Here is a 144,179-nt window from a genome sequence, read left to right as displayed (position 1 = left end):
TGAATGGATAAGCAAAGTGATAGTTATTCATCTGCTATATGGTCAGCAATCAAAAGCAACAATTTGTTGGTACATGTGATAATTTGGATGAAAGTATTATGTTGAATAACAGTAACAAAAACAACAAAGTCTCCAAACATCTCAATTTAATAGCTTTCTTTTTTTTCCAGTCATGAGCTTTGAACTTTGTCCCTGTCCCTGAGCTCTTCAGCTCAAGGCTAGTGCTCTACCAATTTGAGCCACAGCATCACTTCTGGTTTGCTTGTGGTTAATTGGAGGTAAGAATTTAAGGGGCTGGGAAGGTGGCTCGGTGGTAGAGCGCTTGCCTTGCATGCATGAGGCCCTGGGTTCGATTCCTAGCACCAAATAAGAAAAAAGAAAAAAGCCGGAAGTGGCGCTGGGGCTCAAGTGGTAGAGCGCTAGCCTTGAGCTGAAGAGCTGAGGGACAGCGCCCAGGCCCAGAGTTCAGGCCTCATGACTGCCCCCCCCACCCCCCAAAAAAAGAATTTAATGGACTTTCCTGCCTTGGCTGACTTTGAACCCTGATCCTCAGATCTCAGGCTCCTAAGTAGCTAGAATTACAGGCATGAGCCACCGGCACCCAACTGATTAGCATTCTTCTGGAGACAAATTTAGAGAAATGAGTAACAGATGCATGGTTGTTAGGCATTAGAGAGTTTATACCTACAATGGAATGTTAACTAGTCTTGAGATGATAGAATCATGATATAGCCTGATTGTGGGGATAGATATAGGAATCTTTATACAACTATAGATTAAAATTCATATAACCACATGCCCAAAAAAATCCATTTTACAGTATGGTAACATGTTTTTGAGGAAGACAAAATAGGTTTCCTAGATCTGTGTTCTGTTGCAGGTCTCTCCAAGTTTAGGCTGTGACCCAGAGAATCCAGATATTCCTGTATGCACTGGAACATGGTGAATGACACACATCCATGAGAATTTAATTTAACACTGAACCAATGCTCTTTCTTCTCTTGTCAGGAGCCACTGTAAGGGCTCGCTCTGTGGCATATGCTGTCTTCTGCCTAGTCTCAATTGTTCTGTAGGTCTGGTGGCATCTGGAACATACAGAGGAGGCATGTGAACTCCAAAAGGACTTGGTGCAGGGCAGCCCCTCTGTCCATCCCCTAGATATTCTTACTCTCCGTAGCGTTCCTGTTCCTGGCACCTCTTACTTCTGGTGGCTTTGCTGCATATTGGGCTTTGTCTTTCGTTTCAGACTTTGCCCTCTTAGGGATTATCTGCAGATAACCTAACTCTGCCTGTTCTCCTACACTTTCCTTTGAAATCTAGGTGGAAGCCTCCACGACCCTGTCACTCTTGTATTCTGGATGCCTGGGAAACTCTCACCATACAGATGATATCAGAGCCCTTTGTCAACCAACTCAAGTAATACCTGGGCCCACTTGGGTCATGGTTGTAGTGGTCTTTGAGTGCCCAGATTGCTGAACTTTAGGATGAGCATTTCTCGACAACCCTGTGTGAGTTGGAGCTTTCTTCTCAAAGTGCAGTCTTACAAAAGACTTTATAGTTTTACAATCTTGTGCTTTTTTTTTTTTTATGAACAGGGTCTGGTTAATTGCTGAGATGCCCTTAACCCATTTTTCCTGGTACCCAGATGCAAAGTATTTGGCTTCTATGAAATGGCATAAAGGTCTTTAGTAGACACATTTTCCTTGGGCTCAACTGTATACATGTCTTTATTTCCTAGAGAAACTGCAAGTTTTTTTTCCATCCTTCCACTCTGCTTTTTGTTCATGATTCTCACCCTGGCTAAATGGAGTCACTGATTCCTCGGAACTGCCTTGAAATTTTCCCCTCCAGAGGAACTAATCTATCACTTTTAAATTCAGCCTCACATCACCTTTTAGGACATGGACAACATGTGGAGCAAGTTTTCTTGCCAGAATAAAGATGATCTCTACTACAGTTCCCAGTAATGTTCTTGTTCCCATCTAAAACCTCACGAGCACAGTCTTCACTTTCCATATTCCTATCAGCATCCCATCCTCTAAACTCCTGCAGATACCACCCATTCATCTCTACTTACACAATTCTAGGCCTTCTGAATCCTGCATGTTTTCAAATTCCTTCTATAGCCAGGAACTACACGGTCAGGTAGTCAATCCAAGCACCCCATCCCTGATGCCAACTTTCTGTGATTCTCAGCTTTTCTCACCCCTTACAGTAATACCAGAAGAAACAGCGTACAAGAGAAAAGATTTGTTTGGGCTTGTGTTTTATACAGTCACTTGGCTCCGTGGCTTCTGGGCTTGTGTGTGCTAAGGCCAAACATCACAATGGGGAGCAGCTGGTAACACAAAATGGCTCGCCTTTTGGGAGACAAAGAGGCAGGGCACAAATGAAGGGGTAGACGACAAACATCCTTCAAAGTCATGCCCTCAGTATAGTAAAAATTTTAAATAAAGACTTGTTTGTTTATTTATTTCCAGTCCTGGGCTTGAACTCAGGGCCTGGACACTGTCCCTGAGCCTCTTCCTGTTCAAGGCTAGGGCTCTACCACTTGAGCTACATACAGTGCCACTTCTGGCTTTTTTGTTTATGTGATACTGAGGAATCGAACTCAGAGCTTCATGCATGCTAAGCAAGTACTCTACTACTAAGCCACATTCCCAGCCAAAGTTTTTGTCAGTCATGGGGCCTGAACTCTGGGCCTGGGTGCTGTCCCTCAGCTCTTCAGCTCAAGGCTAGCGCTCTACCACTTGAGCCACAGCGCCACTTCCAGCTTTTTGCTTTTTGCTTATGTGGTGCTGAGGAATCGAACCCAGGGCCTCAGGCATGCAAGGCAAGCACTCTACCACTGAGCCACCTTCCCAGCCCTGGCAATTCATTTTTTAACTCACTATTTTTATTAACTTTAAATAGTTGTACAAAGAGGTTTCAACTCAACATGTCAATTTATGTGTACTGAGCACCCTGATCAGGGTCACTCCTTCCATCATCCTCTTCCTCCTCATCTATCCCAACTCCACCCATCCTCTCAATGTTCCATTTTTCCATTGTGACTGTACTCACCCACTATTCCTGTCATCATGCATCTACCTCTTCTCCTCTTAACCTCTACTTCAGATAAGACATGTTTCAGCTTCCTGCTATTCATTTAAATGAAATTGTAAATAATAGCAGTAAAGATACTCTTAGATACTATGGGAATAATCTCATTTCCCTAATAAATGCAATTGATTTGTATATAGTCTGCTTCTTTTTTTTCTGTGTGTGTGTGTGTGTGTGTGTGTGTGTGTGTGTGTGTGTGTGTGTGTGTGTGTGTGTGTGTGTGTGTGTGTGTGTGTGTGTGTGTGTGTGTGTGTGTGGTCATTAATCTTGAACTCAAGGCCTGAGTGCTGTCCCTGAGCTTTTTCACTCAAAGGTAAGCACTCTACCTATTTGAGCCACAGCATCACTTCCAGTTTTCTGGGGCTTAACGAGAGATAAGAATCTCACAGACTTTCCGGCCCAGATTTCAGCCTCCTGAGTAGGTAGGATTACAGGTATGAGCCACTGCCTCCTCCTGTGTCAACATCTCCATTTCCACACCAACTTTCCTATGATGATTTTCTAATTCCAGTGGCCTTCTCGTCATGCATCAATCCTAATTGACATGAACCAAGGAAAAAATAGAATTGAGAAGGACTGGATCTAATCACAGCTCTATACAGTCTTTCTCTCATCGACACTTGGGGACACATGAATGGGCACGATTTGCTGTCATTCTTTTATGCCAGCATCCATATGCCTAGAGGCTCATGATGTCCTGGCATTGTTTTTACTCAGTTTCTAGCTCACAAGCCTACTTCCCCTATGTGCATGATGCAGGCATTTAAAGTACACATGACATTAAGTAATATATAATGTTCAGGACAGACAGCAGCATTAAAGAGCACATGTTTCAGAACAGAGGCGGACTCTTTCCTGGTAATGTATGACACATTTTCCTTTGCCTCTATTCCAGCTGTTGGCTGGTGACAGAATCTGAAGTACAGATTTCTCACTAAATCAACAAACTATGAAGGTATTTTCTGTTATTATGCAAGCTTAAGATATTAAATTGGGGGGGGAGGGAGGAGTTGGAGAGGTGGGTAGGGAAAGGATGGTAGGGGAAAAACAAAGGCAGGGGTAACAATGCTCGACAGGAAATGTACTCGTGACCTTACTCATGTAACTGTAACCCTTCTGTATAGTATCTTTACAATATTAATAAAAGATATTAAATTTACAGTAAGGCCTGAATAGCTCAGCAATTAATGGCAATCATTTCCATTAATAGAATAAAGCTAATTGTTAAAGATGGTGAAAAGCACAGTATTGGAATGAACAGGGAGGAAATAGATGAAGGAGAACATTGACTCAGCTTGCCAAAGTCTGCATTAGGTGTCATATTAATTTTCTCCCAGCCCTGAGACCCAGGCTCCACCGTACTCCTTGTAGGGTTTGGCACTGTAGATGATCTCTCCTCTGCACCACACCCCCAAAGCCCACCTGACAGTAGGGCAACTATTGTACAGTTGGCATCAGATTGAAAGAGTCTGCCCCCAGTGAGTACGGCAATATTTCTTGGGGAAGCCACCGATAACAAAGAGCTTACACAGTCCCAGCAGGGCACAGCCTGCAAGCGCAGAGGAGCTAAGTAACAGAGACAGAAGTCAGTGAATCTGCACCCCAGCCTTCCCCCTGCCAGTGGAACAAGTCTGAAGCACAGTTGATGTAGGTCTAGAAGTTCTTCGCTAGAGTAATTGGACTTTTTTCCCCCAGTCATTTCCAGCTCAATAGCCCACCCTTCCTCAGCCTCTTTCCTTCTTTGTTTCCGGCCTTCCCTTCCCTCACTTTTGCTGCCTGATCTGGATTCCATCAGTCATTAGGTAAATGCAGATAAATTACCTAGATTCCCAAGTGCTTGCCTGAGGCTCTGCTTGGCAGGAACCCAAACCAAGACATGCAACAATATTCAGCATTCTTCTCTTCCTTCAACAATGAAACCCTTGTGTTTTAGCTGTCTCCATCTATGGACATTTTAGTATGAATCATATTTCCCCATCTCTTTACCATGACTATGTTTCTTGAAAATAAGAGGTGAGTGATCTTATATTCGAAGGCCTGCCTTTGATTACAACAAATGTGCACCGTGATTTATCCATTCCTACTGTTTGATGGGATAGCAATATTTCCAGGCAATGGCAAGAGCTCAAACAGCCATCATAGATCCAGAGATGAAAGACAACGTCTTTAGGACAGACTAAGCAGTCCAACTCAGCCTGTGCTGCTTCTGTGTAGAATGTCATAGGAAAGAAAAAAAGAAAAGGAAAATTCTCTTTTCTTATGTCTTGGTGAGGTTAGGTATTTCAATGGTATTGTAAGAACATTTCTGTAAAAGTATCTTAGAATATGTCCTTTCAGGTAACAAGATACTGGACAAAGTTATACAAGTTTGGGTGGGTTTTTTCGGTTTTTGTTTTTTTGATTTTGTTTTTTAGGTCTGAGACTAGGACTCAAACTCAGCAACTGACTTTCGCTCATTGCCTACTATTCTACCAACTGAGCCATGCCTCCAACCCTGTCACACAAATTTTTCTGTTTTGTTTTCCTTTTGTCAGTGGTGGGGCTTGACCTCAGGGCCTAGGCACTGTCCTTGAGGTGTTTTTGCTCAAGGTTAGCTCTCTACCATTTTGGGCCACAGCTCCACTTCCAGTTTTAGATGGTTAATTGGAGATTAGAATCTCATGGACTTTCATGCCCAGGCTGGCTTTGAACGGTAATCCTCAGATCTCAGCTTCCTGAGAAGCCAGGATTATAGGTGTGAGCCACTAGCTCCCTTCTCATTGTCACCCTTGTTTTGAGTGCAGCGCAGGGAAAAGGTTTACATCCAAAGCCAAGAGAGTTCTTAGTATATAAAATCTCTCCTGTGGGGGCTAGGGGTTTAGCTCAGCAGAAGAGCATCTGCCTGACAAGCGCAAGGCCCTGAGTTCGGTCCCCAGCTCTGGAAAATACATAAATAAAAAATAAAATAAAATCTCTCCTGTGTGTTTCAGTGATAAAAAGACTGAGAAAGGACTGCATTATCTATGACATCTGACACGTGAGAAAATATTTCTCCTTTTTTTCCAGAAGAGAAAGCGTGGTTCTGAGTTATCATTTCTAATGAGTGACAATTAAGCTATGAAGAATGATTAAATCTACAGAAGTCAGTACTGTCTTTTTATTTTATAAGAATCAAAATAAAATATTTACTAAGTGGTATAGGTTTAATTATGTCTCCCTCCAAAATTCATATGTGGATGCCCACTGGGGGTAAGGTCATCAGAACGGTGACTGTATTAAAATGAGGCATGAAGCTGGCACTGGTGGCTCATGCCTATAATCCTAGCTAGTCAGGAGGCTGAGATCTGGAGATCAGGTTCAAAGCCAGCCCGGGGAAGGAAAGTCCGTGAGACTCTGATCTCCAGTTAACCACCAGAAAACAGGAGTGGTGCTGTGGCTCAAAGTGGTAGAGTATTTTTTTAGCCTTGAGCAAAAAAGCTCAGGGATAGCATCTAAGCCCTGAGTTCAAGCCCTGACAACTGACAAAATATAATAATAATAGTTTTTTTTTTCATTCCAACACTTCTGTTATCCTCAGCTTCAGCTTCTTTGCTTCATGCCTGGCTTACTAACAAGACTTCCTTCAGATCTCTTCAATAAGTTTCTGCAGGTACTCCAGAACCTAGCTAGCTACACATACTTCTTTCTTTACACACACCTCTCATAATAACATATGGTTTCACTTTTTATATTTCTCTACATTACCTATTAAAATAAGTTCTGGAGGGAGTCTTTTGATAGAGAAAGATTGGTATATGGTAGACACTCATAGATATTTGATAGAAGGGAAAAGGAGAAGAGGGGGCAAGAACAACCGAAGGAAGAGAAAGGACAGATAAATGAGGCCCACTGAATCATTGTTGGTCCCCTGAGATTTGAAGACTATTGCTCCCCAAAATTATTCTTACTGTCCAGCTTTACAAGTAACTAAAATCCCAACCATAAGAAATTCCTCTCAGAGAGTCTAAAGCTGGGTACCTGTGGCTCGTGCCTGTAACCCAAGCTATTCAGGAGGCTCAGATCTGAAGATTGTGCCTTGAAACCAGTCCAGACAGGAAAGCTGGTGAGACTCTTATCACCAATTAATGTCCAAAAGGCCAGAAGTGGAGCTGTGGCTCCACCAGCTTTCAGGAAAAACAAAAAAGGGAAAAGTCAGTGGCCAGGCCCTGAGTTCAAGCTTCAGGACCAAAAAGTAAATAAATAAGTAAAAATAATTTAAATAAATAAATAAATATATATATATACATATATATATTGAAAGGATACAAGAAAAACGTAAGTATCCAGTTATTTTTGAACACTGTCTTTTTGTGATTTTTTTTTTTTCAACAAGTCTGTGAGATGGGAAGGTGGCATCTATTCTTTATTTGTAGAAACTGAACTCTACTTAGAGATTAGATAGAGGCAAAACTGGCAACGGCAGTGAGACTTTTCAATAGCTTTCTCTCTCCCACACCAATGTCCCGCAGAAGGGAGCGAAACCACAGTGCCTCTCTAATGATAATGTGCTGATTCCGTTTGTTTAACTAAAGCTGCCTCAGATTATCAGTCCATAATTACAGCTAAAATCCTTGTCTCTGTTACAGAGTTGACAGAACGTCTATTTCACTGAGCTGAACTCTAGGGAAAGGTTTTGCTCAAGGTTAAGCCAGGCTGCCTGAAAGCAATAGTGCTGTTTTGGTGTCATACTGGATAAGTTATCTGAGCCTTGGGATTTCCTATGGCTTAGGTTTCAGAGGCTTTAATCTGATTTCTTGGGATGATAAAGAAGTTTACTCATCATTAAATGGCATTTTGTGATGACCACAGCACAGTAAAACCTCCTCCTCCTTATCCCCTCCTCCTCTTCTCTTTATATTTTTGTCTCCCCCACCCCTTTTTTTTTTTTTTGGACTCATTGATATAATACAGGGAACTTTTGTGTGAAATTTCAATGTATGAATCTGGTATATTTTGAGCAAGTTCACCCACTTCATTATATTCCCTTAATTATCTCCTTCTTTCCTCCTTTTTTTTTTTCTAGTCAGTCCTGGGACTTGAACTCAGGGCCTGGTCACTGTCCCTGAGCTTCCTTTGCTCAAAGCTAACACTCTATCACTTGAGCCACAACACTTCTGGCTTTTTTTGTTTATGTGGTATTGAGGAATGGAACTCAGGGCTTCATGCATGCTAGGTAAGCATTCTACCACTAAGAAACTTTCCCAGCTCTTCCCTCCCTTTTAAAAAACAACCTTTGGTGTTTTTTGTTGTTGTTTTCTTTTATGCTACACACACACACACACACACACACACACACACACACACATATAAACATATGTATGCATGTGTACATACAAACACTCTCTTCACTTCCTCCACTCTCTTCATTTCCCTGTCTCCTCCCATTGAGCTTTCCCTTTGCACTGTCTAACCCCCAACATGTCCATTTTGAACTGGAGGTCCCATTGTATTGTGATTTTTATCATTTAAGATCTAGATTCTGTATACAAATGGAACCGTGATATTTGGCCTTGTGAGTTTGTCTCACTTCATTCAATATAATGGATGATCTCTACGTCCACACTTTCTCCCCAAATGTGTGATCTAATTCTTCTCTCTGGCTTGTGTGTGTGTGTGTGTGTGTGTGTGTGTGTGTGTGTGTGTGTGTGTACATCTCAATGTCACCAGCAGTTGTCCTTTTTGTTGGTGGTGGTAGTATCCATTGTGGATCTTGAACTCAGAGCCTGTCACTATCCCTAAGCTCTTTTGCTCAAGGCTAGTGCTACCAGTTTGAGCCACAGCACCACTTCCGGCTTTCTGGTAGCTCTTTGGAGAAAAGAGCCACCAGAAATTAACTTTCCTGCCCAGGCTGGCTTTGAACTTTGATTCTCAGATCTCAGCCTCCTGAGTTGCTAGGATTATAGCTGGGAGCCACTAACATATGACCTTGTTTATTATCTTAATGATCATCACTCTTCCTGGAGTGAGATGGAATGTCAGTGTTACCTTTATAGTTATCTGTTATTTTATTGTTATACAACTTTACTGGGATTTCTTTTGGGAAATACTGATACATACATATTAATTGTCTCCTTGCCTTTCAGATACGCAGAAAATGATGACATTCTTTGTAGGCCTTTCTTGCCTTTTTCCCCCCAGTTGTTGGGCTTGAGCTCTAGTTAACTCTGCTAGCTCAAGGCTACCACTCTACCACTTGAGCCACAGCTCCACTTCTAGTTTTTCTGTTTATGTGGTGCTGAGGAATCGAACCCAGGGCTTCAAGTATACTAGACAAGCACTCTACCACTGAGCCACTTTCCCAGCCCTGTAGGCCTTTCTTCTATCTGTTGACTTTGAATTTTTTTTTTTTTCTTGTGAGTTCTGGGTCTTGAACTCTGGGCCTGGGCACTGTCCCTGCGCTCTTCAGCTCAAGGCCAGCACTCTACCACTTGAGCCACAGCACCACTTCTGGATTTCTGGTGGTTAACTAGAGAAGAGAGTCTCATGGACATTCCTGCCTAAACTGGCTTTGAACCATGATCCTCAGATCTTAGCCTCCTGAGTAGCTAGGATTCAGGTGTGAGCCACAGGGCATCCCACTATTGACTGAATTTTATTCTTTTTTTTTTTTTTTTTTGAATTTTATTCTTAATTCCTTGAGACTTAGAATCAACAATTCATTCACTTTGGTGGTTATCTACAGTGGATGAGAAAACATTCTCTAGCCTTTCACAGAGTCTTTTATATGGCTTCCTCTCTGTATTCCTTCTCTATTCACTCTTATCTGCTTTGTAAGTAATAAAGCAAGTTATTAATGTATTTTAATTAAAATTACAAGAGATAAATCAAGAAAAATAAGCTGAAAACAGGCCTGTAATAAAAGAAGCATTTGGACAGTTCTGTTTCATCTGTCTCTCTCTCTCTCCCTCCCTCTCTCCCTCCCTCTCTCTCTCTCTCTCTCTCTCACACACACACACACACACACACACACACACACACACAGCCAGCCAATCATTCCAGACTTCCCTTAAATAGAGTCCACAGCTCTTGTGGCTCTCTAATGAATAGTAGCCAAGTGGCAGCTTCAATTTGAGGCATGTTATTACCTTTTCTTCCCATCCCTTCCTCTTAATTAGGGGCTTAGAGAGAGGTTGCTCAGTTTCTGACAAACAGCATTAACTTCCTGAGAATGCAGCTATGATCCAGGAGCTTTTTTCCTGAAGAGCTGACTCTTTTGTTCCTGAGAAGCAGTGTTGTTTGTGACATTTTGTACAGGGAACGCAGGAGGGTTACTGTGAACATTTCCTGGGAAGCTTATGAAATCACCTTCTTTCGTAAGGCCATATCTTCTAGGACTGATTTTAGGAGCTCTCCATTGTAAGGCAGGGAGGTAGATTAGACCAGTTTTCACTGAGCCTCATGGTGTGATTAAGATCTACAGGAAGATTCATTTTAACACACACACACACACATAGAGTCACATGCAAAACAAAAATATCTTGATATTATTCCCACCACATGTTTTTTGCTTTCCATCCTATTTTAATGCATTTTTAAAAATGTTAATGTCAACCCACTGAGCTGACTTCTTCACATTAAACAGTGGTAACCTACAGGGTGAAACCCCCCAGTGGGATGCCCTTTTATTTTGCTAACCCTGTAATTCAATAGACTGATTTGGAATTGGGGACAAGCCTGATGCATTTGAGTTATGAAATAAAGGAATCCTATCAGCTCTCGGCGCATTGTGCTTTTCAGTCTTCCTCTGTGTGTTCATTCTCTTCAGCACAGAGAGGACTCTATTATCTTTGCTCAAAGAGCAGACAGTGTTCTGGCTGTTTCTCTTTGATCCCTGAAGTAGGCTCAGCCCTTCCCCCAACCCTGCTGTGCAGACTAGAGGGGGCAGTGGGGGACTCTGAGGGTTTGTGGGGGCCAGCCTTCTCTTAGTTCCCTGTTCCTAACTCCAACCTGCTCATCCCCCACCCTTCACCTCACCCCCACCCCACCCCCACTGTTTTTCTTCCAGGTTGAGGGGACTTTTGTACTTCTCTGGTCATTACATTATTCTTCTGTTTCTCTTTCTCTCTTTCTTTCTTCTTCTCTTTCTCTCTTTCCTTCTTTCATGCTCTCTTTCTTCCTTCCTTTCTTCCTTTCTCTCTCTTTCTTTCTTTCCTTTGTCAGTCAAGGGGCTTGAACTCTGGGCCTGGGCACACTGTCCCTTAGTTCTTTCAGCTCAAGTCCAGTGCTCTACCACTTGAGCCACAGTGCCACTTCCTTATTCTTCTATTTCATACAGAACTTAATCGTCTCTTCCTGGTTTGACTTTTACTTTATTCCTGTGGTGGCAAAAGTAGGTGGGTATTTTGTTTATTTGTCAGCTAGGATTGGATCTGGGAAGAATTTAGCCCCCCCAATTAAGTTCCTTTTTGGAGATGGCTTGAGGATAAATATCCTTTAACAGATAGGAGACAACCTAATGTAGCTGTTGTTGGTGCTATTTTTGGCTACTGGAGACGGAACATAGGGCCTCACACGTGGAAAGCATATGCTCTTTCAGACCTGCAAATGATCACCTGCTCCAGGTAACCAGACTGTCCCTGCAATCTTCACACCCCTAGCCCATCTGGCAGCCGATATGTGCTTTCATGTACAACTTCCCACTGAATCATTTCACTCACATCATGGGGCAGACAGTGGGAAGTATCATTATCCCCATTTTGCAGACCGGTGATCTAGAGCTCCAGAAGACTAAACAATTCACTCCGCTGTAGACTCGATAGCATCCAAGGATTATGAAATTTAATCTAGTACATGTCCCACCAAATGACGGCTGCCTGGTGAAAAGAAGTAAACTATTTACAGAAGTATAGATAAGATTCTTCAGTAATAAAATCCCAGGTTTGCTTTTCCCCTTTAAAGAAAACAACTGGCTGGACACCGCTGGTCCACGCCTGTAATCCTACCTACTCAGGAGACAGATCTGAGAATCATGGTTCAAAGCCAGCCTAGGCAAGAAAGTCCATGAGACTCTTATCTCCAACTAATCACAGAAAAAGCTGGAAGTGGGGCTGGGAAGGTGGCTCAGTGGTAGAGTGCTTGCCTTGCATGCTCGAGGCCCTGAGTTCGATTCCTCAGCACCACATAAGCAAAAAGAAAAAAGCCGGAAGTGGCACGGTGGCTCAAGTTGTAGAGCACTAGCCTTGAGCTCAAGAGCTGAGGGACAGCCCCCAGGCCCAGAGTTCAAGCCCCACGACTGGACCCCAAAAAAAAAAAGAAAAAGAAAAAGCTGGAAGTGGTGCTATGGTTCAAAGTGATAGAGTGCTAGACTTGAGCCAAAAGAGCCCTGAGATAGCACCTAAGCCCAGAGTTCAAGTCCCAGGACTGGCAAAAAAAAAAAAAAAAGACATTCACTATATATCAGTATTGAAAAAAAAATAACCCCTTGACCACTGCACTTTTAACTGTGGGTTTTTGTTTTTGTTTGTTTTAAGTTGGACACTTCTACTGTAACAATCTAGCATGTGTCTTATTTGACAGCAGATCAGTACCTTACAGGCAGAGCTTTCACATTGGCGCTGAAACTGTGTTGCAATCATTTCTGTCTGGGAATACAAACAAAAGCAGCTCTGCAGACTGGGTGTTCGTTACAGGACATGCTGGCCAAGCCCCAGCCCCCAGGACATTGGCTCACCCAACAACAATACCTCTCTTTCAGGCAATGCCAGCTGTTCCATGATACCTTCCCTGGATGTCAACGTTTAGGTTTTGCTCTAGTCAGCAGGATCTAGCTTTACTATGGCCATGTAGAATTACTTCTTTATTCATCCCTCTTCGGACACTGTGTGAAAGACGAGGCAGATTCTAGACGCTGAATTCCTATGCCCTGCCTCTCGAAAAGTCCTAGCATAATTGGCTCTATGTTGCTTTCTAGTTAGGCCACCATTAAAATTATTTTTTCCCTGTCTTTCATCTATGTCTACTTTCTTAAGTAGGCAACTCATAATCAGGTTACATTGGAGAGCAAGAGATGCTGTGGAAATTGAGAAGATCTGGAAGAAAATTAAAAATCATTGAGCTGGCCTTCAGAATGTGGATGAGATACTAGGGACCTGGGGTCGGTGTGCTCATTTCTTTCACAGTAACCTTTCTGGCATCTTTTTACAGGGACCACATCATACTAGTAATGATGACTCCTCCTCCATGCCAGTGCTGAGTAGGCAATCCTTTGCCCTAGTTATGGCCCCATACTGTAGTTTCCTTAACTGGAAGAACAAGAGGAGGGCCCTGTGGCCCACTAAACCACCCCATTGTCTACTTTATTATTTAGTTCTATCCTTCCTTCCTTCCTCTAAGGAAATGAGGAATACACAGATGATAAGTAATATCAAGCTTGCCAATAACTATTCAAAGATCCCAGACATTTTTTGGAATAGTCAGCATGTTTTAGTGGCGGTCAAGGCATACATCCTCATTTCTATCTCCTCAATAAATAACCATCTCTATAAATCCTATTATCAGAAGCCAGTTTAATTGATCTACTGGACCAATTAAAGTGGCTTATTAGTTGTCTTTCTTTATACTTGCTTTGTACAACAATGATTTGCCCAGTCATTTACTAGCAGATGGAGAAAGTTTGCTAGCATCACAGGTTAGAATTCATGTTACTATAATAGTCTCAGATCCCAAGGAGCATATGTTGGAGCAAGCACTTTTATCCCTTCAACATCTGCATGAGTGTTTTTATTTACACAAGTACGCATAGCTGAATGAGAAAAAAAGACATTGCGGGGCAGGTGCTGTAGCTTTGTAAATTCTAGTGTACATTCAAAGTACCACAAAGTGTTCCGATCTGGCTAGGAGCAGGTGCTGTACCATTGTGAATTCTAGTGAATTCAAAGCACCGCAACATGTTCCGATCTGACTAGGATATTTCCCTGGTAGGATTTGGCCCTGCAATTAAAAAAAAAACATCAAATGGATTCTCTAGTTTCCAGACTTCCCGTACTTCTTTGCTAGATAAAATATGTTCTAACATGAAAAAGGTGGCATTACATGTCTGGAAACTGGTCTTTCTGACTCAGGTACTGTCTTCCTTAGTCCCTGAAATCTCAACATCATCCATTCACCTTTTCCACAGGGTATTAAAAGGTATCTTAAAGGACCGATCTTTACTTGGGTTTAAATGTTAGAGTGCTGTAGCAGTGGTATTCACTAGATGCTATACTGAAAATGAACTAGACAACTTGAACGTAGGGACAGGTGGGAAAAAGTGGAAGAGAGGAAGGGAAGGGGTAACATTATTCAAAAGGAAATGTACTCCAACAAGTTTGACAAGAAATGTACTCATTACCTTAATTATGTAACTGTAACCTCTCTGTACATCACCTTGACAACCAAAAAAAAAAAAAAAAGTACTCTACCTGACTGATGTAACCCCTCTGTACATCACCTTTATAATAACAAGTAAAATTTTTAAAATGCTAAAGTACCTCCAAGCTTTAGTTCAACTTGTCAAATGTAGGAAAATGATCTGATTGTCAATGTGTTAAGGTTCCAGACCTTTTGTCTGAAAATGTGTGAGTATATACACATACACCCCCAGGAGCGCCTTTTTTGTTCTTCTTTTGTTGTTTTACTAGATCACTTCTCAGAGTCTCTCTCTCACACACAAAACACATTGAGAAAGTTCTCAGTTGACTGGAATTGCCTAAGGATATTATGTCAGAACAGGTGCCAAAATAGTGATGTCTCACCTGTAAACACACCTGGGATTTCAGCAGAAGGCTTAAAGTTATAAACTAGAGTGAAGAGAGATCTTCAAATAAGTACTTTTACATGGAACTATAAAACACTAGAACTCTAACACATCTCATGGGGAAACTTCTTTCTTTCACTATCATCATCATCATCATCATCATCATCATCATCAAATGAGTTAATACATTTATTTCCTTAAAACAATAGAAAGTACAGCCAGGCACAGTGGCTCATGCCTGTAATCCCCACTATTTCGTAAGTGATAAGGATCACAGTTCTAGTCCAGCCTGGGCAAAAAGTTAATGAGACCTTCATTTTAACCAATAAGCTGGCATGGAGGTATGCATCTACTATGCAGAAGGCAAAGGTAGGAGGCTCTTGTACTAGGCTAGCCCCTGGGCAAGAAAAAAAATGGGATTTTATCTAAAAATTAACCTAAAGCAAAAAGGAAAAGGAGAGGGGTAGAGCACCTACCTACTGAGCACAAGGGCTTCACGTTCAAACCCCAGCAAAATCAAAACTGAAAAGAGAATAGAAAATGTAGAGCAGTCAATAAATTATTTTAAATATCCACAATTCCATTTACTAACTCAGACACATTTATTGACTATGGATGTTTTAATGTGCAATATGTGTGTGTATAATCTGATAGTTGTATTGAGAAATTTTCTTAGCTAGATGGCATCATAAATATATAACGTTATATAAAATTGTCTTTTTTACTTAACAACACATCATAGCACACTGTCCATCTCAATAAATAGACATCTATCAAATCATGATTAATGGTGCAGAATACACATTTATATGGTTGTAGTTAACCAATGCCTGTTTGATTTAATTGTTCCCAAATTTTGAAATGACGAGCAAAAGTAAAATGGTGATAAACATTCTTCTTAACATATTTTTATGAAAGTATATGACTTTTACAGTATATTTTTAGAATCATGATTTTTAAGCCAAAGGTAATGATTATTTTATTTATTAAATGAATAAAATATTAAAAGCCCTATAGAACATCTCCAATCTATACCCCCTTACCAATGTAAAATATATCTTCTTGTGGTTTTGCAATCATTTGAGATAATTTACAGCTAAATGAAAAATAGGGGTTTTCCATCTGAAAGAGATAATTGATATCTCTGTCTCTGTGCTTTACATGGGAGGGAGCTGAATATTTGGGACCTGGGCACTGTCCACTGTCCCCTAGCTTTTTAGCTTTCTTTTCTATTGATTAATTGCAGATAAAATTCTCATGGACTTTTCTGCTCAGATTGACTGGAAACCAAGATTCTCAGATCTCAGACTGCTGAGTAGCTAGGATTACAGGGGTGAGTTACCATTACCCAACTCTAGTGCTTTACTTTATTAGTAAAGGCATATGTTTTACTTATATTTGTTGACTGTTTGCCTTTTTTATTTTTTGAATTTTCATTGTCCTTTTACTTCTTGATTTATCTCTTTACTAGGTTACTTTATTATGTGATTTACTAGAACACTGTCAAAAGCATAACAATGCTGGATAAGAAATGTACTCATTGGGCTGGGAAGGTGGCTCAGTGTTAGAGCGCTTGTCTTGCATGCCTGAGGCCCTGGGTTCAATTCCCCAGCACCACATGAGCAAAAAGAAAAAAGCTGGAAGTGGCGCTATGGCTCAAGTGGTAGAGCACTAGCCTTGAGCTGAAGAGCTGAGGGACAGCGCCCAGGCCCAGAGTTCAGGCCCCACGACCGGACCCAAAAAAAAAAAAGAAATGTATTCATTACCTTGCTCATGTAACAGTAACCCCACCGTAGAGTATTTTCACAATAAAAAACTTATTTTTAAAAAAGTATTGCAAACAATTTTCCAAAGTAACTCAAAATGTACAATGATTTAAGGTAGAGGTAAACACAGTGTCCATACAGGTATCTTATTGTTGGTCTGAGGCCTTATGACTACCAGACACAGGAACTTAGCATGTTTTTCATGCTTGTAAAGAATTTCTATGTGCATCTGATCTTTTTTTTTTTTCTTGGATGGTCATGGGACTTAAACTTTGGGCTTCAGTACTGTCCCTGAGCTCTTCAGCTCAAGGCAAGCACTCTACCACCTGAGCCACAGTACCACTTCAGGTTTTCTCGTGGATAATTGGAGATAAGAGTCTCACTGACTTTGCTGCCCTGGCTGGCTTTGAACTGTGATTTTCAGATCTCAGCTTCCTGAGTAGCTAGGATTACAGGTGTGAGGCACTGGCACCTGGCTGAAGCTGGGTGCCTGTGGCTCATGCCTGTAATCCTAACTACTCAGGAGGCTGAGATCTGAGGATCAGGGTTCAAAGCCAGGCAGATCAGGAAAGGCCATAAGACTCTTATCTCCAATAAACTATACAGAAAAAGTGGGAGATGGCGCTTGGCTCAAGTGGTAGAGCATTAGCCTTGAGCAAAAGAAACTCGGGGGGGGGGGGCAGCTGGGAAGGTGGCTCAGTGGTAGAGCACTTGCCTTGCATACATAAGGCCCTCAGTTCAATTCCTCAGCACCACATAAGCAGAAAAAACCAAAAGTGGGGCTGAGACTCAGGTGGTAGAGTGCTAGTCTACAGCTAAAGAGCCGAGGGACAGTGCCCAGGCCCAGAGTTCAGGCCCCACAACTGACAAAAAAAAAGAAACTCAGGGGCAGTACCTAGGCCCTGAGTTCAAGCCCAGGACCAGCAAATGTAAAATCATCATCATCATCATTATCATCATGAAAATGAACTTGGGAAGGTGGCTCAGTGGTAGAATGTTTGCCTCATATGAATGAGGTCCTGAGTTCCATTCCTCAGCACCACATAAATAGAAAAAGCCAAAAGGGGCACTGTGACTCAAGTGGTAGAGCACTAGCTTTGAGCTGAAGAGTTGAGGGACAGTGCCCAGGCCCAGAGTTGATAGCCCCATGACAGACCCCCAAAAAATAAAGAAGTAAAAAAATAAAATGAACTCCAGGAAATGGAAACAAGAGGTTTCTTTCTTTGTTGGTGGTTTTGTTTTCTTTTTGTCTTCTTTGTTCATTTATCTGTTTGGGGGAGGTAAGGAGAGGCACAGAAGGAGGGACAAAGTGTAAACAAATGTAGCAATGCTACTCACTAGACACTATGTTGAAAATGAACCATACAACTCGTCCCTAGGGATGGAACAAGAAAAACTGGGAGAGAGAGCAAGGGAAGGGGTGACATTGTCCAACAAATGTACTCATTACCTGACTTATATAACTGTAACTCTTCTGTATATCACGTTTATAATAACAATAAAAAGTTTTATTTAAAAAAGATTCATCTCCGGGCTGGGGATGTGGATTAGTGTTAGAGTACTTGCCTAACATGCATGAAGCCCTAGGTTTGACTCCTCAGGAGCACATAAACAGAAAAACCTGAAAGTGGCACTATGGCTCAAGTGGAAGAGTGTCAGCCTTGAGCAAAAGAAGCTCAGGGACGGGACCCAGGCCCTGAGTTCAAGCCCCAGGACCAGCAAAAAAGAAGGAAAGAATAAGAGAGAGAGAGAGAGAGAGAGAGAGAGAGAGAGAGAGAGAGAGAGACATAGAAAGGGGGGGGGGGGGAGTCATCTCATAGAAATCCCTAGTGGAAAACTCCTAACTGGAGTTTTCATAGTGCAGTGGGAAAACTGGTTTTGCAAATCACACCACCTAGGAAAATCCCTCATAGACAAGTCTGTTCTTATTCCTCAGCTATTTCTAGGCCTGGAGTAGAGACAAGCTGGTAAATAATCTGCTCCCCAGCTAGCTTCCTCAAACCTGAATACTCAATCAAAGGACCCAAGTTACCAAATATCCCTCAAAAGCCAGTGCAATAATCGTTCTAACTAGTTCCTAACATGCCTCTAGAATAGCATGCTTCTTTAGAGTTTTTCACGTTAAATCTCTCAACAACACAAACTCTTTTTTTCTCTGTTTCTGTACATTTCTAATGAATTTAGTTTTAGATATATTTTCTTTCTTGTTGCTACTATAATTGGTAACTTTATTTCATTATATTATCTAACTGGCTATTCTTTCTTTTCTTTTTTGATCATCAGTCATGGGGCTTGAAGTCAGGGCCTGGGCACTGCTCCTGAGCTTTTGTGCTCAAGGCTAGCACTCCATCACTTTGAGCCACAGTGCCACTGGTTTTCCAATGATTTATTGGAGATAAGAGTCTCAAACACTTTCCTGCTTAGGCTGTCTTTGAACCGCAATCTTCAGATCTCAGCCTCCTGAGTAGCTAGGATTACAGGCTTGAGCCACTGGCACCAGGCTCCAACTATTCGTTTTGGGGTTTTTTTTTTTTTGGTCAATCATGGGGTTTGACACCTCTACATGCTCAAGACTAGCACTCTACCACTTGAGCCACAGCGCCACTTGTGGCTTTTTCTGAGTAGTTTATTGGAGATGAGAGTCTCACGGACTTTCCTGTGGGGATAGCTTTGAACCACAACCCTTAGATCTGAGCCTCTTGAGTAGCTAGGATTACAGGCGTGAGCCATTGGCACCTAGCCCAACTATTGTTTACATAGAGAAAACTCATTGATTAAGATAGATTTTGTGTGAAAATAACAACTTTACTTGTTTATCTTCTAGTATATAAAAATTGATTTTTGCTTCTTTGTTTTCGTTATTATTATTTCAGTACACTATAAAGTATTGGTTGTACCTCTCTTGTTATCATGTGGGAGCTATGGCTCTCTACTGCTGATTGACATAGTGTTCATCCCTACACAAATAAACAAGAAAAAGGTGAAAATTTAGATTTCAAATGTAGTTCCTATTGAATGCATCTTTCTTTTGTTCTGTTGTTAGAAAACTGTAAGTTGAAACATTTATTAAGTTGGAGACTATCTGCACAGCTTTAAGATAAAATTGCCTGCCTATTACTGGAGCATTAATTTCATCTAGCAATCATTTTATATTTCCTGACATTTTTGTACATTGATCAACCTTTGATCATCACATCTCAGTGTGTGGTCATGATCACATAGCAGATGACATAATTTTGTGACTCAATAACTTAGGGAATATTTGTCTTAGCTTCCCAATTTTCCATACACACACCTAAAAAAGTAAACCTCCATTCTCTCAAGTTCAGCTTTATGACTATGGATACATGGAGGATAAAACCTCCAAATTAGTGTTGATACATAAAAGCTTTTTTTGCTAAAGGCAAGGTGCAAATGATAAAAACACATGCCTAATCCAAGTAACTCCCATCCCTGAGTTCAAATCCCTGTACCACCAAACTAACAAACAGAACTTGAAGACTCTGAATTAAATCCCCATGACAAAAGTAAATATTCTGTAGCTATCATCAAAGGATGATAACAAAGAAAGAAACATTACTGGCAGCTTATCACAGGTTCTAAATTGGCATTAAAATGGATTTTTAGATGGATTTTTTTTCTTTTTTTTCCCCAGTCCTGGGGATTGAACTCAGAACCAGGGCACTGTCCCTGAACTGCTTTTGCTCAAGGCTAGCACTCTATCACAGGGCCACTTCTAACTTTTTCTGTTTTTTTGGTACTGAGGAATCGAACTCAGGGCTTCATACATGCTAGGCAAGCATTCTATCACTAAGCCACATACCCAGCCCTAGATAGAGTTTTAGATACATACAAAGAAGTCTGAGAATCACAGTTTAAAGCTAGCCTAGGCAAAGTCCATGAGATTCTTATCTCCAATTGACTACCAAAAAGCCAGAAGTAGAGCTGCTGCTCAAGTGCTAGGCTTAAGCAAAAAAAAAAACTCAAGGATAGCACCCAGATCTTAAGTTTAAACCCCAAGACCACCACACACACACAAACCCTCTCTCTCTCTCTCTCTCACACACACACACACACACACACACACACACACACACACACACACACACTTCTCACAGTTCCTACATATAAGTTCTGGCAGGTACTTTGACTGGGTCAAAGTGGCTCATGCCTCTAACCCGACTATTTGGGAGGCAGACATTGTGTTCAACCGAGACCCCACTGCAACAGAAAAGGCTGGGAGTTTTGGTACATGCCTATCAGACCAGCCATAGGAAGCATAAATAGGACAATCTAGATCCAGGCTGACGCAGGCAAAAAAAACAAGACTCTACCTAAAATATAACCAGATAAAGAAAAAGCCTAGAGACATGTCTCAAACTGGAAAACACCTGTCTAGCAAGGGGAATGCCCTGAGTTCAAGTCTTTGTACCACCAAAAAATTAAAATTAGATTCTTTGACAAAGCTCATAGAGAGCTGTCTTGGTTTATAGACAACTTTGTAAATAATGTGTCCTTACATGGTGAAAAAAATGGGAATTCTCTAGGACCTTTATTTTTCCCCCATTGGTGCTGCTTGAACTCAGAGCATGGGCACTGTCCCTGAGCTTCTTTTGTTCAAGACTAGCACTCTACCACTTGTGCCCCAGTACCATTCTGGCTTCTCCTGTGTGTGTGGTACTGAGGAATAAAACCCAGGGCTTCATGCATGCTAGGCAAGCACTCTACCACTGAGCCACATTCCCAGCCCTGAATGAATAATTTCTATTTTTTTTTTTTTGAGGGGGAGTCTGGTTGTGGGGCCTGAACTCTGGGCCTAGGCGCCATCCCTCAGCTCTTCAGCTCAAGGCTAGTGCTCTACCACTTGAGCCACAGCACCACTTCTGGCTTTTTTCTTTTCGTTTTTGTGGTGCTGAGGAATCGAACCCAGGGTCTCATGCATGCAAGGCAAGCGCTGTACCACTGAGCCACCTTCCCAGCCCCAATAATTTCTATTTCAACAGTTGATTGCTCCTTCTTGAGGCAAACATAGGTTATCTAGAAAGGAATTCATCTCAACTATAGGTGTGAAACTTAGAGATTAGAGAGTGTCTATTGATAGCCTTTATTCATATTTTTGTAGTGGGAAACAATGAGTTGGCAGAAATACTCAAATCACTGTATTTTATATTATTGAATCATGTGTTTCCCAAATGCCGATCTCAAACTGAGAGTTCCATTTTAGATGCGACTTTTTTTTTTTTTTTTTGGTCGGTTGTGGGGTTTGAACTCTGAGCCTGGGCGCTGTTCCTCAGCTCTTTAGCTCAAGGCGAGTGCTCTACCACTTGAGCCACGGGGTCACTTCTGGTTTTCTGGTGGTTAATTGGAGATAAGAGTCTCACAACTTTCCTGCCTGGGCTGGCTTTGAACTGGGATCTTCAGATCTCAGCCTCCTGAGTAGCTAGAATTATAGGCGTGAGCCACCAGCATCCAGCTTACACTAGAATATTCTTGTGATTTATATGTTCACTATTTAGAATTCTTCCTTTTTTTTTTTTTTTTGTCAGTTGTGGGGTCTGAACTCTGGGCCTGGATGCTGTCCCTGAGCTCTTCAGATAAAGGCTAGTGCTCTATCACTTGAACCACAGTGCCACTTCTGGCTTTTTCTGCTTATGTGGTGCTGAGGAATTGAACTCAGGGCCTCTTTCATGCAAGGCAAGCACTCTACCACTGAGCCACCTTCCCAGCCACTATTTAGAACTCTTCTGTCTCTTGGGGTTGTCAAGTTGTCAACTGTCACTTCTACATACTATTGCTATGTCTGCCTTGAGCAATGAATAATAGATATGAAAATCCTTTGTATCATTGCTAATGCCAAGAAAATATAGTTTTGTGTTCCTTTGGTCTTATGTGGGCTAGATAAACAATGATAACCAAGCTTAATGTAATTATACCTACAATTAAAGTAAATAAATAATGAGTGGAGTTTATGTATTTCCTTTTTTTTTTTTAGTTGTTGAAAATTATTGACTCGCTAAATACCCAAATCTTGTAAGATTTGAGGGATTTGTTATTTCTTTCTTGGTTCTAGATATGGAAGACTACATGATGCATTTATGTTATCCAAGGTATTGATGCTGTCTGAAATATATACAAAGTAAGGCACCAAATACAAAAACTAATAAATATAAATAAGCAAATAATTGTCCAGTCAAATTACTTCTTTACTCATAAATGAAGCATTAACATTACTTCTTGCTTTGAAGTTTAAGTGTGAGTTGCCTTTACTTTTAAAGTTAAGTCTGTTCATGAACAGAGCCAAAAACTCAGGGAAGGGAAGATATCTACTATTTAAAAATATAGTACTATGTTTTATTTTGAGCTGCCACCTTTAAGCACCTAGGTATTAAAGTACATAATGATAAGGAGCTAAGGTATGCCATAATCTGTCATCATTCACTCACTTCAAGAAGCCCCTTATTAGCTTGTCCATTAATTGTATACCTTCTAGATCTGCTTAAGTCAACACCTATGCTAAATTACTACTCAAACTAAACCTTAGTTTTGTTTCTGCATTTTCTGTTCTAGTCTGAACAGCTTACACACTGTTCTGTCTAGTCCTCATTTCTGCCACACTCCAGTATCTGGCATGAAGCCCTGAGCCTTCTCCAATCCAATTGTTGGCAAGCAAATCCTGTATCAAAAATCTCTCTCACATGTCCAAGTATTAAAAATAGTTAATATGACTCACTTCTTACTCAAACTAAAGGAGCGCTCTATGCCCCAGGGATAGTCGAATGGAAGACGATGTGAGGAAGGTGTGCACCAAATCAGAAACTATTTCATATTTTAAAAAAGTTATTCTGGCACAGATTAATTATAAGTACTTATGCATATAATGTGACACTTCAATACAAGTATTATCTCGTGTAATAATCAGGCAAGGTAATTTCCATATCTCAGCACACATCATTTCTTTATGTTGGCAACATTTAAAAATCTCTTTTCACTATTTTGAAATAGTCAATTGATGTAATACTTTTGTTGTAATACTTTTTTTTTTCTTTGCCAGTCCTGGGGCTTCAACTCAGGGCCAGGGCACTGTCCCTGAACCACTTTGTGCTCAATGGTAGTGCTCTACCACTTGAGCCACAGTGCCACTTCCTGCTTTTTCTGAGTAGTTTATTGGAATAAGAGTCTTATGGACTTTCCTGCCCAGGCTGGCTTCAAACCTCAATCCTCAGGTCTCAGTCTTCTGAGTAGCGAGGATAACAGGTGTGAGCCACTGGCACCCGGCTGTAATACTTTTTTACTTCGTTCTGATGTTGCACTTGTCCCTGGCATTTCTATTGGAAAGCAAGTAATGGCAAGTAAAGAGTTGTCTTTTCTGGCTGGCACTATGGTTTAGTGGTAGAGTGCTCACCTAGCATGCATGCATGGAGCCCTGGGTTCAATTCCTCAATACCACATACACAGAAAAAGCCAGAAGTGGTGCTGCTGCTCAAGTGGTAGAGTGCTAGCCTTGAACAAAATGAAGCTCAGGGATAACACCCAAACCCCAAGTTCAAGCTTCAGGACTGGCAAAAAAAAAAAAAAAAAAAGAATTGTCTTTTCTCAACTAACTTGCTTGGAGAGGCACATTTTAAATGCCTGGTATACTTATATCATATCATGCTTCCCCCTGTGTGACATTATTAAGACTAATATTACTATAATACCCTTATTTTTTGTTGTTGTTGGATGTGGGCCTTGAACTCTAGGCCTAGGCACTGTCCCCAAGCTCTTCAGCTCGAGGCAAGTGCTCTACCATTTGAGCCACAGTGCCACTTCTTGGCCTTAATTTTGGATTTTGGGGCTAAGCACTGGTAGCTCACACCTGTAATCCTAGCCTAGCTACTTAAGAGGCTGATATCTAAGGATCAAGGTTCAAAGCTAGCCAGACGGCAAAATCTGTGAGACTCCTATTTCCAATCAACCACTAAAAACTCAGAAGTGGAGAGAGTACTCAATGTGGGAGAGTACTAGCCTTGGGCAAAAACAGCTCAACAACAGTACCCAGGCCCTGAGCAAGGCCTATGACCACCACCACCTACAAAAAAGGCTGTGGCTGGGCTGGGAATGTGGCTTTGTGGTAGGTAATTGCCTAGCATGCATGAAGCCCGGTGTTTGATTTCTCAGTGCCACAAAAACAGAAAAAGCCGGAAGTGGCACTGTGGCTCAAGTGGTAGAGTGCTGGCCTTGAGTAAAAAGCAGCTCAGTGACAGTACCCAGGCCCTGAGTTCAAGCCCCCGGATTGGCAAAATAAACAAGTAAGTTAATTAATTAATTAACTAAAGTATATTTTTAAAAATCAATACTCAATGAATATCTTTATGAAAGCAAGGGCTGCCAAGTTTCCTGCCTGGTCAGGGCACCAGCTTGAACACGGACTCTGTAGTTGCTCTCTGAGGGGTAGTCAGTTGCTCTCTGAGGGGTAGTTTGTGGAAATTCACCACAAAGTTTGAAAGGCATATATGACATAGGGTCCTATCACTGGCTCTGCCAGAACCATTGACAAATATTTTTTAGAACAAGATTACTGTGCATGTGTTACTCATCCATTCCTGTTGGTTATTCATTGATGAATAGTCTCAGTTTTATGTTATTCTTGGCCACACTTTAGTGGTTTTCTCAATGTCCAAAGATAGTACATTCGGTAATCAACTATATGTACTGAATCAGATAGAGATCCAAAACCAGTTTTGAGCAAGGCAATAAAAAATACTTTCATACAGTTTCTGTCTTGTAGTACTGATAACTTTTATCAACCAAAGAATAAATTCCCATGTATAATGTAGTAGACAAGATGAACTCTGTAATTCATAGAATCAGCTTTAATTATCATAATTTATTATATTTTTAAATTGTATTTTATTGTAAAGATGCTGTACAGAGGGGTTACAGTTACATGAGTAAGGTACATTTCTTGTTGAACATTGCTACCCACTCCATTGTTGTTCTCCCAATATCCCTTCCCTCCCCCCACCCAATTTCTTCTATTTTTGTAGTCACAAACAGAAAATTTCCTTTTTCATTGTTCCAGTCTTGGGACTTGAACTCAGGACCTGAGCTCTGTCCGTGAGCTTTGGTGCTCCAGGCTAGTGGTGCTCTACCACTGGAGCCACAGCTCCAATTACAGCTTTTTGGACACTTTTGGGGATAATCGTCTCACAGGCTTTTCCTCTTGGGATGGCTTCGAACCTCAATCCTCTGATCTCAGCCTCCTGAGTAGCTAGGATTACATATGCAAGCCACCAGTGTGCAGCACAATTTCTCTTTAATACAAATCAAGAAGCTTATAAAATCTAGTCATGAGAAATTAAACTTATTTTCATTTTGAAAAATGTTCTCCTTCCAGAAAGTAACCATTCTTCCTAATAGCAGGTGACCTTTGTCACAAAATTTTCACCTTGTCAAACATTTCTAAGACTTGATATAATATTATGTTAATTGGATCAAAAATACCTTGTGATTCTGGTAGGTCTAATTCTATCAACCACAGGAATTTATGTAACTATGCCTTTTACTAGCAATTAAACAGTTGTTTTTTTTAAAATTGGGTCTACTTGTAATGTGTAGTAATGTCAGCTTGTAGGCAGAAATTACATTCATCAGTTTTACTACTTTATAGGTAGAGATCACTATTTCAAGTAATTGTTGCTAAATACTGCTCAGTATTTGCGCACTGGATAGAGAACAGACACAAAGCTGAGCAGGGCTCTGTCCACATTCTCTGCATACAATCTGGTGCCTGAGACTGACATCTACTTAAAGAACAATCAAAAGACAAACTAACAATTGCTGTAATCATGGATTAAACGGAGTGCATCGAAAATATGAGAAGATGAATTCCAAGTTGGAGATTTGTGAGAATGTCAGAGGAATGGAAAAACAGAAAGATTAAGGGATAACAAGCTTGAGATTTTTTTAAGAATGGAAGACTGATTGAGGAATTTAGATGTAACCCAAGTAAATCCTGGAAGTTGAAAATAAAATGCCTGGATTTAAATTACTTATTTAGGTGTTACATGTTCTCAGTAAGCTTTGAATTCCATACTAAGGAACTAATAGTTTACCCTAAGGTTTCCACAATGGGTTCCATGATCCGTGGGTTATAGGAAGAAAAGTCTGTAGTACTATTCATGCTTTTACAAATATATATTTTGTGCTGGAAATATGGCTTAGTGGTAGAGTGCTTGCCTAGCATGCATGATGCCCTGGGTTTGATTCCTCAGTACCATATAAAAAGAAAAAGCCGAAAGTGGCACTATGGCTCCAGTGGTAGAGTGCTAGCTTTGAGCAAAAGAAGCTCAGGGATAAATAGCACCCAGGTCCTGAGTTCAAGCCCCAGGACTGACCAAAAAAAAAAAAAAGTGTATATTCTGCATATTTTTCATAGTATAGATAATATGCTACTTAAATGACACTCATGTTACTTATATGTATGATTTTAAATGTTTCCATATAAATACTTTAGAATAGGCTCTACTTTTTTTGGCTCTACTTTTTTGTATGCCTTAAAATTTATAATCTTCCAAATATGATGGCATATAACTATAATAACAGCAATTAGGAAGCAGAGGTGGAGGATCAAGAATAGGAAGATAGTTTTATCTACATAGAGAGATCCTGTCTTGAAAAATACAAACAAACAAAATATTGGGAGCACACTGAAGATAGTGGGAGAGCCAATGTGGTCTGTTTTATGAAGGATGTTCACCATATAAATTAGAATGGGGGAGGGGTTTTTTTTTGGGGGGGGGGGGTCAAGTCATGGGGCCTGAACTCTGGGCCTGGGTGCTGTCCCTCAGCTCTTCAGCTCAAGGCTAGTGCTCTACCATTTGAGCCACAGAGCTCAAGGCTAGCGCCCTACCACTTGAGCCACAGCACCACTTCCAGCTTTTTTCTTTTTGCTTATGTGGTGCTGAGGAATCAAACCCAGGGCCTCAGGCATGCAAGACAAGCGCTCTACCACTGAGTCACCTTCCCAGCCCCCTGGGGGAGGGTATTTACCAGAGAACACCCCCAAACAAATAAAATCAACTCTCCTGGGCAGGACCAAGCATCAGTATTTTTCTTTCCCCTTGATGATTCTAATGTGCTGGGGTGAAAAAACATTGAATTAGCGTTCTAGTCAAGTTTGATTTGACTTGGCAATAAAATATTATAAGTAGTAATTAATTCAAACTATGAAAGGGTTTCAGAATTTACAGAGAAATAGCTCCTAATGATTTAAGAAGTGTTTTAACCTTCAGTGCTAAATATGAAAAATAGCTATTCTCTCCAGTTTTTGGTTTTTACTTCCTTAGGAAGACTAGCAGTGAAGTGAAAGGCTCCCATGTCTCTGGGAAGTAATAAATAACTCACTCATTAAAGACCTTTTACATAAGCCACTTTCTTATCGGCTGGTGTTTGACTGAATTTGCTAGGCCTTTGGGCTTGTATTCCCAAGTTTACACAATAATAAAATCCCCACAATAGCCCTCTTACTCTTCTTTTAGCAGCCTGATTAGCTTTGAAATGCAAATAGCGCTATCAAGTAGCAACTACTTGCCATCAAACTATGCTAACGCTGAATTGTAGTGAAATTCAAAACCATTTTATACAAAGACAAAATAGTCTCTCCAAAAACTTCTAGAAGATTTCCAATATTCTCAGGATTATATTCAGGATATGAAATTCGTTGTCCTGACTATCAGATTATCCTTGCTCATAAATTCTTGTTCTCAACCACCCCATCTGTTTTGACTTACACTTAACACTTTGTTGACCATTCGCTGAACATATTTGTTTTTCTGAACTTATTTGTTTTAGCTGAACTTACTTGTATTTCTATGAGAAATGCCCAGTAAGGATTCTTTGTAAAATAATCTTATACTACATTAAGACCAGTATTTGTTTTTCTTAAGCACAGAGTAAGACCTTAGAGCACAAATGCTTTCAATATTACCTAATTCACCCTCTTCAACTCAGAGATAAGCACAGAGGCCAGGCATGCTTTTACTAGGTCAGTTGGACCGGGTTGGGTTGCTGAATAGTAAATTCCAGGTGGGGTGGAAACTGAGCTGGCATTGGCAGACAAGTGTCATACCAGCTGGAGTCCTCAGCCTGAAATTCAAGGCTCTGAAGGAGTCTGAGGCTGAGCAGAGCCTAAGGCCAGAGAAGGAGACTAGAACTGGTTTCTTTTATTTCTCTCTTTCTTCCCTTCTTTCTTTCTGTCTTTCTTTCTTTCTTCTTTCTTTTCTTTTTTTTTATCCATTGTGGGGCTTGAACTCAAGGCCTGGGTGCTGTCTCTGAGCTTTTTCACTCAAGGCTAGTGTTTCTACCACTTGGGCCACAGCACCACTTCTGGTTTTCTGGTGTTTAATTGGAGATAAGAGTCTCATGGAGCCGGGCGCTGGTGGCTCACGCCTGTAATCATAGCTACTCAGGAGGCTGAGATCTGAGAATCGCGGTTCAAAGCCAGCCCGGGCAGGAGAGACCGTGAGACTCCTATCTCCAATAAACCACCAGAAAACCGGAAGTGGCGCTGTAGCTCAAGGGGTAGAGCGCTCGCCTTGAGCTGAAGAGCTGAGGGACAGCGCCCAGGCCCAGAGTTCAAGCCCCACGACCGACAAAAAAAAAAAAAAGAGTCTCATGGATTTTCTTGCCCAGGCTGGCTTTGAACTACAATCCTCAGATCTCAGTCTTGGTATGAGCAGCTGGTGCCCGACTTAGAACTGATTTTATAAATGCAAGAGGACTTCATAAGGCTACAGTTGGGCAACCCTGCCAGTCAGTACATACATATCAAGCAACTTGGATCTGTTGGGCAATGGTTTGGCTACAGGTGATCTGTCAAACTGGGTCATCTTTGTAATGTTCATTCTGAGAAGTTGGATTGAGACTTGAGTAAAAACTAGGCATGGTTCTGTAATTGTAATTAAGGCCACTCAGGGCTAAAGAGCAAGACTTTGCCAAAAAAAGGAAAGAAAGATATCTACCACAAAAAGAAAAGAAAGAAAAAAGGGAGGGAGGGAGCGAAAGAAGGAAGGAAAATGAAAGAAAGAAGGAAGGAAAGAAGGAAAGAAAAAGAAATGAAGGAAAGAAGAGAGGGGAGAAAGAGAGAAATTTAATAATAATAATGAGATGTACAAGTCATTATGTCGAAAAGTGAACTTTATAACTTTGGTGGGGGGGCGGGGCAGGGAAGCTGGGAGGGTTGGTGGGGGGAGGATGGGAAGGGATGGGAAGGGGAAACAAAGGAGGACGCTATAATGCTTGATAAGAAATGTACTCATAGCGGGGCACTGGTGGCTCACGCCTGTAATCCTAGCTACTCAGGAGGCTGAGATCTGAGGATCGCGGTTCAAAGCCAGCCCGGACAGGAGAGACCGTGAGACTCTTATCTCCAATAAACCACCAAAAAACCGGGAAGTGGCGCTGTAGCTCAAGTGGTAGAGCGCTCGCCTTGAGCTGAAGAGCTGAGGGACAGCGCCCAGGCCCAGAGTTCAAGCCCCATGACCGACCAAAAAAAAGAAATGTACTCATACAGGGCTGGGAAGGTGGCTCAGTGGTAGAGCGCTTGCCTTGCATGCATGAGGCCCTGGGTTCGATTCCTCAGCACCACATAAGCAAAAAGAAAAAAGCCGGAGGTGGCGCTGTGGCTCAAGTGGTAGAGCGCTAGCCTTGAGCTGAAGAGCTGAGGGACAGCGCTCAGGCCCAGAGTTCAGGACCCACAACCGGACCCCCCCCCCCCAGAAAAAAACAAATGTACTCATTATCTTGCCCATGTAATTGTAACCCCTCTGTATAGTATTTTCACAATATAAAAATAAAAATAAAAGGTAAGCAAGAGTCTGCTAAAAAAAAAAAAAAAAAAAAAGGAAAGAAATCTGCCAAAAAACCGAAAGGAAAGAGAAAGAAAGAGAGAGAGAAAAAAAAAGGAAGAAAGTAATAAGAAAATTTAATAATAAAAGCAAATTCTATATGGAAATGAACTCCAAAAAATGGGAACAAAAAAATCATAGCGTGGGCTCCAATAATCCTAGCTACTCAGGAGTCTGAGATCTGAGAATTACCATTTGAAGGTAGTCTGAGAAGGAACATTAGTGAGACTTGTATCTCCAATAAACCAGGCCAAGTTCAGAAGTGGTGATGTGGCTAAATGGTAGAGCATAGCCTTGAGCAAAAGAAATAAAAATAAAATAAAATAAAAATCTCAGTGTGATTGTTTTCAGACATGAAGCAGAGATACAATGCTTGCCACCAGCTATGGTTACAATATTTCTTTCTTTCTCTGTTCTCTTTCTTTTTTCTTTCCTTCCTTCTCTTCTCCCCCTCCCCTCCCCTAAACTTCCTTTTGTGTCAGTTCTGGGGCTTGAACTTAGATTTAATAGACACTGGAATATGATAAACTATACAAGTTACTAAATACCCACACACAGTGAGACCAAAAGAGGATACTCGTAGGAGAGAAACATAAAGGCACAATGCCTCTGTACCACCTCATATTTATATAAAATAATATACAAATCAAAATCAACTCAAAGATATGGAAACAAGAGATTTCTCTCTTTTTTAATTTTAATTTTTTGATGATTCCGTCTTCTTATCTTTATGGATAGTATATTTAAGTGTGTATGTGGGGCTGTGGCTTAGTGGTAGAGTGCTTACCTAGCATGCATGAAACCCTGGGTTCAGTTCCTCAGTACCACATACACAGAAAAACGTGGACGTGGCTCTGTGGATCAAGTGGTAGAGTGCTAGCCTTGAGCAAAAGAAGCTCAGGGACAATGCCAAGCCCCTAGTTCAAGCCCCAGGACTGAAAAAAAAAAAAAAAAAAGTATATATGTGTGCACAGAACTCAAGGGAAATAAGATGAAAAAGTACTGTAGTAGAACTCACTGGACACTGATGAAAATGAACTATACAACCCATGGGTTGTATACACAACTCATTGGGAGAGAATGAGGGAAGAGAGACACTGTGCAAAAGGAAATGTACTCATTACCTGACTCACGTAATTGTTAATCCCTCTGTACATCACCTTTACAATAACAATAAAGTAAATTAATTTAAAAAATTGTTAGACTAAGCCAGTAGTAGTGGCACACATTTATGATCCTAGCTATTCAGGAAGCTGAGGAAGAATGCGCTTGTAGGTCTGAGAGTTTAAGGCCAGTATGGAAAAAAAAAAAAGATATGGGACCTTAGCTCCAAAAAAGAAAGGGAAAAAAAAGAATGTATATTTTATAATAAAAAATAAATTTTGCCATTAGTTGTCTTAATCCGAAACTTTCAATGCCAAGAATGTTCTGAAATGAAGATTGTGACACACATGCCAGCAAGAAAAGCCACAGCATAGCCACATCTGAGCTGCTTTCACCCAAAAGTCAGTACTGAGGAGAAACAAGACTTGGTGGGAAGAGTGAGTTATATTCAATAGCCAGCATCTTGCAAAACCATCTTGGAGAACTTAGTTGCATAAAGAGCTTTTATAGGGAGAGAAAGGAAAAACAGGGCAGGAAGGCTATGTGCCAAGCAGAGTTTTCATTAGCCAGGCCATTTGTCTCCTTTTTCTTCTTCTCTGTCTAATATTGCAATCTATACACACTTTCCTAGAGCTAGTTCCTATGATTCTTTTAAGACAGATGGATTACAAAGACTAATAAGGAAGGGTACAAATTCTGATATGGTATGAAGGTATGCAGGTCACTAGATGATCTAGGCTTTCTAAATTTAAACGATTAGTAACAGCATCTTAAACAGTTAGATGAAGCTTTTCTTTAGAACCTTTGAATATGGGTAAAAGGGAAAGAATGAGAAAGGACCTCTCCAATTGGCAAAGCCCAAAGGATCAGCCATTATTATGGAATAAGTTCAACCGCCAGCACCAAGACTAGATAGAGGCTAAAAAATATGCCCAATGGCCTTTGAGATCTAAGCATTAATTAATCAATTAATGATTTGAGAAAGGAAAGCATTCATTTTTCCACATACAAGGACATTGGCTATTAGTAAGAGGGGCAGGAAAATGCAATGTAGGAAGAGTTTTGCACTGGGATAGTTTCTAAGAGAAAGTGCTTGCAGCATCTGGAGTGCTTAGGGTTAGTAGTTGAGCAAATTTAAAAGTAAACAGGAGGATCAGCTAAGGGTGAAGAAGACTAAACATTGTGCAGTAACAAGCTATAGTCTCCTGTTGACTTTTCTCCAGCAGCTGTTCACCGATTAACTACTCTTATCTCTTACCTCTGACAAACTCCAGCACTGGAATGAAATTGAAAGCATCTCAGTTTTTTAAAATCTATTTAATTACTATCTTCTGCCATTGGAATAAATTCCTCACATTTTTACTTACTTAAAACACACACCTACACACAACCTCCCTACAATGTCGATAAATCTATGTTTTGGGGAAATGATTGCCAGAATGAAAAATCACCCAACAGACAATGTCATCTTTGAGGAAAATTACTAGATATGATCGGTTACTTCCTGTTTGCAAAGTAATAGACCTGATACCAGTGTTTGCTGATGCTGCTGCCACTGCTGGCCCACTTGCAGAGGGTACTGTTTTGAAGCCAGTGTCGGATGTAAAGGGCAACGTGTTTTTAATCTGATTTTTGAAGTCAGATGGCTTGAAGTCAAATTGCCAACTTTGCCATTCACTAGGGTTATTAATAGTGACATACATTTGTACATGTGCCAAATAGGAATTTACATTATCCTTGCCTCAAAGAGTATGGCAATGATTAGACAATAAAATATGTTATTTTCTTAGTTTATGCTTATTAAGTGTTTATTAGCTAGGCAGTAATATTGCTATTATTGACAAGAAGCATACAACCGATGTCACTCAGGGTGTCTCATGCAATAGATCACTTTTTCTAGTTGTTAATTACAACTCCTCACTTAGCCAGAGGAACATGGATAGCAGACACTGTGCTAACACTTGAAAAGACCGGTTCAAATGTGAACCAAGTGGGACTCCTCCAGTCCCCGGGAGATCTAAATAAATTTTACCCAGTTCATGTACTGTGTAATTCCAGTACAATAACAATTTTTGCTTCTTTTTCAACTACTAATTAAAAATTACCAGAGATGTAGGCATAGTGGCATACTAAGGAGACTGAGACATCTCAAGTTCAATGCCAGCTTGGGCTTTTTAGCAAGACTCTGTCTCAAAAATAAGTAAATAAATAAATAGGTAAATAATTATCTGGAGAAAACACAATTTTCAGAAACTTCTACATATTGTCAAGAAGGGCTCCAAATATGCTAACCCCCACTAAACTCCGAATTTCCTAATCTCAAAAGACACAGTTTAAAGCACTACTTTCAAATTGCTGCCTGTTGAACTACATTATGAATTACTAACCTGCATTACAAATTTTATAAATTCCTCCTTGGAACTTGCTCTAGCCCACAGCTTGAAGGCAGAATCATAAAAGATCCTGAGCTAAGATTCCTGATCCTTAGAAACTATGCACGGTAATAAGGGTTTGTTGAGTTAAGTGACCAAAATTTCCAGTAATGGCTTCATCACAACCAATATTAAAAACAATCTTCAAAAGGGGAAATAGAATGCGATCCAAAAATAATATACATTGTGACCCAAGAATAATATAGTCAGACAAGAGGTTATTCATGAGTAAAAGTAAGTAGGTATTTTCACAGATGAACATTTTTAGGCCTGGCCATATCCACTAAAAGACCTACTATGCCAGATGTCTGTGGCTCACACCTGTGATCCTAACTACTCCAGAGGTTGAGACCTGAGGATCACAGTTTGAAGCTAGTCCAGGCAGCAAAGTCCATGAAATTCTTATCTCCAAGAAACTACTCAGAAAAAGCCAGAATGGTGCTGTGGCTCAAATGGTAGAGTGCTGGCCTTGAGCAAAGAGGGTCAGAGACAGCACCCAGGCCTTGAATTCAAGCCCCAGAACCACCAAAAAGGAAAAAAAAAAAATCTATTCTAGTTGCTAAGGAAAAAATAGTCAATTAATACATTAATAAAATAAAGCATCAGAAATGAGAAACCTGGTGGGGGAGGGGGGGATGGATGATGAATATTGCCACTTTTCAGCTGCAAAGATACACCAAGATATTACAGAAATTTTGATACAGACTGGGAGGATAAATGGTAAAAACGGAACCATGCATAGATAATAATAATATGAACAACCAACAGGGGAAACTAGATCCCTAAACCTTTTTCCCTGGATAATTTAATATCAGCTCAAATGCAATTTCTTTTTCTTTCTCTCTTTCTTTTTCCTTCTCTCTTTTCTTTTCTTTTCTGTTTTTGGTGTTGGTTCTAGGGCTTAAACCCAGAGCCTTGGCATTGTCCCTGAACAAAGGGTAAAGCTGGTACTTTACCCTTTGAGCCATAGCACCATTTCTGGGTTTTTGGTAATTTACTGAAGATAAGAGTCTCATGGGTTTTGCTTCCCCAGCTGGCTTTCAGTCAAGATCCTCAGATCTCAGCCTCTTGAGTAGTTAGGATTATAGGCATAAGCAACCCATGCCCAGTTCAAATGTAAAATTGTTACGGAAAAATAAACGATTCCAACACCTGTGAATGTTTCACAATCATTATGAACCTCTTGGGAATTAGTATCTGATGATGAAGAAATATGCTGACTTTGAACTTCAAAAATTCATTTAGTGATACTTGTTTCTTTTATTGAGTTATAAATTTGAATTAATATTATATTTAGCATTCAATTATCAACTTATTTGTGTCTTTCATTCTTCCTCCCTCCACTGAAAAAGCCTTCCACTGTGTGGCTTTTTTTCCTCAGGTACTAGAGTTTGAATTTAACTTTGAACTTTCTAGGCTAGTGCTTTACTGCTGAGCCATAATCCCATTAAGTGTCATTTTATAGTAATAGATTCTGACTTTTTTTATTTTCATTTTTGTGCCTTTCCGCATCTATGTCTACAGCTAGCCTAAGGGAAAGCCAAGACTGGTATAAAACAAGCCAAGGCAGTCACAAATTTAAATTTCTTCAGACCTTTTGAAACTCTATGTTTTTGTCATTTTCTTTCAAAATTAATCTAGGAGATGCTAGGGAATATTTTACCTGAACAACTTAGTCTAGTTCTGGGAACCATTTTTTCCTCTATAATATATATATTATATTAAATGAGCAATTGTTAATCAATGAAGGAAATTTGGGGGGCATTGACCTTAGTTTTCTCTGAAGTGAAGCAAATGAATATTTCCCTATAGTAAGAATTGAATGAGATAATGTAAATAAAATTCTTAGCAGTGTCAATAGAACAAGAAAGAGCTCCATAGAAATCAGCTATTTAGCTGAGCACTGGTGACTCATGCCTATAGTCCTAGCTACTCAGGAGGCTGAGACCTGAGGATCACAGTTCAAAGCCGGCCTGGACAGGAAAGTCCGTGAGACTCTTACCTTCAATTAACCACCAAAAAACTGGAAGCAGTGCTGTGGCTCAACCAGTAGAGCACACCTTGAGCTAAGAGCTGAGGGACAGCGCCACATCCAGAGTTCAAGCCACCCCACCACCAACAACAACAAAAAAGAAATGAGCTACTCATGGACCTGGGGATTTGGCTCAGTGGAACAGCACTTGCTTGGCTAGTGCAAGGCCCTGAGTTCAGTCCTCAGCTCTGGAAAAAAAAAAGAGAGAGAGAGAAAAAAAATCAGCTACTCATTCATTACCTTTGTTTTGAATTTTCCATAAAATCCTCCCAAATGACATATCTCACAAATATTGTGGACAGATTTATGGAGCTGCAGCTCTATAAAAGTTCTGAGAGAGCTAAGAAAAATAATGCAGCAAAAATATGATCTGTGTGTGACTGAATCATTTCCTGTTATTTACACATCATATATGTTTCCTGAAGTTGCGATTGAATTTGCTCCATTAAACTTCCCTTCTATGCTGTGCTATGGTATTAGTTAATGGAAAGAATGCAGATAAAGTGACAAGTGAGATAATAATTTTTAGTAAACTTAAAATTAAATTGATATGGTTAATGAGAGCAAAAGTAATGTATAAATTATATAGATAATTTCATCATTATCTTATGATTTTTTTTAACCTCTAAGAAAGGAAAAAAAAAACAGAAATACTGGATACCCTCCTATGGTATTTAAATCCCAAGCAAAATAGAGGAATAAATCATTTGTAAATCTTATTATTTTCACTAATCAATATGCATATCCTCACTGGCAAAACAACAAATGTTGCTGTCATAATTAAGATTTTTTCATCATTTGTGATCTATTGACAGTAATGATATAAAGAATTGAGAAGTAAGATATCATTGCAAAGGTTTCAAAAAATGACGAAAATACACAAAATTTGATTGCTTTTATCAAAACATGGAAATTGAAATAAAAGTAAAAGAACAATCTAACATTTACATTTTTAGAAAATTATTTTTCCTTTAAAATGTTCTATGGAGAAATTAAAGGCAAGTACAAAGTAGATAGCTAATCTTGTAGTTAGTTATAGATTTTAGGTTATATCTGTGGCATATATTTGAATATAGTTAAGTCTAGTTGAAGAATTTAGCCCTTCTATTCTACAAGACAGGCAAATATCATAGAAGTTAAAAACTTGAGGGTTTTTTTGTTGTTTTTTTTGGGGGGGGTCCGGTCGTGGGGCCTGAACTCTGGGCCTGGGCGCTGTCCCTCAGCTCTTCAGCTCAAGGCTAGCGCTCTACCACTTCAGCCACAGTGCCACTTCGGCTTTTTTCTTTTTGGTTATGTGGTGCTGAGGAATCAAGCCCAGGGCCTCAGGCATGCAAGGCAAGCACTCTACCACTGAGCCACCTTCCCAGCCCCATAACTTGAGTTTTTTGTTTTTCATTTTTTTGGTTTTTTGCCAGTCCTGGGGCTTGAACTCAAGGCCTGTGCATTGTCTATGAGCTTCTTTTGCTCAAGGTTAGCACTCTACCACTTTGAGCTACAGTACCACTTCTGGCTTTTTCTGTTTATGTGGTACTGAGGAATCCAACCCAGGGCTTCATGCACGCTAGGCAAGCACTCTACCACTAAGCCACATTCCCAGCCCCAGTAACTTGAGTTTTTCTTTTCATTTCTTTTCTTTTGGTCAGTCGTGGGGCTTGAACTCTGGGCCTGGGCATTGTCCCTGCGCTCTTCAGCTCAAGACTAGAATTCTACCACTTGAGCTACAGCACCACTTCTGGTTTTCTGGTGATAAGAGTCTCACAGACTTTCCTGCTCAGGCTGGCTTTGAACTGCAATCATCAAATCTCAGCCTCCTGAGTAGCTAGGATTACAGGCATGAGCTACAGGTACCCGGCTAGTATCTTGAGTTTTAAAAACTGACTGACCCAGGTTTAGATATCCTTATTTACCAGTACAGTTAGTTAATATAATCTCTCCAGAACACCCAGATAGCTATATTTAACTCATGCTTGTATAAGAATTAAATGAAATTAGAAATATAAATGTTCAACATTTTATCTAAACTCTTAAGTAGTACTTACTAAATATTACTATTATTATTAGCCTGTAACATAAAGAAATTTTAATTACTATGATTTTGCACCACTAATTTAGAATTTGTGATAACTGTAACACTGGTAATTTCCAAATGAAAAATTGTTGATTCCACATCCTACATTTTATAAGTATAAAATTGGCATTCCCATTTTCTTTGGCTTTTCTTTCTTTTTCTCCTTCTTTTCTTTTCTTCTTCTTTTTTTTTTTTTTTTTGTCAGTCATGGGGCTTGAACTCTGGGCCTGGGCACTGTCCCTGAGCTCTTCAGCTCAAGGCAAGTGCTCTACCACTTGAGCAACAGCACGACTTCCAGTTTTCTGGTGGCTAAGGACTTTCCTGCCCAGGCTGACTATGAACCATGATCCTCAGATCTCAGCCTCCTGAGTAGCTAGGATTACTGGCATGAGCCAATGATGCCCAGCACTTTCTTGGTTTTAATAAGTATTTCTTCTTTCAGCAGACTGCCACAATTTTAAATAAAAACTATTTTCCAATGCGTTACACATTTTGAAAATCTGACTATAGCTTAATACTTTTAACTATCAAAGCCATTATAAATCCAGTACTTAATATCCACCTAGTTCACTCCATAAAGGATGATTCAATCTCTGTGTGCAGGTACATATATGCCCATCTAGGCATCTGTGAATAATACAAATTGCTCCGTCTCATGTACTATATCAAATGCCACCTTATTCTTTTCATTTAGTGTTTGAGATGGAACATGTCAGTGTTGCCCAGACTGCTCTGGAAACTCATAGACTCCTGGGATCCTCCTATCTCAGCTTCCTAAATGAGATTATAGACAAGTACCACCGTGCTAGTCCTCATGTGATTCTTTCTTGATCTCCTGTGCTGGGGATCAACGCCAGGACTTACTACAGGTTACACAAGTGACCTACCACTGAGCTCCACCTTCAGAGCTGTTTTTGTGAGACAATGTGTCTTTCTAGGTAGCCCATCTTCTTGCCTCAGCCTCCCAAGTGCTGGGATTACAAATGTCACCCAAGATACCTGGTTCATTTCAGTCTTCACAGTCAGTCAAACCAGGGGACATGGAAATCAATAAGAAAATGGATATTCTCTTCTTAGAAGGTTAGCAAGCACTAAGTGAGATTTATATTCAAGGTATCTGAGAAGAATTTGCTTTTTTTTTTTTTGTCCTATCTCTGACCTAGACACTCATGTCCTTTAGAAATTTCAGTCACCCTGAAGCAGGGCATTTTTCTGACATCAGAAACAGCCTGTTCTTAAATTTTCACATTTGATCAGAGTGAACTTTTGTTTCCAGGACATTGATGTGGAGAATCAATTATTTCTCTGGTGCCTGAATGATGTTAGCCTCAGAAAGGGATCATCTAGAGCAACAAAGCCTTCTGTGCTGGTACGTGCATTAAAATGCAAAAGGTGCTCCTGCTTTTTAATATATTCATTTTGTGGATGTTACTGTGACTTGTGTAGCAGGATCTACTGACGCCCAATAGTGGTCCCTCTTGCCCAGGTCTAAAAACAGAAGCATGCAGTAAAGTGAATATGACTTCCATTTTCAGAACACATAGGAGAGTACCTAGCAGTCCATCCAAGAACACATACCACTCATCACCACTGAACCCATCCTCTTTTCAAAATGCTTCTCCAGCTCCCCTAGCTGGCGGAGCAGACATTAGTATATACTGTCCAAACACAAACATTCGGTGTCTTTTGCTCCTGCCATCACTGGTGCTGCTGACCAGTGCTGGTCCTTCCTGCTGGAACAAGATACTGGAAATTGATGGGGCACATAAACTTCCTCATAACTGTTTATGTATGGTGCCAGTCACAGTAAACCAATTAACTCTACATGCAGACTGTCTACTAACAAAGCCTAGTTCTCTAGTCATCTTTGGTTATATCCATCTTTGTATTTCAGGGATCACTCCTCTTATAAGTAAATTAGGGGCCACATGTATTCAACTTACCCACTATTCACAGTACACTTCCAGTAATTTACAAGAAAATGCATTACTCTTCCTAATACTTCAGCTTTGGGCACTTAGCAGTTACTTAAAAATACTTTGGAGTGGTCTCTACTCTGGAATAGAGAACAGATAAAATGAATAAAAAGGGAGTTAAACAGAGTTACCAAGAAATCTAAATATCTAACTGGCCTCAATTTGTTGAAGACCACATCTACTTTTTATTCTTTTCCTGCCTTCATATTGGTGTCATTTTTCCTAAGAGATTAATAAGACACTTAGTAGCTGTTATTAGAAGTTGGACTTTGGAAACTAGACATGTTGTTTAGCAGATGGACTTTTGCAGTTCTGCAGAACTAACCTAATTACCCATTTTGAGTTGTCATCTGAGTTTCTATTTGAGCTGCCAATGTTTGTCCATTTGACTTTTCTCCTGTCCATTAAGCAATTTTACCGCATGATAGAGCATCTACCCGAAAAGAATTTCAGGAAAACAGCAGCCATGTGTTAAGAGCAACACGGGAGGTGCTAGAACTACTCACTCAAAATCCCTTTCTTTCCTTAATCAAGCAAGTAAGAAACTCCTCTTAGAATAAGGAATTCAAAGAAGATGTGGCCTAAAACATCTATGGAATATAGTCTGAAAAATTCTTACCAAGTTAGTATAGTCCTGGTTAGGCACTAAATGCATTTCTCTTTTACCAAGTATGTAAACTCTTTTTTTAAAAAATTCTAAGGCCAGGCGCCAGTGGCTCACACTTGTAATCATAGCTACTCAGGAGGCTGAGATTGAGCATCACAGTTCAAAACCAGCCCAGGAATGAAAGTCTGTGAAGATTCTTATCTCCAACAAATCACTAGAAAACTGGAACTGGCGCTGTGGCTTAAGAGGTAGAGTGCTAGTCTTGTGCCAAAGAGCTCAGGGACAGCACCCAGGCCTAGAGTTCAAGCCCCATGACCAACCAAAAAAAAAACAACAACAATTCCTCTGACTGTATGTATAGTTTTCTCAGGCATGTATGAAAAAAGAGCCCTTAATCTCTATTTGAATAATACAAACAGGAAAATGCTACACATCGCAATCACCTAAAAGAAATGTTAAACCTATACACATTAAACATAACTTATGCACTCTTCTCGCTTTTCTTAGGTTTCTACAGAGTCAACTGCCATTCCTATCCTCATCCAATACTTCTGGCCATTATGAATTGTGGGACTAACTGACACAACAGAACTTAATCTTCCTTTAGTAATATCTGCTACATTACTCCCCCATATCTATTTCCCTCTAGGGAAATAGAAAAAAAAGAGTAAACAACAAAGAAGAAAATCAACCATGTATTATTATTATTATTTATTTTTATTAGTCATGGGGCTTGAACTCTGGGCCTGGGCACTGTCCCTCAGCTCTTCAGCTCAAGGCTAGCGCTCTACCACTTGAGCTACAGCACAGCTTCCAGTTTTCTAAGTGGTTTATTGGAGATAAGAGTCTCGCACGGACTTTCCTGCCTGGGCTGGCTTTGAACCTCGAATCTTAGATTTCAGCCTCCTGAGGATTACAGGCATGAGCCACTGGCCCCTGTCCAGATTATTTTTTTATATTCAATTATGTTTATATAAAAATGAAATAATGCTTAAAGTCACACAAATACTTTCTAATAATAAGGAGAACCTTTTTTTCTTTCTTCTTTTTTTTGCAGGGATTGGGGAAAGATGGAGTCTTACTGTGTTATCCAAGTGGACCTTGAACTCCTAGGCTTAAGCCCAACCTCCTTTGTCCTCCTGAATAACTGAGACTACATAGGAGCACCATACTTTGCTTCAAGTGTTTTTGAGTAAGGTGAATGTAACTAACTTTTAAACCTATAAAACTAGGGATAAGCGAGATCACCTAGACAGAATGACTCTGCACAATGGTATAGTTCCTTTATATGAACTAGTAAACTTTACAAGCTTACAAGTCCTTTAGAACTTGATTTATGAGTTGGAATTATACGTTCTTCTACAAATAACTTAAATTAAATCAACATAACCAGGTGCTGATGGCTGACATGAGGAATCCTAGCTACTCAGAAGGCTTCTGAGTACTGAGGACTGTGGTTCAAAGCCAGACTAGACAGGAAAGTCTCTGAGACTTTTATCTCCAACAAACTACAAAACAAACAAAAACAAAAACAAAAAAAACTCCCCAAAATCCTGAAGTGGCTCAAATGCTAGGGTGTAGAGTGCTAGCCTTGAGTATAAGAAGCTAAGGGGGCAGCACTCAGGCCCTGAGTTCAAGCACCAGATGTACACACACACACACACACACACACACACAGTAAATCAATATTCATGTGAATGGTTCTCTTAGCCAAGGTGTCCCATCATGTCTAAAAAAATAGTCTTTTCCTGCCTGCTTATACTATTCCTACACACGCCACCCTTTCGCCTTCCCTTTCTTCTTCACTACTGTGAGCACAGGACTGATGGATCATAACATCACCTAAACTGCACAGCATCTTTGGTTCCCAAGCTTTCCATTCCTGCTCATGCATCACTCCTGCTACTCAATTCTTCCATCCCTGCTCAGAATCCTTCACAACCACTTTCCATCACCAACAGCGTTTGTTTGTACTGGATTACTTTCCCTACCAAATACATCTGTCAGCCCTACCTCTCACTTTGCCATCCTTTCTTCCTCATACTACAGACAACCAAAGTCCCGACTACAGATTCTTCTACTTGTTCTTAATCTGTGTGACACTGTTTCTGGAAAGAAAATAAGGTTTAGCAAGAAGTCTCAGTTACCAATTCTGTGTTGGAGAAAGAAAAGATGCTTTACTGGAATACCTAGTTGACCTAGACAATGCAAGTCCTCACATTCTTATATTTCATCATGTTCTCTCAAGAAAACCATGGTCTATGGGGCTGGGAAGGTGGCTCAGTGGTAGAGCGCTTGCCTTGCATGCCTGAGGCCCTGGGTTCGATTCCTCAGCACCATATAAGCAAAAAGAAAAAAAGCCAGAAGTGGCGCTGTGGCTCAAGTGGTAGAGCGCTAGCCTTGAGCTGAAGAGCTGAGGGACAGAACCCAGGCCCAGAGTTCAGGCCCCACGACCGGACCCCCCCTCCCCCCAAAAAAAGAAAAGAAAACCATGGTCTATATGGTATTTGTGGGTTCTATAGGAAATGTGTCTTTTTTTAAGCATGGTTGCTATGAAAAGTATTAAGATTTCCCAGCACTATAAAAATACTAACAATTCCTCAAAGGAGTGTAATCTAGGTTCCAAAATCTGACTTTCCAGCCAGGTCGTCTCTTTTTCTAGCATTTTCTCTTGGATGTACCTCAGGAGCCAAAAACCTAACATTTACACTCCTCCAAACCTGTTAACAGCACTCATCCACGAATTGTCCAAACCTAGAAACTTGAGACAGCTTTGATTGTTCTCTGTCCCTCACCACCCACATGTGACTAGGCTCAAATCTTTCTAGTCCTTCCCGTACAATATCTCTCCAAACGCTACTTCAGACTCCTCCAGGTTTTCCCTTGACAATCACCAAGATTTCTCCATTGGTCTCTTTCAGTTTGTTTCTTTGCACCCTCTTCAGATCTATTCTTGGCATACCTCTGTAGTTTTTTTCTCTAAGCATAGATAAGATTAGGACAGGCCTCTGTTTAAAAGGGAGAGTAAAAACAGAAGCGCTCCTTGGGGTGTTCTTTGTCCTAAACCCCAAAACTTGACTTCAGAAGAAAAGGGATTCTTGCCTGACTCTGTCCTACTTGAGCATCCAGGCTCATGAACTGAGGCTTTGCTGATGGTACTTGCCCGGGACACAAGTGTTTCAATAGTCAGAACATCCAGGCCTCTTTCTCAGGTGACCTAGAAAAACCTACAGGAAGTCTCTTCTCTCTAGGAGCCAAAAGCATGTGTCCTAGAGAGAGGAGTGGACTCTATGGATCCAGTGAGGACTACTGCTACAGAAATCATCCACTGCCTTTCCTCTCTAAGCTCAGATTTCCAATAGTCAGAGCTAACTTTGGTGTATATGATTGTTGATGTTTCCCTTAACCACAGTTGATATTTCCTCTTTTCACCAGTTCCCTTGCTTCTTGCCATCTTACTAGACTTTTAATGGTTTTAGTTTCTTAAGGCATACTATACATTCTTCTATTCCAATGTGTTATAATAACTTAGATTGCCAACTATTTTCTTCCTAAATGATCCTTTCCTTCCCTTCCGTTCCCTTCCCTTCCTTTCCTTCCCTTTCCTTTCCTTCCTTTCTTCCCTCCCTCCCTTCTTCCCACCTTTCCTCCTTCCCTTATTTATGATAAGTTGGACTCATATGTTCTTCTATAAACAACCTTAAATTAAATTGTGCCAATTAAATTAAATTGTGCCAGTCTTGAGGTTTGAACTCAGGGCCAGGGTGCTGTCCCTGAACTTTTGTGCTCAAGGCTAGCACTCTACCACTTGAGTCACCACTCCACTTCCTTCTTTTTGGTGGTTAAGTGGAGATTTAGATTTTTGTGGGGGGGGTCCTAGCTGGTTTAACCTGAAACTCTCAGAAATCAACCTGAGTAGGTAGGATTAGAGGTGTGAGCCAGCTCAAGTATTTTCTTTCTGATAATAATTTCAAGTTGGGGTTTTCAAATTCCCAAAAATATTTTTCCCCAAAATCAAACTTAATTCAGTCAATGAATATATTTTGAATCCATATTTAGAACTAAAGTGACTTAAAGCTACAAAAATTAGGAAAATAAGACATGTTCCTCTTTCCCACAGACCCTGCACTGTGACACAAATATTAATCAAATAATCAAAGCATTAGCAAGCAAAGCAATGAAGCAGTAGCAAGTATGAAATGGCACCTGTTGCCAGGTATAGTGACTCAAACCTGTAATTCTAGCTACTTCTACCTGGGAAGCTGAGATTAGGATCACAGTTCCAGGCAAGCCCCAGCAAAAACTTTGTAAGACCTCACCTTACCTGATAAAATGGTGATGTGCTAGCACATTCCTGTCACCCCAGTTATGTGGAAGTATAAATAGGAGGATCACAGCCCAGGCTGATCTGGACATAAATATAAGACCCCATTTGGCAAAACCAGAAAGTAAAAAGGGCTGGGGCATGGTTCAGATGGAATAGCACTTGTCAGGCAAATGCCTGGTTCTCCATGTCCCAAGGAAAAAGAAAAAAAAAAAAAAAAAGGAACAGTTTTAAGAGTCCTCGATTGGAAGTGGTCTAAAACTATAAATAGTAACAATTAAATAAAAGCTGTAACTGACCTTGGGAACAGCCTGTGCTCTTTTTTTTTAAAGCTAGAATTTGAATAGATTAGTCCAAGTTCCTTTAGGAAGAGACTATTTATATGAAATAAGAAAGTCAAGTGTTCATGCAAAAATGGCTACAGTTTTAGTAAGAAGTAGAATTCAGAATTCTTTTCTTTATCATATATGCAACTGAAAGCATTGAAGACTTTTATAGGGACAGACTATGTGCTATTGCCTACAGCATTATCAAAGAAAAAGGAGCTGACTGTGAACTATGTCCCTGACTCCTATAATAACGCCTGGTCAATGCTTAATACTGTCTCCAGCCTTGCAGAGATAATATAAAGAACAATGAATCATAATTGCTGAGTTCTTTGAACTTCTTGGATGAAAGATGTTTTACTGTCTATAAATGTAAAGTATTATTATTATTACCTATCAGACAGAATGCTGTCTCCAGCCAAGAAGAAATCAACAAAATGTAAAGTATATGATGCTCTATATACTTCTGTAGTATTTAAATTTATAATCTGGGATAAATTAAATGGGTGTAAAGCTGAGTAAGCCAAGCATCTTTGATATAGCATGCCTAAATCAGCTAGTGTCAAATGCACTAGGGTGTGTATGCCAAAACACTGCACATAAAAATTCGTCTAATTTTCTTTCTAAAGTTGCCTATCAAAATTAATACAAATTCCTAGAAAGAAGATACAAATTCCTGTGTGGCGTAGGTGGTTGACGCCTGTAATCCTAGCTACTCAGGAGGCTGAGATCTGAGGATCATGGTTCAAAGCCAGCCCAGGCAGATAAGGGTCCAGGAGACCCTTATCTCCAATAAACCACTCAAAAACTGAAAGTGGCGCTGTGGCTCAAGTGGTAGAGTGCTTGCCTTGAGCTGAAGAGCTGAAGAGCGCTGGGACAGGGCCCAAGCCCAGAGTTCACGCCCCACGACCAACAACAACAAAAAGATACAAATTCCTGGCTTAGCTTGCTCATCTTATTCATTGTCATTGAACAATAACAACAACAAAACCATAAAAACACCTTGGAGCCAGAATGCAAAGTATGAACATAAAGATAATATTTTTTTGACATTACAGAAAACAAAAAACCGCACTTGTACTCCTAGGTAAATACCATATCTGTTATGTATCTCTATTAGAAGACAAATTTAGTACTTTGTGGATCAATTTGGCATTAGAAAGAAAGTAGAGGGACTGGAATGACAGTAGCAGAAGGAGGTGGAGGTGAGATAGAAGGAGAAAAGAGAGGGCACTTTTGGAGTCAGTATTTACTCTTCCTTTCAGTGGAAACCTTCAGTATTATTGATATTACCAGAGCTTCTATTAAGGGTACCCTCATGGTACATAAGGGTAAAAGTATATACAGCCCCTAAATGCTAGTATGTGGTCCCTTAAATGCACTGAGAAATTTTTGCTGAGGATATTCCTCAGAATTAATTCACTATGCCCAGACGCTAGAGGATCCTACAAAAGATACTAAGTTCAATGTTTTGAAGTAATTTAATAAACTCTATGGAACAAGCTAAGTATAAATGCCTGGAGGATTAAAACCAAAGGAAAGATAATTTAAGTGAAAATCCATGCTATGGTTTGGATATGGGTCTAGTTGTTCTTTCTGAACATTCATTATATACATTTGATTTGTTGGAAGCAACTATTGGAACCCTTTAAGAGGTGGGGTATAGTGGGAGGGCCTTAGACTTGTGGGGGTATTGCTCTTGGAATGCAGCAGTAGTTTTCTCAAGTGAGTTCTCTAGAAAGTGTGTTGTTCTAAGACCTGAGCTTGGCCAAATCCAGTTCTTTGTTCAAGATGGCTGTGTTTGCATCTAAGATGTAGTTCCACCATTGTTGTCTACCATACATTATTCACCAGGACTCTCAACAGGAATGGGATAGAGTTATTAATGCCACTGTGTCTCCAAAACTGTGAGAGAAACTTTTTTTCCATAAGTAGCCTGTGTCAGTTTTAATCTGAATAGTAGATTCAACAAAACTAAAATGTAAAGTTTTTAACTAGGTAAACAAATATATATTAGTAGAATGACACAATATAACATATATCTAATTGGCATACCAGAAAGTAAAATGAGAGACAATGTGGGAAAAAAAAATGTTGAAAATGAATTGAATATTGAGATTTTTCCTAGAATTCAGGGACAATACACACACCAACCTAAAGAAAATTTACTTGAAAGAGATGCTCAGTAAAATAATTTGCAAAGGGTTTACTTTTGCAAGGAGGAAAATGATCCTAGAAGTGTTATAAGATGAAAGAAAAAAAAGTTAACAGAGATACACAGAGAATTCTCATTAAACATTGGCTATATCAGAGACATGATAACATATCATTTACAAAGTGAACAAAAACAATTTGGATTAGAACATAAAATAGTCTAAGAATTTTGTATTATTCAGAAGTAAAATGTTCATTTTCTTTAGACTTTGAAATTTTAGATGTGCATGGGGATATCTCAATAGAATGGAGGGAAAAACCCTGAAAACAGGTGGTGAATTAAAAACAAGCATTCACCTGCATCCTATGAAAACTTCACCAAATTACAGTAAACAGAGTTGAGAATGCAGTTCTGTGGTAGTGTGTTTTCTTAGCATGTAACTGGGTCTACATTCAATCCGATAGCACTGAAAAAAAAAAGAACATTAATGTTGACACTACAACTAATATTTACACTCCTTCCCAGACATATTTCTAGAATGCTCTTCATCCCATGTTTACACTAAGCATTGGAGATTAGTGTCCTTTCTAAAATTAATGGTATGCGTTGTACTTCTCACCACTCTGATAGAATCCTAGTCATGAACTACTTAAAAGGAGGAAATGTTTACTTCAGATCAATGTTGTGGAAGTTTCAGTCCATAGTCCTGGGCTCCACTGGTTCTGGGCTCATGGTAAAGCAGAGCATCATGGTAAAACAAAGCACGTGGCAGAGCTACACACTCATGGTGGAGAGGAAGCAGAGATTGGAAGGACTGAGGGACCAAGTATAACCTTGGAAGGCACATCACCAGTGACCTACTTCCCTCAGCCAATCCCGACCTCCTATTTTCCAAACTTCCCAAAATAGGACCACCAACTGGGGAGCAAGCATTCCATGCAGAGAGAGGCATTTCATGTTCAAATCATGTTTGTTTTGGGTTCCTCACCCAAACTGATCTGATCTGAGTCCACAATAAAAATGTAATAAGTCCAGAACTTTCTATATTCTTTTTCTTTTCTATCCTATTTAAGTTTTGAACAGAAAACCATGATGGCAAGAAATTAGATGGTAGTGGTAAAGTCCAAAATAAAGAGAAAGAAGCAAGTAGACATAGGTTATTCCTTGATAAAAACATTTTAAAAGGCTAAATTTTGGTCTGTGTAAATTGATCACTTCTTATTTTAGGAATCTTTATATTAGGAATATATTAAAAATCTGCTTCACTCTGTACAACACCTTAATAGTAGCAGTAAAATTATATTAAAAATGTAAAAAAAAAATCTTCGTTAGCTAAGGACTGATTTGTGAATATAACATTCATACATAAAACTATACGTGCACATATTTTTTAAAAAAATTATTTTTGCCAGTCCTGGGGCTTGAACTCAGAGCTTATCCTTGAGTCTTCTGTGCTCAAGCCTAGCACACTAGCACTTGAGCCACAGTGACACCCACAGCCTTTTCTGTTTATGTGGTTCTGAGGAATCCAGGGCCTCATGCATGCTAGGCAAGCACTCTACCACTGAGCCAACTAAGCCATATTCCCAGCCATATACTCGTATACATTTGCAAAATAATTGTTTAGGGAGTTACTAAGTTGCTTTTGGGTGATATTATTCACAAAAGTAAGGTTTTAGTAAGGTAAATTCAACACAGTAATGAGAGCATTATCTAGATCCCTTATTATCCCTTTATATTTCTTCTTTTTCTTTTCTTTTTTTGTCAGTCCTGAGTGTGAGGTCTGCACAGGGTCATCTCCATACCTCTTGGCTAAGTTTCTGCCCCGTATCTGTTACCTAGATAACTGGCAGACCTAGAAGACCTGCTAGGTCACATCCTGGGCCACCTCTGGTCACATGCCTCCCATCTGACCTTAAGAGGGTTCTAGACCCTGAGGTCACATCCAGATCCAGTGTGACCACACCTCTTCCTGTCCCTGGCCTAGATAACCCCTGGCCTAGGGGTAGTTCTCACCTTCCTTTTCAAGCTATGCCTCTCCACCATGCATGGTGGGGGCAGCAGTTCAGTAAATAAACGTCTTTTCCTGCCTGAATAGCGCATGGTGTTCTCTTCATCAGCTACCTAATGAAATCTACCTATTTTATAAATCTTACATATGGTGCCATGACTTGGATGGGGTTTTTGAGTTGGAAATGTTAGAATTTCCTAGCCACCCCCTGTGCCTGGGAGCTGTCCCTGAACTCTTCAGCTCAAGGCTAGTGCTCTACCATTTGATCCACAGTACTACGTCTGGGTTTTTCTGCTTACGTGGTGCTGAGGAATTGAACCAGGGCCTCATGCAAGCAAGGCAAGCACTCTACTACTGAGCCACCTTCCCAGCCCATCACTTTATATTTCTATAAATTAAAGAAAAAGTCATGTGTGTAGCTAGTTTCTTCATACGTTTACCTATTATAGGCTAGGTAGGGGTAGAAATCCTTTCATTCTTAAGTATATCTTACCTTGGAATGTGATTAATTTTAATTACCTGTGGGTACGTTGACAGATCCATTACTGCTGAGAAGTTTGTGTAGGGATAGACACTTTATTAACCACAGAGTTATTTATGTCTGTCTAATAAGTACCTTCCTGATCGGCCAAGAATCACCTCTGTTGGTTTAGAGGCTACACAATATGGAGTGTTTGGTGCTGTACTGTGATAGGACAAGTTAATGGTTTGGATTGAATACCCAATACAATGAATAAATTGCATGCTCTGAAATTAAGGAGATAATCTCATTACAGCTTCCAGGAGACATAATCTCCAAGTTGGCAAGAAACAGAAAGTCTTTTTAAGGTGTCAGTAGACTTCAGTTACTTGCATTTAAGCTATTTTTTTTTAGTCATGAACCAAAGTCTAAAGATGACTTCATACAACTTTTTGAATAATAAGACTTTCACAATTACCTAAATTTTATAAGACTATCTCTTTAGGAACTTATATTTAGTCATCTAAGAAGCATAAAATATTAATGTGCTGAAATATATTTCATTTTTTTGTGTGTGGGGACCGGCCTTGAGGTCTCACACAACTTTTTTGCTCATGGGTGGAAGTCTGCCATTTCAGCTACATCTCCAGTCCAGCTTTTCTGTTGGTTAACTGGAGATTAACTTCACTGCCAGGGCTAGTTTTGAACCTGGATTGTCAAATCTCAGTCACCTGAGAAGCTAGAATTACAGGTGTGGCCACTGAGACCAGATTGTTTTTCAAGACAGAATCTCATTATGTAGCCACATCTGGCCTCACACTGGGAAAACACACCTGGCTTAAAATTTACCCTTTTAAAATATAAAAGATATTCTCAAAAGATATAGGAAAGCATAATGGTTTGCTATTATATATTTAAATAATGCTATGAACATGATACAGAAAATATTCAACTCCATAAATGCATGAGACTCTACTAAATGATATGCCTCCAATGTGCTCTGCTTCCAAGAGTGACAGAGATCAACAATGTATGTGTCTTTCCAGTTTTCTAGAAACAAAGTAAGAGAGGCAAAAATGTGAGGATAAGAAAAAAAATGGTAGGAAACAGCATAATATGAAAATTACTTTAGGTAATTTCTAAAATGGACTTTAGTTAGGGACTGTGAGGGATCTCCGGAGAGTGCATTTGATTTCTACTGGTGTAGGACCTAACAAGGGTAACAATGTAACGAATGGTTTCCACTATAAAGGGGTTCACACTACATAAAGCTCTCCGAAATCTGTGAGGTGGATACAGTTAAATTCTTTTTTATTAAATGAATTTCATAAAGCATAATAGAAATATAAAAGTTAAACATTACATACTTGTAATTATTCCTGTTTCCTCAATAGAAAGTTTCTAGCGATTGCCTCACATTGATACTTGCACTCCTTTTAGTTAAGACAGAATTGCCCTCAAATGAACTTAAAGTAGAATTATGGTGTGAGGCTCAGGTGGTGTGTGTTTTTAAAAACTTCTCCACATAATTTTAATGTGTGGCTAGGGTAAAAAAAAATGTCTGAGCTACTATTCTTCCCGATAATTTATTTTCTCTGCCCGGTCTTCTTTGAATTTTGCAATATTACTTTATTAGCTTCCATTTACTGAGAACTTACTGCGAGCCAGGCCAAGTGCCAAGCATCTCTTCAATGCATTATCTCATCTGATTTTCATCTCAACCCCGTGGGCATAGATACCACCTCTAAATAACTTGCCACGTAGAGTCCAAATTCTTACCACAGAGCTGTGTGACTTCTTTTCTCTAATTCGTCCCTGACTGGGTCCATCCAAAATATCTCTGCATCTACAAATAATCGTTCACTGGGAAAAGCAAGAACCAGCCGTGGAAGACAGACACCAGGAGATGGAAGCCATGCTGTATGTAGGGTTGAAGAGACTTTCAACTAGAACTCCGATTTCCTGGACCTCCCTTCCAATCGAATTCCTTTTATCTTTGAACGAATCCCAATTTCCAAGCTTCCCGTTCCTAACAGGCCATTTTTAGGGCAGGAATCGCCTACAAAGGCTAGGGGGCTGAGGGACAAAACCGATGGAGGGAGGAGTTGTTGCCCGAATCCACAGCCGCAGCTGGAGGGTGCCGGGGGGGGGGGGGGGGGGGGGGGGGGAGGACGTAGAAGAGCTTCTTTCGCGCCTGCTCCTATCACGAGAAGACCCTAGAGGCCAGAGCCGCACAACCCGATGTTCGGCCGTAAAAACACCCCAGGCCAGACTCGTGTCGCGGGGTCTTCACCCTTCACTACCCTGCAGGGTGGGCCGGCCGGGGCGGGGCGGGGCGGGGCGGGGCGGGGTCCGGTGCCGAAGCGCAGCTCCCCCTCCGGGGACCCACGCGCCCCGCCAGGCAGCCCCGCGCCCCAAGGTAGGGCGGGACTGCAGTTGTGCCAAGACTGACCGGCCCAATACTGCTTTAATGAGCGGGGTGAAGGTCGGCGCCCCGAACGTAGGCTGAGGGAGAAGGGTGGGAGCCAGGGCGTCCCGGCGCCCACCGAAGCTGCCGAGTCCCCGGAAGCGGCGCACGCGCCGCGCCTGGTTGTTATGGCAACGTCTCCCCCCCCCCTCCTCCGCGCGGCTGGGTGCAGCCAGGACTTACCAATGGGTCCTGCGAGCCTGGCGCCGGAAGTGACGCGAGTTCACCTGCCGAGCAGGGGCGGGGGCGGGGCGCGCGGGGGAGGGGCTCGCGGGGGAGGGGCGGGGAGGCAGAGGTGCCGCCGCCGCCGCCGCCGCCGCCCGGACACGGCTGAGAGAGTGTGCGGAGCTCCGGGAGATCCGGATCCCCAGCTACCTACCTGCAGCCGCTGCCCAGAATCGGGCCGCCACCATGGAGCTTCTGCTGGGCTTGGTGCTCCTGTGTGGGGTCGCGGGTGAGTAGCGGACCCCGGGATCCTCCGCGCCCACCAGCCAGGCCCCGGGGGCGCTTGGCTGCCCGCGGCCACCCGGGAACAATGGAACCTGGGGGGAGGGGGACGGGCGCGATTTGGGGGTCCTGCGGCCGTGGCGGCGGCGGTGCAGTTACTGCATCGCGGTGATTTCGGGGGCGGAGGGGGCGAGCGCGGGAGCCGGGAGGATGGAGCGCCCCTGCGGGCAGCAGCCGCGGCGGGGAGCCGGGGGTGCCCGAGGGGCGTGGGCATCCGGGCTCCACCGGCTCCACCGGGACCCACCGGGATCCGGGCGCTGCGGCGGCTGGGCGGCTCCGGGCGTGGCGCGGGGCGCGCGCGGCGGTACCTCGAGCTCTCTCCCGGGCTGTCTCTGCCCCGGCCCGGCTCCCCTTCGTTTTTGTTCGGTGCCGGCTCCGGGTGAGCCCCCTCGTGGTGCCCGGCCAGCCTTTGGACTGGATTTCCGAGCCCGGGGCGGCGAGTTTGCAGGTGTCGAAGCGGGGAGGCCGGATCGCGAACGCCCTCCGTGGACGCGGTGCGGTGGCGCGGCTCGGATTGTCCGGGCGCCCTCGAGGAACGCCTTGGGGTGGGAACCCGCACCAGGCTTCCACGTTCCGGGTCTCACGGGCCACGCGAGCCCAGACCCAGAGGTGCGACCGGCCCTGGCGGGGAGTCACGGAGGAGACCGTGGGAAACCTCAGCGCGTGGGGCTTGGATTGGGAATGAGTTGGTTCCTTTTGCAGATAATGATCTACAAGTAAGGACTCGTTGCGGGGTCATCCTGGTACGGGATTTCTCCGTGTGTGTCTGTGTGGCTGTGTGTGCGTTCCCTGGGAGGGAGAAAGAAGGCATTCTAAAAATGTGTGGATCCGTAGAAGGCATAAACATTTTGACATTTAGAAGACTGGTCCCCCCCCCCCCCCATCAGTGTGGAACCAACCAGCTGGTCGCCCCTGTCACACTAAAGAAGCACTTGCGGCATTTTATAAGCGATTGAGTCATTTTTAAAATAAAAGATCTGTAGGTAGGACTCCGGGAGGCATGTGGTGTAGCCTCCGGAAGGATTTTTTTTTTTTTAATTTAAAGGCTGAGAAGCCAGGTCGAGTGGCCCCGTCTGTGGGGATGGCTCCCTGCTTCCTGTTGAAATGTTAATTCCATTGTTGGATGCCACAGCTGTGAGCATTACTCCTGGGATCAACATTCTATTAACAACTCTAATCTTCGATCTGAGGCTATAGAGCTATCTCCACTTTTTCTTTCTTTCTTTCTTTCTTTTTTTAATTTAGGCTTGGCTAAAATTTCGAAAGTAAATAAGTAAATCTTCAGGGAAAAGATGGAGGGCGAACGAGGCGGTGTTCACAGAACCAGTTTACATGGTGCATTCCCACCTTTGGTCAAATTCTAAATTGAAGTTGAAGTTGGAAAAATATAGATTTATGACCTCTAGATAATGTTCAGGCCACATCTAAAGCAGAAAAGTGAAAGAAATACCAATACCACGTGCAGATTTTTTTGGGGGGAGGGAGGAGGCAGGGAGAGGAACAAAGTTCCTCAGTACCTGAGGTTTATTATGCTATTTTTTTCTTGATTGTCTCACTTTGACAGGCACAATCACAGTTAAAGCTATTTAAAGACATATCGTCATCCTGCACATAAAGTTTGCTTTAGGGTGTGGTGGATATATCATTAAAGGTCAAATGAACAAGACATTATTTTCCCACCCAGTTTTTCAGCTTAAGTAACAACTCAGGCTCAGTTAGCTCAGGCTAGCTGCTCAGGAGGCTGAGGTCAGGGTTCAAAGACAATCCAGGCAAGATCTATGAGATTCTTATCCCCCAATTAGCCACTGAAAGCTTGAAATGGAGCTGTGGTTCAAATGGTTGCGCACCAACCTGGAACTAAAAGGCTAAGGGACAAGTGCCCAGGCCCTGAGTTCAAGCCCTAGTATTAGCATGCGCTCATGTGTGCACACACATAAACACCACTCAGAAACTGTAATTGATGTGTGGCTTTGCTTGTGTTTTTAGATATTTCTAACCATGTTAGAAATGCATTGCCATGAATTCAATTTTTGGGTTGACATGATTGACTATCAGCAAATCAAGGCATCAAGGCTTACTTTTTTTTTTTTTTTTTTTGTGGCCAGTCCTGGGACTTGGAACTCAGCGCCTGGGCACCGTCCCTGAGCCTCTCTGTGCTCAAGGCAGCACTCTACCACTTGAGCCACAGCACCAATTCTGGGTTTATCTGTGTATTTGGTGCTGAGGATTTGAACCCAGGGCTTCAGGCATGCTGAGCAAGCACTCTACCACTGAGCCACATTCCTAGTCCCAAGGCATGCATCTTAAATATATTTCAATGCAAATGTGATCATCTAGATTTGTCTATAGGTCTTAAAGAGTTTTGTGTTTTAGTATGGTTGCTGATGGGATTGCTGGTGTATTATTTCAGTCATAAAAATAGAGAAACTGAGGCATGCAGTACTCTCCAATCTGTGCTGAAGTCACTAGCCATTTTACCTCTCTAACAACTGCTTTCCTCTTTGATTGCCTCTAACTGACATACTAATTTCTACTACTACTAATCTGTCATTTATTAACCTGCTGTTGGTGACTGTGTACCAAATATGATTAGCCTTTCAATTTTATGATCTTAGTCGAATCTTTTCAAGGGCATTCCTGGAGGACTCAAGATTCTCCAGCCCTTAGACCAGGTCTGGAAACTGAAGTGACCTATGTCTCTGCAATGTTGCCATTGCATAGTTTTTAAAGCACCAGAGTGTTGATAGATTCACACTGACAGTCTGAGTGACACGTCAGTGTTTCCTCTCCCAGCTTTTTTTTTTTTTTTTTGGGTCCAGTTGTGGGGCCTGAACTCTGGGCCTGAGCGCTGTCCCTCAGCTCTTCAGCTCAAGGCTAGTGCTCTACCACTTGAGCCATAGCGCCACTTCCGGCTTTTTTCTTTTTGCTTATGTGGTGCTGAGGAATCGAATCCAGCTTTTTAGCCCTTGGATGTTGGCCCAGTCACTGACTTTTCTGAGCCTCAGTTTCTTTATTGAGAATTGGGAGCATTGGGAGGGGAGGGAGAGATGTTGGTCAAAGGATACATTATTTCAGTGAGATAGGAATAAGTTCAAGAGATGTATTGTTAAACATGCTGACTGTATTTAACAGCATACTCTTGAAATATTTGAGTAGATTTGGTGTTATCTCAAAATGGTTTGAGAATGCATATGATAATTAGCTTGATATAGTCTTTCCACAGTGTTTTATCTTTCTGACTACATTGTCTTTTTTTGTTTGTTTTGGTTTGGATTTTGAGACAGGATTTTGCTGTATATCTAGGTTTTCTGAGAACTTGTAATCCTTTTGAGTCTACTTTTGGAGTTCTGGGATGTTGCATCACACCTAGCTCTTCTTGTTCTCTTTTTTATCTCTTTTCTTCAGTTGCCAAAAGTAAAGATAACTCTTGGACCAAATGGATTTATGTCCTTGCAGTTCCTTTGGTACTAATTGATTCTTCCCTACTGCCTGCTAAAATAGGTCCTTTAATAGGGAACTACTCAGGAGGCTGAGATTGGAGGATCAATTTTTGACCCCAGCTGGTCCAGACTCCAATCTCCAATTCATCACCAAAAAGCCAAAAATAGAGCATGGCTCAAGTGGTAGAAGGCTAACCTTGAGCAGAAAAGCTCAGGGACAGTGCCCAGCTCTACGTTCAAGCCCCAGGACAGGTGCTAAAAATATAAATGAATAGCCCCCGCCTTCCTTTTTTTTTTTTTTTGTTGGTCCTAGAGCTTGAACTCTGGGCCTAGGCTCTGATTCTGAGCTTCTCTGTGCTTAAGGCTAGTGCTTTACCACTTAAGTCACAGCACCATTTCAGGCTTTTTCTGAGTAGTTTAATGGAGACAAGAATCTCATGGATTTTCCTGCCCAGGCTGGTTGTGACTGTGATCCTCAGATCTCAGCCTCCTGAGTAGCTAGGATTACAGGCGTGAGCCACTGGTGCCCAGCTTAAATATGTCCTTTAATGCCGTCTTTTCCATCCTTTAGCTCATAGCTCACTTCCCACAATCGTCCTTAAACCTGGATGGCTTCAACACTTCTAATTACTTGCTGTTAAAGCTAAGTCCACTTTGGATTCTGGGCTATTAAATTTTTTTTTAATTGTCATAAAGGTGATATACAAAGAGGTTACAGTTATATCGGTCAGGTGAAGAGTCTATTTCTTTTTGGACAATGTCACTCGCCGTTTTTCCCTCTAGTATTTTGAACTTCCTAACAAACTTGAGTACTGGAGACTCAAGTCCCCAAGTGAACCCATCCATTAAGTTGATTAGATCATCCAGTCAAATATTTATGGTCTTTTTGTATACCGTGCCCTGTGCTTAGGGGCCTGTACAATAGTATATGACATTGCACAAACCTGGTAAGCCATTGAAGGTAGAGCTTTTGTCTAGAGATGGAGATCTGAAGAGTCTAATGTGTCTTGAAAGTTGAGAAGTTCAGTGTGTATGAAGCATGCAACAAATGCCACTTAGACTTAATGTACATCTGAGTCATTCTTATGAGGAGCCCTGCGGTGATGTCACTGCTGACCACATTCAGTGTGGGCAAAGATTAAAGGCAGTGCTGGAGCTTGGTAGGTAATGATGGATTGGTCAGGGTGGGCCCCTCACTCCGGACACTCAGAAGTTTGTAACTTGCTGAATAATGGAGGTTCCACACCAAGACATACTCTCTTGAGGGTTCAAATACTGCAGAAGTTCTGGAGGCAGGATGAAACAATAGAGCTACCACTGGAATTGGTTTGTGATGGTGTAGACCAGCACAACCCCTGCAGACACACAGTTGAGCCCTGTTGGACTTTGCTTTGGTCTGGAAAAGCTTGGACTTGATGGCTGGTGGCTTGCAGGAATGGTTCAAGTTAGAACTGTTAGGTTTTTAAAAAGAGGTGGCCAAGTAACAACAGCACCACGCACGTGGTATTCGGGTAAGGGGTAGACTTGCTGGGACCAGGCAAGGTTGGCACTCCACACGGCTGGCAAAAGAGGCCATCTGGCCCTCTGGTTAGGCCTTATATAGGGTAGGGGGCGGGGAAGGTGTGTCCAGGTAAAGGGAAGTGGGATCAGGTGGCAGAAAGGTGTGGCTACATCAGATTAAGATGAGACCTCAGCGGATGCAGATGTGACCTCTTCCAGGTGTCCCAGTTGCCTAGGTAACGCAGGTACTGGGAGAGGTCTGTTCGCTGTCCAGGAATGGACCTTACAAGAACAAAGCTCTAAGATTTCTCTCTTGAGTGTAAGGTGATGTCACTAACTTAGGGCAAAGGTAAGAGGCCAAGGTTAGTGGGGAGACAGTGAACTTAAGTTTGGACAAGAATAGTAATTGAAGTGCCTTGAGAAGATGGAGGGAGAGAGGGAGTGAAGGAGAGAGAGAGAGAGAGAGAAAATAGCCAGGGTGACATGTTCAAAAAAACATACTCATGGCATTGTTGGGAGCATGGGGGAGAACAGGATCAACAGGCCCGGACTGTTTACTGAAGTACAGCAAGGGGTACAGACCTTGCCACGGGTTTGGAGGTTGTGCAAGGGACTGGATTTTAGGGTTTCACAAGGAAACAGAAGATAAAAAATGGGCTATGGTCTCCTTGGGATCAAGGGCGGTGTCCTTGGCCAGGCCCACAGTGGAAGCTGGGTGTGGGGGCGATTGTCTTCTGGGGTCCAAGGTCGATATGACCTGCCAGCTCACAGGCACGTGAGCACACATCTGGGAATAAGGCAAGACTCAAGCCTTCATTTTTCCATCTTTAGATACATAAAAAGATTGGGCCGAGAGGCAGATCCTTCACTCATTACCTGACTTATGTAACTGGAACTTCACTGTACCAATCGCCTTTTATTTATTTACATTTTGGTTGGTCGTGGGACTTGAACTCTGGGCCCAGGCACTGTCCTGAGCTCTTCAACTCAAGGTGACAGCTCTACCACTTTAAGCCACAGCGCCACTTCGGGTTTTCTGGTGGTTAATTGGAGATCAGTCTCATAGACTTTTCCTGCCTGGGCCGGTTTTGAGCCACAATCTTCACGTCTCAGCCTCCCGAGTAGCTAGGATTACAGGTGTGAGCCACCAGCACCTGGCTGCCAATCACCTTTACAATAACTAACAATAAAAAAAATTGCCCACAGGAGGATTTAAATAGAGGCCCGAATCTCAAGAGAGAAGGAGCCGAAGAGTAAAGCATTTACAAAGATGACAGATTTGAAGTAGGACTAGAAGAGGTGGATGTGAGGTGGATGGGAGAGATCTACCTCTAATAAACTGAAGATGAACCTTGGAGCAGGGGGTGATGGGGCACGTAGGAGAAGGCAAGATGAGAGTCCCGTAAGTAGAGGCTGATGGAGAACTGAGGACGGTCTTGGCCCTCAGCAGGCTGTTTTGACATCCAGGAAGTTCTGTGTTCCACATGGCAGACAGTTTCTGAATGGTCACGCGGTTAATGGTGCTGAGAACTGTACTTTGCACTGGTGACTGGTTTGATATTGAGCTATTTACCTGAGGGTGGAGGCAACTTCCCTAGGATCTCGTTTATGTTTTCATTCTTCTTAGAACACTGTTTTCTCTTTCAGGTTAATTCCTGAGCCTTTCAGGTTTTTGACTATCTCATCTCTCACCTTTAGAGTTCATCAACGTTAGAAAAGATTATTGTTTTTTTGGGGGTCGGGTCCTGGGGCCTGAACTCTGGGCCTGGGCGCTATCCCTCAGCTCTTCAGCTCAAGGCTAGCGCTCTACCACTTGAGCCACAGCGCCACTTCCGGCTTTTTTCTTTTTGCTTATGTGGTGCTGAGGAATCGAACCCAGGGCTTCAGGCATGCAAGGCAAGCGCTCTACCACTGAGCCACCTTTCCAGCCCTTATTTATTGTTTTATATTCCTTCAATTCTGTCTCATTTTTAAATGAGATTTAATTTTTAATGAGATTTAACCAGATTTCTTATTTTCTCTCCCCTTTTCCCTTTCCCTTTTCCCCTTCCTTTCCATCTTTTCCTTCCCTCCCCACCCCTTTCCTTTTTTCCCCTTCTCTTTTCCATGCCCTTCCCTTCCCCCCTTTCCTCTCTCCCCCCCTCTTCTTTCCTGTTTTGGTGGTACTAAGTTTGAACTCTGGGCCTTGGCCCTTATGAGGCTGGTGCTATACTACTTTAGCCACGCCTTCAGCAATTTTGGCCTTAGTTGTTTTTTCAGATTAGGATTTGTTTTTTTGCCTGGGGCAGGTCTTAAACACAGCCTATGCCTCCTGCCTAGCTTGGATTAGAGGCTTGAACTAGTACACCTGGCTTGTTGTTTTTTTTTTTTTTTTTTTTTTTTTGGGTCCGGTCGTGGGGCCTGCTCTGGGCCTGGGCGCTGTCCCTCAGCTCTTCAGCTCAAGGCTAGCGCTCTACCACTTGAGCCACAGAGCCACTTCCAGCTTTTTTCTTTTTGCTTATGTGGTGCTGAGGAATCGAACCCAGGGCCTCGAGCATGCAAGGCAAGCGCTCTACCACTGAGCCACCTTCCCAGCCCTTGGCTTGTTGTTTTGAGATACAATCTCCCTGCTTTTTTTTGCCTGGGCTGGCTTGGCAAAATGAAATGATCCTTCCATTTCTACCTTCCGGGCACACCAGCATTAATCACATTTCTGAGAGTTGTTTGTGTTTACGGACTCCATTATGTGTCTCATGTTCTTAATTCTTCCGCCACCACACCCCTTCTATGAGGAAGACTGTAGTTAACACTGGCTGCATCTAGTGGACATGCCTTTTTTTTTTAGCATTTAACCTCTGAGCTACTCTTTGTATTCCTTTTGCTCTGTTTCCAACTTGGATCTTCAATGCTGAGTTTATGGTTTATCAATTTTGTGTGTATAGCCTCTAGACTATTTCTGGTCTCTCTTTCTCCCAACCTCTACCCATGATAGATTTCCCACTGGCATTTCCGCCTGGATGTGTTGGAATTTATATTTCCTCTGATATTAAGTGATCTCTCTCTTTCTGTCTCTCTCCACACATACAGGTGAAGAAGCATAGGTGTTCAATTTGACTCCTTCTCTACCTCACCTGTTACAGTCATTGTCTAGGACACTGGTGTCAACTTATTGAAGTATCTTCATGATTGGCCTTGGAATAGTGACCTTGCCCTTGACGTGCTCCAGGCTCATTCCATTACTGCAGTGATTATCAGCATGCCTCTCTGAAAGGGTTTTCTCTTGCCAGACAGTACATTTCATTGTTAGCCTGTTTACATTTCATTTCCAGCATATGATGCAGGGCAGGTAGATTGGGTGATGGGGAAGGAGTGAGAGACCAGAGTCCATGTGTGTAGCTGGGAAGGGCCCAGAGGAGAAAGCAGTTGAAAGTGAGGAATAGGCTTATCCTGGACAGGCTGGGTACGGCGGGCCTGTGGACCATGCACAGGCCTGTTTTGCGCCTGTCAGCCTGCCCGGGTGTTCCTGAGGGGAGGGAGTCTGTGCTCCACCCCAGCCCCAAACTTTAATCTCTAGTGCACAGCCTGTTCTCCGATCCTCTTGTCTCACATTTCTCGAGAGATACAGGCCATTACTGATCGAGGATTTATGCTTTCGGTAATTACATAAAGGAAATAATTGAGTTGGGAATTTTGGTGAATTTATTTGGTGTCAGGCAAGCAGTAGATGGGAATTTTTAAATAATCACTACAGTAACCGAGAAAGTAATTACATATTGTCCAGCTAAAATGAACCAAGAGCTTTAGTTTTCTTCCATCCAACTTATACATTTTTTTTTTTTTTGGGTCCGGTCGTGGGGCCTGAACTCTGATCCTGGGCGCTGTCCCTCAGCTCTTCAGCTCAAGGCTAGCGCTCTACCACTTGAGCCACAGTGCCACTTCCGGCTTTTTTCTTTTTTTGCTTATGTGGTGCTGAGGAATCGAACCCAGGGCCTAAGGCATGCAAGGCAAGCGCTCTACCACTGAGCCACCTTCCCAGCTCACTTAAACTTTTTTTTTTTTTTATTTAATTTTATTTTATTTGTGAACATACTGTACAAAGGGGTTACAATTACATGGGCAGGATAATGCGTACATTTCTTACCAAGCATTGCAGCCTCCTCCTTTGTTTACCCTTCACATCCCTTCCCAGCCTCCCCCCTCCCCCTCCCCCAACCTTCCCCCCCCCCCACGACTTAAACTTTTTTTATTTTTTCCTGCTTATGTGGTGCTGAGGAATCGAACCCAGGGCCTCATGCATGCAAGGCAAGCACTCTACCACTGAGCCACCTTCCCAGCCCCTTAAACTTTTTTTTAAGAACACAAATTTAATAATCTGAAATAATGATTAGATTTTTCTTTTCTTTTTAAGATGAAGTCCTACTATGTGCTTCTAGTTTACTCTGGTCTCCTGTGTTAGCTTTCCAGTTGCTAGAGGTCACCATATTAGTTCTGGTTTTAGATTGTTGTTTAAAGTTGTCATAGAGGGGGCTAGACCTTTCAAGCTCTGGTTTCCTACTTTCTTTTCTACTTAATTTCTTCACTAGGGTTGAAGTTACACATGGTGGGGTGTGGGGAGTTTAGGAGGTTGCCTTGCCCTGGTGAAATGATCTCTACCAAAAAGTTGAGCCTATGCCTGTAATCCCAGCTACTTAGGAGACTGAGGTCTGTGGATCGAACGTTCAAAGCCAGTCCGTGCAGAAAAGTCCTTGAGACTCTCATCTCTAATACAACACCAGAAAACTGGAAGTGGTGCTGTGGCTCAAGTGGTAGAGTGCTAGCCTTGAGCTGAAGAGCTGAGAGACAGCGCCCAGGCCCAGAGTTCAAGCCCCACAACTACCAAAAAGTTGAACTTGAGTTAGGTGCCAGTGGCTTGCATTTATAATCCTGGCTAGGCTGACAAATCCCAAGGCTTATCTTCAACTAATACCAGCCAAAGACCAGAAATTGGAGGCATCGCTCAAGGGACAGATTGGCTGTTGTTAGCAGAAAAAACCAAGCAAGAAAAGAGCTTTAGGGGGAAGGGGGGGGGAAGGAGAAGGATTGGGATTGGGGGGGAGGGGGGAAGGCTGGGAAGGGATGTGAAGGGTAAACCAAAGGAGGAGGCTGCAATGCTTGGTAAGAAATGTACGCATTATCCTGCCCGTGTAATTGTAACCCCTCTGTACAGTATGTTCACAAATAAAATAAAATTAAATTAAAAAAAAATTGGGAGAAAAGAAAAAAGAAAATAAGAAAAGAGCTTTAGGCTCTTAAATTCAAGGCTCAGTATCAGCACAAACAACAACAACAAAAACCAAACCAAAACAAAAAACAAACCCACTGAGATTCTGTAAGCACAGTGGTACCTGCCTGTAATACCTGGAGGTGAAATTAGGAGAAAGGCTAGGTCCAGTCTGTGTAGCTCCACCATGTCTCAACCAACTCCCAGGTAGCAGAACCTAGTTCATGGTTTGGTTTGGTAGTGGGATTCTATTTTCTTGTACTTCTTTGTAATCAATCCATTACTAGCCTTATTAAAAAATGAAAAAAGCCTGGCACCAGTGGCTCACCAGTGGCCTGTAATCCTAGCTACTCAGGAGGCTGAGATCTGAGGACTGTGGTTCAGAGCCAGCTCGGGCAAGAAAGTCTGTAAAACTCCTATATCCAATTAACCACCAGAAAACCAGAAGTGGCTCTATGGCTCAAAGTGGTACAGCACTAGCCTTGAGCTGAAGAGTCAGGGACAGCCCAGGCCCAGAGTTCAAGCCCCATGACTGACCAAAAAAGAAAAAAACAAAAAAGAAGGGAAGCTAAAAATGTTAAATGTTAATACATTTAGTGGCAAATGTTGATAAGCTTGTCATTTTGTTGGTGGTAGAACTCTTTTCTCACTCCTCTTGTTAGTTTATTTTATTTTTTCTTTTGGGGTCCGGTGGTGGGGACTGAACTCTGGGCCTGGGCACTGTCCCTCAGCTCTTCAGCGCAAGGCTAATAATGCTCTACCACTTGAGCCACAGTGCCACTTCCGGCTTTTTTTGGCTTATGTGGTGCTGAGGAATCGAACCCAGGGCCTCATGCATGCAAGGCAAGCGCTCTACCACTGAGCCACCTTCCCAGCCCCTGGTTATTTTATTTTTTTATACTGGTTTTCTCTAGCTGCCTCTCCACACATAGTCTTCAGCCTTTGTAACTCAGAGTAAAGAGCTAATTGGAATCTAAACCTTAAAAAAAGGTCTCCACTTGAGTTAGTACTGTTAGTTATTTTAATTGGCCTGGTGCCGGTATGAGAAAAGCCTCTCCTACTCTCTTGCCGAAGGGAAGGTAGAAAAAGAAACTAGTGGGTCATTAGGGTAGATAAAAGGATCTGTGACATGATTTAATTTGTCCTTTGGCATTCGATTAGGAAAAGGATCTACCGACTCAAATGTTTACATATTGAGAAATTGTGGGTATTATTGAAACCAATCATTTTCATACTAACTGATATTTTACAACTTAGAGTGGGAATGTTTATATTCATTTATGTATAATAAAAAATACTCTAGCTTCCAAGAAGAAACAAAGTTGTGGTTATTTTTACACATTCTTGTTATAGGTGTGTTTCTGTTTATCCAAAGGAAGGCTAAGCCATTAGCTGCACAGATGAATTCTCCCCCAGGGATTTTATTTTATTTTTTATTTTTTTTTGGGTCCAGTTGTGGGGCCTGAATTCTGGGCCTGGGCGCTGTCCCTCAGTTCTTCAGCTCAAGGCTAGCGCTCTACCACTTGAGCCACAGCAAAACTTCCGGCTTTTTTCTTTTTGCTTATGGGGTGTTGAGGAATGGAACCCAGGGCATAATACATGCAAGGCAAGCACTCTACACCTGAGCCACCTTCCCAGCCCCTCCCCCAGGGATTTTAAAGGAACACCCAGATGTAGTAGACCAAATTTGTTGAGTTTTTTTGTTTTGGTGTGGGTACTGACTGTCATGGGCCCTGAACTCTGGGCCTGGGCACTGGCCCCTCAGCTCTTCAGCTCAAGGCTAGCACTCTACCACTTGAGCTACAGTGCCACTTCCAGATTTTTTTCTGCTTATGTGGTGCTGAGGAATCGAACCCAGGGCTTCATGCATGCAAGGCAAACACTGTAGCACTAGAGCCATACTTCAACTTCCAGCTTCTTGCTAGTTCATTGTAGATAATGATCTCAGATTTGTGTGCCAGGGGCTGATTCTGAACAGTGATCTTTAGATCTCAGCCTTCTGAGTAGCTAAGATTACCAGCAAGAGCCACTGGCAGTCTGGCCCTTAGAGTGACATCACCATCTACAGGCTGTCTTACCAGTGAAGGGCAGCGTGGTGAACTCTGACGAGCTTCTCCACTGAACCAAACTTTTGACTTTGGCTTGTGTCATGTAGTAGTTCCTGTTGGCAATTAGCTAAATCAAATCTGTTGTTTCTTAGTTTCTAGAAATCATCATTATATATGTGCAAAATTAAATCAGCAAGCCATATCTAATTGTTATGAACATGATGTCTACACATAGGGTAGAAAAAATAGATGCATGCACAAAAATTGTAATTTTTAACTTGCCTCTGAGGGAAATACACGCATATATGGGGAGATGTAAAGTAAGTAGGATAGAATAGCCCTGGTGGTGGTTGCTGAGGAAATTTGAATTCACTCTGTGATACTAGAAAGGAATTTATACCAGATGAAAGCAATCAATTTAGGGATGCTCAGAGCAGCCATGATTTTCTTACTTTAAGTAACCTTTCTTGTGTTGACTTCAAGATTTCCCTTAAGAAGACACTTTATTTACTGAATTTGCTAAGATATCTATTTGTTTGGGTTCTTATTTTCTGTGATCCTATGAGACACTTGATTTGAAATTTTTTTTCCTTCAAAAGTACTTTTCCAGCCTTATGGTGATTATCAAGGAAGAGACTGGTTCTGAGGATTTTATGAACAAGGAGGCAAAAGATTTCCTAAAATGGAAGTGATGAAAATATTCACCATGGCAACGGGTCTCCTTTACCCACAATGCAAAATACCTTATTTGCATTTGTTTTGCCAGATATTCATGAAATTGGCAGCCCTATACTTAGAGATCAAAGTGGGAGGGAGTGTAGTATACTGTTTACACTGAGATGAAAGACTAGAATTCTTTCAATCAGAGTTGAAAGGAAATTAACCATTTTTTATTAACGTATATTTATTGTACAAATGTTTCTATTGTGATATTTTCATACATGCATTTAATATACTTGGATCAAATCCAGCCTGTCTATATTAACTATTTAACTCTTTTTTCCTTCTTAATTATTCCTGTTGTGCTTTTAACAGGTTAGTGGGTTTCATTGTGGTATTTTCATATGTGTGTGTGTGTAAATAATGTGTTTAATCATTTACTCAGAATTGAAATTTGAATGCTTTCCTCTAATGAGAAATGGGGGCAGGAATGGGTTACAGTCCTCAGGCTTGTAGAAAAATAATATCTGCATTCAATATTTGTTTATACAAAGTAATATTTGCCTGTCTACGTTAGCTTCTTGCCTGGGTTTCCATTGTAATGTTTACATCTGCATCATCCTGGTTTCTAAGCTATATAATAAATATTTCTTTCAAATAGCCTCAATCCCTGTGCAGGTATGCCTAGTCTGAGGGAGAATAGTGTAATATATAATTCCAAACGAGGTGTTGTAATGGGCTACTGGAGATAGAGAAATGAGAAGGCCCTGTTTCGGGCCTAGGGGCTGGCCAAGTTCAGAGGGAGGAAGGTGTCCACTAAAAGGTTAAGTCTGAGGCAGTGACCACCACGTGTTGCTTGTTTCTGTCTAGCAAAGCAGCAGGTGGTGATAATCAAAACACCTGGTTGATCTTGTGCCTATATAAGACCTGCAAATCCTGAGCTCGGGGCTCTCCTTGTAGGCTCTGCTGTGTCAGAGTGTAGGACGAGGTCCGAGCTGCAGCCCGTTTAAATAAAACAGTGAAGAGTCTGACTCTCGGTGGTCTTCTTGCGGGGGTGGGGGGGGTGGGGGGCTCCTGTGACCTTGGCATTACATCTACCATCTTGTATTGTAAGTTAACGGATGGCTCTTTGGTCACCAAGGAAATAGAGGATAGCAGGTACAAATTCTTCCTTGTTCTCCAATGTGTAAACCTAATTGTTGTTCTTTTGTTTGTTGTTGTTTTTGTTCTGGTACCTAATACTTTTGCTTGTTGGCTAGCATTCTACCAACTAAGCCATGCCTCCCACCCCAACTTAATAGTAATGGTACGAATCCTCACGTCCTTTCCTCCAGTCATGAAATTGTCTAATTCCTTATTTAGTAGGAACCCTTATCTTTGGGGTTTGATCCTTTGGTGTAGAAGTATCCCACTCTATGTGCTTTTTAACTTTTCCTGATCTGTTTGACCTTTCCTTTTGACTTGTAAACATTTTTCATAATTCTAATCTCAGAACAACCTTTTCCTGACCTCACAGAACAATCTTATTTTTCTCCTGTCTTTGAAGGCCAAGTTCCTCAAAACAGTAGTTACTTCTATTCTTGTCCCATCCCCCAAACACTGTAATCGAATGTGCTCCATCCTGACTCACAAAGCCGTTACTACGTTACCATTGAGTGATCTTCTCATTCTAAACCTAGTCATTGATACTTTTTAGTGTCCCTTCTTTACCTAATACGCTTTGAGTTCTTCCGGTGTGGAACACACTAGTAACTATTATGAATGAAAGATGTTAAAAGATTTTAAAATCTCTCATAGTAGGAGGCATGGGCTTTTAAGGTGACATTGAACCATGTGGCAGCTACTGTTGATTGAAGAAAGAATACCAGCTAGGGCTGGAACTATTACAAGAGTTTTCCATGAATTATTTTATTTAATCCTCCCAATGAAGCAGGCTTTATGACTACTAATCCTTATTTTAAAGATGAAGATATCAAGTCATAAAATTGCTACAAACTGCCCATGGTTAAATGCTTAGTAAGCTACAGATGAATGTGAGCTTAGATCTCACTTCATGGGTTCAACAGCATCCATAGAGCAGAATGATAATATTTGAGAAAATACCTAAACTGGTGGGGAGGTAGACGCAGAACCACTGATGCCATTAAGATGCGGGTAGGGTGGGGTTGGATGTGAGCGAGGGCTTGGTTGATTGATGGACTGGACTCAGAACACACTTAGATCTGAAATAATTCAGTTCAACATCCTTCATTTATTATGTTTGAGCCCTCCAGAAACAAGTTGCTCAAAATGATACAGCTCAGTTTTGATCTTTCTGCGTGTGACAGTTGTGATTGACAGCAGATTCCCAGTCTAGGATTTCTGTTTGAAAAAAAAAAACCAAACCAAGGTCCTGAAGCATATGCTACTTAGATATTTAAAGTAGAAGAGGAATACTGATCCTTCTTCCCCAAGGGTGATTGTGCCAGGTGGTGACCCGTGGCTTTTAGTGGTGTGCTCATTGTGTTTTATCATGATTTCAGAAATGAAATGTGCCTGGGCTTTTCATTAGTTGACTTCTATTTACACGGTGTGCAAGGCTGAGCATTGGACAGAACAGACGTGTGCCTGCATTGTTCCACAGAAGCTTAACTACATCTCAGTGTCACTTTCTTCTTGTAAACTGTGTGTGTGGACACACACAAAGTATATGTTACTTGTAGTATATGCCTATATATATATACTTGTAGTATATGCCTAATGTATGTAAATATATATATGTTTATAAATGTATATATAAAAACATATTTTGAAAAGAACTTGGCAATAAGATTTCAATTACTGTTTCATTTATATTATTTAATTATATTGACATACTTTAATTATACAAGGGAGATTTAACATGACATTTCCATACAGGAATGTGGAGATGAGGAAATTTTCTTAGCTGTGAGCACATGTTAATATTCTATAAAGGGAATCAACCACTAAAACTTCTAGGTAGTAAAGAGCACTCATTCTTTTGTGTGTGTCGGTCGTGGGGCTTGAACTCTGGGCCTGGGCGCTGTCCCTCAGTTCTTCAGCTCAAGGCGGGCACTACCACTTGAGCCAAAGTGCAACTTTTGGTTTTCTGGTGGCTTATTGGAGATAAGAGTCTCAAGAGCACAATTTGTATCTCCCTGTAAATGGTGTCTGGTCACCCTCAGCGATATTTTAATCAATAATTAACATCTGTAGTTTATTTTGTCTTTTAGTTTCTTCCTTTGATCATTGTTCATTCCTTGCCTTCCCTTCCCCCCTCCGCTTTTCTTTCCTTTTCTCCCATTCCCTCTCCTCTTCTTCTCCCTCCCCCCCTCCCTGCAAGGCCAGTGATCCTGTTTGTCATCTCCATTCTTCTTACAAATAGTTCCTTTATTCAAGTCACCTCCACCTACTGAGAACTGCCTCCTCCATGCAGTTTAGCAATCTTGTCCACCTGCTAGGTCTGTGTGCTGATGGTATGAGATCTGGAACACTGCCTCCGTTCACCCTCTTTCAGTGAAGAGAAGTATGTGCTTCAGGGTAGGGACGGGTAAGCAAACACCTGTAAACAAAGGAATTGGCTAATCGAAGGGAGAAAGTGATTAACACTGCCTGGGGGCCCAGGAAACCTCCTGGGAGAAGATGGCCAGTGAGATGCACTTTGGTAAATGGCCTAGAGGTACTTCTAATCAGAGAAGGTGGAACAAGGAAAAAGCAGGCTTTTCAAGCATCGCTGGACCGTGGACAACAGCGCAGTGTATTCCACAAATACACTGGGCCTAGTAGATTCTGTCCCCGTTGTCCTCAATGCATTCTCTGACTTGTTCTTTCCGGAACTGATTCCAGACAGGTTTACTGCTGTGGTTCTGTCTTTAGTGAAGAAAGGACTAATTCTCACCCACCTTCAGTAGCATTTCATGTTTTTATTTCCTTATTTGGTGCCAGTACTGTGGCTTGAACTCAGGGTCTGGGTCCTGACCCTTATCTTTTTTTTTGTGTAACACTAGTGTGTTACATCTTGAGCCATAGCTCATTTCTGGCTTTTTCCTGGTACTGGAGATAAGAATCTCATGGACTTTACTGCCTGGGCAAACTTTGAATTGCAAAATCCTCAGATCTCAGCCTCTCCAATAGCTAGGATTATAGCTAAGAGCTGGAAGCACCCATCCATCTTGTTGGGTCTTTCCTCAGCTTTGAGATGTACCCCCCTTTCATTTCTAGTGGATCCTCTGTTCCCTTCTCTAATGGAAAGATCCGAAAACCTGTGAGTATCTGTGACTGTGACTCTTGACTTTCCTCAGCACATCTCAACACTGTGATTTGCTTACTCTACACCTCCAAAAATTGCCTGGTTGCTATTGTATTCTGTTGTAACGAGCACTTTCTTGATTGCTTAGATCGCAGGTTAGGGAGCTGCTTAGCTTATAATTCTCAGCCCTTCTCTTCACGTAGGTGAAAAGACCTTACTAGTCCCTGCTGGAATTACATGACTTGATCATTAAAAATCTCTGTGCATCAACCATCAGTGGTCAGTCTTCACATCTAGTGTCTTGCTGGGGCAAGTGAAAACACAGAAAATATGTTTCCAGGTCCAATATGGCGGCGCCCAGTGGCAGTATGAACTGTGAGGAGTTCGCGGAGTTCCAGTTGATGTCAGCTCATGCCAGTAGGGACAAAGTTATAAAAAATTGCATAGCGCAGACCTCAGCAGTAGTAAAATACTTCTGAGAAGAGAGAGAAAAGAATTTGGATGATTTAACTTTTTTTTTTTTTTTTTTTTTTAGGTCCAGTCTTGGGGCCTGGACTCTGGGCCTGGGCGCTGTCCCTCAGCTCTTCAGCTCAAGGCTAGCACTCTACCACTTGAGCCACAGCGCCACTTCTGGCTTTTTTTCTTTTTGCGTATGTGGTGCTGGGGAATCGAACCCAGGGCCTCAGGCATGCAAGGCAAGCGCTCTACCACTGAGCCATCTTCCCAGCCCATGATTTAACATTATAAAAGCAACTTAGAAAAGAACAGACAAAGTTGAAATGGATGCAGTCAGAACTCAATGTTGAAGAAGTGGTAAATGACAGAGCTGGAAGGTGTTTAATGAACGCTGCTGAATTCATTTCTAGCCTCCAAAGACTGAATAGAGATTTTTTTTTTTTCTAAAGGACTGGGCCATCTCATCAGAGCTAAGCATAACAGACATCAACAGTGTGGGTCTTCCTAAATGATTTCTGAGCCAACAGTCCAAGTCCTTTTGTTGATTTCAGCCCCACTTAGCCAAGACCCCAAGTCTAAGTAATTCTAATAATTATGAGTAATCAACTGCTATTTTATACTGATTCTGTAAAAAAAATGTTTTGTGGGCTGGAAAGGTGGCTCAGTGTTAGAGCGCTTGCCTTGCATGCCTGAGGCCCTGGGTTCGACTCCTTAGCACCACATAAGCAAAAAGAAAAAGGTCGGAAGTGGTGCTGTGGCTCAAGTGGTAGAACGCTAGCCTTGAGCTGAAGAGCTGAGGGACAGCGCCCAGGCCCAGAGTTCAGGCCCCACGACCAGACCCCCCCCCCAAAAAAAAAATGTTTTGTAAGTATTAAAATAATTTTCTGAAAAAAGAAAAGATGTTTCCAAACATTTTATTTTGTTTTGTTTCCTCAGTGAAAGACCTAAAAAAACTTCATTAACAAATGTCTGTTAACTTCTTATTCTAGATAAGTAACTAAAATGAAACAGATGAGTGGAGAGAAGCCGGTTAGCAGGCTGTATTCAGGCTAGGCGAGAAAGAGCAGTGACCAGGATGGACATAGATTAAAATGATTGGATTTTTTTTTGGGGGGGGGGGGTTGGTCATGGGGCCTGAACTCTGGGCATGGGCACTGTCTCTGAGCTCTTCAGCTCAAGGCTAGTGCTCTACTACTTGAGCCAGAGCACCACTTCCAGTGTTTTCTGCTTATATGGTGCTGAGGAATTGAACCCAGGGCCTCATGCATGCCAGGCAAGCACTCTACCACTGAGCCACCTTCCCAGCCCAAAAATGATTGAATTTGAAATGTATTAAGGAGGCAGAATTAACCGGACAGTATTTGTTTGGGTCCAGGCTGGGTATATGGATTGATAATGTACCTATCTCTTATATCCATAATGCTGTGCAAAAATTGGTTTCCATCTGGGCGCCAGTGGCACCTGCTCAAGGAGGCTGAAATCTGAGAGTTTTAAAGCCAGTTTGAAGCCAGAAAAGGCAGACAGATTCAAGAGACCCTGATCTCTAACCATCCAGCAAAAAGCCCAACATGAAGCTGTGGCTCAAGTGGTAGAGTGCTAGCCATGAGTGAAAAAGCTAAAGAGAATGTCTTGGGCCTGAATTCAAACTCCAGTACTGGCACCAAATAAAAAAAGAAAGAAAAAAAAGAACAGAAAGAAAAAGAAAAGTAGAATTGGTGTCACTGTAACCTTAGTTATGTCCCCCTATTCATTTTCTTTATACCAGCACTTTTATTAGCCTCTATGGAAGCCTATCTTCTCCATGTGAGGATGGATTAAATGATGGGGTTATTCACCGCTTACCCACAGTTCCACCTGAGAAACCCTAGTTAGATGCTACTCTTAGGAATGCCTGTTCCATGGGTTTTATAAGGATTAAATGAAATAGAAAAACATAGCCAGGAGCCGGTGGCTCCCGCCTGTAATCTTGGCTATGCAGGAAGCTGAGATCTGAGGATCAGAGTTCAAAGTCAGCCCAGCCAGGGAAGTCCGTGAGACTCTTATCTCCAATAAAAACCAACAGAAAACCGGAAGAGGTGCTGTGGCTCAAGTGGTAGAACACCAGCCTTGAGCTAAAGAGCTGAAGGACAGCACCCAGGCCCACCACCGACAAAAACAAAACAAAACAACCCACAAAGCTCCTTACACAATTCCTGACTTACAGGTAGACGCATTAGGTTTATTTCTCGAACATGTCTGTATCTTAATGTACATAAATTATTTCCTTCTTAACCTGCAACAGCCATCCAACGAATTCCCTCCTTGGTTCCTGAATGGCTGTGGATTGATAAAAAAACTCATGAGAGTTTTTGTCCTGGCAAACAAAAGGCTTGTTACATGAACAGTTCTAGGAATGTTAGGTAGTCTTACGTGAGCTTGTTCCGCTGCAATAACAAAACACAAGGCAACTTGTTTCTCAAAAGCAAGGGTTGTTGGTGAAGGCTTTCTTTTGGTGTGTGGACAGGTGCCTTCTCATTTGGGTCTTTGTGAGTTGGAGCCTGACTTTCTCTTCCTCTGCCAGGCCTGTGAGCTCAGATCTCTACCCTTCTGGCCTCTCTTCACTTTATTCACATTAAAGCCTTGTCTCTGGTACAGTCACATGGAAGTGAGGGCTTGGATAAGTGTATTTTGGAATTTCAATTCATGACACAGTCTGAAAATCTTGTTTTGGGCTTGAACTCAGGGCCTACTCACTGTCCGTGAGCCTTTTCACTCAAGACTAGTGGTGCTCTACTCCTAACTTATTTATTTAGTTTTAGCAATTAATTGAAGGTAAGGGTCTTATGGACTGACTAGCTTGAAATGGCTTCCATCCTCCTCAGTAGCTATGATTACAGGCAGAGTTGCCATGCCCAGCTCACAGATTGAGATGGGAGTCTCAGTCAAAAAGTGATCCCATTGGGGAGGGGGGAGGCTGGGAAGGGATGTGAAGGGTAAACAAAGGAGGAGGCTGCAATGCTTGGTAAGAAATGTACGCATTATCCTGCCCATGTAACTGTAACTCCTCTGTACAGTATGTTCACAAATAAAATTAAATTAAATTAAAAAAAAAAAAAAGTGATCCCATGGTTCATACCCAGGCTGTCTTTGAACCATGATCTTCCCAGTCTCTAAATGTTTATTATTTATTATTATGTTTATCATTGCATATATTATGTATAAATATATACATATATACACAATGTATTTCATGTATATATGGCATATAAATAAATATGCACACACCTATTCTTTTTTGTTGTTGTCAGTATTGGGGCTTGAACTGGGGGCTCAGGGTGCTGGTCCTGAATTCTTTTGCTAAAGGGTAGTGCTTTACGACTTCAGTCACAGCTCTACTTCTGGCTTTTTGGTGTTTAATTGGAGTTAAGTCTCACAGACCTGCTTGGGCTGGCTAATTGAGATCCTCAGATCTCAACCTCCTGAGTAAAATTACAGGCGTGAGCCACGATCACCTGGCTATCTATACATTCTTTTTGTCAAGTGAATGGAATTAAATCTGAAGGTGGCATTATTGCATGGGATGGCCACTCATGAATTTTACCAACCCCAGAGCCCTTGTGTTAGTAAGATCTTTTTGCTGGAGGGGAACAGTTTTTCCTGGTATATTTTGTTCGTCTCTGTCTCAAATAGATGAGCTTGGATTCCTTATCGTAAATTTCCTGGGGTAATAAGGTTGTGTTGAGATGTTTTCTTGTGTCAGAAAGTTTTAGTGACTGAGAATGAATGTGGGAGGGCCTGCCTGTGAGCCTTGAGTCCCGGCCTCACAGTAGATTAGTGCTGACATTGCCCAGGTCTCTCCTGTGTGGTCACTAGGCTGTACGGATTTAGTCTATTTGCTGCCATGGTTTCCAACACTCTTGCTAAGCTTCACTTTTGTTTAGGAAAAAAAACACTGTCAGTTTTATCTGTGAAAGATGATACTGTTTAAATTTGTGTTGAGTTCAGCATTGGATTGCATCTGCAATCCCCAGTCTTGAGGCTTGAACTCAAGGTCTGGGCACTGTCCCTGAGCTTCTTTTGCTCAAGGTTAGCGCTCTACCATTTTGAGCCACAGTACCACTTCCTGCTTTTTCTGTTTGTGTGGTACTAAGGAATCGAACCCAGTACTTCATGCATGCTAGGCAAGCACTCTACCACTAAACCACATTCCCAGCCCTAGTGTACATTTCTTTTTGAATAATGGCACCCTTTCTTTCTTCTCTCCAGTTTTCCCCTCTCATCCCCACCCACAAGTTGTATAGTTCATTTTCAACAGTGTTCAGTGAGTACCGTTGCTGACTTTGTTCACCCTTTGTCAGTCCATTTCTGTACCTCCCCTACACTCCCAAAGACATGGTGATGAACAAGACAAAAAAAAAAAAACACCCAAAAACAGCAACAGAGAAAAACCTTGTTCCATTTCCTGGAATCGTTTTTTAGTAATACATTTTAAGATTCTTCCATATCTTCGTGTGTATGAGGGGAAGGAGGTGCTGAGTTTTTTGTTTTTTGTTTTTGTTGGTTGTGGGGCTTGAACTCTGGGACTAAGTGCTGTACCTCAGCACCTCAGCTCTTCAGCTCCAGGCTAACATTCTGCCACTTGAGCTACAGTGCCACTTCCGGTTTTCTGGTGGTTTATTGGAGATCAGAGTTTCATGGACTCTCTTGCCTGGGCTGGCTTTGAACCATGATCCTCAGATCTCAGCCTCCTGAGTACCTAGGATTACAGGCGTGAGCCACCAGTCCTTGAGCTTTTGTGCTCAAGATTCATGCTCTACCATTTGAGCCACACTTCTACTTCCAGCTGCCCGGGCTGGCTTTGAATTGACTATCATCAGATTTCAGCCTTCTAGAAACTAGGGTTACAGACACGAGCCACCAGCAGTCGACTTCTTGCATATCTTTATGGTTAGATCATGAATTTTTGGTACACACGACCATGGGATAATAAATACTGTATCTTTTGGGTTGGGGGGGAGGGCATATGACAGCCATCTTCCCCCCCCCCCTCCCCCCCCCCCCCAGTTGTGGGGCCTGGACTCTGGGTCTGGGCGCTGTCCCTCAGCTCTTCAGCTCAAGGCTAAGGTTCTACCACTTGAGCCGTAATGCCACTTCCGACTTTTTCTGCTTATGTGGTGCTGAGGAATTGAACCCAAGGCCTCATGCATGCAAAGCAAGCGCTCTACCACTGAGCCACCTTCCCAGCCCCCTTCTTTTCTTATAAAGGTTATTGGCCATTTAATTAAGTTAGTGTGTATTAGAATTCTGCATTGTGAAGTTACCATCTCACTCCGTAATATGTTAATGTGAGAAGATTCTCTGACAACATGTAAAATATCCTGTCTTATATTTTCTTTTGGTCAGTTGTAGGGCATGAACTCAGGACCTGGGTGCTGTCCCTGAGCTCTTTTGCTCAAGGCTAGGGTTCTACCACTTTGATCCACAGTGCCATTTCTGTTGAGTGGTTTTTTTTTTCTTTTTTTTTTTTTTTGTGGTGGCGGTGGGGGGGGGGGGGGTCCGGTCATGGGGCCTGAACTCTGGGCCTGGGCGCTGTCCCTCTGTTCTTCACCTCAAGGCTAGCGCTCTACCACTTGAGCCACAGTGCCACTTCCGGCTTTTTTCTTTTTTGCTTATGTGGTGCTGAGGAATCGAACCCAGGGCCTCAGGCATGCAAGGCAAGCACTCTACCACTGAGCCAGCCCTCTGTTGAGTGATTAATTGGAGATAAGTGTCTCATGGAGACTTTTCTAAAAGCCTGGGCTGGCCTCAAACCGGTGTGAGCCACCAGTGCCTGGCTCTTGTATTATACTTGTATGTATTAACTTTTGATACCTTGCTTAAAGCAGTCATCACTGTAGTTTTGCCAAATGGTAATTTGAGCTCATAAAGTTTAATATGGTTAGATTTTTTTTTCTTTTTCACTGTTCTCTAAGACTTTCCTCACAGAGAACATTAGTTAAAATTTTCCCATGTTTACCCCCCTTAAACACACACACACACACACACACACACACACACACACACACACACACACACACACACACAAAACACCCCCCCCCCCCCCCCCAGCTGGGCACTGGTGGCCCACACCTGTAATCCTAACTACTCAAAGGGTTGAGATCTGAGGATCACAGTTCAAAGCCAGCTGGGACAGGAAAGTCCACGAAACTCTTATCTCCAATAACCCACACTCAGAAAAAGCTGGAAGTGGCACTGTGGCTCAAGTGGTAGAGCGCTAGCCTTGAGCTGAAGAGCTGAGGGACAGCAAGTGTTCAGGCCCAGAGTTTAAGCCTCATGGCTGACAAAAAAAAAAACCCAAAAAACAAAAAAAAAAACCGTAAGTTTTTTGTTTTTTTTTTTGTTTTTTGCTTTTAAATCTTAAGACTAGAAAGAAAAGATCACTTTAGACTGGCCAAGTTAAAAATAAATAACTTAAACTTGAAAAATGAAGCAAATGAAGACGTGCTGTTTGTTCAGAACACTGCCTCTTTTCTACAGTTAAAACTGCAGCCTTCATTATCTCTAGTTCAACACTTCTTGCTGGGTAGAAATGGGTCTTCTAAGGCTGTTTGGTAGGAGGTGACCTTTAAGGGCTGAAAAATATTCTTTGATAAATTCATGTTACTTTGATGCTCAGCTTGAAGTGAGACTGGACAACAGGGAAGCCTTAAACGTCCAAATGATTTAGAAAGTTGAGATTAAAAAGAACAAGCAGAAAGCTGGGAGATGTGACTTGAATCACAGCCAGTAGGTGACAGGATTCACTGTGTTTATTTATATACTCCAGTTCTGAGCACTTATAACTGGACTCGGCCAACTCTTGTGGCTGGACATTTGCTTTATATTTGGTCACACTCGGGAATATAAATATAAATACAACATTGTAAGAAAACGTAAGATTTTGTTTAATCTTCAAGCCAACTTTGAATCTGTACTCGATTTGCAAGCTAAGTGATCAATTTGCTGTATGAATAATATTGGACAGTGGAGAAAGAATCTCTATGGCCACTGGATGGGACCAAGCGTCTGCCTTTGTTTCATGCAATTGGTGACTGCTAGATAGTTCAGCACTTGGCAGGAAAAAAAAAACTGCTTTTATGGGAAGATACCTTCCAGTGTTGCTAGGAAACCCAGGAACTGTTTTTGTAGGATCTCGAGATGTCAGTTCACTTTTAGTACAACACAATTAAGAGCAGTTGAATGTTTTAAGTACCATTTTGAAGAAGAACTACTGAAAGTCATTTAAAAAATCACTTTGAAATTTCTCAAGCAGTGTAGTCATCCCTTGGTCTCCACAGGCTCTTTATAGCTAATCAAGCTCACAGATGCTCCAGTTCCTTACATAGAATGGTGTAATGTTTTGCATGCAAACCGAGCACATCCTTCAATATACTTGAAAATCATTTCTAGATTACCTATAATGTAATATGAATACTATGCAATTCTTATACACTAACGGAGTAGCAAGGAAGAATCTGTGTTTAGTATAGATGCAGTTTCTTGGGGCTTGAACTTGGAGCCTGTGTGCTCTCACTAAGCTCCTTAAGGCTCATGCTCTACCACTTTGAGCCACAGCTCCAGTTCTGATGTTCTGCTGGTTAGAGGTAACAGTCTGATGGTCTTTCCTGCCCTGGCTGGCTTTGAACTGCAATACTCAGATCTCAGTAGCTAGCATTACAGGTGTGAGCCACTAGGGCCTGGCTTGGATGTAGTTTTAAAAGTATATTTTTGGCCCAAGTTTGTTTGACTCTGTAGATGCGGAACCTACAAATTAGAACTTGTGTGTAAATGTCAAAACACAGAATAAAACAGAATAGGCACCAGCATTGGTGGCTCACGCCTGTAATCCTAGCTACTCAGGAGGCTGAGATCTGAGGATCGTGATTCAAAGCCAGCCTGGGCAGGAAAGATTCTTACCTCAATTAACCACCTGAAAACCAGAAGTGGTGCCGTAGCTCAAGTGGTAGAGCGCTTGCCTTGAGCTGAAGAGCTGAGGGACAGTGCCCAGGCCCAGAGTTCAAGCCTTACTACCAACCAAAAAAGCAAAACAAAACAAAATAAAAAACCTCACCGGAATTGGCGTTTTCTGTCATTGCATTCTCCGTTCTCAAAAATAGTTGCTGATAACATTTTGGGGTTTTGTTTTTTTTTGCCTTTTAGTTTTTGTTAAATTTTCTGGTGTGGGACTTGAACTCTGGGCCTGAGCACTGTTCCTCAGTTTTTCAGCTCAAAGCTAGCGCTCAGCCACAGTGCCGGCTCTGGTTTTCTAGTGGTTTATTGGAGATAAAAGTCTCACAGATTTTGCTGCCCAGGTTGCCTTTGAACTGGGATCCTCAGATCTCAGCCTTCTGAGTAGCTAGGGCTGGTGTTTTTTTATTTTAACATCATTTTTATGTACACATATAACAAATATTAAGACATTTCAGTATTTTAAAGTCAAAGTAATTTTCTCTGTAAACAAGAAGAATGGAAGACAATTTAGTTGCATTTCATTCTGGTGACTTTATATAGAGTTAAACAGTATACGTGGGAGGATTTGAACTTTAAATAATGTTGATGTTTGATAAATGTCATTTCTATAAAATAACTCAAAACAGAACCTCAAAACACAAAATTACATGATAGTGATTTTGCATATTCACTTTTGTGTATTGCTGAGCTATATTTTATTCATTTTGAAATGCAGTTTTTGTTCTGAAGTGTAGTGGGGTTGTTCTTACCTTCCTTGACACATAAAGTTAAATGTAGGCAACAAAGTGTAGTGGCCATAGACAGAAATGGCTGGTGTGAAGGCATAGAGCGTGTAATTGCCTAGCATATGGGAGGCTCTGGATTCATCCTCTCCCAAGAGAAAAGAAACAAGGAACACTTAAAAAAAGTGGAATTTCTTCAGGCAGATAAATCCCCTCACCTCCCAACATTTCTAAAACTGGTCACACTGATAATGCAGTCTTTTCTTTACATGCAAGGAACTATGTGAAAAAGTTGTTACTTCTAGTTTCTTTCTACCGTAATGGTGCTAATTAATGGTTTAATGGTAAAATGGGACAAGCACTTCACAAAGTCCTAAGCATATAAGAAATAGCCTGGGGGCTGGGAAGGTGGCTCAGTGGTAGAGCGCATGCCTTGCATGCCAGAGGCCCTGGGTTCGATTCTTCAGCACCACATAAGCAAAAACAAAAAAGCCCGAAGTGGTGCTGTGGCTCAAGTGGTAGAGCGCTAGCCTAGAGCTGAAGAGCTGAGGGACAGCGCCCAGTCCCAGAGTTCAGGCCCCATGACTGGACCCAAAAAAAAAAAAAAAAAGAGATAGCATGGGATGAAAAGTTAATCACCATTGAGGTAGTGTGACCCAATCTCAAATACTGATACTTGATAGTCTCACCATCGAGTCTGCAAAGGAAAAACAGTGCAAGGTAGTAGTAGTACATGCTCAACCCCGAGAAGGGGTGTAAACAGTGTGAAATGAGGGCAGAAGGGTCGTTACAGGGCGGAGAGGAAGAATGTCTTTAGCAACTGAGGAAGGCAGGGAACTGAGTATTAGACATGATTTAAAAAAAAAACATGTTTATCCAGAGGTATAAATACATATGAAGTCCTATTTTAAATATGTAGCTATGAAATGGAGACTGAAGTAATAAGGGCATTGGGGAGATTAGTACGTTGATGGGTCTGAATTATTGGGTTTGCATAGTGGTCATCAATCTTGCTATGTAAAAATCAACTCAAGTGGAGGCTTAACACAAAGAAATCCTGTGTCCATGATCCTATACAGTTCCAGGTTAGGTGAGGCAAGCGGGTAGGATGGGCTTATCCACAGGGATAAGAGACACATCCATTCTTACCCCTGAGATTTGTTCACAGTGAGAGGGGTCCAAAAGAGGAGGGGATGGGTGTAGCAGAGCTTTTGAGGCCTAGTGCACCGGGCAGCGCCTGTTAAATTCTGTTGGTCAAAGCAAGCTCAGCCGGAGACTTACAGGAGGAAGTAGAGGAAATTTGTATCCATTTTTAATCTGTTCGAGAAATGTTCTTAAATGCTATTAAAAGCTTTGGAAATAGCTGGGCTCTGGTGGCTCAGGCCTTTCATTCTAGCTATTAAGGAGGCTAAGACCTAGAGGATTGTGGTTCAAAGCCAGCCCAGAGAGAAAAGTCTGCATCACTCAATCTTCAATTAAGTAGCAAAAATGCTGGTCTGGAAGCATGGCTGAAGTAGTAGAGAACTAGCCCAGTGAGAGATTAAAAGTCCTTAAGTTGGGCTGGGAAGGTGGCTCAGTGGTAGAGTGCTTGCCTTGCAATGCATGAGGCCCTGGGTTCAATTCCTCAGCACCACATAAGCAAAAAAATAAATAAATTAAAAAAAAAAATCTTAAAAAACAAAACTCCTTAAGTTCAAGTCCTGGTAATTGTAAAAAAAGTAAATCGAATATAATGGTATTTTGTGTATATATCCGTGTAAGAGGTAGAATATAAATATGGAGTAATAGGAATTTTTCAGTTCCACTAAACTTGAATGAGATGAAGGTCATACACAGGGTCTGCCTTTAGCTCAAAACAATATTATACAGCCTATCACTCAGATAAATTGACAGTGCTTGCTTGCTTGCTTCTTTCCTTCCTTCTTTCTTTCCTTCCTGTCTTCATTTTCTTGTCACAAAGTATTGCATTGAAATGAATTAAGTAGAGCACTCAGTGGTAGAGCACTTGCCTTGCATGCATGAGGCCCTGATTTTGATTCCTCAGCACTAACCATATAAGCAAAAAGCCGGAAGTGGCGCTGTAGCTCAAGTGGTAGAGCGCTAGCCTTGAGTTGAAGAGCTGAGGGACAAGTGCCTAGGCCCAGAGTTCAGGCCCCACAACCGGACCCAAAAAAAAATAAATTTTAAAAAAATGAAATGAATTAAGCATTCAACAGAAATGATACAAGTTTACTAAAAATTAAAAAAGCCTTATCGGGGGCTGGGAAGGTGGCTCAGTGGTAACGTGCTTGCCTTGAATGCATGAGGTCCTGGGTTCAATTCCTCAGCACCACAGAAACATAAAAAGCCAGAAGTTGCACTGTGGCTCAAGTGGTAGAGTGCTAGCCTTGAGCTGAAGAGCTGAGGGACAGCGCCCAGGTCCAGAGTACAGGCCCCATGACTGACGCTCCCATTTCCCCTCACCCCCCCAAAAAAAAGCTTTAGCAGGAACATGTGTCAAAATCATTAACATGGCCCTGTCAAAAATGACTTGCAGATGTATTCGTTCCATCGTAGTGAGTGTGAATTAGTGTGATTTCTAGCTTATAACTGAGCTTTTGCAGATTCTAGCCAACTGCAATTTAAAAATGTCTGCTGAGATACAGAAATGCTCAGTGAATCATAAAGTTATTTTGTGTGGTGTTGGAAAGTTCGTAATGTTTTAAAGAAAAGCAGATGGTATTAATAGTGTCATTCCATTTTTTACAAAGGCACGACTGAGTTGAAACGCCATTCTTCTGGGTCTTCCCTACCCCCATCCCCCAGCACTGTGCTGCCCAGCGTGGCCGCAAGGCCATGAGCCGGAGTCATTGCAGTTGCTTAGTCCCATTTGTGTGCTTCTTTCTCCAGATTTCACCAGAGGCTTGAGTATCACCACTCCTGAACAGACGATCGAAAAAGCTAAAGGGGAAACAGCCTATCTGCCCTGCAAGTTCACCCTCAGCCAGGAAGACCAGGGGCCATTGGACATTGAATGGCTGCTCTCTCCATCCGATAATCAGCAGGTGGATCAAGTGGTGAGTGTGAGAAGGGCTGGGCCACCGTGCAGATGGCCGTGCAGCTCTCCTGTGCCTGCCCATCACCCTGCACATGGCATAGTCTGGCTGCAGGGAGCCGGGAAGAAATCTGACTGCTCAGGCTTGTGAGGAAGGCAATCACCTAGCGGGGGAAGTTGAGGTCACCGAGGTAATGAAGTGAAATGGATAATAAGTTGACTTCAGATTACAATTGGGAAGAGGTCATTCTGTTCCTTAGAGAAGGTTACGGGGAAGAAGAGGAACTTGGGAAAGTACGGAAAGTCTTGATTAGAAATTGTTTGTTATAAGTCAGGAAATTGTGCTGGGTGTCCAGAGGGCACAAGACGGAAGTGGGTGTGGTTACGTCATGGATGGCAGGGAGGAAATGCTATGTTAAAGGTTGGATAGAATACACAGGCATTCTGTTACTGTAAAATGTAAGATGTCACGTACTGTAACATAGGCATATATTATTAGATTCTATTCATCTCACTCTTTGCCTTAAATATCCTATGCATTGAGTTTCTTCAGAAACAAAATGAAGTCATTGTAGCATGAAGATACAGTACATAAAATGTTTAATCATTAATTTAAAAATTATTACTATAAAGGTGAGGTATAGAGAAGGTTACAGTTAACGTAAGTCATTAATTTAAAAATACAAAAGTACATTTATAATACTTTTTCCTAGTCGAAGTAATAAGTGCTTAATGTAGAAAACTTGCAAACCAAAAACTGCTTGTGCATGCAGACACACATGCACCCCACCCCCAAAATTTGCCAGGTACTGCCGTCTCCAAAAATGAGTATCTCCTTTTGCCTTTTAAAAACCTCATTTTATCTGCAAGGTTGTTTATTAGCTTCATCGGACACATTTAATAAAATAAAATTAGACCAGGAGGAGAAGAACAAGTTAAATATTTTGAGGGATGTTTTGAGATGTGTCTGTATACATACATACATATATAGATGCGCACACATATATGTGAATATATGTATATTCACATATATAGTGTATAAAAAGAAAAAAAAAAAGGAAAAACCTGGCCTAAAACAGTAGAAGAAAGGTAAGGTTAAAGGGAGATTATACAGAAGAGAGGGTTTACTTAGAATTTCAGTAAATTCTCTTGGCAGAATCCTTTTTTACTGTATTTAGCAGACAGTAGTTAAGGACTTGGAATCAAAGGACTGGGCTGAGTCCATATCCGGTCTTCCTTCTTCTGTGATCACTTTAGTCAGCAGTGAGCATGTACTATGTTTTTGGTAGTGTTCTTTAATTAGATAGCCATGCCACACTCAGTATTGTGGGTAAGTTCTGAGAAATACATTGTTAGGTGTTATATATTTTTGCCATTGTGTGAAAACCACAGACTGTTCTCACACAAACACAAGATGGCTATGAAAGAAACTTAGCCACAGAAACATCACTACACAGTCCAGCCTGACTGTAGGTGTTTTATGTAAGCCTTGAAATGACACCCTTAAGTGAGAATATGACAGGGTAGAAATGGTATCAGCTATGTGCAGGAACAAGACTGTGGCCACACAGCTAGCAGTTGAGATTTGAATCCAGTTCTCTGTACTTTGGTGATCCCCTATTGCCTCTCATGTTAGACACACCTTTATTTAAAAGATGTAAAAAAAGGTGTAAAATAGGGACTGGTTATTGATTACCTCTGAGGTGTTAAAGGAATTCAGTGAAACACTATGCACAACTATTTTATCAGCTTGTAAGTAGATGTAAAAATATTAATAATAATGGGAATCAGAAAAACAACTGTGCTTTGTATATGAATCTTGTTTCATCATTAGTTAAGTACCATCTTTTGGAGGACTTTCTGTACTACCATTATAAACAAAGTACTATATATTCATAGCATATGTATGTATAGATATGTATATAGTATATAAAGTTATTTAAAAATAATAGGAAGAACAGGACTTATTCAAAATATAAAAAATATTAATCATGCATTGCGCCAAACAGATCTGGCTGGCAGCTAAGTGTGACTGCAAAGCTTGGTGTGTGGGAACTACTTACTGTTTTTCTTTTTTTTTTTTTTTGTCAGTCGTGGGGCTTGAACTCTGGGCCTGGGCGCTGTCCCTCAGCTCTTCAGCTCAAGGCCAGCGCTCTACCACTTGAGCTACAGCGCCACTTCCGGTTTTCTGGCGGTTTATTGGAGATAGGAGTCTCACGCTGTCTCCTGCCCGGGCTGGCTTTGAACCGCGATCCTCAGATCTCAGCCTCCTGAGTAGCTAGGATTACAGGCATGAGCCACCAGCGCTCGGCTACTTACTGTTTTTCTTAGGCTAGGTGTTACATGTGGACAGTGCTCTAAAGCATCCCTGGGGTGAAGAAGAATCTGTGGAGATGTGTGGAATTGCCTGCTAAATGTTAGTTACTCACTTCTAGTTTATAAAATAACTCACAATGTAAACCTAACTTATTTGTTAGTCTCACCCCCCCCCCCCTTTTTTTTTTTTTGGTTGGTCCTGGGTCTTGAACTCTGGGCCTGGGCGTTGTCCTTGAGATTGTCTGCTCAAGGATACTGCTCTACCACTTGAGCCACAGTACCACTTCTGGTTTTCTGGTGTTTTTTTTTTTTTTTTTTTTTTTGAGATAAGAGTCTCCTGGACTTTCTTGCCCAGACTGGCTTTGAACCATGATCCCAGATCTCAGCCTCCTGAGTAGCTAGGATTACAGGCGTGAGCCACCAGCGCCAGGCTTGTCAGGCCCATCTTTAAAGGCTAGTAATGTGTATGTTGCAAAATGAGCTATTAAAAGTAGAATGGATTGGCTAGGTGCTGGTGGCTCATCCCTGTAATGCTAGCTACTCAGGAGGCTGAGATCTGAGGATCACACCCCAGGCAGAAAAGTCCCTGGAGACTCTTATCTCTAATTAACCACTCAAAAACCAGTAGTGGAGCCGTGGCTCTTAAGTGGGCAAGTCCTAGATTTAAGCGAAAACAACTTAGAGACCGCACACCAGTGCTAGAATAGATTCTAGCTTAGAGTCCTTCAATTAAGTCAGTAGTGTAATTCAAAGGGAGCTACTGTTTCTCTGCACAAAGTTCTCAGTGCTGAGGTGGAGAAGTGGGTGGGGCAAGAAGGCTGAGCAAATAAAGTAATGGCTCATGTTTACAAATGAATTCAGCTGTGGGGCCCCTCGGCTTTTTTTTTTTCCCAACTGCTTTTTATATATATGTACTTAGCAAACTAAGCGTTGAGTGTATCCTGGTAATAGTCAATACATATGTTCACACACACACACACACACACACACACACACACACACACACACACACTCAGGTTTTTAGTTAGGGCTGGGATTGTATGAGTTGGAAAGACAGTGTGAGTTTCCCCTCTCAGGCGATTCTATATAGGAAACCCGGCAAAAGGTATCCTTCATGCCATTTTCCTCAAATTATACCACTTAAATTACCAACAGAAAAGAAATTGTTTTTCAAGGTATACATTATAGTCAGGCTTTTTGACTAGATTTCAGTGACCAATGTAAGAAATAAGAAAAACATTACTTTTAGGGGTTGTTAGAGATTACCATTGTAGTGCTTCAAGTTTTTGTTTTTTAAACAAAATTACTGGGGACTGAACTCACGGCTTTTACACCTGGGGCCAGCAGTCCACAGCTTGAATCATGCTGCTTGTCCCTTTTGCTCTAGCTTGTTTTTCTGATAAACTCTTAACATTTTTGGGCCTGCCAGCCTCAGACCTTAATCCTCCTACCTGAACTTCCGAGTAGCCGAGATTGTAAGCACATATTACCAAACCCAGTTAGCCTTCAGTGATTTCCACCAAATTCTTTAGTAGTGTTTCAGAAAACTCATTGAAATAGGAAGTAGTCTTTGACTTAGTCCCCGAAGATTCATTCATAGGTTTTGTTAACCCATAGACCCATATTAAAAGGCTTATCTTAATAATTTTGATGTACTAGGAACAAGAATTCTCAAGGTGCCTCCAACTTAACTTTAACACAAAAATGCTTTTATTTTTTCTTTAAATTTGTTAATTTTTTTGTTCAGCCATGGGGCTTGAACTCTGGGCCTGGGCATGTTCCTCAGCTCTTTAACTCAAGGCTAGTGCTCTACTACTTGAGCCACAGTGCCACTTCTGATTTTCTGGTGGTTTATTGGAGATAAGAGTCTCACAGACTTTACTGCCCAAGGCTGGCTTTGGACTGAGATCCTCAGGTCTCAGCCTCCTGAGTAGCTAGGATTATAGGCTTGAACCACCAGGGCCTGACGTAAATTTGTTAATTTTATTATTACATAATGTGGTAAACTATAAGCCTTTTTTTTGAGAAACAGAATAGTATATACTTCTTTTGGTATACTTAATTGATATACTGCTCCAATGGCAGTTGAAATGCATAGTGCATAGAAATGAACAACTCTGCATCCTCCATTCTGTGATTATATTTGCTCTTGGTTTCCCTATTTTAAATAGAAAAGTGGAACAAATCTCACTTAATTCTTTTCTTTTTTCTCATTTTATGAATAGATGGCCGTGGACTTCATATAGTGTCCTTCCCCTTTTGATTTTAGATTCTGCAGTATTGTGGCATATCCGGAGCTCCTAAATGAGATAGTTTTCTTTTTGTTTTGTGTATTTGTCTCCTGTCTTATTTTGACTTTGCTTTTAGATTATTTTATACTCTGGAGACAAAATTTATGATGACTACTATCAAGATCTGAAAGGTCGAGTACATTTCACAAGTAGTGATCTCAAATCTGGTGATGCATCAATAAACATAACAAATTTACAACTATCGGATATCGGCACCTATCAGTGCAAAGTGAAAAAAGCTCCTGGTGTTGCCAATAAGAAAGTTCTGCTGACTGTTCTCGGTAAGTTATTTTGTTATTATGTAATTTGTAATACTAAATTACTTATTAACAGGGTGAGTAGTTTCATAGTGTACTGTATAGCAGCAACATTTATGTAAGATAAAAGTTTAGATTTTTAGAGTAATAATTTTAAACATTTGAAGTACTTCTAAAGTCCTCAAATAGCATAAAAGACAAAGGTAGTATGTTGTATTTTTGTTTTTGTTTTTTGTTTGTCTGAGGTAAATAAGTGATCAAATTATTTTTGAAGTTCAGTGAGTTGGGAATAATCAGACTCTTGATAGAAAGATAGCACTGTGTTATGGTTTGAAGATAGCTTATCACTATCGGATCTCATAATTGAGGCTTAAATTCCTTGATATAAACATTTTGAAAGGTGGAGAGACTTGTAACAAATACATAATTAGAGGATTGTTAGAGGATAATGAATCCTTGTGAAAGGATAATATAGTCCTCGTGATAGTGATTTGTTGCTCATGAATGCTGGTTGTTACAAAGCAGTCATTTCCTTTGCTCTCTTTCAAATGCCCATTTTCCTTCTACCATGAGCTCCTCACTAGAACAAAGCAGTCTGGCACCATGTTCTTGGACCTCCCAAATTGTAAGTGAGATAGAATTTTAAAGATATAAATGATCTAGCCCCAGCTCTTTTGTTATAGCAACAGCAGGTGGAAAAGTCAGGAAGTAAGAGGTCTGAGTTTTCTGTACCATCCTTAGCCTGGATCCCAGAGTAGAACTTGTTTATTTCTGTGACCCTCAAACCATTTTGCAACATAAGACTATTCAACCCTCAGATCCCTCCCATTCTGTTCCATTCTATAGGCTTTACACTTTCACTCTCACTGTTTCAAGAATAAATATGGTTTCTCTGATGAATAGCGAGACTGTTCTGATTGGAAGAGATGGAGTTGAATAGAAGCAATTGGTGGAAGGCAATTAGATATCAGGTAGTTACTTAATTCCCTGACAGTGATTTTCATCCTTTCAATTGTATGGGCTTTAGACAGCGGATGAGATGTCTCCTAATTCTCTCACTCTCTCTCTCTGATAGTTAAGGAAATAACTGAACTGCTGGGTAAACTGTCAGACTCTCACGTTTATTATCCTTCTGTAGGTGTGATACTGTGCTCAAGCAAGCACTCTTAAGTAAATAAAAAGATTATATAACCACAAATATGCTTTCAAAACCTTTTTACTGTAGACGCCACACAAAAATGTATAATGACTATCATGTAGATAAACATAACAGTCTCATTTCTTTATTTTATTACAGTAAAATTCCTTATTCAATGACTTAAAATTGCCGTGTTCTACAGGACCCTGTGGACTTCCTTATTGTATGAAATGTTGATGGCTAGAATAGCTTAATAAAATTTAGGAAATAACTAATTAGGACAGGCTTGCCCACTTCCTTTTGTTTAAGAGAACTGGCTAGGAGTTGAATGGATAAATGTTAAAAGCTAGGAGCACGAGAGTGAGTGTTTTTGCACGCCAGTGGCCACTTTGGGGAATGTTATTTTGTTGGTCAGTCACCATTCTCTTGGAATGGACACCAAAGGCAGTCTTTTTTTTTTTTTTTTTTTAAAGCTGGGCTCAAGTGGCTCTTATCTGTAATCCTAGCTATTCAGGAGGCTGAGATCTGAGGATTGCTGTTCAAAGCCAGCCGGGTTAGAAAAGTCTATAAGACTTTTACCTCCAATTAACCACCTTTTGGTGGTTTTTAGCCTGAAGCGATAAGAGTGCTAGCTAGCCTTGAAGGGAGGGAGAGAGGGGAGTCTTAGGGACATCACCCAGACCCTGAGTTCAAGCCTAGGTATTGGCACCAATAAAAGTAAACATAAAGCATTCCAACCTATCAGGTACTAGTTAAAAATGTTCACCTTTGGAGAGAAAGCAAGTGAAGCAGGTACCCTGGAAGCTTTGGGTCTTGCCTTGTTGGACCCTGTGGGGCAGGTCATAGGTTATATTTGTAGGTCCCAGGGAAGAGATTTTGTTACAGCACAAGGCCACACATACCTAAGGGAAGCTAGGTTTGGGCAATAGCGAGGGTGCATGATATGCTAAGCAAATAATAGTGCTCATAATATCACCGACCGACAGCAGGAATGGCCCTGGAGTTAAATTTCCAACCCGCAACCACTCCCTCAGTCTGGGTGAGAAGGCTTTCTTTTTTGTTAGCTCTGTGGGAGATTACCATAGCCAAATAAGCTTTGAATTCCAACCAGGAAGGGAGGGAGGGAGAGGAGATAAATTGAGTAAATTAGAAGTGATTGCTGAGGCCGTCACCAAACAGGAACAAAAGCTTACTTTCTGTAGCTTTTTCTTCTGTTTTCTAGTGAGTTACCATTAGAGCTGAGGAAACCACCAGAATTGTTTTCTCTTAAAGTGGGAATTGGAATGAAGCTTATCTGTTGTTAAAGGTGCCTGGAAATCCTTCCCAGAGAATGTGGGAAAAGATAAGATGAAGTGCCCTCTAGTGACTCAATCCAGTGGCAGTTCCCTGGTGCTGTCATTCGCTTCACTGGCTCTGCATGATTCTTCCGTACAGAGTTACTGTCATAATATTTACAGGGCAATGAAAGGTGATTCATCAAAACCTGTACACCTTGTAGCCATGAACCAAAATGCCAAAAGTTCTGGAAACCCAGACCCAAGCACCATTTAACAGCCATCTCTGTTTCCGTCATTGCTCTCTCTCTTTTTTTTCCCTGTACGAGCAAGTGTCATTAGTCAATAGTTGATTTTTTCATGGAATGACTTGTGCTTTCTACTCTCTCTCAAAACATTTGGGTTGCTCAGGTGTCTTTTGGAAACCAATGTTGATAAAAATCTTTTTTTTTTTTTTTTTTTTTGTCGGTCGTGGGGCTTGAACTCTGGGCCTGGGCACTGTCCTGCAGCTCTTCAGCTCAAGGCGAGCGCTCTACCACTTGAGCCACAGCAACACTTCCAGTTTTCTGGTGGTTTATTGGAGATAGGAGTCTCACAGTCTTTCCTGCCCGGGCTGGCTTTGAACCGTGATCCTCAGATCTCAGCCTCCTGAGTAGCTAGGATTACAGGCGTGAGCCACCAGCGCCCGGCTTGATAAAAATCTTTTGTGGACAGTGAGTGTGGAAACCTTGGATTCAGCAGGACTTTGGATTTCCCAAGCAGCAGCTTTCAATAAATGCCCATTATTGGGCATGTTTAGTATATGAGGAGGACATTTTCAATAGTAAGGGTGAGGACTAAAGTTAGCGTCGCATACCAATAGAGGCTCCACGTATAAAACACTGCTTTAACATCTCATTGACTGCTAGGTTATAGTAATTGATAGTGTGAAGAAATGGAAGAAAATGAGGCTTATTTTGTTGAAGAATCATTATACAAAGTAATACTCAAAATTTATTTACAATCCCAATTAATGTAGTTGTTTCGAGAGTTTGAAAAAACAAACATTTGTTTCAAAACTCAATAATGCAGTTAAATGCTTCTACTAGTACTCAAGAAACTTAGTGTGAGATCTTGATTGAGAACCTTAATTGAAGATATCTCTGGTGAATATAGCAAATCCCAATGACCAACTCAAGCTGTTCCTTATTGTGATAACCATACAATTAAATTGCAATTCAGTAATACATGAAGTTCAGGTGGTGGTGTATATAAGAATTCAGAGATAGGGCTGGGAAGGTGGCTCAGTGGTAGAGCAATTGCCTTTCATGCTCAAGGCCCTGGGTTCGATTCCTCAGCACCACATAAGCAAAAAGAAAAAAGCCGGAAGTGGCGCTGTGGCTCAAGTGGTAGAGCGCTAGCCTTGAGCTGAAGAGCTGAGGGACAGCGCCCAGGCCCAGAGTTCAGGCCCCACGACCGGACCAAAAAAAAAAAGAATTCAGAGATATAAAACCCATCCACCTTTATTCATAGTAATGAAGGAATAAAAGCAGTCTGGACACTTAACCAGGGTGGGAAGACAGATGTAAAACCAGCTACAGAATTTATAGGAAACCTAAGTAGTAGAAGTAAAATACTATTTCTGTTTTGTCTCATTACCAGCATTCGTGATAATAAATCTCTTGGTTGTGAGGCTATCAGCGCACAGAGAGAAATGACTTGGCACATACTCAGATCCTGGAGAAGAATAGATAAGAAGTTGGGAGAGGAGCTTCTTTGCTTTAGTCTCAAGTGACAGTCCTCTTCCTCCTCCTTGATTTCCTCATACATGCCTGTAAAATGGAGGAGCACTGAGCTGTGCCCAAGACATGGCCAAAACCTCCTTGGGCAATGGCTGCTTGCTGAAGTTCTTTCTTAACCTGTTCTGTGTTTGGGAAGCTGAGGAAAATGCTATTCTCACCTTTTATTGTCGTCTTTTGTTTTTTTTTTGTCACTTTGGAGCCAAGGACCAACTGATGAGGTCTCGGTGATCATGGACCATGGTGGTGTTTAAGTAACTAAGAAGTCTGTTCTGGCGGGGTGCCAGTGGCTCATGCCTGTAATCTTGGCAGCGCAGGAGACTGAGATCAGAGGATCTGGTTCAAAGCAGCCCACGCAGGAAAATCTATGAGACTCTTTATCTCCAATTAGCCACCAAAAAGCTGGAAGTGGAACTCTGGCTCAAGTGGTAGAACATAGTGGCGCTGTAGCTCAAGTGGTAGAGCGCTCGCCTTGAGTTGAAGAGCTGAGGGCCCACGCCCAGGCCCAGAGTTCCAGCCCCACGACCGACAAAAAAAAAAAAACAAAACAAAACTATATAGAGCACTCAAGTGGTAGAACACTAGCCTTGAGCTGAAGAGCTGAGGGACAGTGCCCAGGCCCAGAGTTCAAGCCCCACAACCAACACACACACACACACACACACATACTCTGTTATAAAACCTTCACTTTTTTTTTTTAATCTTCCTCAGTTAAGCCTTCAGGTACAAGATGTTTTGTTGATGGATCAGAAGAAATTGGAAATGATTTCAAGCTAAAATGTGAACCAAAAGAAGGCTCACTTCCCTTGCGATATGAATGGCAAAAATTGTCTGATTCCCAGAAAATGCCCACTCCATGGCTAGCAGGTATTGCCCATAATACAAATTTTATCATGTGCCAGTGCTTTGAATTTAAATTTAGTAGTGCTTATATGTGTATGTGATTGTATATTTTAATTCACAAATACTTTTCATTTCTACAGCGTAATCAGAGCTACCATGTGAATTTTTCTGTATTTTGTAATGGCAACTCAGTGTTATGTGAGTGGAAGTTTTCAATAACAAATGATTTTACCTTTGAGAATTAGCTTTTTAGGTAGACTTTCATAAGTAGTGTGAAATGTTCATGTTCATAAATTAGAGAGTGGCTAATATTACATGTTTTGCCTAGATTCATGTTGATGCTACGGTAATTTGCCTGTGTTATATCTGAAAGTTTAAATGAAACATTTAAAAACCTGTGGCACACTAGCTTATCTAGCTAGTGTGCCACAGGTTTTTAAATGTTTTAAAAAATGTTTTAAAATGTTTTAAAAAATGTTTTAAAAAATGGCCAAATCTGATCACTTACTTGCTTATTATACTTGAACTCTTAGTTCAAACTGATTTCTATGCTCTGCTTTCTTCTGTCCACCCCACCTTGGTGTTTAGTAGTTTTCTTTCTCTCTCTTTTTTTCCAACTAGAGATCAAACTGGATCATCACTTCTGACTTTCTTTTGTATGTTTCACTCGGCTAGGTGGGGTAAATAGGATTTGCACATCTTCCTGCTGCATGAAAGAGCCTTTGTGGAATGAGTTGTTGGGTTTTTGTTTTTTGTTTTTTGAGATTTTTTTTTTAATAGTCTGAGGTGGTGCAAAATGTTTGCAACTGCTACGCAGCAGACCGATACCCATGCTTTAGCTGAGGCTCTGTGGCTGAGGATCATGGTTAACTTTTGTCTTTATCTCAGGAAGCTTCAGGATGACTGTTAATTGTAGACAGATGCATGTGGCTTCCTGGCAGTTTGCTTGCATCATGCATTATCTGTCAAATTCAGCAGGGCTAGACTTGGTGAGAGACAGAGAACCATACATCATGTAAAACTGAATTTGCTTTTTCCCCCATAGAAATGACTTCACCTGTTATATCTGTCAAAAATGCTACTTCTGAGTACTCTGGGACATACAGCTGCACAGTCCAGAACAGAGTGGGCTCTGATCAGTGCCTGCTTCGCCTTGACGTTGTTCCTCGTAAGAATCTTCTATCAGTTTACCCTATCTTCATAGAGCCTCCTTTAGTCAGTGAGGATGGGTTGAGGGGCAAAGGATGCTAGCTAGCTTTGATTAGAACACTCGGTGACTTGGTTAGTTCCCTTTCTCCTTCACAGAGGAGGAAAATCTCCACATTTTATTGGTAAAAACCAAAAATGATATTAAGGAGGTCAAAGTTGTCAAATTAGCTTTTGTATAGTATTTAGCCATTACAAGTATGAGCAGCTTAAAGAAACTCTTCAACTTTTTTTTTATTGTTATTATAAAGGTGATATACAAAGGGGTTATCGTTACATAAGTAATGAGCACATTCTTTTAAAAAATTTTTTCTTAAAAACTTTTATTGTTATTATAAAGGTGAGGTACAGAGGGGTTACGATTATGTAAGTCAGGTAGAGCACAGTTTTTACTGGACAATGTCAACCCTTCCCTCACTCTCTAAATGTCTTGTGTATTAACTAAGATTTCAATATTAAGTAAGTTCTATTCATTTTCATCTAGATGCTAGAAACAGAGAGTTCAGAAGAAAATTCTGTTTATACGTTTTTCTCTCTGGGATTTAGCAGGTTGTATAATTTGTCTCTTAAAATTAATAGATCCAATGAAATCACTCTTATCAGTGAGTAGTCTACCTTCAATATCCTAGTTGTCCCATGGACTTTTGAAATATCGTTATTATTATCTTATTCTAGCGACGAATCGAGCTGGAACGATTGCAGGAGCGGTTATAGGAACTTTGCTTGCCCTTCTGCTTATCAGTATTATCATCTTCTGCTGCCACAAAAAGCGCAGAGAAGAAAAATATGAAAAGGAAGTTCATCATGATATCAGGTAATAAAATGGAGCAGCAGCTACAAGAGATACATGGAATCTATTCTGTTTCTAAGGATTAGTTCTCTTAACTGTACTGTTTTAGGATGGGTGAACATTTTGGTTCCTCCCTTTAACACATTTTGAAGCATTTACTTCCCACTTTCATGTTCACAGGTCCAAACCACTTGTCAGTGTGCACCCTCAAATTTTTTAAGCCCTATTTTGAGTACTGTTATAAAATAGTTACGGTAAGACTGTCTGCCTTTTTACAATAAAGGGGCAGGAATAAAGTTTTAAAAAATGGGGCAGATGTTGATATTTTAAAAATGACCTGATAGGGGCTGGGAAGGTGGCTCAGTGGTAGAGCGCTTGCCTTGCATGCCCGATGTTAGGTTTTTAAAAAGAGGTAGCCGAGTAAGAACTGCACCACGCACGTGGTATCCAGGTAATGGGCAGGTTTATTCAGTAGACCTGCTGGGGCCAGGCAAGGTTGGCACTCCACGCGGCTGGCAAAAGAGAGAGGAAAGAGAGAGAAAAGAGCTAGAAAAGAGCAGAGAGAGCAAGAAAAGAACAGAGAGAGAGAGCGAGCAGAGAGAGCTAGAAAAAGGCAGAGAGAGCAGAGAGGAACAGAGAGAGAAAGAGAGAGCATCTGGGCCTGGGCTAGCCCTTATCTAGGGTATGGGCGGAGAAAGGAGTGGCCACATCAAATTCAAATATGACCTCAGCAGATGCAGATGTGACTGACCTCTTCCAGGTGTCCCAGTTGCCTAGGTAATGCAGGTACTGGGTGGAGACTTTGCTGCGAGGAGGGTGGAGTCTGCTAGCCATCCAGGAGCGGACCTTACACCCGAGACCCTGGGTTCGATTCCTCAGCACCACATAAGCAAAAAGAAAAAGCCGGAAGTGGCGCTGTGGCTCAAGTGGTAGAGTGCTAGCCTTGAGCTGAAGAGCTGAGGAACAGCGGTCAGGCCCAGAGTTCAGGCCCCACGACCGGAACCCCCCCCCGCCCCGCCCAAAAAAAAAAAAAATCAAAAAACAAAAAACCTGATAACACCAAGTGACACTAATATTGTATAACTATTCATAGTGAAATCTTTTTGATTTTTGAAGCCCTGTAGCTTAGGCTAGCCTCAAACTATAGTGCTGAACTACCTCCCTGGATTATCTTTACAGATATTCTACAAATTGGATTACAGAACTTAAAAAAATAATAACAGGAGCCAGTAGCTCAGGCTTCTAATCCTAGCCACTAAGGAGGCTAAGATCAGAGGATTTCAGTTCAAAACCAGCCTAGGCAAGAAAATCCATTTGCACTCATCTCCAAAAAAAGTGGAGCTTGTGGCTCAAGTTGTAGAGCACTAGCTTTGAGCAACAAAGCTCAGGGACAGTGCCCAGGACCTGAACACAGATATGCATGTACACACGTGTGCGCACACACACACACACTCACATGCAGTAACACATGATTTAAATTCTTTCGCACTATGACAGACATTTGATAGATCTGTGGTCTGGTCTGAACAATTGTACTTTTTAAGTGCAGCTAAAGTCACTGAGATTTATATTCTTTGTCAGTGATATGAAAATTCTTATGCCCAAATTCCAAGTTATTGGAAACTGAAATCTACAAGGTTTTCATCTAAAGTCTTAGATATCTTTCATTGTACAAGTGTATTTTTTTTAGTGAGAAATATATAAATGTGTAGTGCATATTTATATACATATATAATATCGCTAACACATATGTGTATGTATTAGTATTTTAGCAACTCGAAAATGTTCTGACTGTAATGAATGGATCTTCACTGATCATCTGAAACTACTTGATACTTGTTTCTCACAAGGCAATATGGTAAAATCATTGCCATCTGAGCATAAAGGCCATATTTCATTCTTTTTATTTACTACATGGGAACAAGTACATCACTCAAGATATTATGCCCTTTTTGGGCTTGTTTTTTCTGTGCCAATCACTTTAACACACTTACCTATTACACAACACCCTTACTCATAAACTAATACCTTGCCTAAATCTATGTTTGCAGAAATTGGTTCTTTTAACTTGTTCTGGGGGATGTTGCTTTTCAGGGAAGATGTGCCTCCTCCCAAGAGCCGGACGTCCACTGCCAGAAGCTATATTGGAAGCAATCATTCATCGCTGGGATCTATGTCTCCTTCTAACATGGAAGGTTATTCCAAGACTCCCTATAACCAAGTACCAAGCGAAGACTTTGACCGTGCTCCTCAGAGTCCTACTCTTGCTCCTGCCAAGGTAGCTGTCCCTAATCTAAGTCGAATGGGAGCCATCCCAGTGATGATTCCAGCACAGAGCAAGGATGGGTCTATCGTATAGAGCCCCTGTACTTCCTTTGTGGTTTTTTTGTTTTGTTTGTTTTTTACTCTGTGTTTCTTTTATTCTCTTGTTACAGAATCCTATTCACTCTAAATTTTGTCAACAGCCTCAAAATATCTCGGAAAAAACATTTAACAAACAGAAATGTTCACAAAATTTTGTTTGGTTCTATTGGGGAAAAAATAAGAGCATTATTTATAAAAAAATAAGAGAAAGTCACCATCTGGGGAAAAAGATAGATTTTCTTAGAGGTTGATTATAAAGGTATCTGAATACGAGTCCTGAAGTAAAAGATGTAGCACTTTGAATAATAGGTGATGCTTAAGGCATTTTAGGAGGTCTGTCTTATTTATTTATGACCCAATGGTGTTCCTCAAATTAGTTAAAATTAGTTAAAAATCTCTGGGAAATCAACTTTGTTATGTTTGTACTTATTTCTGAATATTCTTTGAAAACTAAATGTACTTGGAGTATCTCTAATAGTACAAGATACTACAGTGTTTTAGAAAGGACTAGTTTTACTTCCAAATCATTCATAAAAATTTGAGACAGGGTCTTGTTATGTAGCCCAGGGTAGCCTCTCAATTTTCCTCAATTTCCCAAATGCTGGGATTACAGCTGTGCACTATCATTCTTGGCTCAGAAATGATTTCTTAATCATTTAATTAACTGAAAAGGAAAAAGGACATAGTAACCTAGTTTATACATTACGGTAAAGGAATACCTGTCACACACATATCAGTGACACCTTCAGAGCAACAGTGAGGATAGAATCATTATTGTATGGGTGGTCCGTGGCGTCCAGGCCTGTAGTGGCCCACTACACTAGGATATAATATTTCACCATCCCCAACCAAACACTGCTCCTCACTTTTGATGGTGTCTTTCTATTAAGAAAATATTGTAACTTGTTTATTATCTGACAATTGTAGATTGAACTTGCCTCTAATTATGAAATGTAAATCTTAAGTGTACTTTTTTGTTTTAGAAACATGTAGTCCAATCCTAAGCTTACTCTTTTGAGTCCAGCCCCAGAAGGATGTGTTTATTTTAAACTCAGCGATCAAATACGTTTTAGGCAAGTAGCTTCCCTCCATTCCGAATTCCAGACGTGGAAGAATGTGGACACTTGCTAGTATGAGGCCAAACTTGTCTTGGTGGCGATCAGCAAATCAAGCTGAGCTTTGAGAAAGTTTCAATCTTAACTTTCTCTTATTAAAGGAAAAGAACAAGGGGTAAAAGGAATACTCCTAGTTGCCAAATGTGTTAAGTGCTGTTTTAGTAGAAGAAAATGAATTTCTTTTATTTCCCTTCAGATTATGAGGGAGCGTGAGATAGTATATTGAGCCAACAGTTTTCTTTATAGTAAATAAGGTCTGTAATAAATTATTGCATTAGCTCCAAACCTTTTCCCTAGATTTTAGTAGGGAGTTGGTTTCTGTTCATCTCTTTGGGTGCTGTGGTGGTCAACGCTACATTATAAATATGCCAGCATGTATTTACGATTAGGCAGAGTACTGTGTATACTTTGTAATGGTAAACTTAAGGCAAATGTTTATGTGATGGATTAGTGTACAGTTTTACATCCTTGGAAGCATTTTTTAAAAACTAGGTTCTTTACATAAAATTACCTTTTATACTTGTGTTAACATTTTCATCTGTGCCTTTTGGAGATAATTTGATTTCTATGATGACTTTCTGGTGCCTATGAGCTGGCTGTCACCTACCTGGCAGGTGCTTAGTGGTGAAGGTACTACTGTTTCTCAAACACAGCACTGTGACACCTTCCTATCCTCTTCCTTTTACTCTTGCCTCCTCCTCTTCCTCCTCCTCCACCACTTCCTCTTCCTCCTCCTCCTGTTGTTTCCCTTGTAGCATCAGTGATGATGCTATTCATAAGGATTTAAAATTTTTAATGATCCCAACACTCTTTGACTGTGTTTCTACTTTTATAATAGCTATTTTTGAAAGGTTAGATATTTGGCCTGTTTTATAAAGTATTGTAAGAAAAACAACAACACAATTTAATAATGAAGATGTTTAGATTTAGCCTATCTCTGATTTTCATGCAGATTATGCTGTCAATCTAAGTAGAAATTACACAGAAAGTAGATGGGTGCAAGATTGTCTTTCCCTTAGACTACATATTTATCTAATGCCAACTCTCACAAAATCTTTCCCAGGAAATGTATTAGTTCAGATTCATACAAACTATAATATGAAAAACAAACTTGTGAAAAAAAAAATAGTGTAACCATAACAGACTTCTTGGTTGTGATTAAGATTAGATGACACAATTTCGTTTTAGGCTTATAGCACCAGTTAGTAGCCAAACTGGATCTACGTTGTACCTGAGGTACAGTTAGGTTAAATTTTCATAGGATAATTTAAAGAGAAATAATAATATGTGTTGTATAGTTCTGTGCTTTGAATATGAAGTAGTTTACACATATTCTTTTTCTTATTGACAATCTTATTAATATTTCCTTCTTAGCTTCCCATTCTCTGAGAGTGTTCTCTTATTGGTTGCACTTACGAATTACTCTGTACAAATTTTTAAATTGAGTTATTTGTCAAGGGTTTGTTACAATGGAAACACAGCCTGAATAGGTCTTGGGGGAATTTAATTGGAAAAAAGTCCAAATAATTCTTGGTATACATTTGTATATAAACCAATAACTGATTTCTGTCAGGTGTAGTTGACACTTGTAATCCCAGCACAGATGCAGGAGGATGGAGAGTTTCAGGCCCGCCTAGACTATCTAGTGAAATCAGTCTCAAGAAACCCAGGGCCTGGCAATAGAGCTCTGTAGTAGAATGCTTGCCTGGCATGCACAAAGGCCTGGAGATGATCTCTAATACCAACGAAAAAGAAAAAAGAAGTATGTGATGACAAAGATAATATTAGACAATGTAAGAAACTTGGGAGCAAGTGAAAAGGCAAGTCAGCATCTTGAGGAAATGTTAAGAACCCATTGCATGAAGTTGGCTTTCAAATTCTGTAATATAGTGCTTCCTAAAACAACTGTTCGCAATTTCTGGGTGTGTGTGCAGCATGTAAACTGAAGTTATGAATGTTTGTAGTTTTCCCTCTAGTGTTCCCGCAGCACTGTTTAGGGTTTTCACATGCCTTATTTCAGTGTGAAAAAGAAAAAAGGTCCATGTTTTATGTGGTTAATGCTTTGTTGTGTCACATACAGAGTGCTTTGTAGAAAGTGTTGGCCCAATTTTTACTTTTTAGTGTCTTGTGACATTATATATTATAAATATGTACATATATCTTTATAATGTTGTGTTTAGTGGCACAAATGTTCTGGGCAAGTTTTAATATTTCAAATGTCTTTGGATATTGCAGCAATAAAGGCAACTTGTTTTGCAATAGAATCTCTTGTTTGCCTACTTTGACACTAAAATAACTGAGCAGGGAACAGTAAGGAATAAGTTGGTGAATTGTGGATCTGCTTATCTTTTTCTACAGAAGGCTGACAATGTATCCTGTGGATGGTAACACTAGCCTCTTAATTAAAATCAAGTTGTACAAAATGTTTGTCCTCTTTTGTAATTTAAGAATATAGTAGCCAGGCGCTGGTAGCTCTTGCCTACAATCCTAGCTACTCAGGAGGCTGAGATCTGAGGAACGTGGTTCAAAGCCAATCCAGGCAGGAAAGTCTGTGAGACTCTTATCTCTAATCAGCCACCACAAAACTAGAAGAGGCACTATCGCTCTAAGTAGTAGAATACTAATCTTGGGTGAAAGAGCTCAGGGACAGCACCCAGATCCTGAGTTCCAACCCTACCAACAAAACAAAACAAAACAAAAGACTATAGCAACTACCAGTTGTTGGTTTTGGTCATGTACATGAAAGATTTCATCCAAGAAGGAGGTTTGTGTCTTCTGCTAACTTGACAGAAGTTAAGAGAACCACAATTTACAATTCACTAATTGTCCCTGTGAATTTTAGTGATGAATACATTTGTACTACTGAAAAATGTACTTTGACACTTTACATTTGCAAAAATGGAATATTTAGTGTCAATTTCAGATTTTATATTTAAAATATCTGACTTACATATCCAATGGTGCAGATTTTAAAGACTGTAAGAACAAATTTTGTTAAAACAAAATGAAAACTTGCTCTTAGTTTTGTGACCTTGTGTACTTTTGAAATAAAATCAAGAAAGCAGTTCTCTGGTTGTGGTGTGACTTTATTTTGCCTTTAAACAAATGTCCACTACAGCTTATTTATAGTATTTATTCCTGCTTTCCTATGAAAGGTTTTCTTTACTCCACTGTATATGCTTTCAAACAGGAAGAATAAAGGTTGGAAGAATCACAAATCAATGAAAACATGTCAGCAAATAGTTCCCCACTTATATGACAGTATGTAGTATTCTGACATTTTAGTATTTACAATATAAACTCAGTGTTTCAGAGGAATTAAAAATGAGTAGACATATGCACCAAATAAGTGCACATCTGTCGCAGTCCACTTCTGTTACTTTGAAAAAGCACCTTAGGCTAGGTGACTTCTAAACAACAGAAATTAGTTGCTCACAGTTCTTGCAGGCTGGCAAATCAAAGATTGAGGTGTACCTGAAGATCCATATCTTCTGATAGGACTTCACTCTTGACTTAAAAAATGTCACCTCTTGCTGTGTGCTTGCAGATGTAAGGGAAAAAGGAACTTGTTCCAGACTCTTTTGTCAAGATACCCATTCAATTCATAGAGAGCCCTCATAACTCTGTCAAGTTCCCAAGGCCCACGCTTACGTATCACATGAAGTGTTAAGATTTCAACATAGGAATTTTAAAGAACACAAACTTTCATATCATAGCAACAACAGCTTATGATTTACAAGCTATTTCCACGGACTGGAAATGCTGACTTTAGGCAAAATCACATGGAAGTGTTAACACTTCTGTAGGAAGATGTGTTGGGGACTGTTTTACTAAAGTTTTTTGAACCATGGCACCTATCAATCAGCACTTTGAGCTGAGTAACTGTAGTGGACTCCAGTGAATTTTAGGGTTATTACCCCACCTGGCTTCTTCCCTGTAGATAGCAGCCGTACCCAACCCTCTCTCTCACTCCTACAGTTGTTGACAGTGAAAGTATTCACTAACATTGCCAAGGGTCTCCTCAGGGCAGGAGGCAAGTCACTTCCACTTGAGAACCAATGGTTTATATTCATGTGAAATTTTCTACACTGCATTCTACATTAAGAGATCAGGGCGCAGATTTAGAAGCAAGTGTGTTGGAATACTGTTTATTGCTTAACAGTATGCTGGAAGATTTTAAAGAGAAACTAGCAGAACAAATATTCTTTGCATTTCTGGTAGCTGAGAAGCCATAAAATAGTTTCACAGGATCCAGATTTTAATAAAATACACTATGTGAAACTACTAAATATAATACTTGTTAATTTGGACCACATTTTTAATCTTGTAGCTCTTAACAGATAATCTGTCTATCTGATTACTTTGTATTTAGTATCTCATTTGACTGTCTTCATCTTTCCTATATTATTTTTGGTATGAGAATTTAGGAAGACTTGCTTAGATATTTTGGGGGGAAAAAGCCATTTCTTAATTTTCAAAAAAACCTTAAAAAAGCATATTAGTGCAGGACACATGTAGCTCATGCCTATAAGCCTAGGTACTCAGGAGGCTGAGATCTGAGGATTGCCCTTTGAAGCCAGCCTGGGCAGGAAAGTTTGAGACTCTGATCTCCAATTAATCACAGAAAAAGCTGGAAGTGGCATGGTGGCTCAAGTGGTGGAGTGCTAGCCTTGAGCAACAATGAGCTCAGGACAGTGGCTAGGCCCAGAGTTCAAGCCCCAGGACTGGCAAAAATAAAAAAAGGTAATGAGATGTCTTTTAGAGTGAGTGACAAATGCTATAATAATAAATGCTTTTACAAAGATTTATCTCGGGCATTGTGGCCATGTTTCAGAGAGGGAACAGGGCATGGGTAGGTAGAGTTAGCTGTTCTAATCCTTTCACACTTCCATGGCAGGTGTTTCCCTGAGAGGCAACCGTGTGGAGTGGGAGGGAGCCTTCTTTCCTGTCTTAGTTCTTTCGGAACCTACTGCCAGGATTCCATGTTCCTAGAAAAATATTAGACCAGGAGTCAGGAGACAGGTGAAGAACAAAGTGTGTGGCCTGAGACTGGGATATCAAACCCTTTTTGGAGTATTAGTTATTACTTTTGTTGGGGCAGGGTGCAGTTCTGGGGCTTGAACTGTTAGCACTCAACCACTTGAGCCACAGCTCCACTTTTGGCTTTTTGGTGTTTAATTGGAGATAAGGGTCAGAGACTTCCCTGCCCAGGCTAGCTCTGAATTGTGATCCTCAGATCTCAGTCTCTTGAGTCACTAGGATTACATGAGTGAGCCACTGGTGCTCAGCCTGAGTGTTAGTTTTATAAAAATGATATTGAATTAGATAACAGCATTACATAAGAATATTTTTTAATATGTCTTTTGTCATTTCTACTCTGCATCTGGTTTATAAACAAACCGTTCTCTAAAATACCATCTTTTGTAAGATAAGCATTCCCCTCTCCCCCACATCTGTTTCCTCTCTTGTCATTCTGCAAACTCAGCACAGTAAAATGTCCACATATATTTGAAACCATCTGAGAATTTGTAGGGCAGTGACCAGGTGGATGCAGTCAGTATTGAGACAGTACACATTAGCTACCCTGTTCTCCAATCCTTTCCCCTTAGAAGGCTATCTTCACATTACTCAGACAGCAATAAACAAAATAATTAAAAAGCTAAAGTGAAGAAGCATCATGTATTAACGATCTAATACCAGCCAGGCGCTGTGTCAGGCACTCAATCACATGTCTGTTCACAAAGCACAGACCATTCATTCCTCATCTGCTCACTGAGCAAGTTTTGCATCTTTAACTCCAGATGCTAACTTTCTTTCATTTTGAGACAGAGTCTCAGAATGGCCTCAAACTTGTGATCTTCCTGCCTACACCTCCCAAAGTGGTAGAATTATAGGTGTGGACCACTGCAGCTGCTTCAAACCCCAAATTCTTTTACATTTGCCTGCTTCCAAATGAATTGGGGGCAAGCATAAACCTTTCTCATTCAAGTTGATTACATACAAAAAGCCAGGAATAAGCAAAATGTCTCCTTTATTCAAGCCTTAACACTTTTAACTTATGGACTTAAAGGATCCACTTTTGGCTCAACAAATTTAAAAGAGCTTGAAATCCATTTGATATGACTTGCTAACACCCTGTATTTTGTGCCCAGCAGAAATGATAGCTGGTTGCCTTTTCTGTAAACTGTCCTCCCAGAGTCCAAAAAGAATTCCAATGAGAAAATTGGGATAGTAGTGATTATTTTAAATTACACACACACACACACACACACACACACACACTTTTTTTCTTTTGCTGGTCATAGGGCTTGAACTCTGGGTCTGGGCACTGTCCCTCAGATCTTCATCTCAAGGCTAGCACTCTACCACTTGAACCATAGCAGCACTTCCAGCTTTTTCTGCTTATGTGGTGCTGAGGAATCAAACCGAGGGCCTCATGCATGCAAGATAAGCACTCTACCACTGAGCCATCTTCCCAGCCCTTAAATTATATTTTGAAGAAAAGACTTCCATATATATATACATATATATACATATATATTATTGCTTTGTTAACATTTGCCTATTTAAATCATAAACACTGGCTTACTCTCTAATGCCAGAAGGAGTGAAATGAATTTTAACCTGACCAAATTACATGTGGCTACCTTGGGTCACATGATGTGTGTGTTTTAAATATTGTTTTGGTGCAAAAGTGGGCACGCAAGAGTAATACTTCGAAGAAAATGTGAAATGATGTTACCCCAAATTTATTTCCTAAAATTTGGTTTATATGTCCTGTAACCATCATACACATTTAAGATCTAAAAAAAAGAAAAAAATTAACATCTAAAATAGCCCATGGACATACAAAAAAAAAGTAGAGCTACTAGTATTATTTTTTCACTTAATGTCTGTATAATTTGCCCATAACATAACAAGAAATTCTAAAGCCTCCTTCACTATTGTACAGGGCACTTTTACCTTGTCCAGAACATAGAGGATAGTATCTTTTAGTTGACAGGGCAGGGATTAGATTTCCTCTGATAGCATGTTCAATTTTATTTTGTGTTCTCTTGGTTCTATGAGCATAACATGTCCCCTTGTCAAACTGAAAGACTAGTGGATACGGAAGGTTTATGAATTTTCCAGCACTCTTCACATTGCAGTCCTTGATCTTACCCATATCCTAGCATTGCAAGGTCATTCTCTTGGTTCCTAGTCATGTTTTTATTGTTGACAGTTCTAGGATTATGAGAGGGAAAAATGTCCTACTTCGCAACATTAAGAGAGCACAATGCCAGCGACCAACATCCAGCTTAGAATAGTGTGTGACAGGCTAACTTATGACGCAGCTGAATCTTTTTTTTTTTCCCCAGAGCTGAGGACCAAATTCAAGGCTGCTCTTCCACTGAGCTAACTCCCCAACTCCTGCATCTTTTCTTAAAAATGCAAGATAACTAATTTTCTTTACTAGCCTCATTTGTGTTGATTCCATAAAACTCTTCCACATAAAAATTCCAGCAACTTTAAGAAACCAAAGATAGATTAAGGTCCAGAAAGAAGTAGACAACTTAATCTAACAGATCTGCCAATCTGTTGAGTTTCCACACAGAAAAAAATGTAGACAATTCTTATGTTCATGGTGGTCCCAAGGAGAGTGAAAACTTCACAAGCTTTGTTTGGTCCTTGTTTATAGTTGTTATATTTGTTATGATTACCTAATACGTGTTATACTAAATATGGTGTATACAACATATCTGAGTAAAATCACAATCTTTCTGCTGCTGGGGATGCAGCTAAAGGGCACAGTGATTAACCACCCTAATCCCCCTGCACCCCGTAACTTAAGACCCTGGGTTTGGTTTTTAACACCACTAAACAAAGATAAGAACCCAGTTGACCTGCTTGTGATACAATAGATAAACGTGTGTGCGCATGTGCATGTGTCTGTGGTATTGGGGATTGAATCCAGTCCTTGCCATGATAAGAAAGCTCTGACCTCTGATCTCTAATGCTAGCCCAGAAAATTTCTACCGTCCCTGACTTATGGTCATCTGACAGGGTTCCCCCCACCTTTTTTTTTTCTCTATATGGCACAAATGTGGTAAGTTTTCAGTAGAAATAATAATTTGAATTTCAAGGTTTTCCTACATGTGGTGTAATACTCCTGATGCTAGGCCAGTGTGGTCATGAAATGACATTCAGTCATGTCCATGTTGCTTACCTATAATGTTCTGTAGGTTAAGCACATTGAATACATTTTATGGGGCTGGGAAGGTGTCTCAGTGGCAGAGCGTTTGCCTTGCATGCATGAGGCCCTGGGTTCGATTCCTCAGCACCACATAAGCAAAAAAAGAAAAAGCCAGAAGTGGCGCTGTGGCTCAAGTGGTAGAGCGCTAGCCTTGAGCTGAAGAGCTGAGGGACAGCGCCCAGGCCCAGAGTTCAGGCCCCACGACCAGACCCTAAAAGAAAAAAAAGAAAGAAAAAAAAAAAGCATATTGAATACATTTTAATTTACAATATTTTCAACAAAATAAACATAAGCCCAGGAGCATTTGTCCACCAAAAAGTTGATGACTAAAAAACAGTGATATATCTAACACATTTGAAATATCTAAGGGATATTTCATTTGTAATGGAGTCACTGATACCTTTCTCACTGCTACTCCGTATCTGTCAGGAAAGAGAGATGGGATTGTAAACCTGCATAGCAATCACCTCTGACGTAACTTTATCAGTATTGAAAATCACAATGGTATTTTCAGAATTCTTACGTGCCACATTTTAAAATATGGTCTTCATTGTGCAATATTAATATTATTTCTGCTGAACATGGTCGTACAAAACTGTAATCCCAATACTTAGGGAGCTGAGGGCAAGCGGGTCACAAACTCAAGTTCTTCTGGTGATATAGCAAGTTTCAAGCCAGCCTGGGCTACCTGTGAAACAAACAACTGAACATAGGTAATATTTCTATCTTGGGTCTGAACCTTCCATTCACTACTGTATGTCATAAATGTCTGTGCCTTTTTTCCCCCTGTAATGACAGCTTGATTGTTGTATTATAGATCATGTTGTATTAGTTTGGATAGATGTACTACTTAAAAAGTACACACACGTACACATACACAAGAGAGTTGTGAACATCAGGTATACACATCAAGCAAGAATTTGGCAGTAAAGTGATGTGCTAATCAGGAAACTGAGATCAGGAAGATGTAAGTTTGACACCAGCCTGGTTAGAAAAGTTCAAGAGACCTCTTAACAACCAACAGCAAGGCACAAAGGCACATGCCTTCATTCCAGCCATGTAGGTGGCTGAGATCAGGAGAATCACAGTTTCAAGCCAGTCTAGGCAGAGAAGTTTGTGAAATTGAAGGTCAACAGAAGAAGCTGGTTGTTATAATACATCGCTGTCATTCCAACTATAATGGGGAGTAAGATATGAGCTTTGTGGTCCAGGTGGAGGGGGAAGTAGGGAGGAGCAAGACTTTACTCAAGATAACCAGTGCAAAAAAATGTGGAGGCATGGCTCAGCAACAAAGTGTGTCTGCCTAGCAGTCTTTAGGCTGTGTCAAAGCCTAGTACATCCCCCTACTGCCAAAACACAAAACGAATCCCCCAAATATCTCAGCAGTACTGTTCAGTGCAGACCATCCATCCCTTATTTGCTCTCATTCTCTGTGTGCGTGTGTCTGTGTGTGCATGAGTGCATGCGTGTGCACACCCATTGCTGGGGCTTGGATTGAAGGCCTCTAGTTCTTGCTCATCTTATCATTGATATCAGGCACTTTACCCTTTGAGCCACATATCCACTTCTGGGTTTTTGCTGGTTCATTGGAGTTCAGAGTCTTGAAGTTGGTTTGCCCAGTCTGGCTTCAGTGATCTTCAGATCTCAGCTTCCTGTGTATCTAGAATAACTGGCCTTGTGTCTCGTATACACAGCCAGCAGAGAGAATTAGTGGATTATAATTACACAAAAGAAGGAAACCGAATTCTGGTTCACCGACTAGTTCAGATAACAAAATGAATTACATTTTCCATCTAACAGTCATTTTTAAATAAAGACAGAAAAAAACTTAAATTTTTTTTTTTTTAGTTATTGGGATCAAGTGACTTGCATATGCTAGTCAAGCACTGTGTCATGAGCTGTAAGTCTCACTAAGACTTGCTGTCATCTCTGATGAGTGTATTGTATTTGTACTACTGCTATAGAAGTGTTGGAATTTTTTGTTGTTGTTGTTGGTCGTGGGACTTGAACTTTGGGCCTGGGTGTGTCCCTGTGCTCGTCAGCTCAAGGCAAGCGCTCTACCACTTGAGCTATATAGCACCACTTCCTGAAATTTTTTAATATTGAGATTAATGAGATGGTTAATCAGGCTGGTTGTTCTTATTAAACTTTACAGTTTTATTAATTTGATAAAAAAAAATGTATGGCCTACAGTATATATACTATGTGTAAATTCAAACAGTTGACATGTGTTAGGAAATTAGTCTCTATTCTTAGATCTTAAAGGAGTACTCTTGTACTGGATGGAAAGACTGTCAAAGAGATCCATAGTTTATTATATAATACTGAAGACTAAATCAGTTAAGGCACATATAGTTATGAATAACATTAAGATCATTTTTGAAAAAAATAGGTAATAAAAAATCCCATATTTTTTACTTGTAACCATAATTTTGTTTTTTTTCTTGTTGGTTGTATAAGTAGCTTGAACTCAGGGCCCAAGTATTGTCCCTCAGCTCTTTTGCTCATAGAGCTCTACCACTTTGAGCCACATCTCCATTTCTGGCTTTCTGGTGGTTAATTAAGAGATGAGTCTCACAGGAACTTTCTAGTTTTAAACTGTGATCCTCAGATTGCATGAGTCACCAGTGCCTGCCCCTCTCCCCCTACCTTTTTTAAAATAGCAGTATGGGGGTATAGAAATAAGCTTCTCCATCCTCTAAAATATTAAGTGACTATATTTTAGTGGGCTTGGATGGTATTTTCTTTATGCCTCTGTGTGTGTATACATTTTTATATATGGGAATTTCTATACACAAACATATAGGAAAAATGGTCCTTTACCCTGTAACCACTAATATTTTTCAGAGAAAGGACACAGGTATTTGTAATCCAACCTTTAGCTTTGACACTGGAGAAGAATATTTGATGCCCTCTTGTGGCCAATAATTTTATAAGTGATTTTTTTTTTCTCTCACAAATCTGGTCTAAAGGTTATCAAAATGATTGTTTTCTAAACAATAAAAAATAATGCTATTATTAATGGTTTAATGATGATGTTAATTATCTTCACAACTTTGGAACTAGCTCTTAAAAGCACGTGATCCTGAAATCACAGTATCTGGGTTTGGAGTTCTGTAGATAGAACACCGGAGATGACCTACTTGAATATGTAAAGTAGTATTATTAGACACACATACACCTGTCCTAAGAAAGAAGGCACAACTTAATTTTGCTAGATAAAATACTTCATATGTACATGCACATATAAACTATCATGGTAACATATCATAAATTTAGGTGAATTCTGTTATTTTTTATATTCATATTCACCCCAAACAAACTTTGTTAACATAGTAAAACTTACTGAGCATTCGATACTTTCAAGCCTTTACATAAATCAGCTCACTCTAATAAACTAAGTTCTATTATTATCCTTTCCTTTATACTTATTTTCACCCCTGACATAAACTGTCATTGACATTATTTCAACTACAGTAGACCCACATGATTCTTTTATTGGCTTCACGATCTTATGTATTATGAATGAGTTACATCATTATTGCCAATAATGTTTTTTAGAAAGCATTCTTGGGCATCAATAATATATATTTTTCAAAGTACTTCCATAGGCTATTATCAACATATCACATATTGTATTTGTATTTAATAAATCCATTCACCTTAAGTGTTTCATAAAAATATTTGATTTTTAACCCCAACTAGGACATAATGGCTACCGTAATGATCTAATAGAAAAGCAAGATCACCCACACATGTCAACTTTTCCCTGCCTCTGAGAACACTACTGGTAAAAACTTGGCACTTCTTTTTTCAGACAATACGGACATCATTTAGATGTAACATTCACTTCCTAACTTTTGCTATTTTCCTTTCTTTCATTACAAATGTACTTCTTAGGTAAATGGTATTTTCCACAGTATGTCCTTAAGTAGATATTCAAATGTTAACTTCGTTGATTACTTATTTTTGCCATCCATTTGTTGTTGTCACAAAAATAACAAGAGAAATCACATGAGAACTTTTCTAGAAGGCTTTTTTTTTTTTTTTCTGGTCATGGGGCTTGAACTCTGGGCCTGGATGCTGTCTCTTTAGCTCAAGGCTAACGCTCTACCACTTGAGCCACAGTGCCACTTCCGGTTTTCCAGTAGTTAATTGGAGATATGAATCTTATGAACTTTCCTGCCGGACCTGGCTTTGAACTGCAATCCTCAGATCTCAGCCTCCTGAGTAGCTAGGATTACAGGTGTGAGCCACCAGCTCCCGGCTAGAACATACATTTTTTTTTTTTTTGTTTCTAAAAAATGTATTTTATTTAAAGTTCTCTTTTGATTCAGATACCCATTTGTGTTATAATTTAATAAAGTGATAAAGTTTACAAGAGACAAAAGAACATTTTCTTCACTTGCTGGTGGCTCATACCTATAATCCTGCCTACTTAGGAGGCTAAGATCTCAGGATCAAGGTTCAAAGCAAGCCCTTGTAGGAAAGTCTGTGTGACTCTTACCTCTAATTATCACCAAATAGCTGGAAGTGGAACTGTGAGAACATACACCTTAAAAAGCTATAACTACCCTTAAAAAAACCCACACTACTCTAATACACAGAGAGGAACTATTTCCCCATAGAGGCTCAACAATATGGGAATTATTTTTAATTAAGTTTACTGATTTTTACCAATTTATAACCCAAAATACATATTTGTAGGGATGGTTTCATGTGATGTTTCAACACATATATATGGTGCATAACATTTAAACTGGACATTATTAATCTTATGATTGCCAAAGTAAATGTATTTTAATTACTATTCAAGTTGATAATTTATTATGGCACCCAAATTGTGAAATGATATATTAAATGTTATATTAAATATATATATTAAATTGTGAAATGCTTTTCACACAACTTTATATGTGTATATACATGTATGTCTATGTATATATATGTACATATATATATATGTATACACACAAATTATATGGTTTTACCCAAACTACAACTAAGTTATACCTGATGATATTTTTAAAGGAATTACAAAGGTGCTGTACACAGTTGCTGTAGGTCAGGTAATGAGTACATTTCTTTTTGGACAATGCCACCCCTTCACTCGGCTTTTTCCCTCCCATCTCACGTACAAGTTGTACAGTTCATTTTGACCATAGTGTCTAGGGAGTACCACTGGTTGGTATTTTTCAAGTCCTATGAAATTTAAGCAAAAAGTCTTCCATGATAAGTCCTTTCTATAGCTTCACTGGGGGTAGAAACTAAGTGGATACTTTCTTTTGTGCTATCTGTATCCATGGAATAAACATCAAACTACCCTGTAGGAGTGTTGTAGCTACTACAAGTAGCTTTGGATAAGGATTAGTGCTTCCATTTTGGTACTTGTAAGTGAAAAGAAAACACACTTGGAAGATGGGCTGATGTAGTTAGATGGGGAGGTGATATAATTTTTGCAATGAAAAGGTACACATATTTTACATAGGAATTGCATGAGTACCTCCTTGTAACTTGTGGTTTGTACAACTTTCTGGTACAATGTGTCAATGCTGAGGTGTGATCTATAATACAAAGATATTATTGCCTTTCTCCTAAATCCCACAATATATGGAAAGATTTTTGGCACGAGTATTGTCTTTGTAAACCCCATTAAATCACAAAAACAAGAAAAAAGTTTGTGATAAAACTTGGCTATTACTTTTAAAGCAAGTTGTGTAACCTTTCAAATTACCAGCAACTGGCTGGAAATACTTGTCAACTGCAGACCTGCCTACTTTATGTCACTGAGTTTAAGCCATGTACAACTTTAATGTATTTCTAAGACACAATACTCTGGAAATTTTATTATTCTGGAAACTTTTTCCTGGTGAAAATCTGCATTACAAGATAAATTCATTTTAGGATGAAAACTGAGATGGGGTCTTGATATGTTAACCAAGTTTGAACTTCTAAACTCAAGTAATTCTCACACCTTGGCTCTTTGTTGTGAGATTATAGACATGCAGCACCATGCCCTATGATAGATTTGTCAAAATCATTGTATTAAGCTGGGGTGCTGGTGGCTCACACCTGTAATCTTAGTTACTCAGGAGGCTGGGATCTGAGGATCAAAGTTCAAAGCCAGCCTGGGCAGGAAAGTCTGTGAGACTCTTATCTCCAATTAACCAGCAGAAAACCAGAAGTGGCATTGTAGCTCAAGTGGTAGAGTTCTAGCCTTGAGCTGAGGAGCTGAGGGACAGTTCCCAGGCCCAGAGGTCAAGCCCCATGATTGAGAAAAAAAAGTTTAAAGATGAGGGTGATGGGAACAGTACATCTGACTTTAGTTTTTATATGCTACTAATGTCCATGGCTCCGACCTGCAACCCTAACTACTCAGGAGGCTGCGATGATAATTACAGTTCTAAGCCAGCTCATATAGAACATTCCATGAGACTCTTATCTCCAATTAATTATCAACAAGCCAGAAGTGGAGCTGTGGCTCAAGTGGAAGAGCACCAGCCATGGATGGAAAAAACTAAGGGACAATGCCCTGTTCCCGAGTTTAGCCAGAGTATCAGCACCGTAAAAACGCCAAACCAAAAAGAAAAAAAACCCAAAATAAAACTCCTAAACAAAAAAAATCCTAAAAGTTACCACTTACCATGTTATAGATGTGTCTCTTTTTTTCCTTTTATAGTTGAAGTATACTTACAAGACTGATGGACCTACAGTGGTATAAGCATGAAGGACTACTGAAGAATATGAAATGTGCTATTTGACTTTATTTCCAAACTCTAGTATGAAGACTTTTATTTTTTGAAAAAAAAAAAAAAAAAAAAAAAGCAAAAGGAACAGATTATAGAACACTGCAAGAACGTTTTATTCATAGTATTAAGGCATGTAAAGCAGATGGCAGATCAAATTACAGTGGACTAAATTTCCATTGAGAAAAAGTCTATGTATAATGGCTTGGATAGTTAAAAGAAACTATATATATTTATATTTTTAATCAACTACTATGATTAAAAATTTTGGACTTCTTTTTAAATTTTGGGCTTTTTTATATCTACTTTGGTATATAATCTTTGGGGATTTAATAAAAAGTTGACTTTTTGAAGGAAATACTGAAAATTCTTTTTTTCTTTACTAAATAAATACATTAGATAATCCTGTTTTCTTTTTTTCCATAAAGAAAAAAGCACACATTGCCATGCCTCAAACTACTTTTTATTTCAACTACATGATTTCACACAATTCTTCTAAAACAATGACATAAAATAGATTTGCTGTGTATAAATAACTTACGTAGTCTCCCATAAAGTAAATGCTCAAAGGTGCTAGAACAGATCGTCCACTTCTACAGTGTTTTCGTATCCAACAGAGTTGATGCACAATATATAAATACTCAAGTCCAATATTAAAAATTCAGGCACTTGACTAATAAAGTTTCTCAAACTATATCAATTTATCTAAAGTGCATATATACTTTTTAAGAAAGAATATTCAATAACTTTTCTAGAAAAATAAGTTTGATGGTTTGGTCCATCTAACTTCACTACTAGGAGTATGAACTCTTAACATGTAATGTGTTATAAGATATAGTCTATCTTTTACTCAACATTACACCCTCAGAATCAAAAGAAGCTAGTGAGGTGCTAACATATGAGGATTAATCCAGTGATTTCGGTCACAATGCATTCCAGGAGGAGGAACCCATGTCACTGGAACTGGGCGATATGATTTATTCTTCCTTCCTGGATTTGGATAACCAAATGGAACAGGAGGAGGATAGTGATTCTGATGGCTATGCCCTCGATACATTCCTGGCTTTTTTCTGGGCAAAGGCTGCCACACCGGAAGAGGTGGGAATATAAGTTCTGAAATCTGTAGAAAAAAGAACACAATAGTTAATTCAAAGGAAAAACTAGTTATGTGTCCGGTAAAGACTAGGAGACCTTCCAGATTTCTCAATGAAGGCAAAATCATTTATCTATGATCCTAAGAGTAAATCTAAGTGGCATTCCTAACGTTTGTTAAAAACATCATAATAGGTGGACAGTGCTTTGGGAACAAATGAGGAAATAAATGAACTTAAACATATTTATAATGACCTCACCCAGAAAAGATAAAAACACAATGAATGGAAGCTTACCCAGTCACTTAGAGAACTTTAAATACAAACAATCATGCCCCACTGACTGAACAATAATAAAACCTTAGGTATTCTACCAGAACTTTCTAGTTCATTGTGTTATAGCCAGTTTAGTTTGAGAACAAAAGCTTTTGATTAAGTGCACATTCAAAATCTTATCCTCATTTTTGGACCTCTGCTCAGAACGTAACACCCTGTGAGTTTCAGATTTCTGTGATCTCCAATGTGTTCTTCCAGTTTATTATTTATGTTCTATATAACATTCATACAATGAGCAGGAACTCCTTGCTCTTACCAGATTTAACAACCCATTTATCACTGTCAATATACCTGAAGATGCATGTATGTTGTGTCTTCATACATACCTATTTACTTAAAACACAGATGCAACACAAATATTAATCTATATGTCCAAATTTTTGTACTTTGACTTATACATATATAAACATACATTTTAATTTTTATTTAGGAGAACTGCTGCCTATTTGGGCAGATGCATATTCAACTTTAGAAGCGTTAGTTTTTTAAATCTAGCTCCTTTACATTCTTGCCAATATTTGGTGCTGTTAAGACTTTAATTTGGGGCTGGGAAGGTGGCTCAGTGGTAGAGCGCTTGCCTTACATGCATGAGGCCCTGGGTTCAATTCCTCAGCACCACATAAGCAAAAAGAAAAAAGCCAGAAGTGGCACTGTGGCTCAAGTGGTAGAGCGCTAGCCTTGAGCTGAAGATCTGAAGAGCTGAGGGACAGTGCCCAGGCCCAGAGTTCAGGCCCCAAGACCAGACCCCAAGAAAACAAAAAAAGACTACTTAATTTGGAAAAAGTAATGTTTCGTTGTGGTTTTACTTTATATTTCCCTAATGATAAATGGCTAAACATCTTTTCATGTGCTTATGGGTCACTTATGTAACAACTTTCACCCACTACTTTTTTTTTTTTTTTTTTGGGGTCTGGTCGTGGGCTCCTTATTCTTTAGTCCAACTTTTTGTTTTAATCCAACTCCAAACCTACCTTAATGTTATGTTTTATAATTGAAATGATAATTAAAACTAATATAAAAATAGGTACACTTAAAAATTTACTGAAAATCAGAAATAAGGATTAACTCAAAAGATCTCTGTAGGTTTCTTTGACTAAAAGATTTTTTTTTATTATTGAAGAGTATTGTTCAGTCAAAATTTTTAAAAGTGTAAGATTGGCACTGGTGGCTCATGCCTGTATTCAAGATCTGGAAGACTGCAGTCTGAAGTCAGTCTACAAAGAAAAGTCCTTGAGATTCCATCTCCAAAATAACCACTGAAAAGCTACCCTGGAAACATAGCTCAAGTGGTAGATCACCAGCCAAGTAATCATGAGAGTCTGGGTTCAAACTCCAGTACCAGCAAAAAAACAAAAATCAAAGAGTTTTTAAAGTGCATTAAATGGACATTCTTAGCCGAGGAACACAAAGATGTAATGCCTTTGTGCTTCAAATCATATATAAAATTTTTACTGAAATAAGTCCCAGGAAATGGAAAAAATATATTTAGTGTTCTCTGGTATAAAGTAAATGGAGTTGTAAATGCATTCCTGCTAATTATATGACTCAGAAAGCAAATGGGAAAAATGTTTGAGTTTGAGTAAAAAAATTAAAGTTAGTGGTTTCTCTTTTACTATTGAAAAGGGATAAAACAAGAAGGTTAAACTCAAAAGTAAGAAATGGAAGTGTTAAAGACTATAAAGGGGGGCTGGGAAGGTGGCTCAGTGGTAAGAGTGCTTGCCTTGCATGCATGAGGCCTGGGTTCAATTCCTTAGCACCACATAAGCAGAAAAAAGCCAGAAGTGGTGCTGTGTAGGGCGCTAGCCTTGAGCTGAAGAGCTAAGGGACAGCGCCCAAACCCAGAGTTCATCCCCCATGACCAACCAAAAAAAAAAAAAAAAAAAGACTATAAAGATGAGTGGCAATTTTGGAACTTAAATTATACAAATATATATATTTTTTGTCAGTCATGGGCCCTGAACTCTGGGCCTGGGTGCTGTCCCTCAGCTCTTCAGCTCAAGGCTAGCACTTTACCACTTGAGCCACAGCACCACTTCAGGCCTTTTCTGAAGATGTAGTGCTGAGGAATTCAACCTAGGGCCTCATGTATGCAAGGCAAACACTCTACCACTGAACCACCTTCCCAGCCCAAATTATAGGAATATTTTATCACCATGATTTTGTATTTAATGGGAAAGAGGCTCATTAAAAATATATTTATGCTGGGTACCGGTGGCTCATGCCTATAATCCTAGCTACTAAGGAGGCTGAGATCTGAGGATCATGGTTCAAACCCAGCCCAGGCCCAGGTAGGAAAGTCCATGAGACTCTTATCTCTAAATAAACACAAGAAAACCAGAAGTGGTGTTGTGGCTCAAGTGGTACAGTGCTCACCTTGAGCTGAAGAGCTGAGGGATAGTACCCAGGCCCAGAGTTCAAGCCCCATGATCACCACCACCACCACCACCAAATATATATATATATATAAATTGGCATTGAGACTCACTTTATCGAAGATCTGCTTTACTATTCAGGAATAATATTCATTAATATATATACATATACATATATATATATATCTCAGAGGGGGCAGTTTCCTCTTAGTGTGAGAAAGGCTCAGATGTAGAATATTAAATCAGAAATCTTGGGCAACATAAGTAGGACTATCTGAAATATCTGCTAAATCCTCCAATATAAGGAGTTTCATGGTTACCTGGTATACAGGACTTGGGGCTGCAGCCACCAAAGTGGGTTTCACTGCCACTTCCTTACTTGTTTCTTCATCTGAAGAAGAGGATCCAGAATGATAATCGGAGGTCACCTTATCAAGGGCCCTGGAAACTTTCTTGGAGATCTCATCCTTGTTCTCATCCTCATTTTCAAAGCTGGCAACAATGAATGCATTGTTTTTCTCTCCATACCTGTGTATATAAATGTTTTTAAAATCTTCAACAAAGCAAGAAATGTCCATAAACACAAACAGGCTCAAACAAGTCACTGCACCAAGGAAATAAAGGAACTATTGGAGAATTGGCTCTGAACATTATCCTAACCAGTTCCATGTCGGCCCTTGGGCTGTAATTGTCTCCTTCTGGTTTATATAAGCACAAATATAAGTGATTCAATTCTCTTCCTCATTTGTTTTTTGCTAACAATAAAAACAGTATCAAAAAACACTATAAAGTAATGCATTCTATTACATCTTTTTTTCTTTTTGGTCGGTCGTGGGGCTCGGACTCTGGGCTTGGGTACTGTCCCTCAGCTCTTCAGCTCCAGGCGAGCACTCTACCGCTTGAGCCACAGCGCCACTTCCTCTATTACATCTTTATATGCAATGCAGTCTATTACAGAATAGTTTTCTAATGTAATCCCAGCTACTCAGGAGGCTGAGATCTGAGGAATGCAGTGTGAAGCCAGCCCAGGCAGGATAGTCCAAGAGACTCTTATCTCCAAATAACACCAGGAAACTGGAAGTGGCGCTGTGGATCAAGTCCCTGCCTTGAGCTAAAGAGCTCAAGGACAGTGCCCAGGACCAAGATCTTGTTCAAGCTCCATTACCAGAAAAAAAAAAAGTGTCAAAATATGTAACCATGACTGTTATCTCAACAAAAAAGGAAAATAAATTATGCAAAGAGAGAAATTAGCGTATAGTCAACACTAAAAAACAAATATTTAAAGTACAAAGGAAAACATATAAGCTATTCAAATAGATTCCACAAAATAAATATTACTAATGCCTAATAAGTGTTAAGACATAGGAAATTTAATCAAACAATTCTAAATAGGTAATTGAAATTTAGAAACACAAGGGTTCTGTGCCTGTGCCTTGAGGTTAGTATGAGGGCTTTCTTCAAAGCAAGTGAAGCTACTAACTGTATTACCCTGACATCAGAATGAACAGCTAGTATTTCAGTAGAATTAGCAATGGATAACCTTTACACTTTCCATTTTTTCAATTATGTACTGCTAAAACATCAAGACTAAATTAGTTACTATGCAATAATTATCTAATGTTCCTTATAAGAAGATTGCTCACACCTGTAATCCTGACTATTCAGGAGGCTGAAATCTGAGGATTATGGTTTGAAACCTGCCCAGGCAGAAAAGTCAGTGAGACTCTTTATCTCCAATAAACTACTCAGAAAAAAGCCGGAAGCGGTGCTGTCGGAAGCGGTGCTGTCGGAAGCGGTGCTGTCGTTCAAATGGTAGAATGCTAGCCTCGAACAAAAAGAAGCTTAGGGACAGTGCCTAGATCCTCAGTTCAAGCCCGATGATCAGGAAAAAAATTTTTTAAAAAGATTGCAGAAATTACCGAAAAGTTATAAAGTGCACCGAGTACATAAAAAAAACTGCCAGCTATCCTCAGACTTTCTCATCACAGGAAAGATGTTATCTATTCTGTATCCTCAAATATTGAATTAACTGATAAACTTTCAAACTATATAGCATTCTATGTACTTATCCAGCATTTCATTCTGACACAATGTCTCAAGACTATGAAAGATGTTCCTTTGTAGTACCTCTTAGTCTCTATACACCAATGAGTTATTATATTTAAAGACTCAAGGTATAAGATGTTCAATTATTCTTCGTTAGCATTGCCTTAATGTTCAGACCATTTATCTTTCTAATTATCCTTCTTTTTAATATCTTAATGTCCCCTGTTAACTTACATCAATTGCTTTTACACAAGTTCTAATTTATCTTTCTTTCAGAGGTTCTATATGATCAACTTATACAGTGAATGTGATTTCTATTAATGTGGGGGAAAATGACAACACCAATTTTGGCAAAATTTAATCATATAAAATGTTAGGTTCATATAGTTACTAAAAGTAGCAAGATGGAAGCATATTCATTTTTCATTATTGGCCATTATCAAGTAATGAAATATCCAATTAAATAGAATGTTCATATAGCTAAAGCTTTTATCTTTAAGATTTAAGACTTTTTTTTTTTTTTTTTTGTTGGTCATGGAGCCTGAACTCTGGGCCTGGGCACTGTCCCTGAGCTCTTCAGCTCAAGGCTAGCACTCTACCACTTGAGCCACAGTGCCACTTCCAGCTTTTTCTTCTTATGTGGTGCTAAGGATCGAACTCAGGGCCTCATGCATGCAAGGCAAGCACTCTACAATTGAGCCATCTTCCCAACCCTTATGACTTATTTTAAACACTTAAAATAATGCCCAAAATGTGTATGTAATTAGATTTCTTAAACTTGGATATAAATTTTTTCCCTGATAATTTAACATCCTTACGTTATCTATTTGTGTATTAATATAATTTGGGTCTACTTAGCTTTTCTCTTGCCTGTCAGACATTAAAATTCTTTTTTTTTAGTTCACAGTGGTGGTTATTTTTATTTTTTATATGTTCTTTATTGTAAAAATACTGTATAGAAGAGTTACAGTTACATGAGTAAGGTAATGAGTACATTTCCTATAGAGCATTGTTAACCTCTTCTTTTGTTTTTCCCCTTACCTTCCTTCCCTCCCCTGCTGAATTATAAAGTTGGTTTTTAACATAGTTTCTTGTACATCTCTCATTGTTACAATGGGTCAACCTGTACTCTTGTGCATACTAGGGAAGAGATCTACCACTGAATTATACTTCTACTTTCTGAGCAACCCTCTTTCAAATGCTTTTTGTAATTATTTTGTGGGTTGAAAAGCTATACAACCTTAAAGAATATGTGTTAAATAAATCAACTGGCAATGATGGAAGGAGTGAAACTGATCCAGATGCATTGCACTTATAAACTGATATGTTGAACTGAGAATCTTTTGAGTAACTACTTAAAAGACTTAAAAAAACAAAGTGGAACTGAGCTGTGGCTGAAAGTGGCAGAGCTCTAGCCTTGAGCAGAAAAGCTTAGGGACAGTACCCTGAGCTCAAGCCCTGCAATCAACCAAAAAAAAAAAAAGTCAACTTTGATGTCACTGGTGGCACACACTGGCAATCATAGCTACTCAGGAACCTGAGATCTAAAAACAAAGTTTCAAAGCCATCAGGGGCAGAAAACTTGAAACTCTAAAAGCTGGAAGTGGGAAGGGAGATGTGGCTGAAGTGGTAAACTTCAGCAAAAAGTGTCAGAGACAGTTCCCAGACCTTAAGTTCAAGTCCCAAGACCTGCACCAAAATATTAAATAAGTCACCTGGGCTCAACTAAAAAAGTAGCCAATTTAGTACAATAGCTTCTTCTGCCAGTTTTAGTGGCCCAGTTTAAAACCAGATTAAAGTGAGTCCCCATAATCTAAAGATGCTTGATATTAACACACCTAAGTTGCTTAATCTTCATTTTTCTATCTGAAAAAGAAAGCTTGGAAGAATCTTCACCTCTATAAAACTGCACCTTCTACATCTGATTTCCCAAAGCAGGAAGTTTAAAACAATGCTGGCAAAATGGGTAGTCATTTCTAGGGGTGTTTTTGGTAAAGCATTACATATTTTCACTTACACCTTCACTGCTGAAGAAGTTAAAGGCTCTGACCACCTTAGATTTGCATCAAAAAGCAGTCAATAGAAAAGAAGTAAATAGGGGTTGGGAATGGCTTAGAGGTAGAGTGCTTGCCTAGCATGCATGAAGTCCTGGGTTCAATTCGTCAGTACCGCATAAACAGAAAAAACTGGAAGTAGTGCTGTGGCTCAAGTGGTAGAGTGCTAGCCTTGAGCAAAAGAAGCCCAAGAACAGTGCTCAGGTCCTGAAGTCAAGCCCCAGGACGGGTTAAAAAAAAGAAAAAAGAAAAGAAGTAAATATATCTCAAAACCACAGAGAAACATCCTATAGGTATAGCAAGAGAAAATTGTTATGAGTTCTAAGCTTTTGGTTCATTCTATTCCTTCCTATAAATGTCTTTCCCATCCTGTCACCTGCTCCATTTCCTTTTTTAAAATCCTCCCAGTTCAAGTATCATGCATTCAATAGTCTTTACTGATCCTTAACACAGCCATTAACTTTCTCCTATCAACTATCATTGTACTTTGTACAATTCCTAGTATAATTCAGATTATAAAACTGCTTACTCTTTTTTATTCTTTATTATACTGTAAACTACTTAAAAGAATGTTTTCATTTTGAAAACATTATAACATAAGGGTACCTAGTCCACAATGTTAATATGTAGATGAAACAGATCTCACAGGATAGAGCAAATTCCATTATGGAAAATATCACTCAGCCACTTGAAATACACAGACCTACCAAAAATTATTACTCATTATTATCTGGTGTTAACTTGAAGAAGGGAAAGATCTACTTGTAGATCTACAGTAAACTCTTGGCAATGCTCTAGGAAAACTTTGTTCAGTTCCTAAGTTTCTTATATTGTCAAACAAGAATATAACTTTACCATCACCCCAGGAAGGTTATTTAACATTTTTTATTGTATTTTTCATTTTTATAGCAATTTTTTATTGTGATTAAGTGATTATGTAAATTTCACAAATTTCCCAGTATTGTGGGATAGTGATATTTAGTTAAAGTCACAAACACATTCTAACCTTCATGGGGTAAATTGTATTTATCGTGGTCTATATTTTATGAGTTCTATGAGCTTTGACAATACATTTATTTCTTCCACGTCGGGTGATATATACATTTCTTTTTGCTTAGTGTCAGTTGTTTCCTCTTTCCTGCTCATTCCTTCCCTCCCATTGAGTTGATTAGTTCGTTTTGATCAGTGACTTCCAGTGCAGTTGATGGGTCCCACTGTTGTATGTTTTATCCTGTTTCTGTGTCCTCCTCCTAGTTTCCCTCCAATGTGCACATATGTACCACAAAGTCCTGTATCATCACCCAAGAAGGTTATTTCACGTATTTGTTTTTGTAAAAGCCAAACCACCAGCTCCAGCTCCAGGATGCAAAGATACACAGGCAGGTCAAATACAAGAGTATTTGGCAAAATCAGTTCAGCTGCCAAACTTGCCAACTCACCGACAGCACACTTCACACGGGTCCACCCAGAGTGTGAGCTCTTTAGGCAAACCCAGATCACTGTACAAAATACAGCTGTTCTCACAGGCTTTCAGGACATCAGGATCAACTCTCTGAAACTTATTGACACGAATGCATCTGCAACAAAGTAGACTTAGATTAACACCTTTATATGAATCTCCATCACAAACTTTATCATTATTTGTGAAGGTGAGTAATCATAATACCCTAGAGAGCCCGGGAGCATATTTAGCATAATTATCCTAAAATGAGAGTAAATATGAATACACGCAGCATCAAGACCACTCTGTTTAGTACAATAAAGTGTTAAGAGGAAATCCTTTGCCTCATCCATAATTGTTCTAAAAGTACAGAATCAGTCAAGGACAAAGAAACATCTATATCACACATTTATATACCTGTCTGGGCTGGCTTTGAACTACAATCCTCAGATCTCAACCACATGAGTAGCTAGGATTACAGGTGTGAGCCAACACCCAGAAAGGGCTTTTTTTTTCCTTTTTTTTTAACCACTATGTGAGTTAAGGTGATAATAGAAGGAGAAGTTTAAATTCCTATATAAACGATATAAATTTATATAAATTTAAGACATTCTTTTTTTGAGCCACAGTGCTACTCCTGGCTTTTTCTGTGTATGTGGTACTGAGGAATTGAACCCAGGGCTTCATGAATGCTAGGTAAGCACTCTTCCACTAAGCCACATTCCCAGCCCCGTCTTTCGTTTTTTTTTTTTTAAATGAAACAGATACTTAGGGCTACAAGTATGTTTGAAGTGATAGAACATTTGCTTAGCATACTAGGGCCTTGGCTTCAATCTCCAGTATTGTAAGAAGGGACATTTTTGTCAAACTTATACAAGTCAGGTAAAGAGTACATTTCTTTTTTTTTTTTTTTTTTTCAGGTAAGGGGTAGGTTTATTCAGTAGACCAGCTGGGACCAGGCAAGGTTGGCCCTCCACGCGGCTGAGAAAGGCCAGGGAAAGAGAGAGCTGGGAAAGAGAGAGGAAAGAGAGAAAAGAGCTAGAAAAGAACAGAGAGAGAACAGAGAGCAGAGAGAGCTAGAAAAGAGCAGAGAGAGAACAGAGAAAGAGAAGAGAGAGCTAGAAAAGAACAGAGAGAAGAGTACATTTCTTTTGGACAATGTCATCCCTTCCTTTGTTCTCTGTTTTTCCCTCTCATCCCTACCTACAATGTCTAAAGTCAATTTTCTTTTCTTTTCTTTTTTGTCAGTTGTGGGGCTTGAACTCTGGGCCTGGGCGCTGTCCCTCAGCTCTTCAGCTCAAGGCTAGAGCTCTACCACTTGAGCTATAGCGCCACTTCCGGTTTTCTGGTGGTTTATTGGAGATAGGAGTCTCACGGTCTCTCCTGCCCAGGCTGGTTTTGAACCGCGATCCTCAGATCTCAGCCTCCTGAGTAGCTAGGAAAACAGGCGTGAGCCACCAGCGCCCAGCCCTAAAGTTAATTTTCAACATAAGAAAAAAAGTGAAAGCCAGGTACTAGTGACTCATGCCTGTAATCCTAGCTATTTAGGAGGCCGAGATCTAAGGACTGCATTTAAAGCCAGCCCAGGCAGGAAAGTCTGTGAGATTCTTATTTCCAATTAAACACCAGGAAACTGGAAGTGGTGCTATGGCTCAAAGTGGTAGAGAGCTTGCTTTGAGCAAAAAAGCTCAGGGACACGTAGGATGAGTTCAAACCCCACAAATGCCACCCCCCCCCCCAAAAGTGAGAGAAACCAATAGAGGAGCCTCAGTTAATTAATTTATATTGTTGGTTGTGGGGCTTGAACTCTGGGCCTGAGTGCTGTCCCTGAGCTCTTCAGCTGTCCCTCAGCTCTTCAGCTCAAGGCGAGCGCTCTACCACTTGAGCTATAGCACCACTTCCGGTTTTCTGGTGGTTTATTGGAGATAGGAGTCTCACAGTCTCCCCTGCCCGGGCAGGAGAGCTCTTCAGCTCAAGGTAAGCACTCTGCTACTTAAGCCACAGCACACTTCTAGTTTTCTGGTGGTTATTTGGAGATTAGAGTCTCACAAACTTTCCTGCCCAGGCTGGCTTTGAACTGCAATCCTCAGATCTCAGCCTCTAGAGTAGCTAGGATTATAGGCATAAGCCACGGTGCCCAGCTCAGTTAAATTTTTTTTTTGGGGGGGTCTGGTTGTGGGGCCTGAACTCTGCGCCTGGGCGCTGTCTCCCAGCTCTTCAGCTCAAGGCTAGTGCTCTACCACTTGAGCCACAGTGCCACTTCCAGCTTTTGGGCCTCATGCATGCAAGGCAAGCGCTCTACCACTAAGCCACCTTCCCAGACCCCAATTTTTTTTCTTTTGGATCTGGTCACGGGGCCTGAACTCTGGGCCTGGGTGCTGTCCCTCAGCTCTTCAGCTCAAGGCTAGCACTCTACCACTTGAGCAGCCACAGCACCACTTCCGTTGTTTTTTTTTACTTTTTGCTTATGTGGTGCTGAGGAATTGAACCCAGGGCCTCATACATGCAAGGCAAGCGCTCTACCACTGAGCCACCTTCCCAGCCCCCCAATTTTTTTTTAACCTAACCTAAGAAACACCACACCTACCTATAAAATGTTAAAAGATACTACCAGAGTAAAGGTAAAAATACACACTGAGAAGCATTCTGCTAAAAGGAAAGGTAGATTTAATGAAAAAATACTACTTACAACCAAGAATCAATTAAGATTTGGGTGTTAGTCCTAGTCACAGTATGTATGTACCTATGTGTTGTGAGTATATTGGGGATAGAACTCAGGGCACTTGCTTGCCTATTTTGCTCTAGGCTGGTTCTCTACTATTTAAGCCATACCTTCACTTCTGGCTTTTTGCTGGGTTATTGGGGATGAATCTCACAAACTTTTCTGCCCACGGTGACTTAGAATCTTGATCCTCAGTTCTCAGCCTCCTGAATAGCTAGAATTATAGCTATGAATCACCAGCGCACTAGCTTTAACTTTTTCTCAGATGTGAAGATAAAAAGTAAATATGTCAATATAAGTTAACTCACAGCTAGTAATTATACTATAAAATACAATTCTCTCAGTAATAACGTGTTGCTTGGGCTGAGGATATAGTTTAGTAATAGAGTACTTGCTTAGAATATGTACAGTTCTAGGTTCAATCCCCAGCAATGAAAAGAATAATGTGCTATGTACTAGTTGTTGTTTTTTTTTAAAGTTGACTGATTTCAATTTTGATTGAAAAAAGTTAAATAGTTCTAATTATGTAACAACTAATAATGTTTCTAAAGTGTTATAATTCAAATGTATACTAGGCCACAGTTTTATAAATTTTTTGAATGTATTAAATCCTTAATTCCCAGCCTTTGAGTTAGACACTAAATTCACCACTGTTTAAAAAAAAAGGCAGAGTTTAAGTAACTTATTCCACATCATAAATTAGTAGTGATGAATCAAGGCTTTAAGTCTAGGCCACCAGACTCCAAAGTTCATGTTATTTAACAATACCCAGGGTTGGGGTATAGCTCAGAAGTAAAGCACTTAGGTCTGACTTGTGTGAGCCTCTCAGTTTAATCCCTAGCACAAAAACTAAAACTTCACAATATTCTCTGTCCATCAATTCCTGTCTTAACAGAGTTATTAACAATAGCAAATTCTAAGTGAAAAAATGCTTTATGATATGACACTTTGTTTTGTTAGTAAGATCACTCTGTTACAGATTCTAACGCTGTAGAGGGTAAGCTGGGCATTAGTGACTCCATCCATAATCCTAGCTACTCATAAGGATGAGATCTAAAGATCATGATATGAAGCCATCCTGAGCAAGAAAGAGACTCATTTTCAATAACCAGTAAAAAGCTGAAAGCAGAGCTGTGGCTCAAGTGGTAGAGTGCCAGCCTTGGGCAAAAAAGCTAAGAGACAGAGCTCAAGGTTGGCATTCAAGCCTGTGTGTGTGTGTGTGTGTGTGTGTGTGTGTGTGTGTGTGTGTGTGTGTGTGTGTGTGTGTGTGTGTGTGTGTGTGTGTGTGTGTGTGTGTGTGTGTGTGTGTGTGTGTGTGTGTGTGTGTGTGTGTGTGTGTGTCTCCAATGTGCCTCAGCATCAAAAGCAGTTCAAGACATGAAAATATATCTTAAGCATATAGCTTAATATATCTTTTAAATATATTCTCCACAATGAGCGATGCAGGTTCTAAACTTAAAAATTATATGTAAATATACTTAGATTTTGCTTTGCCAAATTTAGATACCGTATTTTATACTATTTTTCACTCTACACATTGACTACTTATACATTATCTACTTACTTTTCAAAAACAAGATTTTAAAACTTGCACATATAGTCTATCATTTACTTAATGTTGAGAGTTCTTTCCAAGTTTTTGCAATTAGCCTCAACCATAAACTGAAGAGACCCTTAATCCTATATTCTCATTTTTATTTCCCTCTGCAGTCTACAGATTTTACTCCAGACTTTACTCCTAAGTTTTAAAAAAAAAAAATTTTTTTTTTTGGCCAGTCATGGGGCTTGAACTCTAGGCCTGGGCACTGTCCCTGAGCTTCTTTTGCTTAAGGCTAGCACTCTACCACTTGAACCACAGCACCACTTGTGGCTTTTTCTGTATATGTGGTACTGAGGAACTGAACCCAGGGCTTCATGCGTGCTAGGCAAGCACTCTACCACTAAGCCGCATTCTGAGCCCCTATTCAAAGTTTTAAAGTGAATCTTTTGGTCACATGCCAATATCTTGTTTGACTACCTTTTCCCTTTTAGTTAATGGAAATGAAATTGTACACTGTCTGACCTTGAAGTATTTAACTTGACTGTGCCTCCTTTTTTCAGTAACAGTAGCTTAGCACTTCCAAATCCTTCACCCAATGTCAAATAGATCATCGTAAAAAGCCTCAATAGCTCTAACTCACAAAAAGCTATTCTATCAGATATGAAGATGTGCAGAAAAAAAATCAAATGAGAAGATGAAAAATGAGTCATGCTTACATTAACATCTACATTTCTACTTTAATTAGTCATTCTACTAAGAAATCTCGTTGGATAAAAACAAGAAGAAAATATAGTAATTACCTTGGTTCTTAGCTTGTCAATAGAAAAGTTGGGCTCATATAGTTTTAAGCAAATGAAAAGTAAACATTTCCTTGTCATCTTCTGCCTAGATTTGTCAATTAGTCTTATATTTGTCGTTAAGTGAGAGAAAGGAAGGCCTCTTTACAACAAGGCATTGAATTATTGATCTGTGGGGAAAACTTGGGGGACAATATACACAAATAAAAGGATTTCTATAGTTATGAACAACTGTTTAATTTTTAACTGTGTGTGTGTGCACGCTAACACTTGGGCTTGAACTCAGAACTTCTTGCATTCTCTTTGCTTTTTCTCTTAAGGCTGGTGCTTTACCACTTGAGCTATAGCTGTACTTTTGTTCTAGCTTTTTGATGGCTAACTGGAGATGAAGAGTCTCATACTTTCTTATCTAGGATGGCTTCAAATCATAATCTTTAGATCTCAACTTCCTGAGCAGTTAGGATTGTAGGAATGAGCCATAATTACACAGCTTCACATTGAGTTTTTGTAGCACATCAAAATGGGAAAAGCAGCAACAGAGGGCTTTTAAGCTTATAGAATAGTGAGATATAAGAGAATAGGTATGACAGGTCAGGTTACTTCTAGCTGTAAATGTAACTTATAAAACAGAGTACAAAAGATAGCTCCAAATAAGAGGTATCTACCTTCTCAGTGCCAAAACAATGATGTAAGAAAGCTTATGAGAATTTGGAGTTAGACTTGAGTTCAATTCTGAAAACCAGCTAGGCATGAGTGGCTCACACAAGTTATTCAGGAAGCTAAGATATGTAGGGATCGCCAGTTTGAAGCTAGCCTGAGCAGGAATGCCTGAATCTCTTGTCTCCAATTAAGCATCAAAAAACTGGAAGTTTTTTGTGGCTCAAGTGCTAGAGCACTCCAGGGCACCACCTGGGCCCTGAGTTCAGGCCCCCTCAGCACTGGCACAAAAAGGAAAAAAAAAAAAAGGAAAGGATTCCCAAGCCAGCCGTGGATCATAGATAACTTACCTTCATCTACAATTTTAGTAGCTTTTATCATGAAGAATTGTTCATAGTATAAATAAAATCAGTCTTGTCAGTGTCAAGAACATACCAGGTATCTAATAACTAACCTTGGCTCAATTTTTCCATAAAATCTGTCTCTTTAAAACGTATGTAATAATATGCTGGATGCCAGTGGCTCATGCCTGTAATCCTACCTACTTAGGAGGCTGAGGTTGGAGGACTGTGTGGTTGAAAGCCAGCCTGGGCAGGAAAATCCACAAGATTCTTATCTCTAATTAACTACCAAAAGACAGAAATGGTGCTATGGCTCAAGGTGGTAGAGCACTAGCCTTGAGCACAGAAACTCAGGGACAGTGTCAAGGCTCTGAGTTCAAGTTCCAGGAAAGGCACAAATCAGACAAACAAAAAAAGCATATAATATGCTTTTACATACAAGAATTATTTCCTCAAAACCTTATATACCCATTTATGGTTGATTAGAAGTGCTTAAGAATTGTGAAAAGCCCCAAGTACCTATGCTATAGGAGTGTACTCAGTCAGGAGCCAGACTATAACCACTAGAGCCTACGAGCCTATGGCACTGGCCTTTCAAGACTAAGCAGTAGGACTCCCATCAACAAACACCTGCACTTTGATTAACTGGAGATAATCTCAGGGACTTTCCTGCCTGGGTTGGCTTTGAACCATGATCTTCAGATACCAGCCTCCTGAGTAGCTAGGATTACAGATGGGAGCCATCAGGCCAAATACCTACATTTTAAAATGAGTAAGGAGAATACCTAGCCAGCCGATAGTTATGTATTTTGCAGATAAAACTGGCACGGTCAAGGCAGCCTTCACTCCTCTAGCCTTGTACTCATTTCAGAGTCAAACTATTTCTTCACTTAGTACAATACAACCATACAATGCAATTTGTTACCGGTAGGCCTGTCCTTTCGATGGTTTTTCTGGATACCAGTGATTTTTGTACTTCTCTTGAAGTATCAGAGTCAATTTCTCAGCAAACATCTCAACTGCCTCTTTTTTCAACTTGTCATGCTTTCGAACCAGTCTTGTAAAAAAGAAGACAACGGCAGCAATTTCATTCTTCATTTTCCCTGCAAAGATAAAACATGTTTCCTTAAAAACAAAGTATATAAAGTAGAAGATAAAGTTTTGCAAAACATTCCTCCTTACAGATTCCTCTCCTTCTTCCAGTTTTATCTTGTGCTTCACAGGCTCATATCTAGAATTGGGAACAATCGTCATATTTAGGCCACAAAGACCTATTATAAAATACTGCCTGAGAATCATAGTACTTATCTTTGTGAATATGGAGCACACCAAATGGTTACTGTTGACTGAAATAACATTAAAAGATACCACTCAAGAAAAACCACAATGATATATAGGTGTTACTATACATGTTAATACTTAGATACAACAATTGACCTTTAAAATTCAGTAAATGATTTGGAAAAACCACACAAAAAGGTGTATTGTAGAGTCATTTTGGAAATATTTTGCAAGTCCATAAGTTACCATATTCTTCACTCATTCCACTTTTTACCTTATGCCCCAGAAAAATGCATAGAAATGGTCCTAACAACATTATTCCAAATAAAGCAGAAACTACCCAAATGTGTATCAACTGATGAGTGACAAATACAGTGTGGTATACACAATGTAGTGGAATATTATTTGGTAGTTAAAAGGAGTGAAGTACCAATATATGCCAGTTATGAGTGAAGCTTAAAATACCCTATGGAAAGAAACCAGATACAAAAAAACACATATTATATTCTATTTATATGCAATGTTCAGAATAGGTAGATCAGTCAAAATGAAAATATATTAGTGGCTTAGAGGCAAGAAAGGAAGTCAAAGGAAGAGTAATACTAGTAAATTCAAGAATATTTCCTAGGGGGCTAGGAAGGTGGCTCAGTGGTAGAGTGCTTGCCTTACATGCATGAGGCCCTGGGTTCGATTCCTCAGCACCACATAAGCAAAAAGAAAAAGTGGCGCTGTGGCTCAAGTGGTAGAGCACTAGCCTTGAGCTGAAGAGCTGAGGGACAGCGCCCAGGCAGAGTTCAGGCCCCATGACTGGACCCAAAAGAAACAAAAACAAAAACAAAAAAACCAGAAACAAAAACAAAAAAAAAAACAAAAACAAAAAATATTTCCTGGGACAATAAAAATATTGTAAAACTGAGTATTACTTTTTGTTGTTGCCAGTTCTAAAGCTTGAACTCAGGGTCTGGGTACTATCTATGAATGAGCCTCTTTTGCTCAAGGCTAGTGCTCTACCACTTGAGCTGCAGTGCCACTTACGGCTTTTTCTGAGTAGTTTATTGGAGATAAGAGTCTCACAGACTTTGCCGGGCTGACTTTGAACTGCAATCCTCAGATCTCAGTTTCCTGAGTAGCTAGGATTACGATGTGAGCCACTGGCGCCCTGTTTTAAAATTGAGTATTTTAACAGTTGCAAAACTGTAAATATACTAAACTACTAAAATGTGTTTTTAAAAAGAGGTGAGTTGTACAGTATGTAATTCACCTCAATATAGCAGTAAAATATAAAGAAATTTCAATATTGAATTTCTGTAAGTACTTTCAGGAACAAAGCTTTAATTCCCTAAAGGACAAAAACTAATGCCGGGCGCCGGTGGCTCACGCCTGTAATCCTAGCTACTCAGGAGGCTAAGATCTGAGAATCACAGTTCAAAGCCAGCCTAGGCAGGAAAGTCCATGAGACTCTTATCTCCAATAAAAGCCAACCGAAAACTGGAAGAGGTGCTGTGGCTCAAGCGATAGAGTACTCGCTTTGAGCTGAAGAGCGCAGGGACAGTGTGCAAGCCCACAGTTCAAGCCCCAGGACCAACAAAAAACAAACAAACAAAAAACACTAGTGAATATCCACGTATATTAACAGAGTATAAATTCAAGATCACAAGCAGAAAATCTAAAAGAAATAATCAGATATTTGGCTAGACTTTGGCATTGCCTCAAAGAAGGAATCTTAAAATGGCAGATCTGATGATTTATCATTGATTAAGCCATAAAGGCAAAAAAAAAGTATCCTGGGATTGTTTTGATATATAATCTGTCTTTGCTGGATGAGCTCATTCATTTGGCTGGCTGTAAGTAACTTGGAGTTATTCACATGCAGCATTCACTAAGCAACATCACCTTTTTGTGAGCCAATTATTAAAGACATACAACCCTTGCTATGTTTAGTATAAAAATCAATTACCTTAGCAAGTCTATTTTCCTACACATTCAAGAAATATGGCCAATTCTGTTAGCTTTCTTTTGTCCAACTGTTCTTTAAGTCTCTGGTCGGTCATACTGTGAATTCTTTATTCTGTGTGCACACTCAAACAAGGAACCTCACTGTGAAATAAATTCTATATGGTTATCTGAGAGGTGTGCTGGCAGCCATACTCACCCTGATGCTGGATGGGAAGACACCCAAGCCTTTTCTTCTGGAACCCTATGCCAAATTCACTTTCTACGGTTAAACTACTAGGAACTCGGTACAGATCTGCACACAACAGTGTGTGGGCACACACAACTTTAGTCCACTACAACTGCTGTACAACCTCCTCCCAAAAAATGTGAGCTATTTCCACTTTATAAAGCTATATTTATACTCCACCACGGTATGATGGAAAAGAAAACCCACTGGTATTTAGTACAGTTCAGGAAGAAAGTTGCTGATGGAACCACACTAACCTCCACCTCACCAAAGAAGAAAAGGAACCACACTAAAGAAACATACCAACTCTTTGACTGTGTCATTTTCTTTATTCATTAAATATGTGAAATATGTGCTACATATCAATCAGAGTTTGGGCATTTGCTTTTGTTTGTGGTTTCATATCAAAAAAAAATCAAGAAAGGAAGGAAAGAACCACTTAGTGGCTGTTTTTGGTTGTAACACAAGATGAGTCATATGGACTTTATTTTTCTGTTTGAAGGAATGATGACTGGAACAGCTGAGAAATTACACCCCCCTCCCCTTTGCCCCCAGTACCAGTATTCTAGGATACCAAAAGGTTTAAAAAAAGAAAGAAAGAAAAAAGCCAATGAAGACCTAGGGCATCTTAAGTAGCCCCATTAAAAAAGCTCCCATTTTAAATATTGCTTGGTGACGTCATTCTGGGACGTAGTCACCGCCCAAAGCTGCTCCTCAAGTTCTACTTTGTTCATAGTCCCCGGCCTTGCAGAGGAGTTTATAACTTTGTAGTTTTTTTTTTTTCTCTCCCTTGAAACAACAACAGCAACAAAAAGCTAATCTCAACCGTTTCTATTAAACAAGACTCTTGATGAATGGATGAATGTTCCCAAGGTTGGAGGGGAGTGGGAACTCTAGCCCGTGGCAGGGGGGGGGGGGTAGGGGGGAGGTGCGGGGGGGGGTGAAGAGTCCTTGACCAGCCCGGGGCAGCGTTCCAATGCCGGATCCCGACCCGGAGGAGGTGTAGAATTTCCCAGGGTCCGAGAGTTGGGACTTTCTGAAGCCATCCAAACCTGCGGCTATAGGCACACTGACGCTGGGGTTTCCAGGGCGCTAGGTGCGGACGCATCCCACATCCCCACCCCACTCAGGGGAGTAGATCAAGTCTGCAAAGCTGTGTCCAACTTCTGCAATCCCGGTGGGCCCCAAGTTCAGGGGGAAAGGCCCCCGAACAGCTGGAGCCCAACTCCCAGCTGTCGTCTGGCTCGCCAGCCGAGGATCGGCTGCATCCGGGGGTGGGGGCGGGGGCGCGCTCCTCGGCGGTCCTGGGTTCGAGACCCGAGGCTTCTCCTAGGCACGATCCTCTAGACAACGAACCGGGTCCCGGGATCCAGAGGTCCCCCCCGGCCCGACGCGAAGGAAGGGCCGGAGCCCGCTCTCCTAGCCCACCCTGGGGGCGGGCCGCGAGGCGCCGTGGAAACGTGGCAACGGCCTCGAGGAGGCGGCGGCTCCCGCCCGCCCCGGGCCCGCCGAGGGTCCCGCGGGAAACAACGCGTGCCGCCCCCGCGCGCCCCAAGCCGGAGCCCGGGTCCCCGAGTTCGAATCCGCATCCCTCTCCGTCGCCCTCGCGTCCCGCCCGCCCGCGAGTGTCCGACGTGGCCTCCGGGCGCCCGACCCCCCCCCCACCTCGCAGCCCGGCCATGGCCGCCCCCCCCACCCCGGCCGGGTCTCCTCACCGCTCGGCGCTGCTGCTCGCGAGCTGCAGATCCCGCGGACCTGACGGTATCCCGGCCGGGAACCGAGGACGCCGGCTCGGCAGGGCCGCTCCGCCACACACCGGAGCTGAGCAAGCCCGGCGCTCGGCTGTCGCCTGCTCCCGCGCGTGCGGCTCCCGCGTCGTCGGGTCCGAGCGCGCGAGGAGAGCTCCGACCGACTGACGGACGGACGGACTGACTGACTGGCGGGCGGGCCGACGGGCGCGCGCACGAGCGAGCGCGGTCCCGAGGCGGCGTGCGAGGGGCTTGAAGGCCCGGAAAAGGGGAGGGGCAATGACCCGGGAAAGGGTTGGCGCCGCGAGGGATCCACTCGCGCGCCTGGGGGAGGGCGGGGCGAGGGGTTCGGGGGCGTGGCGTCACGGTGGCCACGCCCCCTCGAGCGCCCGCGGCTGAGTGGCGGCTCGACCCTGCGGGGAGCCGCGGGGGCCCTCACGCCCTCCGCTCGGCCCGCCACGCCCACAAGCCCCTCAGGGCTCGGTTCCCCCCCCCCCCCCCCCCCCCGAGCCTCGCTGGAGGCGGCGATCCCCGCTCGGACTCCCCCGGCCTGGCCTCAGTGCCTGAGGGGGGGGGGGTCGTGCCGGCCACGTTGGCACGGCTCTGCCACGCAGCTGTGGAGAGGGCAGGTTCTACACCCGGCTGTGTGGGAAAGACGGTGAACGGTGCGGGTGCTGCTCGTTTCCCGCCGTGGTCATCACCGGCCCTGGCACTGTCCTGGGTGGAAGTTTCGTTGAGAACTCCTCTGGGGGCCCCTGGAGTTGAGCCTCCCCGCCATGCCACCCCCCCGCCCCCGCGGGGCAGGGGCCTCCGCGCCGCTGGCCACCCTCACCTGGCCGGCGGGACCGTGTCCTGCCCGCGGGCGGGCGGGCGGGCGGGCGGGCCGGCCCGGGAGGCTCGGGGGCGGCGTGTGGGCCGCAGAAACGAAGCCTGCGGAGCACGGGTCATTGCCGAGACGCTGCGAACTCAAGAGGTGCGTCCCGAGGTTCAGAGTTAATGTTTGACCAAGTATAAATATGCAACGGGAACACGGACTCCCTCGAACAAGAAGAGAAAGCCCCGCTTCTCCCCCCCCCCCCCCCCCCCCGGGTTCCCAACCTGGTGAACACACTTTCCAAGACCCCAGTGCGGGCCAAGAGAGCAACAGAGAGTCATGATCACCCCCCCCCCCCCCCCCCCAGGAAGCTTGAACGAGCTAAACTACAACTTCCCCAAGCACTGATGGTTAAAGTTATATATTGACCAGATTCCTTATCGCCCACTAGGCCTGGGAACCTACTTTCCAGCCCTGTTTTATTTTATTTTTTAAACTACTGCTGTAGGTGCATAAGCTATGGCGATTCAAAATGCTAATTTTGAATTGTAGTAGATATAAAAATGGAGCAGTATTAGATATAAATCTCCCAAACTAGTACAATAAATTTACTTGGAAAAAAAAAGTACATAGTCACCAACAGTTTTCAAAATGTGTCCAGAAATTAATAAACTTAGAACTAATGTTCTTTTGAATTTTTATAAATCTATGACTCAGCTGGTCCAGACATACAATATATTATTAAAAAAAATACCATAACAAAACACGCCAAGAACCTGAACCCTTGAAAACTAAGTTTGAAAACGCAGCGAAACTGGACACTGCAAAATGGAATCAGTATATCCAAAATTCTTCTCTTTTTCTTTCTCACCCAAATGGAATTGTTTTTGTGCCTTTCAAAATTTACCTTGCTCTTCTTTAGCCCTATCTATGGGCTTCAAATAGTCTTTCATGTTTATGTGCTTCATATATTCAAAATCACAAAATCAAGGAACAACAGCAAAAAAAATTGATCTAGTAAAGTGGGAATCTTTTTCAAGGAATGTTTTGAGAGGTTTTTCTGCAATGAATTTGCCTACACACCTAGTTCATATCTTGAAGATTAAATCACCACAATGATGATGGTTGTTGTTAGGTCTTTGGGATGTGATTAGGTTTTGAGAGTAGGGCTTCAGAAGTTGGCACAAGAGGTGACCACTTTTTTTTTTGCTTTTTGCTAGAGCACATAAGAAGACAGACTACAAACTAGGAAGTGCACCCCCACCATACATTGGGGAGATGTTGGCACTTTCATGTTGAACTCCCCAACTTCCAAAACTGTGAGAAATTTCTTTTATATAAGCCAATGTATGGTCTTTTGTTATAGCATTTTGGACTAAGAAATGAAGTTGATATAATTACATGTTTATATATATGTACACACATATACATATATTTTCCTTTCATATTTAACTTTAAATATTCACTGGTATTGTGTGTTAATAAGTATAATTTGCGTTAGCACAAGTGATTTCTTTGAAAACGAGCCACCACAACAGAGGCGAGGCTTTGCTGTGATTAATCCTCTAAATCACAGAAAGCAAAAACAATTATTAGCAAAATCTGTCACTTTTTATTTTTATTTTTTGTCATGTTATTTTTTATTAAATAACTATAAAATTTAAATTTATGAAAAGTTTATTTAAAAGCCCTGTTAAAAAGTTTCTTTGGGTACAGAGAAGTTCACATTAAAAACAGAACTGTCTCAGGTACCCTTTTCTCAATTTATCTGTCTAGTTTGAATCTGAATACAAAGCCATCATGTGCGTGTGTGCGTGCGTGCATGCGTGCGTGTGTGTGTGTGTGTGTGTGTATGTGTGTGTGTGTGTGTGTGCATGTTCAAGAGCTCCAGTCCTAGAGCTTAAAGTCAGGATCTGAGCACAGTTTGTGAGCTATTTTGCCCAAGGCTAGCACTCTGCCACTTGAGCCCCAGCTCCACTTCCAGCTGTTTTGGTGGTAAATTGGAGATAAGAGACTTACAAACTTTCCTATGCAGGCTGACTTTGAACCATGATCCCTACAACTTCTTGAGGAGCTAGAATTACATGTAGGAGCCACCTGACCTAAAACCATCACATTTATGTTGGACATAGAAGGATCTTTTTAATGATCAGGAGGAATGTTTAACAATTGAGGATCATTCTATGTCAAGCAAGTGAGTTCTAAAACTTGTTAATTCTAAAAGCACTTAGGTATATTTTTTGTCAGCTTTCCATTACTATAATGGAATTCCTGTGATAATTATGAGAAAACAGTCATTTTTGCTTCATGGGTTTGAAGCATCCAATTCATGTTCATGTGAATCCACAATATTAACTCATATTGGATGACAACGGTAAGGAACAGGTGGTATGGCAAAACTGTTTACTTCATGGCTAGGAAATAAAAGAGAAAAAGCAGCCAGAGTCATAGACTCCTTCAAGACCATGCTCCCCATGACCTGAGGACCTCCTGCTAGCCTCACCTACTAAAGATTCTACTACCTCCTAATACCGTCACCCTGAGATCAAACCATCAGTATAAATTTATAGTCTTCATTATATTTTTATTATGTAAAAACAAAGTCTCATATCTGAAAGTGAGATTGTGACTCCAGTGTAGAGTGCCAGCCTAGCAAGATGAGCAAGAGCCAGGTCTTGAATTCAAGCCTCAGAGCCACCAAGAAAAAAAAGTCATATTACAATCTTTTTCCATGAGTGAAGCCTTGGAATCTGCAAATACTGGCTGCCTACTCTTGAGTTTGTTTCCTTGTTGAAATGCTTCTTTCTGCCACAACCTGATGGCCCAAACATGGCGACCATTTTCAGAGGAAAATACTAAAACGTCTCAAATTCTTTATTGGAAAAGTTAGAATTTGGTTACATCTTACTTAACTGGGCCATATACACTCTGAGCTCCAGTAGAGCTTGTTATTGGACCCTTCTTGTGAAAATTTTTCCTGCTACGCAGGAGAGATACCATTGTTACATTGTTGACAACACTCTGATAGTCTCTGGGCCAGCAGAGAAACATGCCTTTGTTCGCGTATATGACCTAAAAGTATTAGTAAGGGGAGGAGAGGCAGAGGGGAAGGGAGGAGAAGATAGGAAAGGAGAGCTGAAGAGAGATTGGTTGATGTTGAACAATGGGCTTGTGTGATTTTTGATGCTGGAAAATCTAAAATCTTATAAGGCCATCAGACTGAAATTGTATTCTTGAGCTCCAAACATCTATATTTTTAGCTTAAGGCACAATTTCTTTTTTTCTGGGAAACCTCAGATTTTGATTCTAGGGCTTTTGTTTGAGGGAGGCCCAGTCCCTAATAAGTTGGTTTCAGTCTATTCACAGATATAGTTAGGCTGTATTTCCTCCAAAATTCAGGTGTTGCCACAGGGATAGTATTGGGGGATGGTGTCTTTAAAAGGCACTTAAGTGATGAGAATACCCTCTTGAAGGAGATCAGAAATCCTACTAAAAGGGGTTAATGTAGGGAGTGTGAGGGCACAGTACTCCTCTATTCTAGAGAATGCAGCAAGAGGGTGCTTGCTTCAGAACAGAGAATTACCCTCACCAGACAACTAGTCCTACTTGGTCTTGAACCTCCCAGCATATGGATCTGTGAAAAAATTTCTATCCTTTATAAATTACCTAGTTTCTAGGAATTTTGTTGAAGCAGCACAAAGTTACTTAGACATATGTGAGCAGTCTTTTTTTCCATGCTACAATTTATATTATGAATTAAGGGCCACATAAAGATGTAAAGGCAGTAGTTATATTGGAATGTAAAAGGTTTGGAGGTGATTTGACTCCCAGCTGAAAGGAAGTTTTAAGACTTCTGAGGACATCTTGCAATCTTTCCTCACGACTTTTTCAATACAGTCAAGTGGAAGAGGGGAGGCCATAAACGTAAGGAAATAGCTTTCAGGGAAGAGTCACTCCTTTAATGCAAGCAGCATCAGTTACACCACAGAGATGGCTAGAATTAATCAAATTCCCACAGCAAGTCCTGACACTTGATGGCCTAATTAGAGTGATTATGGTTAGGCTTTAAAAATATGCTTTGTCAGCAGATGATCCAATGAGATGATGCCATAAAGAGCCTATTCTCACCCCACCCCTCACCCTGGAGTAGCTTAAAACACGAACTAAAGTTAGTACACTAATAATTGTTTGTGATGTGGTTGGCAAAAATACTTTGCAGTAGTGTGCTTGTAAGAGCGCTTTAGGAGCTAATTGCAGCAAGTTAGGCTTTTCACTACTTTATGGAAAGGTTTCTATTTTGTGTGTGTGTGTTGTAAAGTATGTGTACGTGAGCGAATACTGTATTTCCAGGAGAGATTGCATGACAAAGATTTTTCTCCGTAAGTTTATATTAAAGTTCTTCCAAGTGCTTTTTTTTCACAGAAGGAAGATTTGTGAAAACAATAAACTAATTTTAAACTATGCTAAAATGCACATGGTAAAATGTAAGGAAGGAAATAGAACCAAGTTGTATTGGTAATTGTTTTGTTTTGCTTTTGTTTTCAATTGTAAATACCAAATTACTCGGACACTGAAGAGCTGAAATAGAATCCTTCTTATCTGATATTTAGTATAAATATTACATAAATAGATGCACAATTTTAAGACATTAAAATGTCTCAAGAGGAGTGCAATTGAGAGACTACAACTCACTTGCCCTTTAATAAGGAGGTGGAGCTTAGTCTAATTTCACTAGAGTTTTTCCACTGATATGATCTGTTGAATTAGGAAAACCCCAAATTAATGATGATTATTTTCAATATTCTGTAATGGCATAGTATTTAATTTTATTACTCTTAAGACAGACAATTCAGTCATATGAAAAAATGTTTAAAAGTTCTTTGGTTTAGTGAACCCGTTTGTGGTGGTGTATAGCTATAATCCCAGCACTCCAAAGGCTGAGGCGAGAGGATCACAAACTCAAGGCCAGCCTGGGCTATATAGCGGGTCCTTACCAAAAAAAAAAAAAAAAAAGGAAAGAAAAGAAAAACTTCCTTTTTAAAGGGCAAAATTCAAAACACACTTGTCTTTACAAGTTAGAATAACACAATCTAGGGAAGACTTTAAAAAAAAAAGTGTAAGCCAGAAGCACCAATCTTGTTTCTTTATATTAATTTTCTTTTATCTTAATGTTTGAACTGATGACCTTATGGCTTTGAATACTGCCTTGTGAGAGGACTCCATCATTAATAGTCACAGCTCCAAGTAATCCTCTAAATCAGACCGTGTATCTAACAGATTGATGAGTATCTCCTCTTGGCTGTCTGATAAACATTTCAGAAATGTCCCAAGATGAACCCAGATCTTCCCCGACCCTAAACTTCATTAAACTTCTTCTTCATCCTTTGTGATCTTAGGAGAATTTTATTTTTGATCGGTCGTGGGGTTTTGAACTCTGGGCTTGGGCGCCATCCCTGTGCTCTTCAGCTTAAGGCTAGCACTCTACCACTTGAGCCACAGCACCACTTCTGGTTTTCTAGTGGTTAATTAGAGTTAAGAGTCTCAAGGACTTTTCTGCCCGGGCTGGCTTTGAACTGTGATCCTCAGATCTCAGCCTCCTGAGTAGCTAGGATTACAGGCATGAGCCACCGGCGCCTGGCTCTTAGTAGAATTATTTAACCATGGCTAAAGCCCAAGATTTTGGCATCAACAATAACTCCTTTCTTTGTTCCACATCCCTTAAACCATCCATAAACATCTCTCTTGACACATCTTGCGATATATATGTATATATATACATATATGTATATACATATATGTATATATATACATATATGTATATACATATATGTATATATGTATATACATGTATACATATATGTATATATACATATATATACATATATGTATATATATACATATATATATATATATATATATCAAAGTGCCTACTTTCTTTAAAAAAAAATTTTTTTTGGCTGGGTGCTGGTGGCTTACAGTTGTAATCCTAGCTACTCAGGAGGCTGAGACCTGAGGATTGCGGTTCAAAGCCAGCCTGGCCAGGAAAGTCTATGAGACTCTTATCTCCAATAAACCACCAGAAAACCAGAAGTGGTACTTGGCTCAAGTGGTAGAGCACCAGCTTTGAGCTAAAAGCTTGAGACAGTGCCCAGGCCCAGAGTTCAAGCCCCATGATTGACAAAAACAAATAAATGGCGGGGGTGGGGTGGGGATGGGGGACTGGTTCTGGAGCTTGAACTCAGAGCCCGGGCTCCATCCTTGAGCTTCTTTGCGCCTAAAGCTAGCACTCTACCACTTGAGCTACAGAGCCACTTCAGGCTTTTTCTGAGTAGTTTATTGGAAATAAGAGTCTCAGGGACTTTCCTGCCTGGGTTGGCTTTGAACCACCATCCTCAGAGCACAGTCTTCTGAGTAGCTAGGATTGGCCACCAGGCTTGGCCTTTGATTTTTATATAGTTGACCTAATATAATCTGAAGCTGACTATTCCCATCTCCATGATGATTTTCTAGGCCAATCTGTTACATGAACTGTTGCAGCTGTCTAACTGGATTCTACGCACAGTAGTTCAGAAGGATTCTTTCATAGTGTATATTTGCTCATACCATGGTTCTGCCCCACACTCTTTGTTTCCCATTTCACCTATAGTTAGAAGACCTTTCAGTGGTCTATAAAGCTTCTTGGTCACTACATCCTTATTTTTCCTCTTCCTTCAACCCATGTTCCCTACATGTCTTGACTCATTTCCTGCCACATTCTTCTTTTATTTCTTAGTCTGTATTAGTTTATATTGCTGGTCTAACAAATGATCATAGATTGTCATAAAGTTAGTAGCTTACAACAATATAAATCTATTGTCTCACAGTTTTATCTACACAGAGATTGGCTTGACTTAGCTGTTTTCTCTGGTTTTGGGCAGAATCTACTGCCTTGAGTTTGTACAACTAAGGTTCCAGTTTCCTTGCTACTTGTCAGCTAGAGGTCATTGTGAGAGTCTTCGAGGAATCTCTGTGGTCCTTGACTAGAGCACCCTTCATTTTAAATTCATCAATATGTGGTATCCTTCTCATATTTGGATATTTCTCCTTATGTTGCATTTTTTTGTTGTTACAGCCAAAGAAGTTAGCTTGTAATGAGGTTGCCTTGCCCGAGTAATCTAGGATCATCTTTTTTTTTTTTTTATTTGTTGGTTGTGGGGTCTGAACTCTGGGCTTGAGCGCTGTCCCTCAGCAATTCAGCTCATGGTTAGTGCTCTACCACTTGAGCCACAGCACCACTTCTGGCTTTTTAGGCTTATGTGGTGCTAAGGAATCGAACCCAGGGCCTCATGCATGCAAGACAAGCACTCTATCACTGAGCCACCTTCCCAGCCCAGGATCATCTATTTTTTTATAATATAATTTTATTGTTATTATTAAGATGTTTTGTACAGAAGAGTTTCTATTTCATAAGTCTGGTAATGAGTACACTTTTTTTGGACAATGACACCCTTTCCTTCGCTTTCCTCCAGTTGCTCCCTAGGATCATCTATTTTAAGGTTTGAAATATTAGTTCTAGCTACAAAGTTCCTTTATATTTAATATTACAAATGCATAGATTCTAAGAATTAGAGCATTATATTATTAAAGTTAGGATATGTTATGAGTGTGTTACCAAAGAATCATACATTGAATTTTAGTTCCCATTGTGAGGAATTAAGAGGTTGGAACTTTAGTAAAATTCTGGTGTTTAGAAATAAGGCTTTGAATAGAGATTATGATTAGATAAGGTCATCAGAATAGTCCTTTATGGTTAAATACTGGTGGTTTGTGAAAGAGAAAGACATTAGAAGACCATCACACTCTAATTTCTTGGTATGTTATACCCTGCATCTCTCAGGACTCTGCTAGCAAGCAGACTATCTTAACTTCTAGAACTGTGAGCAAAATAAATGATTATTTTGGGTGGTTGTTGTTGGCTGTAGGGATTGAACTCAGGATTAGGCACTGTCCCTGAGCTCTTTTGCTCAAGTAACACTCTACCAATTGGAGCCACAGCTCCACCTCTGGCTTTTTGGTGGTTAATTGGAGATAAGAGTCTTATGGACTTTCCTGCCTGCTCTGAATTTTAGCCTCAGGTCTCAGCCTCTTTAGTAGCTAGGATTACAGGCATGAGCCAGCACTGCCTTAGGTTTTTTTTTTTTTAATGTTATGTAGACTCAGATATTTTGTTACAGAAAGGAAAATCAGACTAATGTAGGCATGGACATCTTTGGAGAACCTACTGGGCCTAGTGCACAGCCTCTTGGTCAAGCAGGTTTCATGTCAGGTCTTCTTTCTGTTTGGTCACTACACAGTATATTCCATCAGTCCTTCAGGTCTCTGCTCAGTTATCACCATATCCTATTAACCTCTCTGACTAATCTTTAAAGGAGACATTTAAAGGAGACCTTTTCCCCTTTCATCCTTCTTTAATTAACTCTTTCTTTTACAGTAACCTGACATAGAATACATTTATGTATAATTGGAAACCCTTGACAGAAAAGATAGATTTATTCACTGTTGGATTCCTCCTACCTAAAACAGTTCCCGATAAGTGGTAAAAAAAAATGTTCATTAAATATTTGCTGAATGAATACAAATCGTTAGTCACATCTGAGGAAAATGAGTCAACCAACTCTAAATTGAGTTATTAAGTTGACTTAAAAACTTATTCATAGGAATACCATTAGTTTGTTAAATGCTTTTACTTTCTTTTTTTTCATTTTCTTTGGTCAGTTTTAGGGTTTGGACTCAGATCCCAGGCACTAAGCATTTTCTCTCAAGGATGGTGCTGTACCACTTTAAGCCACAGTGCCACTTCTGGTTTTCTGGTGGTTAATTGGAGATAAGAGTCCCATGGACTTTCCTGCTGGGACTGGCTTTGAGCCCGCAATCTGCAGATCTCAACCTTCTGAAGATTATAGGTGTGAGCCACTGGTGCCTAGCTTCAAATGCTTTTTAAGGTCATTAGTAACAACCACTGGAAGTATCTCCTGATCTGTCACAAACAAAAATAAGCAGTTTGGCCTTATTGACCATGGTGTGCCTAAACTAGCTCCAAGTTTTCATCTCTCTCTCTCTCTCTCTCTCTCTCTCTCTCTCTCTCTCTCTCTGTCTCTGTCTCTGTCTCTCTCTCTCTGTCTCTCTCTTTTTCTTTTAACTATCTATATATCTATATATATAGTTTTTGGTCTTTACTTTTTTTTGTACTGGGGGTTGAACCTAGGACATTACCCTTGCCTAGCAAGTGAGCTACATCATTAAATGCTGGCAAGATTTTTAATAATCTGTGCTAAAATAATGAAAGAGTTTAAGATCTAGTCTATAGTTTTTCAAATCCAATTTTCCTTCTTTCAAAATCAAGACATGTCATGTTTGCCCATTCTTACCTTTTCTCCTATTTTAAATATCTTCTCAGAAATTATTCACAGTGTACACTAGATCTACAAATAACTAAAGTCAGATATTTTATTTACCTCAAAGGTATTATTCTTTTACTTTAGATTTCTTGCCTAAGGATATTAATTTTGTTCTTTCTTGCTTAGGCTTACTGTCTTTGGGGTAAAGAATGAAAACAGAATGAGAGTATGAAGGTATTGATTGCTTTTGTTTCTATTCTACTTATCAGGGGTCCAAACAAATTTTCTGAATTTAGCTAATCATAGCGCTTTGAAAAATACCATTTCCTTCTGACATTTTGTCTTCCCTTCATCATTGCTATACTTTCATCCCATACCGTTGGTATTTGTAGTTGATCTATTAGGCAGTGTGGTTAGTTTCCTCATCCTTTCCTTCTTCCTGAGTATTATTTTTGATAATATATACAGACTGTTTTATAGTTACCCATGTCTTATGACTCACTTTCTATTTTAGATCTTTGTCAATGTCAGTGTACCTATCCCTCAGAATGAAAAAATGATTTTTAAACACTGCTTTTTGAGCTTGTGTAAGTAAGCCAGAAATTGTGATATGTATGAGTAGAGTAGTATTTGCTCAAAGCGTGATCTCTAGATCACCTGAATTAGAATTGTGGAACAGGAAGGAGAGTACTTAGTAGATTATGATTTGCTGAATTA

At 40.6% G+C, this 144,179-nt stretch overlaps 2 protein-coding genes and 1 pseudogene across 3 annotated transcripts; 2 read left to right on the top strand and 1 right to left on the bottom strand.

Annotated features, from left to right (window-relative positions):
- Positions 1-52,771: 52,771 nt before the first annotated feature.
- On the top strand, positions 52,772-112,689 carry Cxadr (CXADR Ig-like cell adhesion molecule). 2 transcript variants are annotated; one of them, XM_042676818.1, is made up of 8 exons: positions 52,772-52,922; positions 82,168-82,334; positions 86,996-87,200; positions 92,078-92,233; positions 93,255-93,377; positions 94,091-94,229; positions 96,300-96,483; positions 112,597-112,689. In XM_042676818.1, the coding sequence occupies exons 1-8, from the start codon at positions 52,880-52,882 to the stop codon at positions 112,636-112,638; spliced, it is 1,059 nt and encodes a 352-aa protein (XP_042532752.1). In that variant the 5' UTR covers positions 52,772-52,879; the 3' UTR covers positions 112,639-112,689. The 2 variants fall into 2 exon arrangements, with proteins under 2 accessions (XP_042532752.1, XP_042532751.1); XM_042676817.1 differs by lacking the exon at positions 112,597-112,689 and having other exon boundaries at positions 96,300-96,683.
- On the top strand, positions 70,459-71,076 carry LOC122105551 (annotated as a pseudogene).
- A 419-nt stretch (positions 112,690-113,108) lies between the features above and the next one.
- Btg3 (BTG anti-proliferation factor 3) lies at positions 113,109-133,510 on the bottom strand. Its single transcript, XM_042676819.1, has 5 exons — positions 133,239-133,510; positions 128,986-129,163; positions 122,002-122,139; positions 116,783-116,990; positions 113,109-113,783 (listed from the first exon to the last, which is right to left on the bottom strand). Exons 2-5 carry the CDS (start codon positions 129,156-129,158, stop codon positions 113,544-113,546), a joined length of 759 nt encoding a protein of 252 aa, XP_042532753.1. The 5' UTR covers positions 129,159-129,163; positions 133,239-133,510; the 3' UTR covers positions 113,109-113,543.
- Positions 133,511-144,179: the final 10,669 nt, after the last annotated feature.

Source organism: Dipodomys spectabilis, unplaced genomic scaffold, assembly GCF_019054845.1.
Source record: "Dipodomys spectabilis isolate Male_0828 unplaced genomic scaffold, ASM1905484v1 ptg000032l, whole genome shotgun sequence".
NCBI lineage: Eukaryota > Metazoa > Chordata > Mammalia > Rodentia > Heteromyidae > Dipodomys > Dipodomys spectabilis.
Note: the sequence above shows the minus strand (reverse complement) of the source record. Positions and strands in the feature narration are given on the sequence as shown.

Bases quoted from the DNA above. Each gene is read 5' to 3' on its own strand.
- Cxadr (XM_042676817.1), top strand. From the start codon at position 52,880: ATGGAGCTTCTGCTGGGCTTGGTGCTCCTGTGTGGGGTCGCGG. The intron at 93,378-94,090 runs GTAAGAATCTTC...ATCTTATTCTAG, and splicing joins TCGCCTTGACGTTGTTCCTC to CGACGAATCGAGCTGGAACG. The intron at 94,230-96,299 runs GTAATAAAATGG...GTTGCTTTTCAG, and splicing joins GAAGTTCATCATGATATCAG to GGAAGATGTGCCTCCTCCCA.
- Btg3 (XM_042676819.1), bottom strand. From the start codon at position 129,158: ATGAAGAATGAAATTGCTGCCGTTGTCTTCTTTTTTACAAGACTGGTT. The intron at 122,140-128,985 runs GTAACAAATTGC...ACTTTGTTGCAG, and splicing joins TCGAAAGGACAGGCCTACCG to ATGCATTCGTGTCAATAAGT. The intron at 113,784-116,782 runs GTAACCATGAAA...TTTTTTCTACAG, and splicing joins CCCCAAGTCCTGTATACCAG to ATTTCAGAACTTATATTCCC.